This window comes from Gopherus flavomarginatus, chromosome 6, assembly GCF_025201925.1.
Source record: "Gopherus flavomarginatus isolate rGopFla2 chromosome 6, rGopFla2.mat.asm, whole genome shotgun sequence".
NCBI lineage: Eukaryota > Metazoa > Chordata > Testudines > Testudinidae > Gopherus > Gopherus flavomarginatus.
Window position 1 is genome coordinate 91,538,539 of NC_066622.1, and position 144,179 is coordinate 91,682,717.

Below are 144,179 nucleotides of genomic sequence, written 5' to 3' on the forward strand. Positions count from 1 at the left end.
ACATCTCATGTGCTTTCTGTGTGTAGTCAGTCATATATATCAATTTTTAGGTATTAAGATTTTTAAAAAAGTTCCATTAGCCTTGCAAAACCAACAGTTAGAAGGAGATCATTCTATTCTGTTTCAAATGCTATCAGAATTAATAGATAACCTGCATTAGACTTGGTCAATTCTGACAATAAGGGCCAGAAAAAAATCTCTAAGATCTCAGACTGAGCTGGCAAAGTTGTTCAAAAACATCTTAATTTATAAATTGAGCACATCTGATATGGAGACACTGAAACAAACCTTGGAATTACCTTTTACAGCGTGACCATGCTTTAAGGGTAGTACAGAAATTTCAGATACTGCATGTAGTGTGGAGAAGTACAAAGGTTTAAACATCCTGGAGATGTTCCTTTATAAAACACACACACACACACACACTACTCTTTATACTTTGCTAGAGAAATACTTTAGATCTTGACAGTGACAAGCAGGGCTGAGATTGCAATACAAAGTATAGGCTTAGAATTATATACATTAAAAATAGTTATAATGGCCCAGTTCTTATCAAAGACTCAGGTCACTGATAAATGTCAAATACTAGTGAACTTTATATGTTGGTCACATTTATAAACTAAATGTTACACCTGTGACTGCAACCATGATCTAGGGTCTAATATTTCTTTGATGGATTTCTGTCTAGGAGCTGGCACTGGTTTGGTTTCAGACTCTGTCTCAGTAACTGAAGAGAGAGGATTCTCACTGTCAATTGAGCTGGTTTTCCTGCAAGGAACCAGTTTGCGAGAAGCAGCAATGGGCCTCTGCAACTGATGCATCATGGAAGATAACTTGGCATCAAAAGAAGAAGAGGTCCTACGTGCAATGGTAGGCTTCTTCCACAAGTTTTCCTTGTCCAACTGATCTGTGCTCATCTGAGTTTTTGAGCTGTATGGTAGCTTATCAGATGGTGGAAGTGGAGCTCTTCTTTTCTTTCCTTTGCCATCATTAGGACTTACTATCTCACTATTTGTATCTGGAAACACAATATTTTTCTGGACAAGCATCTGGTGAGAACCATCAAATAATGGGGCCCATACAGAAGGTACAGACTTCTTCTGCTGGCCAATCAGGAACTCTCCATCAGTCTCCTCAATTTTCCTTTGCATGATATCTGTTAAACCTTCATGTTTCACTGGAGAATCAATACCTACAATTTTAGAAGAAATTAGATGAACTCTGATTAAAATAGTTCCTAAATATTTTACTCACCGTGAGTGTGGTTATTAATTGATTGAATACAAAACTGTGCAAAGTATGTGCCCCAAATCTTAGACTAGCATTAAGGCCTACAACAGTCTAGAAATGGAAGAGATCATCATGTTTACAGAAAGAGGTCTAGAAGTTTTCACGGTTTCTAGGACTCATGCACTTAGTAGGCTGTGGTCATAGTTTAATTTTTATTTATTTTTGTGGAAAAATAAAAAATGCACTGCATTACTAGAACTAGATCTAGCTATAACAATGTTCTTGTACACTGCTTAAAACATTTCATTTCAGCAAAGGTGTACAGAATCTATGCACAAAGATCAACGCAAAAAACCCTAAAATCTCACATATGTAAGTGTGCAAAAGTCAAAAACTATTGAATATTCTTGTGCTACCCTCCCCCCCACACTTACCCCCAAAGGACACTTTTACACTCAAGGTTTTTTCTTCAGTAAATTCTTGAAGATAACTCAGTATAATTTCTCCTACCCCAGTAATGTAATTTACAGTGCATCAGCCAGAATATATACATAGTTTGTTAATTTCCCTGTTTGTAGATCAGTATCACTTGTGCTACCTCTGTCTCTAAAACATCAATAAGAGCATAAAGATATCACAATGTGACACTGCACCCCATATTCTTCATAGTGATATGATTATGGCATAATTATGATGCATTTTGTACAAGACAGGACATGTAAGGTGTCATTGGAAGTTATGATTTGCTGAATATGATTATCCTATTTGTATACATGTATCATTTTTGTATCTGAAGTTATGAATATTGATTATGTATCTGTATGTCACACGTAGTCACGCCTGGGTGACACTCACTAGGTAAGATGCTTCCATCTAAATACCTAGTTGTGAAGAGCCCACTCAGGGTAATGGGCAATTAGGAAGAACAATAGGCCTTAGGAGAAGCTTATCCCTCACCTGGTGAGCCTTCCTGGGAATGTTTCGGCTAATAAGTAAGTAATGGCTGCTATGACTCAGCAAAGGCATGTGACCAGCTCACAAGACTCTGGACTCCATTTTGGGGGCCTGAATTTTTCCCACAAACTGGGCTGGGAACTCTTTTTAAACCAAAGAGTTCCAGTGTACGCTAAAGCTATGTAAATCAGGGAGCAACATCATCTGTTCTTCACCCCCCCACAATTCAACATCTGAGAGAAGCTCTGAAAGGACTTGGAATGGGGCCAGGGATCCCAAGCTGCAAAGCAAATGCAGCTTGTTCTTTAAGAATCTGCGAGCCTGCTTTTATCAGCCAGGGTGAGAATTTGCTAATTCATATCCTATCTTTCTAGTATTTTAGGCTTAGTTGGCAGTTTTGTTTATTTACTAGGTAATCTGCTTTGATCTGTTTGCTATCACTTGTAATCACATAAAATCTATCTTTTTGTAGTTAATAAACACATTTCTATTTTAATCTAAACCAGTGTGCCTTTTGTGTGAAGTGTCTGGGAAAAATCTCAGCTTGGTTACCATAAGTGTGCATATTCCTCTCCACATTGAGGGAGGGGCAGACATATTAATGAGTTTACACTGTACAGATCCCTATGCAATGCAAGAAGATATAATTTTGGGTTTATACTCCCGAGGTCAGGAGCAGTGTGTGCCTGGGAAGGTGGGAAACTGGCTGAGGTCTGCTGTTCGTACTTGGGTAGCTTAGGTAAAGCACTCTCAGGTAGCTCAGTTTGAGTGTGTAGCACCCCCTGCTGTTGTGTTGGGTGATAACGGGGCCTGGGTGAGGCTGGCTGTGTCCCCAACCCAGGAAGCAGTGGGGCAGGGCCAGTACAACTGAGCTGTCAGAGGGGTGCAAAGGTTTCTCACAGCTCCCAGACTGCACCCCAGGGTGACAACCCATCACACACAGGTCCTACATAAATAACTAAGAAATTCTTAGCATTTAGATGATGGATTTGTATTTATTTATGAATGCCGTAATTGGTCAGGAAACACTTAAAATTCCTCAGTTATGTTTCTAAATATCTGCAGCACCATGTTCCAAAACTTAATATATACCCTCATATGTCTCATGTGATTTAGTGTTTTTCTGCTCTGCATTCATAGTTCAAATATGACTTTTTAGACTGTTAAATGAATGCACTGATGCATTATTGACTCAATGACCCACATGTCAATTTGAGCATTTTTGCAATTCAGACAGGAGATCAAGCAGCAGGTAATGAGACATTAAACTTATCCTTACAAAATGTTTTTCAGCCAATACCACATCAGATCCATTAAAATAGAGTGACCTACTTCTAGTCTATAAAAACTATTTATATAACATTTTATTAACATAATCCCTCTGCATTGTATTTCGCTATGCAAAAGTTGATGTCTGAACATTGGTACAGCTCAAATACATTTTAGAGAGATTTTTTACAAGTCTATTTTTCAAGGTTGTTGCCAGCAGCCAAACAATAAGTCCTAAGTAGATCTTACATGACTTGGAAAAAACAGATAATTGAATGCAACTAGTTAAAGGCATTATTGGTCTGTAGTCTGGACTATTTAAAACCATTACATTTTAATCCTCTGGATTTTGAACTATTTCTATGGCAAGTATTTATTTCTAGTGAAGCTTTTTTGTCTAAATATTTTCAGGGCTCCTTAATTACAGTTCATATTGAATTTTTGTTTTGTTCAAGGTATGAAAATGTGTTAAATATTTTTGTCCACTTACTAAGAAAAATATTTAATATGAACTCCTTGGTGTGCAGTTATGGTGCTCCATTATATTATCTGAATTGCCTTTGAAAAATTCAGCATTTTAACACCAACAGCAGAAGCTATTTGAATAGAGACAACATTGTTTCTGTTACCCTGCAGCTTGAAAAGACAAATCCCACTTACTTATATCATGGTAGACTGAGGTTGCCTCTTTTGTCAAGAACAAAGGTGGTTTCCGTGGTGACATAATCTCAATTTTCATAAATTCTTCACAACAATGTTTCCACTGGCCTGAGAGGGAATAGAGAACAATGATTAGAACTTAAACACTCCACCTTTTAAAGAGTTTGAAGTCATTAAGTTGCATTTGTGAACTACTATAACAAGCAAATCTGGACAGTATCTATATTTAATGTTGCAACAGTCCTCACTAGATACTGTATTTTCAACTGAAATTTCATCCTAACCCTTAACACAAAGATTATAAACAGATATTAACCTAAGAGCTCCAATTTAATCAACCCAGCAGTACTATCAGATAGAAAGGCTAAAACCCCATAATTCACACAAAAATCCTCAAATATCAGATAAAAGGTAAGTGTTTAAAGCAAGGAAGCTTCATGCAAGTTATTCATCTGGAAGTATAAGAATCCAGTATATAGCAAACCTACTGTTATACCATAGTTATTCTTGGTAGTTTTGACTTTAATAATTTTTTCGGCTATCAGAGCACGAAAAAAGTGTCTTAGCAGTTAACCAAAGCCAAGGAAACCTCTGTTTCTATTAACAGATTTTGACCTTAAGGAAAATAGGCCCTGCCAGTAAAACTGCTTTTTACAAACTAATCTCTCACTCCCATTTCTTTTCTAACCACGTTAGTTTTAAGAGAATTTTAGAACCACCAAGGAACAACAGGCATTTGAATGCCAAGTGACCTAGTTTTTCCCATACTACAAGAAATTGTCTCCAAAAATCCACTGGTAGTCTAATGTTATCTGTAATGGGGGAAAAAAGTAGTCCTTTCACCCCTCCCCATCTAACATAAGGAGGATATTCTAGTTTTTACATTGTGGTTTTTCTAACTGATAGAATATCTTATTGTAATCAAGCCAGAGCTATAAAAGAAGAAATAAACTACAGACCACCACCCCATTTCCAAAACCCCAGTTCCTCAATTTTATTGGTGTGGTTCCCAATTCAATACTGATACTCTGTATCTACCTGGCTTAGTTTCCCCATGATCTGATGAAGAATATGATTTTCAGACCGCAACTAATTTTTTTCTTTTTTTCTTTTTTTTTTTACTTAGTCTATCAAATGGTATCTATTTTTTATCTACTTATGCATTTAACTTGCTGCATTTAAAGGTGTCGTAGTGGGAAGACTATGGGCAGTTTTACACTAGAAGCACTACAGCATCGGTGCAACTGCGCCACTGTAGCACGTCTGGTGAAGACGCTCTATGCTGATGGGAGAACGCTCTTCCATCGGCATAATTACTCCACCTCCACGAGAGGCAGAAGTTACATCAGCAGGAGATTGTCTCCCACTAACATAGCACCTGTGTAGAGTGCTTAGGTCACTGTAACTTGCATCGCTCAGGGGAGGTGTCTTGACTTTTGTGTAGATCTGCCCTAAGATTAGCCAATCCCTCTTCACACTTCATCTTGTTAATATTTGGAGTTAAGTTTAAACGAGCAACACAATATACTACTTAAAGAGACTGAAAAGGCAAGTGAGAGCATATATTTTATCTGGAGTAAGAACAGTGAAGTTACACAGTTTAGCCAATGTCAGCGAGTGAGCTTCCTCTAGAAATCTAAAAGTGAGCACACTGAAACATTTCACCACTGGAAAAAACAAGACTAGGGAACAAGGCACCAATTATCTAATTTGTCTTTTGAACAGTAAAGCCCCACCTACTTTTTTTTTTTTTTTATTAGCCCATAGCAAACAGTCATGTGTGAGGTGGGGGCGGGAAATGCCAGGTATAAAACCTTATCGTCAGAAGGGGTACCAAAACAGAGGAGGTACCACTGGAGTCAAATCATCCCTGACTGCTTAGCTCTAGAAGACTGACAACTCCTTCACTCAGAGTGCTATCTGAGCAAAAGCTGAATCATGGGTGCCATAATCCTACATAGTTGGGCCTAAGTCAGGGGTAGGCAACCTATGGCATGGGTGCCGAAGGCAGCACATGACCTGATTTTCAGTGGCACTCACACTGCCAGAGTCCTGGCCACTGGTCCGGGGGGGCTCTGCATTTTAATTTAAGACATTTCATTTAAAATTAAACATTTTAAAAACCGTATTTACTTTACATACAACGATAGTTTAGTTATATATTATAGACTTGTAGAAAGAGACATTTTAACATTTTTAGAGGGTATTACTGGCATGCAAAACCTTACATTACAGTGAATAAATGAAGACTCGGCACACCACTTCTGAAAGGTTGCCGACCCCTGGCCTAAGTCATTATGTACCTTTTCTATCTGTAATCAAATTTTGATCCAAAACAAGTTTTCAATAAATTTCAAAGACCAACCATCAGCTTAGCATCCTCAGGTTCCCTCTAATGCTTCATACCCAAAGGTTTCTATTTTTCTCAAACGATGTCAGGATTCTATAAAATAAGTAACTCTATTTTAGTACTACAGAGGAGGGAAGAATGGTGAGACTCCAGCAGGCCTATGAAAGATAGCCTAGTTCAACTGCTAAACAGACAAATCTCTTCCGAAACATCACACAGAAAACACAACAAGTCTACGTCTATTTTGATTTCCTGAGAAAATTCAGGCTGGATGTTTCTGGACTTCTTGGCATTTATAGGATGATTTGAAAATCATAGAGCCCTGATGAGTTGACTAGGGTTCAGTAAAATACCTCTATTTTTCAGTGGCAGAGAACACACTACCTACTGTGTTCATGGAGAACATTTTTGTTCTCTTCATTACAGGTGACAGATTATTATGTAATTTCAGTTCAGATTGTTCAACGTTTCTTTTGATGTTACGTAGCTACGCCACTAAAAGGACATGCTGCCAAAACTGCTTACTTACTAAGATCGTAGAAATGCTGCCAGAAAGCTTCCATCCACTTATGAAGTTCCTCCCTGCTGTCAGCTGCAAAAAGTTGAGTCACAGCCTCTCCATCCACAGGGTTGGTAACTGTAAAGTTATTAATTCTTTTCTCGGTGCCCCTATCCACAGCACGGATTCTCGTTTCCTACGAGTCACAATAAAATAGATTGAAACTAAGGTAATCAGTTATCGCTACATCCAATCATTAATCTTCAGTTCAACATTAATATCACAGGCAGAAACAAATTAGGGTATTTATCCAGCGTAGGTTTAGTTTGTTTGGTTGTTGTTGGGTTTGGGGGTTTTTTTGGGGCGGGGGAGGACTTATGAAAAGGTAAACAGAATAACTGACAATACAAATTAATTTCTTACATAATTATTAAAAGATAAGGTAACAGATATAAAAGATAAAACAATAAAGCTGAGTTGATGCAGTATATGTTAAGAGATATACCAAGGATACATATAAAAGTTATTTGTCCCTTAAACAGTTCATCCTGCTGTGGCTTACTGTCTCTCTATTAAGTTATCAACTGAACTGTACTGAGGAAAGGTAAGTTATTGTGTTTCTCAATTCTTATTCTGGTCATATTTCTATAGATAATATTTAGTTTTTGGACAACAATAATGGAAGATGTTTCTTTTGGCTGCAGTTGTACATTCTCAACTGGCACTATTTTAGTTTAGTTTCAGAAAATCAAGGCATTTGTCAAATACCATAGCTACAGGAATTTGGAAGAGGAAACGATCCAGTCCAAGTTGAAATGGACATTTATAGAAAGTTACCCACACAGATCTAACGGAACAAATTTCCAATATTCAAAAATTCAAACTTCTGAGTATTATAAGTCTTACATTTTGCCCTCATGCCAAAAATCCATTTGCTCCTTTAAAAGAAATATTTGAGTATGTAACAGCCATATTTAGTGAGTTCTGGCATATTTAGTGAGATCCTATTAAAATACTATTGTTTTAGTTTATGCTATGGGACAAAGTTCTAGCCAACAGTATGGAAAGGACTGTGCTGTTTTAATAGTGTTCTTGAACTATGCTGCAGCACTACTCAGCCCAAGGTTTTGCACTGTTCCAGGGCACGGTTAAAACAGTTTCAAAATCTAGACTGGACCTAATGGTATTTTAATCATATGTGGTTTCCTGGATATGATCTTAGTACAGTGCAAAATAGCACTTGTTGCAATCTGATTAAAAATAGAGGTTAGGTCATCATAAGTATTTTTTCTAATGTAAGACACCAAAATATTTTAAGAGACTAAAAATCTTGTAAGGTGCAGAGTAAAATATTCTAACACACACACTGACAACAATGCTGCTTTGCAGTACACACATTCATTCAATGAAATAAAATATAGCCATTAACCATACTTCATTTACAAGCAAAAATCTAGATTACACTGGAATGAGACATTGCTTTCTCTTTTAAACTTCTTTCACTTCAAACTGATTGAACTCCCCTCCCTGCAACCCATTTCAAATGAATGTTAAACACCAGTTACAGATTTCAAATGTAGAACTCTAGAAATTAAGTTATATATTTTGTCCTATGGGAATAATCCTAATGCTGATAATCTGAAAAATAAAGGCTGTTCTGTAGAACATTCTCCAGATTTTTAAATGCATTACTGAGGTAACCATTTGAAATACTAACACAGCTATTTGCAGCATCTGATGGATTTGCTCATTTAAATTCTTCTGTCTAAAAATAGGAGATGAAGTAATTCATCCATAAGTGCTGAACATCCCATTAACTCAGGTAACCATAGATACTTGCAAAAAATTAAACAAAACAGATTAACATTTGACAGGTAAGAATTTCAGGCATGCCTTATACAAGTTTATTAAATGATGTTTGCTGCAAGGTTTATTCCACACACATGTTGTTATTCTAAGGAGATAAATTCTCAAGCAACAATCTATACCTCACACTTGAGTATTTAAGTAATGATACAAGATGCCATTAAAGTAATGAGCTGATCAGTTTACCTACCAATGATACATTACACTACATGCACATCTTCACCAAAAACAAATACAAAAATGTACTATAAAGGCACCAGGTTATAATACAATAGCATTCCTACCTTTCACAATGTTAAAATTATTGAACAAATTATGCTACAGCCTTGTAAAGGCCAGGACCATCATGCTGGTTGAGTTCAGTATTTCTCATGTAGGCAGTCCTGAGGAGTTGGTATTGCTCGTGTTGGGGACAGGGTTGTGCTCTAAGTATGCATGATGCATTCTTGAAAGGGTGGAGAAATGTAAGAAAGAGAAACTGAAATTCCATGACATTGTCTGATACACCTTAGAACTTCCCTTTCTCACTGCCCCAAAACCAAATTTCCTTTGCTCAGCAGTACCCCTCTCCCAGGAAATTTCCATATGTGAAGGGTTGTTATAAAAGGGGAGGACCTTCCATTAAAGGAACAGTGCCACTCCTCTCCAAAGTCAATTGTGAAAAAACTGAAGGACAACGAAGGTTAGCTCAGAAGGTCCATTTCAAAAACACAAGAACTAATTTTTTGAAGTTTCTGAAGTTAAGACAAATGCTAAATAGTCTAGGAACTTTGTATACTCTAAGATTAAACACAATTTATCATTTATGACACACAGTTCATTTTTATTCAAGTTTTAATCCAGAAACAGCTAAAAATAACTTTAAAATCAAAAGAGTCTGTTTGTGCACTCTTTTTATCTGTCATGTCAAAAATAATCTACAAAACTTCCCCTGGTTTTGTTTCAGGTTGGCAGAGAATTGTGATTAGACTTAGAACAATGCTCTCTCATTTTACAGATCAGCTCATGGATATCTCCCCTCCCTCCCATTTGGAATTACATAATATCCATGTGACAACTACAGCAAATGCATATGCAGAATAGGAACTTTAGGAAAGCACATGATGTATTTTTAGCAATGTAACAGCCAGAAACAAGGAGAAGGAATAAGCACCACATGACAAGCCAGCCCGCAGTGGAGTACCAGCTGGCCCTGAAGCATAGTTATGAAACCACACAATTTGAACATTTATGTTGCAAGATCCATCATGTGGGATCTGGATACGAGATCTGCTTCCCAGGGTCAAATCCACAAAATCTTTCAAGCAACCGTAAAACTGAACTGATTGATACCAGTTGGATTATCATAAAGAATAGAGATTTTGAAGGATTTTACTAATGTTGGCATTCCCACTGGATTTTCATGTGTTTTTATGTTGCTCACCCAAGGCCATTAGCCAGGTAGCAATCAGGACTGTGGAAGAAGAATCAGTCCCACAAAGGTAATTTAACCTTGTTACTCCCAAGATCCCAAACTGTGGTGACATCTGCCACAGGAAGATATTAGTCCACTTTATGGGTCAAGAAAAGTCGAGAGGCTGTGTCCTTTTTAACACACATTATTTTTGTGACAACATATTGGTACTCCTCACATCATCAATTTGGATATGGAATCTGGTTTGAAAAATCTGCCCTGCCATCAATATAACCCTTTTGCTGATAACTGAAGAGAATGAACTTTGCCAGAAGGGTTTTGCACTCTTCTTCCACAAGCCACCCCCTCCCCCTTGCCTTCTCAGTGAGGAATAGTTCAGAATAAATGAAGGGGGGACAGACAGGAGGAATAAAAGGTAGACAAAAAAGAAGGGTCCCCACCAGGACTAGCCATGACGCAGGGGCACGGCTGGCTCCAGGCACCAGCCGACCAAGCACGTGCTTGGGGCGGCACTTTGTAAGGGGCGGCCAATCTTTGGGTGGCGTTGCGGCACTCGGGGTTTTTTGGGTTCAGTGAGACAGCGCTCGAGGGTGTGTTTGTTTGTTTCAGTGGGGCAGCACTCGGGGGTGTTGTTACAGCGGGGCAGCGCGCCGCTCAGGGGGGGTTGTTATAGCGCGGCAGGGCAGCGCTCGGAGGGGGTGGGGGAGGTGTTACAGTGGGCCAGCACCTTTTTTTTTTGGTGCTTGGGGCGGCAAAAAAGTTAGAGCTGGCCCTGCGCAGGGGACAGACTTAGGTGGTACAAAGAGATGGCCTTGGGCTAAAAGCATCAATGAGATACATGACAACCCCAGGTCATAGAAAATACCTTTAGGTAAGAGGAGAATAGGAATGTGTTCAAGGCTGTGCCGATAAGCTGGAGGCACATCACGAAAAATGTGAGGACAGGTGTGGAGAACCAACAGGACAGCAGTCATAGGATGCACAGGGGAAGCAGGAGAAACAGGGTTAGTTGATGCCATCGGTCCAGCTTTTACAGTTTAAAGTCTCAGTTGAGCTGGGCCTGCCTGGCCATCCAGCAGCCAGTCTGAACCATCAGTAGTGCGGAAGGAAGGAGCAGAGCTGGTGTGCATAAGGTGAGGGAGTGAACTAGGCAAATCTGCTTTCATCAGGTCAATGGCAGGGTCCCCTCATGTGCATGTTGAACTGAAAGGGGAGGGGGGGAAGCCACAGAGAAGAAAGAATGGATCAGACTCCTAGTAAGATCTAGTAGAGAAAGGGACTGCCAACTGGTTGGAAGGACAGAGATGCTGCTGTGAAGCTGTGGAGCTATGGTACTGGAAGGTGCTCCTATGCCTATAACTCCCAGGACTTAGGCTCCAACAAAATTCATTTTCCAAAGATTTTCCTTTGTGACAACAGTCCTGGGTAGAACTCCCCAGAAGACCTGGTACTGCACACAGTATGAAAATGTGGGCACCTTTGAGCCTGAGCAACTCATGATGAGCATGTCCAAGTTAGCACAATTGAAAAGCCTGGCCCCAAGGATATGTTAATTATCTTGTCAAGTCAAAAGGAGACACTGTCATATTTTCAAGTAATATTTTTAAAGGGTAAATCCAAAGGTCCTTACTCAGATTTGACTCCTGCAAACTTCCTTGGTTACAAGGAAAGATTGCTTCTCACTCTAGTTGCTTATGCAACATAAAGTGCTTCAGTGGCATATATTTGGCAACATAGTAGGTTCTATGATGCCTGTTTTGCAAGTGTTGAGACATTCCTGCTCAATAATGTTTGCACTGAAGTCATTTGAAGTTGAAGTGATGACTTTCAAGTTAAGGGCTACTTCAAGTCTGGATTCAGAGGGGGAAGGGAATAGATCTGTTGATGTGAATATTTCTAGGGCTAGTTTCTTGTAAGGCTATGTTCACTTCATTCATTTTAAAGATAAACCATCTTTGAAAGGATAAGGGTAAGAGATCACATCCAGCACTAAGAATAAAAGTGCTATGTATCTTAGAAACTAGAGGAGATGTTAGCTTGAATGTCAACTTTGAAGTTCTCTCTCAATCTTATTTTTTTTAATTGCTATTTCCATACAACAGGGAAAGGAGGTAAAAATGTATTGTTAGATTGATTTTTGCGCATTTAAGGATCTGATATCCAAGACATTTCTAGACAAAACTCAGTATACATCTATTAGCATTAAAAAAATATTTTCAGTAGACAGTTTAAGTAGAAAGGCACTCATGTGTTTTGAGCTGTGAATTTATTTGGTTTTAACTTAACTGAAGATAGATTCCTTTTCTTCATTCTCTTTAGCAGCTTATATACAGCAATCATAAGTGTCTGACATTTTCATAAAAAAGGCCATGGATTCATGTATTGCATACATATTATCTTTGAGGAGAACCTGCATCAAACACGTGGACCAATTCCTGGCAAAACTTGAAGAAAATGGATTTTAGGTTGTAAGTGTATTTATAACTTCAGGGAGAACAATCACCTTAATAGAATTTTGTAGTTTTAAAAGACAAAAAAATCTGACCTGCAAGAAATACAAAACTAGGCTATAGACTAAAATGGTGATCTACAAAAAAAAAAAAGCTATAAGGGTGGCCTGAAAGAGTCTAAAATATTTTTGATGCTTTTTTAATGTTAAAAATTCTATTAATATATTTTCCCCTGCATGGCATTATGAACAACTGGAGAATGGTAGAACTATGACATTAGAGAAGCCATGTAATTAAACCTGATTGAAAGAATAAGTGACTTTTAGTCAGATTGTTTAAATCTGTATCACTTTTTTTTAAAAAAACAACATTTAACTCAAATGCTTGAAACAGCTTTGTTGAGATAGAGAGACAGAGCACGCGCGCGCATGCGCGAGAAACCTATCTCATAGAACTGGAAGGGACCCTGAAAGGTCATCAAGTCCAGCCCTCTGCCTTCACTAGCAGAACCAAGTACTGATTTTGCCCCAGATCCTTAAGTGGCCCCCTCAAGGTAGCCAGGGCAAGTTGTAATGTGCTGGTGCTGGTTAAAGTTAACATATTTCTAAAACATGTTTTACGCTAGACTGGACAAGGTTTCAGAGTCAAGACCAACTTGTGTTGTAACACCATCTCCCAACACATTCAATTTGCTTACGTAGACGTGCTCAGAATCAGCACCAAAAACTGTTAACTCACTCTATTCATCTCTATGAGGTGTTAACTGCAGTCTTTCAGCAGTTATGAGTATTGTACCACAAACATCCTGTGAAAGCACAGATTCACTGTAGCATTCACTGGAAAGACCTTCTGTGGAAATAACACTGCAAATATACTATGCCTTTGATTATTCGGACAGAGATGCTTGTTAATTTTAAATACATCTTTAAATGATGATAGAAATTATGCCATCTTTAAAGTACTGAAGTCCTTTTGCATAGTTTGTAAGCTAAGATAGGTTTTATATAAAACTTTGGATCATTATTAGCAAAAGGAGTTTATTTTAAAAAGCTAAAATATTTCTGAATAACCCTCATTATGATTAAGAGTAAGGTCACGTAACAATGAACAGTTTAAATAAAATTGCAGAAATTCCACAGATTTGGTGACAAAAGTCTAAGAGAACATTGCCTACATACCCTGCAGATTTGCATGACACCTCATGTGTAACTTAAAAACCGTCATAGTGTATCAGTTTTTCTGAAGGAAAACAGTTTCCATTTGACCCTCTCTAGTATAGCAGAAGGAGCCTATGTCCATTGCTAAGAACTTACATGCCACTCCTGGATCAGCTACAAGGGGTTGTTTAGGCCTGATATACAGTACCAAGGTAGGCTGACACAAGGCAGCGTACATCAACTTAACTTTAAGTGTTTACACTAAAATTTTGCTCCCACCAATGTAACTCACTCACTACGCTGACTGAAGTCCACCTCTGCGAGAGGCGTAGCACTTAGGTCATTGGAGTGTCAGTATAGACCATGATTTACTTAAATCTTTAGTGGCATCCAGGAGCTATCCCACAATGCCCCACCATGACCACTCTGGTTGCCATGTTGAACTCTGCTGCCCAGCAGCCAGGTACACGCCCCTCTCCTTTTACAGCCCCGCAAATTTTTAAAATTCCATTTCCTGTTTGCTCGGGATGGAGAGCCCACCTAGCAACTGCCCAGCTGACCATGCCGGCTCCATGTTGCAGAGGTGCTTCTGCATGGAGTACACAGGAGATGTTGGATCTCCTGGTTCTGTGGGGAGAAGAGGCTTTGCAGGCACAGCTCTGATCCAGCAGTAGAAACGTCAATATGTACAAGCAGATCGCTCAAGGTGAGGGGGAGAAGGACTATAAGAGGGATCCACAGCTCTGCCACATGAAAGCCAAGGTGCTGCGACAGGTATACCAGAAGGCAAGGGAAGCTAAAGTCGCTCTGGTGTGGAGCTGAACACATCACTTTCACAAAGAGCTGGATGCCAACCTTGGTGGAAACCCCACCACCACGATACTTTGGGGGAGCTAGAGTCACAGGCCCCAGAATGAACAGTGGGGAGGTGGTGTTGCATGAGGGAGGAGGAGGCAGAGTATAGGGGGACAAGTGATCAGGGGATCTAGTGGCATGAGGCAGGACGTGTTTTTGACTCCATAGCAGTAAAGCTAGTCCCTACAATCCAGCATGGATGAGCCTGATAGAGGGGAAGTATGCAGTTTGCTTTCATATTGCAGGGACACATCTGTTCATTTACTCTTTTTTAATCATGCTAGAAGAGGTAGTGAAATAACCAATAGACATAGATTTGCTTTCTGCTTCTCATTCCCCTGTGCAGTTAGGCAGAAGGGGCCCTGAAGAAGTTTATGTGCACTGGGATGTCCCATGAATCCTTCATAGAGCTCTCAAGGAAACTTTCCTGGGGATAGTTTGCAATCCTCTTCTGAAGGTTTCTGGGGAGAGCAACCTTATTTCTTCCACCACAGTAAGACATTTTCCCACACCACTCAGTAATTACTTCACCAGGCACCATTGCAGCACACAGGCTAGCAGAATACAAACCTGGTCTGCAAGAACTGTTCCCTTTCAGTTTCTGTTACCCTCAGGAGTGAGATATCAGCTAAAATCATCTCCACCTGTGGAAAACTGTGCCTGTATTCAGTTCAATTGCCCTCTCTGCATATATTTATGCCTGTGAGCTACCCCTTCCCCCCTTATTGTCCCAACACACCCCCTCCCAGTCCTCACCATGGCTGGGACTACTGCTGTGCTCTATGAATCCCAAGGAGAAATGAGAATGTAGTGCTTGTAACTTGCATGGATCAAGGGGAGTGAGTTCAGTATATCAAGTTTCCGTTTATCTTGTGATTACACTCAAAATAGTACATCTGTGCATTGTGTCTTTTGCAGCTAGAAATGTGGCTTTGAGGGTCTCTCCATCCACACTAGTGGAGTGGCTCAGCCAGATAAGGCTAAGGAAGAAGACACATGACAACATGTTCCAAGAGATCCTCCAAACCCAGTGCCATGGACAGAATGGACAGGGATAGTGCAGAGAGGAGAAAAGCACAGAAAAAGGGAGAGAAGTACAGTAGGAGATGCTAGCGCTTCTCAAGGGGCAAACAGACATGCTGGAGACTCTTGTTAACCTTCAGGTTCAACAGAACCAAGCTCGTTTCCCTTTGCAGCTCATAGAGAACTGCATTCCGGGACCTACCTACAACCCCTCCCTCCACATTCCATATGGCATCCGGGGCTGCTGCACTGAAGAGTACAGACAATCACAGCTGCACATGCACTGACCTGTAAGAGACACGGTTGGTGTATTTGTTTGTGAAATGAAAATGACTGTTTTCCCCACTTCAAAGGTTCTTTTCCCTGTATTTACAAAATTTCATTCAGTTATAGATATGTTAATTTGCATGAGTTTAGAATATAAAAAGTATCCATGGAAACTGACTCTCTCTATTTGTTCACAACGTATGATGGGTAGGGCTGACATCATTCACAGATAATAGCAATAGGTGCATTTGCAATGTTCTAGTACTACACACAGCACTCATTACAAGGTTCATATCAGGGTGCAGAAAAACAATGCCAGGCAGAGCACACTACAGCAAGACACATTACTATGGCTCACTATTAAAAATGTCTTTCAAAGCCTCCCTAAGCCATATAGCTCCCCACTGAGCTCTTCTTATAGCCCTGGAATCTGGCTGCTCAAAATCAGCAGACAGCCATTCCACCTCCACCCCAGCAGAAATTTCCTTCCCCTTTGCTTCATAGATATTGTGAAGTACACAGCAGGCAGCTATAACCATTAGAACTTTTTTTCCCCACTGTGGTCTAATCTGGTCATTAGTCAGTGCCAGTGGCCTTTCAAATGGCAAAGACACATTCAACTGTCATTCTGCACATGCTGAGCCTGTAGTTGAAGTGCTTCTTGCTGCTGCCGAGGGATCTGGTGTACAGCTTCATAAGCCATGGGAGTAAGGGGTAGGCTGGGTGTCCCAGAATCACTATTAGCATTTCAACATCCCCAATGGTAAACCTCTCGTCTGGAAAGAAAGTCCCTGCTTGCAGCATTCTGAACAGGTTTGTGTTCTTAAAGATGTGTGCGTAATGCACCTTCCCTGACCATACTGTGTTGATGTTGGTAAAATGTTCCTGGTAATCCACCAGTGATTGCAATACTATAGAAAAGTAACACTTTTTGTTGATGTACTTGGTGGCAAGGTGGTCTGGTGCCAAAATACGGATATGCGTGCCATCTATTGTAACTCGCTGCAATATGTACACCTCTTTGCTGCAAAACCATCCACTATATCCTGCACATTGCCCAGAGTCACAGTAGTTTGTAACAAGATGTGATTAATGGCCCTGCACACTTGTATCACAGCAACCTCTACAGTGGATTTCCCAACTCCGAATTGATTCCTGACTAACCAGTAGCAATCTGGCATTGCAAACTTCCACACAGCAATTGCCACTCACTTATCCACTATCAATGCAGCTCTCGTTTTGGTGTTGCTGTGCCCGAGAGCTGGGATGAGGTCTGCACACAATTCCAATATATGGCTTTGCACATCCAAAAGTTCCGCAACCACTACTCATCACCGCAACCACTACTCGTCATCCCATACCTGCATAATGATGAGATCCCACCAGTCAGTGCTTGTTTCTTGGGCCCAGAACCAATACTCCATGGCCTGCAACTACTCTGTGAATGCCAACAATAACCTTGAATTGCTTCTATGTCCCACAGCAAGCTAGCCTCTAAGGAATTGTCGGGTTTCCCACGGCTCCTCTGAAGGCTCTGCAAATACTGCAGAATCAGGCATGTTGTGCTCTTAACACTCGTCACAATAGTGCAGATCTGTGCAGGATCCATGCTTCTCACATAGATGTCAGACATGCAGGTTTGGGGGGCTTTTGAAAAGAGATGTGAAGCATTATGGGATGCAGATAGAATTATGGGATGGAGAAAACTCCATCATGGGGCCTTGAAACCATGTTCCCAGTCACCCCTGCACTTGTTTGTCCCCATACGGCATTGAAACCCTTCCCAAAACACCCTCGCTATATGGTGGCAAGTTGCACAGTGGGATAGCTACCCACAGTGCACTAGCTACCCACAGTGTGCTGTTCTCTGCATTGATGCAAGCACTGCTAGTGAGGATGCACACTGCCGAACCAAGGAGTGTAGCGTGGACATGCATGAGTTATTTAATTACTACGATGATTGTAAATTGACATAACTTTGGCTGACTTAATTTTGTAGTGCCCTTAATAGTGAAACAAGGCATACCCCTCACACATACTTCTTGAGAGTACTTTGCAGCTTGTCAGCTTGGGACTCAAATAAGACTATGTGAAAAACTGTTAAATTTACCTTATTGATGGAAACTGTCAAAGCTGGCTCCACTTTAGCTTCAATTTCTTCGGGTATATAATAACAAAAGAGTTTACCACCTCTTAATACACAGTACAGCCTCCTCCAGTCAGTCAGGCTTCCTACCATTTGCTAAAAGGGAGAAATATTCAGTAAGTTGCTATTCATAAATTACTTTAACAACCTAATTTATGGAGTACTCAAAATTTTAATGAATTTCCATGTGTTACATCTAATTGAGTCCATCCTGTGAACTATTCAGACATCAGACTGTAAGATCAGAGCTGTGCACAACATATTGTCATAAAGGTATGGCTCCTGCAGAATATTTTACCATGTGACTCAAGGACTTAGTTATTAGTAACATTCAGCCATGCCAGATGATATTTGTTTAGCTGAACCTCCTCCAGTGTTTTACAGTTTTCCAATAATAGTGTTGTAAGGTGCTCTTGGAACATGGAATGTGTTGGTTGGCCGATAAGGAAAAAAAGAGTAATTTTTCTTCTAATGGTAGATTCCATTAGAAATAAACTTTAATGGCTACACTAACTTAGTTGGTTACAGGAAGGGAGCAAAGGAATGTCCTCTCATTTTAAAAAGTATGACTTAAAAAATTAGACATGCAGCTATACATACCAATTTTCATACCATCTAGACACTTAAAATTAATTGGTCTTTATGCAGCAATCTAGGCTGTTTTACTAATAATCCCACTGACGAAACTTTTGATTATCTTACTCTTAGCCACACAGTGGTTGCCATTAAAAGGTCAGTGTTTAACAGCAGCCACCACAAGAAAACAGCTTCCTGCATACTTACAGTAAGAGATACCAGTCCTCAAGGTACCACGGGAGGAAACTACTCACTTTTTAATACCACTGAAAGTCAATTGTTAATATGAGCAACATTCCCTGTAAATTGCACACATGAATGGCTGCACAGCTATTTTGAATATACAATACATGTACACAAACTGAGCCACTCAGCTGCCCACAGCAAAAGTGATGGCAGGTGGGCCAGATACAACCAGGTGATTGCTGGGCTGTGGCAAGGTAAGAGGCTGTGAGATTTCCCCCTCTCCACCACCTTGCAGTGGCTGCAGCATGTCACTAGCTCCTTCCTCCGCTCTGCAGGTGGGTGGTGAGTTCCTCCTATCTCCCCTCCCCCTAAGCCCATAGAATTGATCACCTCCCTCCAGGTCCCAGAGACCCCCGCCTCTCTGGGAGCACTGCTGGGTGAGGGGGGAAGAGTATCTCCTGTTATTCTCCCTGAGAAGTCTGCCTCCTGGAACCTACTCCCATCACAATACTCCAGGAAGGACCAGTGCCCCAGGAATTCTCTCTGACTCCTCTGGTCACATCCCCTCTGGGTATCCCCTCACCTTCCCCAACCCCAAGGAACCCTCCCGTCTCAACTTACCAAATTGACTCTCCCCTGATCTCCCCAAAATTCCCCATCACAAATATTCAAGGCATTCCACTCCTGCCTTCCCCCACCAAGAAACTCCAGGAAATAAGGGAGTGCAACCTCTCCAGCCCTGGTGGTGGGATTGATCCTGCCTCCAGGAGCCCTCTGACTCCATGGGGCTGAACAGGAAGGACTCACCATTTCCACCTGTGAGCTCACCCTTCCCACCCCCGCCCCAGCGGTTTCTGCAATCCCCCACAGGGACTCAGGGTCCTGTTCTCTCCCTGTAATCTGCATTATGAGATGCCAAAAATCCCTGATTTCCAAGATGGGCAAGGTCTGGTTCTTCCTGATCCTGCCGGAGCTGCTAATAGCACCAGTGAGTTGGGCCAGTGTCAGCCAAATAAATAGGCATCAGGGTATGTGTGGCTGGGTATGCTGTCAGACAGGGGAGCAGGAAGCAGGGGGGCAGAGGGAGGTAGCTGCATTTGGAGTCAGCCAAAAGAAAGAGAAACTTAAAGCGTGGCATGTAGCATGTAGCAACAGTGATTCATTAGCTCAGTGTAAACAAAAGTGTAAACTTCTCCAACGAAAAAAAAATGTACTGCTCAGTGCAGTAGGAACTTTGGAGATTAGAGGATTTAAATCAAGTAAGCTCTTTTTACCTGCTGATTAAGAAATCCTGACATCACATCCTTGGCCATGCAGAATGGCTGAGCAACTAAACGACAACACATGCTTCCATATAAGGGAAGCCAGAACGATGATTCCTCTAAAAGAAAAGTTATAAAGTTATGACCATTGACCATAAACTCACAGATTAGGGATCTGCATATTTTTAAAGAAGTAAATTTGTTCATATAAGCAAAGACTGAAAATAGGAGTTTGTCCTATTTCTTAACATTTCATCTCTCTTTTCTATGACTGACAGGTCTACAAAAAGCAATAGATCGGAGAGGCACCATTCTTGACAGTGGTCATGCTGGTTTGTTCTTATGTTCGGAAGTATTTTATGAGTATCTTTAATTATCTTTTCAAACAAATGTAGCCAATATTTAAGTTAGGCTCACTGCTCTAATTCTCAGGATCACCACTAGCATCTTCTTTGAAAATAAATATATTTGCTAGCCTCCACTCATTCAATATAGCAGCTGATTTTAACAAGACATTGCATATTTTTTCTAGCAATTCAGCCACTTCATCCTTAAGTACTGTCAGAACTCTTGGATGAATGCTGTCTGGTCCTGGTGACTAGTTGCTGTTTAATGATTTGTTCCAGCATCCCTTCCTAACACCTTAATGGCTGACAGTGCCTCACCTTTACTGTCTAAGGGTACGTTTACACTACGGGATTATTCTGATTTTACATAAATCGGTTTTGTAAAACAGATTGTATAAAGTCGAGTGCACGTGGCCACACTAAGCACATTAATTTGGCGGTGTGCATCCATGGTCCGAAGCTAGCGTCGATTTCCGGAGTGTTGCACTGTGGGTAGCTATTCTGTAGCTATCCCATAGTTCCCGCAGTCTCCCCTCATCCCTTGGAATTCTGGGTTGAGATCCCAGTGCCTGATGGGGCAAAAATCATTGTCGCGGGTAGTTCTGGGTAAATGTCATCACTCTTTCCTTCCTCCGGGAAAACAATGGCAGACAATCATTTCGCACCCTTTTTCCCTGGCAGACGCCATAGCACGGCAACCATGGAGCCAGTTCAGCTTTTTTTTTTTTTTCTTTTTTTTTTTTTTTTTTTTTTTTTACTGTCACCGTATGTGTACTGGATGCTGCTAACAGAGGCATTACTGCAGCGCTACACAGCAGCATTTGTTTGCTTTTGCATGATAGCAGAGACGGTTATCAGTCGTTCTGTACTGTCTGCTGCCATTGTAAATTGGCAGTAAGATGACAGTTATCTGTCGTTCTGTACTGTCTGCTGCTATCATGGGTGTCCCTGGCTGAGGTAGGTCGGGGGCGCAAAGGCAAAACTGAGAATGACTCCCCGAATCAATCCCTCCTTTATGGTTTCTAAAAATAGAGTCAGTCTTGCCTAGAATATGGGGCAAGTGTACTAGAGAACCAGTGTATCAGAAAGCACAGCTGCTCCGTGTCAGATCCTGCAAAATGAGGAGCTGCATGCCATTCTAGGGGGTGTCCCTGCAACAACCCCACCCATTGCTTCCCTCCTCCCCAAACCTTCCTGGGCTACCGTGGCAGTGTCCCCCCCACTTGTGTCATGAAGTTATAAAGAATGCAGGAATAAGAAACAGTGACTTGTTAGTGAGATAAAATGAGGGGGAGGCAGCCTTCCGGTGCTATGGTAGTCCAGGAAGTACAGAATCTTTTCTTTAGACAGGAAAGGGAGGGGGCTGATGGAGCTCAGCCCCCAGTTGCTATGATGAGGATGGTTACCAGCCATTCTGTACCATCTACTGGGAATGACCGGGAATCATTTCTATTTTCACCCAGGCGCCCCCGGCCAGCATCCCCTGAGGCCAGCCAGGAGCACTCTCGGGCTGATGACAAGGATGGCTAGCAGTCCTACTGCACCATCTGCCACCAGGGAGGGGAGAGGAGTGGATACTGCTCTTCGCTGCCGCAGCATCGTGTCTACCAGCAGCATTCAGCAGACATAGGGTGACATTGAAAGAAGTCAAGAAACGATTTCTTTCCCGTTTCTTTCACTTGGGGGGGGAGGGAGTAAATTGTCGAGCCATACCCTGAACCTCGCCGGACAATGTGTTTGAACCTACAGGCATTGGGAGCTCAGCCAAGAATGTAAATATTTTTCGGAGACTGCTGTGGACTGTGGGATAGCTGGAGTCCTCAGTACCCTCTCCCTCCCTCCATGAGCGTCCATTTGATTCTTTGGTTTTCCGTTATGCTTGTCACGCAGCACTGTGTAGCCTGGAGATTTTTTTCAAATGCTTTGGCATTTCGTCTTCTGTAACGGAGCTCTGATAGAACAGATTTGTCTCCCCATACAGCAATCAGATCCAGTATCTCCCGTACGGTCCATGCTGGAGCTCTTTGTGGATTTGGGACTGCATCGCCACCCGTGCTGATCAGATCTCCACGCTGGGCAAAAAGGAAATGAAATTCAAAAGTTTGCGGGGCTTTTCCTGTTTACCTGGCCACTGCATCCGAGTTCAGATTGCTGTCCAGAGCGGTCACAGTGGTGCACTGTGGGATACCGCCCGGAGGCCAATACCGTCGATTTGCAGCCACACTAACCCTAATCCAATATGGTAATACCGATTTTAGCGCTACTCCTCTCGTTGGGGAGGAGTACAGAAACTGATTTAAAGAGCCCTTTATATCGATACAAAGGGCCTCGTAGTGTGGACGGGTACAGCGTTAAATCGGTTTAACGCTGCTAAAATTGGTTTAAACCCGTAGTGTAGATCAGGCCTAAGAGAAGTATCTCCCCAGTAGCCTCCGAGATGAAGAGTGATACAAAAATCATCTCTCTGTTGGTAGCTACATGCAGCCAGACAGACCCTCTCCTGATATACTTAAAATTTCTTCAGGGTGTATATTTTGGCTATTTCATCATCAAATTCTCTTAATCTTTTAATATTCTCCTCACCTTTTATCTGACATGTGGATGCTCCTTTCTATACACTTCACTTGGGTTGGAGTTCCATTTTTTGAAGAATATGCATATGACTTGATTAATCTTTTGAACATTACAATTTAATTATAGTAGTTTTTCTTACCTTTCAGGTTCATTTTTTTGTTAAGAAGTACACATGACTTCATGAATGCTGTCTGGTCCTGGTGACTAGTTGCCTGTCTGGTCCTGACTTTTATGATTATTATGGTATGTTTTGAATTCTTAGATTCATCATTTAGACCTACTTCATTTCCTCACTTTTAAATAACTTATTTTAAAAAATGCAAATTCCTAAAATATGCTATAATAGGGCGCTATTGGTACAGACCCTCTTAGAAGCATGTTGAGTTTCATTAAAATTGTGGTCATTATTCTTTAGGGGCTCAGGTATAATTATTTCTTAAACCAACTCCTATGTTATTTTGGACTAAGTTTATAGTAATTTCTTATCCTGAGCTTTCTGCAACATGTTCCAAGAAGAAACCACTTAAGGTACCAAGAAATTGCTTCTCTATGCCTCTCTCATCATGTCATATGACCAATTTATGTATGGCTAGCTAGCGTGTCATTACTGTTGTACTGGATTTAGTTGCCTCTTCCTCAGTGCCGTGCACTTAACATCCTATTCCTGATCACAAGGGCAGAAGTATAATCATAGCTAACATTTGTAGTCTTACAGTTTGTGATTTGTACTCTTACCGTATAGTCTTTTATAGTCAGAAATTTCATCTGATATTCTAAGGAATTTGTCAGGTATAGTAGTATTCTCCTCATCTCTGCAACATAATTGGTCCTTTCTTTTTTAGTTTAGACCCAGGTATTCTAGTGTTCCATTGACTGGCCATTCAGCACCATTTCTGAAATGCTTATTATAGATCAAATAAATCTTTATTATGTCAACAGTTACAGTTCTTGACTCACGGACCAAGTTATGGCCAACATAAAATGGAATCTAAGGAAAGAAGAATCTAAAATATTGATCTTTGTTGGGATGCAATTGTAGGGTGCAAGTGTGAAAAGACTCTCAGAGGACATGATATATATCTAGAGAAAAATTTGAATTATTAAATGTAATAAGCCTGAAAATATAAGATATCATCTTATCTCTTTTCAATTAAAAAAAGCTAAAAGAATGAAGTTTCTTTAGGGGAAAGCTGTAAACTTGTATCAGATAAAGATACCATGAGCTACCACAAAATAAAGTAACAAATCCAAGGTTTTATATATTACCTGCTGCCATGTTTTCAGCAGCCCCAGGTTAGTACTCTAGACCTGAGGCTGCTACAAGTTACTTGTGCTGTCTCAATGTTGGGATCTACCTAGGGGTAAGATCTCTTGCTGAAAAGAACTTTTAATTAGGACCCCCAGTACAATAAAGCATGTACGCATGTGCTTAACTGAGGTGTTGAATTGGTGTCTAAAAGACCTAACAGAGTTTGAGCCTCTACTCTGTTTACCTCCTCTCCTTCTGCCTACAGAGGAAGGAACAGCTCTCTTTCCTATGACACTGCTCCTTTCTTATGAGAAAAGGAGAGAATTTCTATAGAGCTATAGGAATTGGAATGAAAATGGCAGAGAAAACACTTAGCGGCTCTGGGAGACCTTTGTGAGGGGAGAGGGAGATGCAGCTCTTGGATCCTCTATTCCCAGTCACTGCAAGACTGTATACTGGGGAAAGATGATGCAGGAGTCATTGCAGTGAGGTAGTATTGTGGACAGAACAAATGCACTTGGGGCCGAGTGACTAGACAGTTAAGTGGATTTGGGGGTGGAGAGCTATAGAGATATGAGGCTTTGGAGACCTGGGACAGCAAGGGAAAGTCAAACTAAAGCTAAAAATCAAACTAAAGTGAGATTGAAGGGAAGAAAGAAAACTAAAAGCACAGTGGGTTTAAAGAGGAAGGAATAATCAGGTTTAGAAAAGCTCAAAACGAAGCGTGGAAATAAGCAAAAAAATATAAGATAAAAAGTGAAATGAAGGGTAGGAAATAGGAAAAAATAAGAATTATAACAAGTTAATTTTTAAAGAATTAAATGTTAAAATATTGTAATGAAATAGACATGAGTAGCATGCATGTATACACACTGAAGACCAGGGTGCAGAAGTAGAGGATGCTCGTCTCTGGTGCAGTTCATCACCCTTCTCTGGATACTGTTTAACCATCTGCAATAGGAATTACTTCTCTTTTGAGCCCAAATATACTTCTGAAGCACATCACTTGTTTTGGAATAAGCATTTCATCCAATAGCCAGACATTTTCCCTTATACCCAGGCTTCCTCATACCCCTAACATGGGAATTCCTTATATCTATTTAGGGGAAACACTCTTGCTACAGTCTGCCTGTATACACAGAGCATTTCTCCCTTGCATTCTTTTTTCCACAACTGCTTTATTCACAGCAACACGTGTTCCTACCTATCATTTATGACACTAAAAGCATTTCCACAACTACAGAATAAAGGAGTATAGTATTCAGACCACAAAATCCCCACCAGTATTGAATCTTCCCTTATGAGTGATCAGAAGATATTAATGTGGGTAAAAATGTTACCCATACATGTGATGCATTAAATTTGGGTCTGAACTTTAAAAAAGAAGTTTTACAAGTCTTTATTCAGTTTAATAAGTTACACGTAGATGTTTAAAAATAAACAAACTGAAAACATTTTATTTAAAGTTGCCTCGACATAACGCTGTCCTCAGGAGCCAAAAATTCTTACCGCGTTATAGGTGAAACCGCGTTATATCGAACTTGCTTTGATCCACTAGAGTGAGCAGCCTCGCCTCCCCAGAGCGTTGCTTTACCATGTTATATCCGAATTCGTGTTATATCAGGTCACATTATATCGGGGTAGAGGTGTATTAAGTACCAATAAAAATAACCTAAGTCTTATAAGCCTTTTAGTTTACTAAAAATGGATACACATGATTTTGCTAGGTTTTTGTTGTTGTTTTTTTTAAAAATCACTTCCTTAAATCGGAACCCTATGTACTTACCATTCCCTGTAACGATAAGGTTGTGGGTCCTGAAATTGTCCTCAGCACTCTCCAACCCCAAAGTGGTATGTGCCAGCAAACTGTATTTTGCACCACTGATTGTGAAAAACAAGGCAAAAAGTTTAAATATTTCTACATTACTTTTCTCAGGCAGTTATTAAAAGGAGTCTAGACAGTCCTAGAGATAACCATTCCACCATATCTAAATACATTAACTGCCAGGCAGCACCTGTTAATAACCACAAAGTTCAGCTAATCACCAAGAGTCTGTATATACCCTGTTTTAACTCCTTGTGGTATTGTCCCCACCAAATGGTTTGTGTATCTTTTCAAGAATATTTCAGTTTATCATGTATTCATATTGGTTGGGAATAGCCACTCTGAATCATAGATTGAAGGATTTTAATTGTGTCACCAGTTGCCATTAAAGGATTATTTTGTGGGAGAGACAGGGGTTTTGTGACTGACATGTTCTGTTCTCTATTTACACTAAAACTAAGTTGGATATTCTCTTTTATTTTTATTTCACATTTATTCCTGGGAACAAATATCTTGTTTGAAAAATTATTTTGTTGACTTTTGTGACCCATATGCCATTATGTTTCATAACATATTTAGTGCTTAGTCTGGTCGATTTTCTTATGTTATTCTAAGGGCATATTTCTTTTAAAAAAAAAAGTTTTATAGAGCTCTGTGTTCTGTGCTTTGGTTTGCCTTTATAGCAGGGACCAAACCACACATTCTAGCAGGACTGTATGATTTCCTAATATTGGTATAACAGTTTGATTCTTTCTATACAGAAAGACCAGGCTATGTGGTAATGAAAGCAATGACAGTAAATTTTATAGTGTAGATGGATCATTTGACAAATCGCGCTTACAAACCTCAGAACATTAAGTTTTTGTTCTGGCTTTTATCTAGTGGGGAAAGAAATCGTAATTAGAATTCAGCAGAATGCATGTGGAATGCTGCTCTTGAAATGACCTAGTACAAACTTTGTTCATGTTTAATCTTTTTTCAAATACACTTCAGACAGATTAACAGATTTATAGCCCAGCAATGTAATACTTATTTCCCTTGGCTAAATGAGTTTAAACTAAGTGAAGTTCACAAGAAAACAGCTCAAATACCACTAACTATTCACACTAATAGCTTTAGCATCACACCCTTAAAATATCTTCAGTACAAAGGAAGACTATTGGGTAATAGGGGAAAAAGGACAGAAAGCAAAATGAGATTAAGAGATACTTAAAGTTTTGCTCTCTCATCACCGTCTACTCTTACTAAAGTATATTAATATATTTTTTAATAATGTTTTTCCTAATGGCATTGTGGAAACAGTCTCTAAAGAGGAAGCACGAGCTGCCCTGTCCTATCCCTACCTGTAGGAGAGGAAGCCAAAAAAGGAAACATAGCTGGCAAGGACGTAGTGCCTCCATTCTAATACTCAACTACTGCATGGCAGTGTTGAGAGAAGTGTGATACTGGCATTGTGCATGTCAAATATTATTGTTGTATAACCTGTTAAGGGGTGGGGTGGGAGGGGGAGAATCCTTAAATACCCGAACACAAAAAAGTGTCAGCATATGTGTATGCACTGTGCTAAACTGTCCCCAAGCAAAAGATTCTCCATAACTAGGCACCAAATATAACGTATAAATCAAATATCTGTGACTGTGCTATTTAAACTGTACACCGCTTAGTTTCTTCTCAAATTTTTGTACTGATTTTCAAGTTAATTCAAGCATGACTAATTATAGCAGTAACTTTCCCAAAGAAAATAACTATTTCATTTAAAAAATATGTTTTACAGTAATTTTTTCTAAAATTTAACAGTTATTCCTTTCAGCCAAATTCAATATCATTTCCAAAAGTTTTAATTTAAAAAATAAAGTATTGATAATGGGCTAATCAGCATTGCTGACAGCGTTTTGTCTATACGTTTGAGAGAATTAGCTGACTGTCTTATATTTCAGTTTCTTTGTGGTCACATCTAACCATTCTTGGTCAAATGTCACTTATGGAATAGTATTCTGCAGTTCTATAGCAATCTTCCATACCTCAAAGTGCTTTATCAAGTCATATTCACAACATTTGTGAGGTAGAGGGAAATACCTATATACTGATAAGGGAAGAGAGGCACTGAAGTTAGTACCCAGATGTTCTGACTCTTAGTCTTGTTCCTTAACCACATGACCATTTTTCCTATCAATGGACATTTGCTCATTTCAGATGCCACCCGCCCGTTTCTGAAGAATAAAACCTATATTAGAAACCCACATATTAGTTCGCTGATCTGAGTCTGGGTAAAGTATTAGGGAGTCAAAACTAATCCAAGGAAGTCTAACATGCCAGATGTTTATCCTGAAGATGAACCATAGGGTGATTCCTTCAACCCAACCCAAAATGTGAGACGACGAAGACATATCAGACTTTAAAATAGTAAAAAAAAAACCAACCCAAAAAACAACCAGTTAACTGCAAAAATGCCACAAGCAAGAAAGATTATCCTTTCAGGAGCTGAATGACTGGATTACAAATCAGAAGGATCCTCCGATTCAAAAATAGGACACTGTAGCTATGCTTCCTCCCAAGCACAGGAAGACAAGTGGAAGCTCATACCAAGTGGGCAAGAACTGTATGTCAGTCCATATATAAGAACAAGAAACATGTTCACCAAGGGCTTTGTGGACATGGAAACCTGAACGACTTCTCCAAAGTGAGGCCTTATTTGCTCTGGAATTCAGTAAAGGCCACATTGAGGAGAAAATTGATTTCCAATCACAATGGGGTGAAAAACCAAAAATGGATAGAATGAAAGAGATACTGAAACAGCCAAAATTGACATTAACAAATCCAAGCATGCTATTAGAACATTTAGTCATTAGGCATCTTAAAGGAGTTACAAGGCTGAGAACATACTGACTAAATAAAGAAATTAGAAGTCTAGAATAAATATGCCTTGCATCCAGAAACCACCTTATGTAGGCTTTTGAGGAGGGACAGGTGTACAAAAGTTTCTGACAAGGAAAGTTTTCCCTTTTGGGTAGGGGAGGGTTGTGGTTTAATTTTGAGTTAGCTACTGGATTTCATCTGGATTATTTTACAGTCTTTTCAAAGCACCTAAATGGAAACAAACAAGCACAAAAAATGCTAAAATATCAAACTCTAAATAAATAAATAAATATCAAGCAAAGATTCTCTAAAAGTTATCCACAATCAGCTGCTATAACACAGTTGTTCCCCAGAACATGACAGGAAACCACCTTGAAAAAAAAAAGAAAACATCTATTGACAGCTTTTCTATCAGGCCTGTTAAAGACACAAGAGTCACTACTAAATGATATAAGTTGGAAGTAGCATCTCTCAAGGAAAGATAGGAAGCAAAATTGGATAAAATTACCATTAGGTAAAGAAGCTTTTGACTAAAATATTTAAGTGACAGTGTGTGCAACTGAAATTAAATCTTTTTTTGGGATGAGTGGCTGTGATTTGTCAGTCCCCAAATGTTACTGTTAATAGCATGCAACACTTCAAATTCAGTTTTGTTAGTACTGACCGAGGTACTGTGACACTTATTTGGTCACATCTCATTTATAGCATGAGAAAAAAGTTAATAGTGGAAATAGTAATCCATAGCATACGTTTACGATGTCAGTGTTACTTAAGAAGAAACTCTCTCATTTCATTATTTGAATATTTACATCGTTAACGTTACATTTATTCCTCTCCTACCCCTCCCCATTGCCCTTCAACATGTTAATGGAAGGGATCTCTCCTCCCAAAAGAAAGATAGGAGAATCTATCTCAGGAGGCTCTTAGTCACCAGGAGCCAAGACAGAGAGCTCAGGAGAGAAGAAGGCTACTTTTAGATGGTTTGCTGTTACTTTTCTCTTTGAAAGCTGTAAACCATATGCAGGTAAATATGGCTAGCAACTAATTTAGTTGCTACACCTAAAAACAAAAAGCCAGTGAAGGATGTCTCTGCTTAACTTGGATACATGGCAATGCATCTAGCGGAGCTAATCACCCGACCCTCTGCAACATATTTCTTTCTAAATTAACCCATTACTCCAACTCAGGGCTACTCAAAACCATTGACGATAATAAAGTTGAAGCAACTAAACGAACATGCCTAAATCCTCTCACTGTCTTAGCCACTAGTGTTCTTTTTAAAAAAAGTTTTGGATAAATGTTTGGTTGGTGTTTAGGGGTTTCAGATACTCAAATAATAATTTAAATAAACTTGTGTCCCATTTTTGAGAACAATAGTTCAGGACCTGGAACAGAAGAAAGGCTAGAACTAATGAGAATAACATGGTTAGCAACCAGATTTTTGTATTTGCTACTGATGTTGCCTCTTCAGACCTCTAACAACACTTTAAGAGGCTGGCCAATTCATATGAAAAATATGGGAAACTAGAGACTAGGTGAGAACTCACTGGTGCCCAGTACTACTCTTTAAAATTCAGATACTTTTAGAACTATTGCTTATTGATATATGGACCAAATCGTATACATTGTACTGAGTTGGAGCATGCTGCAATGAGCTTTCCAAGATTTTGTTTTGTCCTACTGGGTAAGATTTCTTGGAATAGGCCTGTTTTTGAGCTAAAGACAATAAATAGTCTTGCCAGTTTGACAAAGAAAACTGGAATTTTTTTTAATGCTTCCCTTTAAAAAGCAGTAGAGCAGATTTATGAACCATGACTCTGGCTTCACTCAATGTCTGACCCAAAATATGACATTAAAGGGTACCACTATTCTGTCTTACTTTTTTATCCACAGAAACAACATCCACTGAATAGTTTTTTAAAAATTCTTAATAATTACCATTGAGGCACTTTGTTTAAATCACAGGCAAACTAAAAGTGTGGAAAATGTTATGGATGAACTACAAGAATTTAAAGATTCATGCATTCCACTGAGGGTTATGTGCAAGTGCCATGCACCCAGAGCTTTTGAAAGTAGTATTGTTCAGCGGTCCGCACACGTGCCCCTGTATTGCCTTTTGGTTTCACCCAAGACAAAGGGCAGGAAGGACTGCCATCATCTCCAGTTCCTTCTCCACCATAGATTTATCAGATTCACAGTAGAGGGGAAGGAGGGTGGGACTGGAATACAGATAGGGACCACACACCTCAAATAAACCTCCAGATACAGGCAAGTGAACTCCTCTTCTTTTTCGAGCGATGGTCCCAACGGTATTCCACTGAGGGGACTGACAAGCAGTGTCTAGATAGGAGGAGGAGGATATGAGGAAGATGATGGAACTGTAGAATGGAGGCTCACTGTACTGAATGTGGCATCTGTCACGGAATCACATACTAGAGCATAGTGGGAGGAAAAGGTGTGTACCAAATGCCATGTGGCTACCTTACATACATCTGTAAGGGGCATGCCGTGGAGTGCAGCTGCAGTTGATACTTGTGCTCTCATTGAATGGGCCTGTATCCCACCTGGTGGGAAGCATTCCAACTTTTGATAGCCGTGCATAATACACCCGGAGACCCATTTAGAGATTCTCTGGGTGGAAATGAGCTGTCCTTTAATTCTCTCTGCTATGGTGACAAATAGCCTTGGAGACTTCTGGAATGGCTTTGTCCTTCGGAGGCAAAAGACCAGGCTTCTACACACATCAAGCCGTCATTCCTCATTAGAGGCATGTGGTTTGGAGAAGACGACAGGTAGATGTATGTGATGGTTGAGGTGGAATCGGAAAACCACCTTTGGTAGGAACTTGGGATGCAATCAGAGTTAGACCTTGTCTTTTTGGAATGCCGCGAAAGGGGGGTCTGCTATCAAGGCTCCCAGTTCACCAACCCCTCTTGCTGAGGGACTTTCATGGAGAAGAGAAAAAAAGGGCAGAATGCCAATTGTTCAAGTGAGGGCTCATTAATGAGGTAAGGACTAGGCTGAGGTCCCATTGGATAGGTTGAAAGGGCATGTATTTATATAAAAGGTCCTTCCAGTATCGGGCAGTCCAGGGCAGGGCCACCCAGAGGATTCAGGGGGCCCGGGGCAAAACTGAGGAGCTGCAGCGCTTGTACTTACCCGGTGGCAGTCAGTGTCTTCGGCGGCATTTTGGCGGCGGGGAGCCCTTCAGTCACTCCGTGTCTTCAGCAGGACTGAAGGGCCCCCCACCACCAAAATGCCGTCAAAGACCCAGATCGCTGCTGGGCCAGGGCTCATGGGGCCCAGGGCAAATTGCCCCACTTGCCGCTCCCCCTCCAAGGCAGCTCTAGTCAAGGGGTGGGTAAAAATCAAATGCCCATCCACTGGAGGGTGGAAGGTGTTAATGGCAGCTTCATGAATTCTGATGGTGCTGAGAGTGAGACCTGAGGTTTTCAGATAGAGGAAATAGTCTAAGAGCTTTGGGATACCCACAGCCTTGCCGTTGTGCCCAGGAAGTGAAATACCCATTTGGCCTGATGGGAGCATCTTGTGGAGTCCTTTCGGCTAGTGGAGAGGACTTCTTGCACTGCTAATGAGCAGTCTCACATCAACGTAGGTGTCCACCCAAAAACCAAGCTTTCAGGTGTAGCATCCGTGGATCTGAGGGCTTTTGTCTGCTATTGTGTTGTGTCAGCTTGGCAAAGAAGGGCATCCCAGTGGTAAGGAGATGACTTCCAGTGGGATGCTGAGTATAGTGTCCATGGATTGGTGTATAGAAGAGTAGACCCTTTGCAGCCATAGCTGTAGTCCAACCGAGGAGAAGACCTTTCGACCCATAAGGTCTTAACTTCCCTGTCTGCTGGGAGGGAGCATGGGTGGTGTTGTTTGGTTTGCTCCCACACAGCCTGTATCACCAAGGAGTTTGGTGGAGGATGTGAAAATAGAAATTCTGACACCTTAGTGGGATGTAGTATCTTTTCTCGGCCACCTTGGTAGTGTGCACGTGGCCAGGGTATGCCATCCAGTGTGCGCCGGTTGAAGAATTGCCTCACTGATTGGTAAAGCCACCCTTTCTGGTACCGATGCATATAGAATGTCTAGTATCTGATGTTGACTGTTCTACAGCTCTCCTAGTGAGATCTCAAAAGCATTGGCTATCCTCTGTAGCAGCTCTTGAAACTATTGGCAGTCCTCTGGTTGGGGGGAAGTTGTCGATGACATGGCAGCATCTGGAAACAAAGAGTGTCTCTCCATATTAACCAGTACTGTCTGAACCGGGCAAATCAGTGTGTCATCTAACTCCATTTCTAAAATGTCTGCCAGACAAAGGTTGTGGGGACCAGATGGGGGAGTCCTCTTGAGGCAAACAGGACGGCTCTGAAGGCGAATACTGAGGCCATGAGCTCCAATATGGCCAACCTGGTTGATCTTGCTGCTGTTGAGCCTGTGTACAAGGAGCAGGGTACCAGCTCCATGGGTAAGACGAAGTGGGGAACTGCCACGGTACCGTCAGAACCCTTCAGTAGTTGTGCTTCAAGAGTGGGAGCAGCAGGCTGTGTCAAATTTTTGTATCCTCAGAATTGGAGACCTCCACAAATGGCATTGCCGACAGAGCCATTGGAATGGGGTGTGTCAGAGTAGCATGTGGCAAAAGTACTGGGGGAGGAAGGGGCCCTCTCAGAAGGTGAGCGCATCAGAGCATGGGGAGACCTCAGTCCCTCCAAGCCAATAGCTCATGGGGGCCAGGAACACTTCCGAGTCTCCCACGCATCAGTGGTATCTGGTATGTTGATGGGAACAGAACTAGTAAGGGCATCTGTCTCAGAACCGATGGTTCATGGGAAGCTGGGACTCGTGACTAGGCCTCAGCACAGGGTCCACAGCACTGATATCAGCAGAGCCGAATGGAGGTTCTGCAGTACAGGGAGGGCTTTCAGGTTGCTCAGGCTGATGCAACCTAAAAACCCCCAGGGTGGTTCGCTGGCTAGGATAAAATTTCAGCCCCATGGCAGTCTCCATGAGGTGCTTTTTGAGTCGAAGAACTTGGCTTTCCCACATATGGGCAAGGAAGGAGAGGCAGATACTACACCTGGCCACAATGTGGGATTCCCCCAAACAGCATTGGTGCTCAACACGGATGGAAAACGAGCGAGGGCAGAAAGCATGTTCTGAATCCTGGCATCTTTGGCCTAATCCAGTACCCAGGAATGGATGGGTGGAGAGGAGGGATTGTTTGGCAGGAAAACTGCTGAAGCTGCATTCCAAGTCCTTAATCCTATCAAGCTACTATGAAACTAGAAATTACTTAAAAAAAACAAACAAACAAACAAACAAACAAAAAACCACAATAAAACCATAACTATGAATGAGGCTAAAATCAAATTTTTCTAAAATTTGTTGAAAGGACAAGAGTAACAAAAGCTTTGACTTGGACCATGCAGCAGTGAGACTGAACTGGAGACACTGATGGTCCGGTCCGCCCTTTATTACCTCGGACAAAGCCACGAGGCAATAGAAGGGCACATGCCGAACAACACTACTTTCAAAAGTTCTGGCTCCAGGCACATGTGCATAACCCTCATTGGAATACAATAGGGACCACTGCTCAAAGAAAATACTGTTCTGTGCCAAATTCAATTAAGTAAGCTCGGGCCAAGCGGCTAGTAAGAAATTTAATGCCTTAGATATTGCACACACTTGTGTTTTACAGCAAGTGGACAGAAAAGCTTATACTATGGAAACAAAAACAAATGAGAGACTGTGGAAACTGGTGCATGAATGTAGAGTGGAGGGAAATCACTATGCTAAATTTAACAGCAAAACAGCTGTTTAACAGGATAAACAAAAAAACAGCAATCTTTCTAATAGAAAAATCTAGCACGTTTAACTTTGTTTCTTCCAATATATAACGGAGGAGAACAGAATGTTGGGAGAATAGGGAAGTAATATACCCTTTTTCTAAGTCACTGTAGCATAAACATATATGATAGTAAACTGTGTACAGAGCTAGCTGCCTCAGTATAAAATACTGAAGACATGAAATATTTAGAGTACAGCTATCAAGATGATAGAAAGCTTGAGGAGTTGTGTAGAAGAAAAAAAACAGAGCTGCAGGTGTATGGCTTGGGGGAAAAGAAGCGTAGGTAATTAGAGTTTACACAGCTGAAAGAACAAGTACTGTGATACAGAGAAGGATAAATATGAGTACCAGAAAAAAAGGTGTTTTAAAAAGTATAAAGGTATTTCTATCAGTAAGAATAGTTTAAAAATGGAACAGGAACCAAGGTAAGATGCAGAAGCTCCACCAGTAAACACACTATTCACAATTAGGGGTTTCAAGTGATTAAAAAAATTAATAGAAAACTACTTAAATACTTTTGGATGTTTTCTACATTTTCAAATATTTTGATTCAATTACAACACAGAATATGAAATGTACAGTACTCACTTTATATTTATTTTTATTATAAATATGTGCACTGTAAAAACACCAAAAGAAATAGTATTTTTCAATTCACCTAATACAAGGACTATAGTGCAATCTCTTTATCGTGAAAATTGAACGTACAAATGTAGAATTATGTACAAGAAATAACTGCATTCAAAAATAAAACAAATGTAAAACTTTAGTGCCTAGAAAGTCCATGCAGTCCTACTTCTCGTACAGCCAATTGCTCAGACAAACAAGTTTTTTTTACATTTGCAGGAGATAATGCTGCCTACTTCTTGTTTACAATGACATCTGAAAGTGAGAATGGGCACTATTATAGCTGCTATCACAAGATATTTACATTCCAGATATGCTAAAGATTCATATGTTCCTTCATGCTTCAACCATCACTCCAGAGAACATGCATCCATGCTGACGACAGGCTCTGTTAGATAATGATCCAAAGCAGTGCAGATAACAATCCAAAGCAGTGCAGAACACCACATGTTCATCATCTGAATCAGATGCCACCAGCAGAAGGTGGATTTTCCTTTTTGGTGGTTCGGGTTCTGTAGTTTCCGCATGAGAGTGTTGCGCTTTAAAGACTTCTGAAAGCAAGCGTCCCTCTCAGATTCTGGAAGGCACTTCAGATTCTTAAACTTTGGGTCAAATGCTCTAGCTCTCTTTAGAAATTTCACATTGGTACTTTTTTGCATTTTGTCAAATCTGCAGTGAAAGTGTTCTTAAAATGAAGATGTGTTGGGTCATCAGCTGAGACTGCTATAACATGAAATATATGGCAGAATGCGGGTAAAACAGAGCTGGAGACATACAATTCTCCCCCCAAAGAGATCAGTCATAAATTTAATTAATGCATTTTTTTTTTAAAGAGTGTCGTCACCATGTCCTCTACAATGGTGACTGAAGAATGAATTGCATACGAATGTTTAGCATATCTGTCACATAAATACCTTGCAATGCCAGCTACAAAAGTGCCATGTGAATGCCTGTTCTCACTTTCACATGACATTGTAAATAAGAAGCAGACAGCATTATCTCTCGCAAATGTAAACAAAACTTATTTGTCTTAGTAATTGGCTGAACAAGAAGCAGGACTGAGTGGACTTATAGGCTCTAAAGTTTTACATTGTTTTGTTTTTGAATACAGTTATGTAACAAAAAAATCTATGTTTGTAAGTTGCACTTTCACGATAGAGATTGCACTACAGTACTTGTACAAGGTGAACTGAAAAATACTATTTCTTCTGTTTATCATTTTTACAGTGCAAATATTGGTAATCAAAAATAATATAAATACACTTTGTATTCTGCGTTGTAATCAAAATAAATACATTTGAAAATGTAGAAAAAACATCGAAAAATATTTAATACATTTCAATCGGTATTCTATTGTTTAACAGTATGATTAAAACTGTGATTGATCAGGATTAATTTTTTTTTAGTTGGTCACATGAGTTAACTGTGATTACTAGACAGCCTTATTCACAATATGTTAGATAAGGCACTCAGATATTCATTCAGTAGGGACTGTACTGAGTACTGCACAAAAGGAGGACTAGAGGGCCTACTAGATTTTTCCCATCTTAAAAAGTCTAACCATTACATTAATAGTTTTTCCATTTAATATTAAAAAGAATTAAGATTTTAAACAGCAGTATTAATGTATATCAAGAGTGCTTGTCACCCACAAATCCCACTAAAGTCAAAGAGAACAGAAAGTACTGTGTACCTTTGAAAATTAGGCCACTTCTATTTATATATATTATAGGGCCTAACTTTAAGCACTCCAATTTGAAAACATCTGTCAAAATATTTGCCAACTATTCCACACTGCACAGCATGCAGTGTGGTGTTCCACCTGCTGATTACTATCATGTATGTTTTCTCATGTCTGTTTAAAAAAGAAATTGATTATATAGCTTGTAAACAATAGTAGATTTTTGCAGCAGTGTGGTGATGAGGTAATACTTGTTCATGTATTTAAGGTCAAGACCCAAGCTGATGTACATGATATGAATTCACTCCTGCATTCTGATTTTCACTTGAAATGAAAATTGTGTTTCACATGGGCATATCCTGAAATACTAGTATCTTAGCAATTTCCTAAAGTTCTACAAGATATTTTAGCCTACAAGAAACACAATTAAGAAAAAATAGCTTACGGTATGATTGGGTCAGTGAATGAAAAGGATTCAAGGTTGTCTTCTTCTAGCAAAGAGTTGATTTTCTTTCCAGTAGCTTTACCAATGGATGTCTTAAGCTTCTTGGCTAGCTTCTTAGGAGTGTTTGTTATAGGTGAAGATTGGTCTGTACAGCAACTATACACTTCAAACTTTACTTGGAAGTCTGGCCCCGCTTCATCACTGAAAACAATTTTTTTGGATAACTTGTGAATTAGAGTACAAAATGAAGGTACAATAATGTATACTGTTCATTAAGGTAAAGAATTCTATTAGTTTGCCAGAACAAATTGTGTGTTAAAATGGAATTAAGGACAAGAGTACGTGCCAGCAATTTAAGAATAGAAATCATTATAGGGATGTTATAATTATCCCATAAACAAACACAAGAAATTCAAAGTGTAGACTAAAATGTGAGAAAGCCAAATGTATTACGGAAATACAGTTAAGGCATCCAAATGAACAACCAACACGATATACTGTACCAGTACATATACCTCAGTAATGAATATATCTCAATCTATTTGAAGCTGAAGTTCAAGTGTGTTTGAGAGTATGACTGTAAGGAATTAAATATATGCATCACAGAAAGTTCTATGTGAAATTAATAAAGATCTTGTTGCAGTGCACAAATGAGTTTGGATATTATCATATTTGGCTGCAAAGGCATGTAAGTTGCTGTGGCTATTAATATTGCTTTACCTAGCGATTTCCCCGATTTTTAGTCATTGCATTAGTAGCAATGGCACTTGAGCAATTAAGTTTTTTTGTGAGGGATTACAAAATGCTTGGGCTTTTCATACAATTTAGTTTTAAACTCCCAATGCTGAAGCTTTAGATTAGATTCACAAGGCATTAAATGGATAACTATTCTGAATGCTAAAAAGTGACATTTCTATTCATTTTCAAATTTCAATTTGAAATTTCAAAATACAGCATCTCTAAGTGATGGTTCCCAAAAGTCTAGATTTGAAGAAAATGAACTGCATGAATAGTAAAAGAGTGTATAATAAAACTAAATAAATATTCTTAACACACTGAAATTGTTTGGTTTAAACTATGCCTTTGGATTAGTTTCTGCAAGGGCCCTGCATTCTCTAATGTGCCTTTGTTATATGCATCAACAACAGCTGAGTGGATTGAAATATTCTCTCAAGTTGTTAGACAGAAACCTGGGCAATTAAGGGGTTGACTTAAGAGGATCTACAAAATATTTTTTAAATAGTTTGTTGCCCTTTCTACTTTTTTATGCTTTATAAAGATATAGATTTTATAAAAATTCTTTAACCTCAGAAACATCAGGAATATCAAAGTAGTCTTCTATGGTTTGCTGCAAGACTTACTACGGGTCTATTGTTAGTTCTCCTACTCTTTAAGGGGCGGACTTAAATCTTTGCCTTAAATATTCATTTGAACAGGTATTAACAAAAAAACAAACGAACATTCTTAAAGTCTGTTTAAAAATCCCTTTCCTTCTCAACTTCTCAGTTTTCAGTCTATCAACTTTTGTTTTAACTAGTTCCTGCATTACCAGAGAGCTTCCAGGGTAGATAAGACTCAAATTTCTAATTAAAAACAACCAGGAAAAAAAACTTAAGTGCCTCACAACCTTTCTTTATACATTAAAAACACACAAAAGGATGCCCAATTTCTTCTCCACCTTTAAATGGGGAATGAACAACTTCCTGTCCAGTTTTCACAATGAGAAGGATGGTGGCTGTGGCACAGGCTCATGAAGGTGCAGTGGACGATCAAGCAGGGAGTGAGTTTGTTTTTCAATACATAGTGTCAATAAGGAGGTGAACTATGGGATCCATAAAAAAAGATATGACAGCAGCCTTATGTGGTGATTGCATCCAACATTATAAGCATTAATGTTTCTTGTTTACATGAAGCTCTGTATACTTTCAGTTTCAATGCATTAATTTAATTTCACACACACACCAGCCCCACTCATTTAAATCACAATAAGACATTTCTGAATATGACACAATGGAAAAGGCATTTAGTGATTCAGCTAAACATAGCATCCCCATAGAGGCGCCCAAATTCCTTGGGTAAAGAGAAGGATTCAACACCCATCCAAGTCACCAGAAGATCTTCCATTTATTTCAGTAGCTGTTGGATCAAGACCTATGTACATATCACCTCATGTCTTTTTTCATAAGAATCACAAAAGTTAACATATTTACTTTGTTCAACAAAAACTGATACTCACAATATGGTTACATTTTCAAAACAGATATCAGTTATTGCTTTATCCACAATAACCATGTCTGTATCAAAAACCTCAGCTCCCATTTTGAATAAGCAAAAAATTGCATAGCGCTGTGATCCTGTGGAAGAACCAAAGAAACGTTTTAGCAGAGATGTTATGTAACATAATGTTAAAGGTTTCCTGTAAATGAAGACACTGAAAGGAGTTTCAAATCAAATTTTACTTGAATCTATGATGCGTTATCAAAGAATTCTTGTAATCATAAATTATACATCCTAGAGTGTTGTGCATTTTGTAGTTGAACCATCAAAGCTGCTGCATCTGTAGAGCAACTTTTCTAGAAAGAAAAAATAATTTCAACCTCTACTCAAGCATTCCTTTCTACAGGCATTTATAATATTTGCTAATAAATTCAGAAACTTTAATAAAAAGTATTTGTGCTCAATAGGATTGATTTAAAAAAACAAAACAAAACCGCTGAACAGCAGAGTGCATACTGTATTATGAACACACTCATGGATTAGAGTATTTTGCCATACTAAACCCCTCTGACCCTATTGAAAAAAATCAAAGTGAAATCAATGCCTGGTGACAGGTGGAACAGATTTAGGGTTAATCTCCATTACATAGCAAAGTACGTGCATTTGTGAAGACTATGAAATAATCCACTCAATGCCAACAGACAGAACTTTTATTTAAATTCTTCTCTGGCAAAGGCATCTCCCACCAAATACTCTTTCAGATTAAGGCAAAAAGATACAAGAAATGTATTCAGAATTTTTTCAGCTATTAGTCAACTTAGTGGTGCCACTTCTCTATTTCTTCCTCTGAAGTTTCAATCTCTCTCTCTCAAAAGCATCTCCAACATCCACCTAACCTACAGTATTAGAGTTTCATTCAGCTCAGATATGCCCAAGCTTCTCCACAGCACCACTTTCTCAGTAGTAGTAATTTAAATGAATAGAAACTGCATAATTCCAACCTATTTTAAACGGCTACCACCACTACCTTTAGGGTAAGGGCTCCTGTGCCATAGTGCAGATAGTATTTAGTTCTGCAAAATTCTCTCAAAAAAATAGGTGAAAAGGAGGGTCTCAATTCCATGTCCAGTTTAAACTTTGATTAACATTACCTGTTTATAACAGTTCAATAAAATCTAACATACTTTCTTTACTGTTGAAGTGATCAGAGCCTTTCCACATTAATGGTATGCGAATATCTAAAGAAGAAAAGGAAAAATTAAGTTATAAACAACAGTGTAGACCTGCAGTCCAAATAAAACACAGAATATTTCTGGTCTGTTTTTCTACCGTTCTATTTCTGGCCATAGTAGGGCCTACTCTTTCTATCCAACAAATAGCGTAACTAATTCAAATTGCTACCACTTAGTGCCAAAAGAAACTTCATAATTTAACTAGTTCAATATGAAGTGTCATTCTCCTTTAGAAATGTTCTTTATCCCAGTATAGTTTATAATCTTATTTAAGAATCTGAAATAACATCTCCAGGTGGCTCCTGGAACATGGCTCTGAGTGATATTTAAGTCAATTTTACAGTGAAGACATGTTAAGTGAAATACTCTTGCTATGTTTGTGCTGGGAACCACTCATTTTGCTATAGGAAAGCCTTAAATATAGAGGAGTTGTCTAACTTGGAGAAGTTTGTGCGGCAAGTGCTTTTTCTTGCCTTGCCCGTGATTGAGCAAATACCACTTGCAATTACATACTGAATTTGGATCACCTTGCCTGACACAAAAATTTTAAAAAAGCTTTTTAGAAGAACTGTTGATTAATCACAGTTAACTCACGCGATTACAAATCAAAACAAATTAATCATAATTTAAAAATTTAATCGTGATTAATCGCAGTTTTAATTGCGCTGGTAAATAATAAATTTCAATTGGTATTCTATTAAATACTTTGGATGTTTCTCGACATTTTCATGTATATTGTATTCAGTGTTGTAACTGAAATCAAAATGGATATTTTTGCTTACAAATATTTGCACTGTAAAAATGATAAACAAAACAAATAGGCTTTCAATTCACCTCATACAAGCACTTTCTTGCAATCTCTTTATCGTGAAAGGGAAACTTAAAAATGTAGATTTTTTTGTTACATATCTGCACTCAAAAACAAAACAATGTAAAACTTCAGAGCCTACAAGTCCACTCAGTCCTACTTCTTGTTCAGCCAATCGCTAAGACAAACAAGTTTGTTTACATTTAAGGGAGATATTGCTGCCCTCTTCTTATTTACAGTGTCACCAGAAAGTGAGAACAGGCATTTGCATGGCACTTTTGTAGCTGGCATTGCAAGGTATTTATGTGACAGATATGCTAAACATTCGTATGGCCCTTCATGCTTCGGCCACCATTCCAGAGGACATGTTTCCATGCTGATGGCGCTCATTAAAAAAAATAACATATTAATTAAATTTCCAGCTGAATGCTTTGGGGGAGAATTGTAAGTCCCCTGCTCTGTTTTACCCGCATTCTGCCATATATTTCCTGTTATAGCAGTCTTGGATGATGACCCAGCACATGTTCATTTTAAGAACACTTTCACCACAGATTACACAAAATGCAAAGAAGGTACCAATGTGAGATTTCTAAAGATCGCTACAGCATTTGACCCAAAGTTTAAGAATCTGAAATGCCTTCAAGAATCTGAGAGGGACGAGATATGGTGCATGCTTTCAGAAGTCTTAAAAGAGCAACACTCCGAAGTGAAAACTGCAGAACCCAAACTACCAAAAAATAAAATCCACCTTCTGCTGGTGGCATCTGACTCACAAAATGAAAATGAACATGCATCGGTCCGCACCGCTTTGGATTGTTATCAAGCAGAACCTGTCATCAGCATGGACCTATGTCTTCTGGAATGGTGGCTGAAGCATGAAGGGACGTGTGAATCTTTAGCGCATTTGGCACATAAATATCTTGTGACGTCATTTACAACAGTGCCCTTAGAACACCTGTTCTCACTTTCAGGTGACATCGTAAACAAGAAGTGGGTAGCATTATCTCCTGCTAATTTAAACAAACTTGTCTGTCTGAGCAATTGGCTGAACAAGAAGTAGGACTGAGAGGACTTGCAGGCTCTAGAATGTAAGTTTTTTTTGTACATAATTCTACATTTGTAAGCTCAACTTTCATGATAAAGAGATTGCACTATCGTCCTTGTATTAGGCAAATTGGTAAATACTATTTCTTTTTGGTTTATTTACAGTGCAAATACTTGTAATCAAAAATAAATATTAAGTGAGCCCTGTACACTTTGTATTCTGTGTTGTAATTGAAATCAGTATATCTGAAAATGTATCAAACATCCAAAAATATTTAAATAAATGGTGTGATTAATCATGATTAATTTTTTTTAATCACTTGACAGCCCTACTTTTTACTTAAAAGAAAAGGCTACCTTTTATTTTATAACCATATTAAAGGGCTATAGGCAGAGCAGCTTAATTCTTCTAAGTCACTTGCTGTCAGTAATTAATAATGGAGTTGGTATTTCTTTAAAACAAACATATTAGTTCATCTACCCTGTTAAGTTCAATTATATCTGACATTGGCAAACAGCAGTGCCTATTGATATTCATAGATTTATTCCTCAAATACATGTCTCATGGAGTTCACTTCATGAAACAAAGTTAGCTCCAGAAGTACAATACACCAACTTTATCAAGAGCATGCAATATATTAGGTGACTTGGGATGGTGAACGGCATTAGTGCAAAGATGGTGGTTTTCATTAAAAATCTTTAACACATTTTTATATAGGAACTTTACTGGTTGTGGAATTGGTCTGTACAGAAAAAAATACACAGATACTTGTTCAGCAAGTTCCATTAGTCAGTTATTCTCAGAGGATTTTTCATCCAAGGTTTCTTGTTGTTTTAATTGTAACAACCTTACTGCTGGTCCAAAGTGTTTGATTTGTTCAGTACCAATGTTACCTAGACCAGCAGCTTTGCCATTCTTGAGCACGCTATTGTGGAGGTTAATTTGGTCATTTTCCATTGTGCCTCAAAATTATAAAATTTCCTGCTCTTCTTGCTACTTAAGCCGCAATTTGGGTTGTCTGTTTGGTGCCCTGCTCTTTTCCAGGAGTTGGTGTACAACCTGGTCTGCAAGAATGTTGTAGTGTTGCTCTGCCTTTCTTGGATCGTTGTTAAGCTTCCAGATGGTAATCCATGCTTTCTTACTGCTATGGATCATATCCATACTTGCAAGAAGATTCTGCCATGACTTCCATTTTTCCTCCATTAGTGCAGAGACCAGTTCTTCACAATTGTAGTCTGTGCACATTTTGGCTACCGGGTTGTGTTTGGCACACCAAAGCCCTTTGACATTTGCTGATATTATTGTTAGTGTTGTCTTGATGAGGACTATTCTGAATGACATTGACGACTGCTTTGATGTTCAGGTACAGTCAGTCGGTTATGCTGACGACTGAGTTGGTCTGCAGGCATAGAAATTCTTTGGTTATATTGCAGTCATAGGCGTTCAGCAGGATTTACAGCTTTAGAGAATCTAGCCACCAGACTAGCTGACATTTGGTCTGACCAAATCAAACACTTTGGACCAGCAACAAAGAACCGGTTACTTAAGTTGTTTAACGTGCTCAGCTACACACAAAGCAATGAGCATGTGTTACGGCACTCCTGAAGCCACAGAAGGATGCAGTGGAGCTGAAGAAATTCAGGCTTATATCACTATTATCACTTCTGCAAACTGTACAAGCATCATATCTCAAGTCATCTATCACCATATGTTGAAAAGCAACTGTCATAAACAGATAAGAAAAGTTAATAGCACAAAAGTACTTTATATCTCTTTGACTGTAAAGGGTTAACAAGTTCAGTAAGCCTGGCTGTCACCTGACCAGAGGACCAATCAGAGAACAGGATACTTTCAAATCTTGAGGGAGGGAAGTTTTTGTGCTGTGCTGTTGGTTTTGGTGGTTGTTCACTCTGGGGGCTTAGAGGGATCAGACGTGCAACCAGGTTTCTCTCCAATCTCTCCAATACAGGCTCTTATAAGTTCAGACTAGTGAGTACTAGGTAGATAAAGCGAGTTAGGCTTATGGTTGTTTTCTTTATTTTCAAATGTGTATTTGGCTGGAAGGAGTTCAAATTTGTATTTTTGCTGAAAGGATTTTAATTTGTACTTGAATACTTAGACACTGGGAACACCCTCCCAGACTACAGCTGAAAGACCCTGTACCTATTCCATTTTAAATTTACAAAGATAATTTTTACTGTTTTCTTTCCTCTTTAATTAAAAGTTTCTTGTTTAAGAACCTGATTGTTTTTTTATTCTGGTGAGACCCCAGGGGACGGGGTCTGGATCCACCAGGGAATTGGTGGGAAGAAAGGAGGGAAGGGGGAGAGAAGGCTAATTTCTTTCTGTGTCAGGATTACTTTCTCTCTCAGGGAGAGTCTGGGAGGTGGAAAGAGAAGGAGGGAGGAAGGTGAATTGTCCTCTCTGTTTTGTGATTCAAGGAGTTTGAATCACAGTGATCTTCCAGGGTAACCCAGGGAGGGGAAGCCTTGGAGAGGCAACGGTGGGGGAAAGGGTTTACTTTCCTTGTGTTAAGATCCAGAGGGACTGGGTCTTGGGGATCCCCAGGCAAGGTTTTGGGGGGACCAGAGTGTACCAGGCACTGGAATTCCTGGTTGGTGGCAGCGCTACGGGTACTAAGCTGGTAATTGAGCTTAGAGGAATTCATGCTGGTACCCCATCTTTTGGACGCTAAGGTTCAGAGTGGGGAATTATACCATGACAGCAACTAATCTCAGAGTAAGGTGGATTCTACCCAGGAAAATCATGCACCGAAAAAGTACTAAACATCAGTCAATACTACAAAGATGGCCTTGAAAAGGATATGATAACAGGCACTGTATTGGTTGTCCTATCAGGAGGATATGACATAATAAATTACTGAAGGCTCCTCTAAAAAATACGACACTTTGTATAACTCATACAATCTCTATTAGAGCATTGATGTTCTTAAACTACACAGGAAGCAGAGCTTATGGAGGCAAAAGAAAATGGCCTACCACAAGCGAGCATACTCTTACCAGTACTTTTCAACATCTAATGAATGATCAACTGTTCCATTTTGGCACAAGTTTTATCTATGCCAACAATCTATGTGTTGCTGCCCCAGCCAAGGATCTGATTCTGATGTAAGTTACATTAATATCGGCACCATCTGGGCTCTCAGTCTATTACACTAAGAACCAGTTGCATGCCAACACAGCCAAAACACAAGTGAGTCTCTTCCATCCTCAGCATCTGAGGCCAATATACAGCACATCATCATCTGGAATGGGGTATCAGTTACTCAACACTGAAATGGAGTGACACTATATGGCACTCTCTCCTTCAAGACACACATGAAGAAGACAAAAGGCAAAGTTAGCCCCTGGAACAACATACTCAGGAAGCTTGCAAATTCAAAATGGGGAACCAACCCAGCAACACTAACAGCCACTGCAATTGCACTTTGCTATTCGACAGCTGAATATGCACATCCACTGTGGGAAAGATCAGCTCACACAAAGAACCTGGACCATGTGCTGAATTAACAGCTACTGCTACATCATATGATGCCTAAAACAAACAGTGAGCAGCCTTTTTGTGCTTGCTAAAACTGCTTCTGTGGCTATTAGGAAAGCAATTACAAGCAAAACAGAATGACTGCAACAGGTTGAAGATACCAGACATCTGCTTCATGGTCACAGCACTTAGATGCCCAAAATCTTGGAAAAGCTTCCTAACTGAAACAGAACCACTTAAAAAGTCACCGACAGCTACACAAGTGGAAATGTGGCTCAAAAAATTACAGGAATCTTTTTTTTTTTTTTTAAACTTGAAAGAACTGAGCACAGAAAATTTCAGCCTTAAAAGACAAAGGTCTGAAAGTTATAAAATATATGGAAATGGAGTTACAAAAGTTTTTGAAACTTTAACCATGGAAAGTCATGAATGACTGCTTTAATGCTCTAAAAAAAACTACGTTGGCTAACAAAAGTACTTTTGCATGCCTCCTTCTACATCATGAAAAATGAAAAATTTACGCCTTAATCAGAAAGAGTCATCAGGATATAGACAGTCAATTACTTGAACAAGTTTAACATGATACTTATAAACCATTTATCAAAAATTTGGATCAATTTTCACACATTTTAATTTCAGTTACAATTAACTGTAAATCCATATGGATTTAAATTAGATACATTCATGTAGTACAATTAATCAGTTTTAAATCCAATGATTCCTTTTGACATTTTATTTATAGATCATTATAAAAACAGACCTTTAAATTACAGTTATGCTTTTTGATCAACATTTAATTTATTGTCTGCTGACAAAGTAATTGGTAAAACAGATAAATTACATAGTTTATTCATGCAAGCGGGATTTAAATGCGTGAAAACAATATAAGAGCAAGAAAAATGATGGATAATGAATGTATTCCCCACTCCATGCGGAGATAAAGCTGCAACCCTTCTGAGTCTATTCTATGTGCCCTAGCATCCAACAAAATGATGACAAGATTCCATTAAGCCTTGGTGACAGAACAGCATATTTCACACACCCCAAAAAGGAAAAGACAAATTTAACTTACTTTTAAACTTTCTCTTCTGTAATAAAAAAAAGTCATTTTAACTTGTTTTTTGGTGTTTATTGCTCATTTTAGCAGTGAATTAAAAAAAAAAGCCCTGTCAATGTCTACCAGATTTTTACAGGCACCATCAGCAACTACACTATGAATCAACCCCAGCCACTGTTAAGGCTACAAGTCAGTCACGGATTCCGTGATTTTATGAGACCTCTCTGACTTCCTGAAAATTTCAATAATTCAGCCCTGCAACACTTGAGCTCCGGCTTCAGGGCTGGATCATTGAAAAATTCAGCCCCATGGCAGTGGTTTCAATAAATCCGTTCATTGCCCATGTCCTGTCTGTGACTTAATAAAAATACCAGTGCCAAAATCATAGCCTTAGTCATGGTATAAGGTCAACAGAGTAGCACACGTTTACACAAAGAGCATGTCTACACTAACCGCTGGATAGTGATCGATCTATCGGGGACCGATTTATTGTGTCTAGTGTAGAAGCGATAAAATCGATCCCTGATCGCTCTGCCATCAACTTGGGAACTCCACTGTGGCGAGAGGCAGAAGCGGAGTCGACAGGGGAGCGGCAGCGGTCAACTCATCACCATCCTCACGGCCAGGTAAATCGACCTAAGCTATACTATTCGCGTAGCTGAAGTTGTGTATCTTAGGTCAAGCCCCCCTCAGTGTAGACCTAGCCTAAGGCTAAAGCTGGCCCAACATGTACACATGCTTGTTTAGGTGCAGAACCTACAGTATAACCTTTTAAAAAATGTATTCAGGAAGTCAACACTTGATTCATCAAGTTGGAAGAATCTCAATTCCCATCATAATTTTGAAAGATACATTTGGAATATAACATTTCAGTTTCCCTGTAGTTTCCTTACTTGTGTCAAATCATGTCAAAAATCAATGGTGCATCTGTAAATTGAAGATAATAATATTTCCCTATCCCACAGAGGAGCTGTGAGAATAAATAAAGGATTGTGAAGCACTTTGAGATGTACTGATGAAGTGCTGAATAAAAGTTAAGTATTATTACAGTAAACGCTCATTAGTAGCAACATATTGGTGCCCCTTTGCTATGTTGCTCCTAAGTGGCTGTTGCCATTATGGGGAGTGTTGACAATTCACAACAGGGAAAGTGTTCCCAGTGGAAATGTTGCTCATAAGCAGTGGTTGCTCTTACAAGGTGTTGCTGCAAACAAATATCTACTGTATTATATTATAAGATCCTACAGATTTCATGATAGCATCATGCAGAAGTTGGGCTATGAGGGATCACAGAAAACATTTTTAAAAGCTCCTAACACAAATCCTATTCACTTTCAAAAGGATTTGGGCACTTTTCAAATCTTTATCTCAAGACTTTAACACATTTATTTTTAAGTAAATTAATATATTTATCTTTCAAACATGTTTAAGCATACAGGCAGATACAAAAGCATTCCATAATATGGAAGTCCTTCAAAGTAGTAGGAAGTTCTTGAGTGGGGTTTTCAAAAGCCCCCAAATTACTAAAGAGCACAGGTTCCACTGAAAGACAATGGCTTATGCTCCTACATCATCTAAGCTTTTTTTTTTTTAAATCCCACCTTGTTTGTATATTTGGCCAAATGAAAAACGCCATCCAATCATATATACTTTGTAATGCTTGAAAACTGCTAATAGATATAATTTATTAGATTTTTCAACATTTACAACAAAATGAAATAGTCACCCAGTTGTGTACCTGATATGGCAACCTTTCCTCTACATGCTGCACGCTCTTTAGTCCGAACATCTGAACACCTGCCAAAAGAAACAGAAGGCTTGGAATAACGTACTTTTACCTCTAAAAGCAAGCTTCTGAACAATATTAGCAGTCTTTAAAACTTCCACACTTGAATAGGTTTAAGATTAAAGTTTGACACATGCTCAGTCCAGATGCTTTTCTTTAAAGAAGAATTTGGCTACCTTTGGATGTAGAGGCGCCCACGCTTAAGTTGTTGGGCTCTGCATATTCTTGAAGGAAGATATTGTAAACTTCCCTAATTTCACAGAGGATTGGATCCTTAAACGGTGTAAACTGGACATTAAAGGATAAGTGAGCAGATCTTTCTTCCCTGCATTTTCCAACTCCAAGAGAATCTAGTTATGCCTATTGCTTCTCCCTTTCCTCCACACACACGAAGAGACTATAATTTACTATAATTTGTTGTATTAAAAGATGGAGAGATAAACATTTCCTCCTCAGGTAACAGAAGTTATTGCCAAGTGTTGCGTTTTCAGGGTGATAATTAATGTGCAGATTACCTGAGGTTATAATAAGGGAAAAACTCTAATCAATACTATCATAGCATTCCTTCTCAGATCTGAACCTTAGAGTTCAGAAAATGAGATACTAGCACCTGAATCCTCTAAGCTTAATTACCAGCTTAGATCTGATAGCCCTGTCACCACCCAAAAATATAGTGTTTTGGGCACTCTGACCTCCCCAACCTTCCCTGGGGACCCCAAGAACCCAGATCCCTTGGGTTCTTAAAACAAGGAGAAATAAACCATTCCTCCGCCTTTCCCCCTCCCAGAATTTCCCTCCCTGGGCTATCCTGAGAGATACTGATCCAACCTTTTAAATCATCACACAGAGAATCTCCCTTCCCTTCCACAAAGAGGCAAACAGATTCAAGGAAAACAGAGAGATTCTCTCTCTCTCCTTCCCGTCTCCCCCCTCTCCCTCGACCCATCCTGGTGAGTAATCCCAATCCCCTGGACTAAAACAAGGGAAACAAAACAAAATCAAGCAAGTTCTCTAAAAAGAAATCTTTTAATAAAAGAAAGGAAAAGTAAAGAATTCTCTCTGTAACTTGAAGATGTAAATATTACAGGGTCCTATAGCTTACAGACACCAGAAAGAGACTTTCCCCCCAGTACCAATACAAATCAAAATATTCCCAGCAACTACACATATAAAAGTTAACCAGCCAGATCCACAGTTGCAAATAAAGAAAAAACAATCAAAAAAATCTAAACCGCCTGTTTTTACATACTATTAGAAAAGAAACTTAGAGAGCCTGTAGTAATGTCTGGTCTCTCTCAGACCCTCCGAGAGAAGAACCCACAACGGACAAAGAACACACACAAAAACTTCTCTCCACCCAAATTTAAAAGTATCTTGTCTTCTGATTGGTCTTCTGGTCAAGTGTCCAGTTCCTTGCTTGTAACTCTTTACAGATAGCGGAGACATTAACCCTTCACAATCTGTTTATGACAAATACACCTTGAAATGAATCTAGAAACAAATTAGGAGCCAATACAATCTCTGAAGCACTGGTGTGGAGCATACCCTGAGACAACCACCACCAAATATGTGGCCAGCTATATTCTGTACTAACTAAAGTTTCCAAGATGTCTTCAAAGGTAGTCCCATGTAAATCATATTGGAATGAACCAATCTGGAGGTAACAAAGAGATATACTTATCTCATAGAACTGGAAGGGACCCCGAAGAGTCAGAGTCCAGCCCCCTGCCACCTTCACTAGCAGGACCAAGTACTGATTTTGCCCCAGATCCCTAAGTGGCCCCCTCAAGAACTGAACTTATAACCCTGGGTTTAGCAGGCCAATGCTCAAACCACTGAACTATCCCTTCCCACTCAAAGGAATGAACAGTAGTGAGCTCCACATCCATTTGCAACCTTTCCTATCTCCTGGCCAAGTTAAGTTAACAGTTCCTAGTCACTACTGATATCTAGGCATCCAGAAGCAGCTAGGACACCAGACTTTAAATCTTAGTAAGAAGAGGTAAGCACACCACTCATTTGAGAGGGCAGAAGTCTCTTCCACAATTACAACCAGTTACCTCCCATAACTCTCAGACACCACCAGTATTATCTGGATTGAATCTCAACCAAATGCCAGACACTAGAACAGATGATCCACTGCATTATGACCATTCAACAAAGCAGAGACAAAATCCAATGCCTGGTCTATACTATATTGGTATATTTATATCACTCAGGTGTGAAAAATCCATTCGCCTGAGCAACACAGTTATGCCGACCTAACCCCCTGTGTAGACAGCGTTATGCCGACGGGAGAGCTTCTACTGACTCTTGCGAAGGTGGATTAACTATACTGATGGCAAATGCTCTCCTGTCGGTGCAGTAATGTCTTCACTAATGCATGACAGCTGCATCAGTGCAGCTGCGCCATTGTAGCTCTTTAAGTGAAGACCTGACCCAAATGTTGTCAGAATACCAATGGCACTGCAACACAAAACTAATGGTTTCAGGTGCCCGCTGAACGGGGATGAGACAGAACTCTGTACAGTCCCTGTCAGAGAGAGCTTTTTGGGTAGACTCAGACTCCAGGACTGGAAGGGACCTCGAGAGGTCATCGAGTCCAGTCCCCTGCCCTCATGGCAGGACTAAATATTGTCTAGACCATCCCTAATAGACATTTATCTAACCTACTCTTAAATATCTCCAGAGATGGAGATTCCACAACTTCCCTAGGCAATCTATTCCAGTGTTTAACTACCCTGACAGTTCGGAACTTTTTCCGAATGTCCAACCTAAATCTCCCTTGCTGCAGTTTAAGCCCATTGCTTCTTGTTCTATCATTGGAGGCTAAGGTGAACAAGTTTTCTCCCTCCTCCTGATGACACCCTTTTAGATACCTGAAAACTGCTATCATGTCCCTTCTCAGTCTTCTCTTTTCCAAACTAAACAAACCCAATTCCTTCAGCCTTCCTTCATAGGTCATGTTCTCAAGACCTTTAATCATTCTTGTTGCTCTTCTCTGGACCCTCTCTAATTTCTCCACATTTGCTTGAAATGCGGTGCCCAGAACTGGACACAATACTCCAGTTGAGGCCTGACCAGCGCAGAGTAAAGCGGAAGAATGACTTCTCTTGTCTTGTTTACAACACACCTGTTAATGCATCCCAGAATCACGTTTGCTTTTTAGCAACAGTATCACACTGTTGACTCATATTAAGCTTGTGGTCCACTATGACCCCTAGATCTCTTTCTGCCATACTCCTTCCTAGACAGTCTCTTCCCATTCTGTATGTGTGAAACTGATTGTTCCTTCCTAAGTGGAGCACTTTGCATTTATCTTTATTGAACTTCATCCTGTTTACCTCAGACCATTTCTCCAATTTGTCCAGATCATTTTGAATTTTGACCCCGTCCTCCAAAGCAGTTGCAATCCCTCCCAGTTTGGTATCGTCCGCAAACTTAATAAGCGTACTTTCTATGTCAACATCTAAATCGTTGATGAAGATATTGAACAAAACCGGTCCCAAAACAGATCCCTGCGGAACCCCACTTGTTATACCTTTCCAGCAGGATTGGGAGCCATTAACAACTACTCTCTGAGTACGGTTATCCAGCCAGTTATGCACCCACCTTATAGTAGCCCCATCTAAATTGTACTTTCCTAGCTTATCTATAAGAATATCATGCGAGACCGTATTAAATGCCTTACTAAAGTCTAGGTATATCACATCCACTGCTTCTCCCTTATCCACAAGGCTTGTTATCCTATCAAAGAACGCTATCAGATTAGTTTGACACGATTTGTTCTTTACAAATCCATGCTGGCTATTCCCTATCACCTTACCACCTTCCAAGTGTTTGCAGATGATTTCTTTAATTACCTGCTCCATTATCTTCCCTGGCACAGAAGTTAAAACTAACTGGTCTGTAGTTTCCTGGGTTGTTTTTATTTCCCTTTTTATAGATGGGCACTATATTTGCCCCCTTCCAGTCTTCTGGAATCTCCAGAGCAGCCATCCAGTACTGTTCTCTAACCAGTACTGTTCTCTAAACCACGGAGTCAAAAAAACAAGCAGACACAAATGTATCTCCAAGAATCTATGCTTTGATTTGCAAATGTATCACCACTACCAAGGTGGATTGGCTTAAATCACCTAATGGAAAGAATCAAGTTAAATAATGTATTTTAATCAGCTTTTCCATTTGTATGTCTGTTATTGTCTAAAGAATGGTGCACTCTCATTGGTTGATATAGCCATTATGAGACGTTGATCTACAAGTAAATAAAGCCTTTACACTAGATTTGTACATCTTTTTGCTACCTAGGAGGATACACTATAACTATACACATTTATTTAAGCAATTATATAGTTTAATATTTTCAGATTCTCATTACTTGTACATTTCAGTATGTCAGAAAATGGTGAACAATATACTGATTATTTACTAAATAATTAATGTTTTGCTCAAGATTTGTGTTAAGCTGCATTAGGATAGTAACTTGAATTTAATTAGACATAATAAAAATACATTTTATATGCTGTTTTGTAAATAACACAATCAAGTGTTTTGGATCCATAAACTTCTCTTATCAAACCAGGTTTCACATTTACAACTAAATGATTTATTAAATTGTAGGATTAACTATAGGCATCTAATTTAACTGATTATTTCAGGTCAGTTGGGGAAAACGTTTAAATATTCCTAAAAGGAAGTGATCGAAGCTTAAATTCCTACTTGCCTAAGTCTCTTAAGTTAGACTGACCTACTGTGCCATATTTATAAAGCTTGACCTCAAAATCTAGAATTGGGGGGGGAAAATCTTTTTCTTCAGATAGAAAAGCAGCCTTTAACTCAAAGTTTTTGATAGAGGCTCATGGAGATAGCCTATTTTAAGAGATTGTAATAAGTTTAGACCTTACAATATTTTGTATTAAATTCAATTTCATTTAAACAGGTTTCTTTAAAAAAACTATTTAAATATCAAAAACATCCGATTTAAATACAAAAGTCCAGTTTATTTAATTTCGTTAAAATCATCGGTTTTTAGCCACCCTAACCACTACCTTGTGGCCAATGGTATCAAAAGCCTACAGATCTAAGAGTCAGCATAAATACTTGGTCTTTCTGCTTTTGGTGATGGAGAAAGAAAAGAATGTCATAAATCTTTAACTTCTTATGAAAAAGCAACATTACTGATAAAAGTTTGATGATGCCATAAAATATACTGTGGTTATGTGCATATGCAATAATTTTAAAAATTAGCTTTAATCATCAGGGTTAATCTGGCCACAAAATAAAATTCTCTAGCTTTCTCCCCAAAAAACAACACTTTCCGATGCAAAATGTTAGAAGTTTGTTGCTATGGACACAGTTCATTGGGACTAAGCCCATAGTTGCTTGAAGAGATTCTGCACTGAATTGCTACATAATACTTCATTAAAATGATAATCTGAAAGAAATGATAGCTCTGTATCACTATTCTCAATATTACATACAACATTATACAGGTTAGCTGGTTATGCTTTAACTCATCCAGCAGTTATAGTTCAGGCATATTTTCAACCAAGCATTTGTCTTTATGTTTGTGAAGAATTGTGTATTTTGATTCCTATGATGTAGTTAACTAAAATGGCCAGCAGAGGGTACCAATTAACCATTAAAGTACATTTAGAATAGAGGTTCTCACACTGGGGGTTAGGATCCCTCAGGGGGTTGCGAAGTTATTACATGGGGGCTCATGAGCTGTCAGCCTCCACCCCAAACCATGCTTTGCCTCTAGCATTTATAATGGTGTTAAATAATTTATAAGAGGGGGTCGCACTCAGAGGCTTGCTGTGTGAAAGGAGTCACCAGTACAAAAGTTTGAGAACTGCTGATTTAGAAAAAGTAAAAGATTGAAAACTAGAAATAAAGGTATGCTGGTTTGGAGACATCCCCATAAGTAAAGCTCTACTTAGCTTGCAGTATTGAGGATTCCACAATATTAGTCTTTCACTGTGTGTAGAGCTGACAGTGGGAGACCCAGCCACCCCGGGACGGAGAGCAGGAGCCCCTGCCGTCAGCCCCAGGCTCTCACTCTCAGCCCCAGGTGGCCAACAGCAGAAAAGTAATAAGGTCCATTATAAATTTTCTGAAGTTTTCCATGGTTTGTCCACAACTCAGCTGCAATTTTTTGACAAATCATCCTGCAATTCAAGTAGGGGCTTACCCATAAGGTCTTCCATGCTTTGTTCCTTCACACACCTAACCTGATATCGCTGCACACGTACTATGTAAACTTCTCTTGTACAAAACATGCTCATCAGGGTATCCCACACTTACATCTTGAACACTAATGGATAATGCCCATAATATGTTTTAGTAGAGAACAAATTATCTCAATTTACATTTTCTAAAATACCAAATCCAGTATCTTGAAATGAGGTTATGAAATGCAGATTTAATGCTCCAGTACAGTGCAAAGATCAAGTTGCTGTAGGTTTTTGTTTTGGATTTTGTCTGTGGGGAGGGGAGAAGAGGACAAGCCAGTACTAGATTCAATTTTCTGGCTAAGCCTCCTGATACAACACTAACAATTACCTAAACCGTTTTATTTTATTTTTTTAAATCACAACCTAGAGCTTGCTATTGAATTCTCAATTTGTAATGAAACACTTGAGATTGTTACTCACCCTCCTCCTGTTCTGTACCTGACTGGTTCTTCTTTTTGTTTCTGTAGTTCTGTCTTGTAGGCAAGTACGCGAGCATTGCAAACCATCAGGTTTTTAACTGCATGCAGCACTTGGTCTTTTTGGGTGCTCACTGCAAGCAGTTTACAAATTCCCTCTCGCATGCGGATTTCAAAGTCAATCTTTTCTTGAATGCTGCATTCCTAGATATCAAGATACGTACAAGATTGTCAAGAAACCAAACATTGTAGAACTACAATAAAATCCAATAACAGTACAGAAATTCAGAGTGGTAGCCACGTTAGTCTGTGTCAGCAAAAAAAATAAAATAAAAATAAAAAAAACATGAAAGCTTACGCCCAAATAAATGTGTTAGTCTCTAAGATGCCACAAGTACTCCTCACTGTTAGTACAGAAATTGTATTAAGTATTTTTTAGAAGAACTAAGTATTTACTATATTATCGAAAGTGTGTGGTACCCTAGGTCTTTAATCACTACATTGTCAGTAAGACTAGTTCAGTATTTGAAATGAGTACACTTTTTAATATATAAAAAAGAATACTGGAATGAACTGGTGCATACTGGATTATGCATTCAACCAGAAGATTAGGGTGAGCTCTAATTCAGGTACTGACATTGACTCACTGTATGAGCTAAAGTTATTTAACATATATGCTTTAGTCATCCCATTTGTAAAATAATGATGTTTCTCTACAGCATGTAGGTCAGAGGTGGGCAAACTACTGCCCACAGGACAGACCTGCCAAGCCCCTGAGCTCCTGGCCCAGAAGGCTAGCCCTGGGCCCCTCCCCTGCTGTTCTCCTTTCCCCGCAGCCACCGGACCGAGGGGTTGGATAACGGACAGGTGGCCCCAGGGAGCAGTCAGGGACAGGGAGCAGTTGGATGGGACAGACATTCTGTGGGCAGCGGTCAGGGGATAGGAACAGGGGGTGGCTGGATAGGGCAGAGGTTCGGGGGGGGCATGGGATGGGGAACTGGGGGGTTAGATAGCGGGTGGGCGGTTAGGGACGGGAGTCCCGAGAGGGGGCAGTAAGGGGACAAGGAGCAGGGGGGGTTGGATGGGTGGAGGGCTCTGACGCAGGCAGTCAGGGGGCAGGCTGTTTGTGGAGGCACAGCCTTCCCTACCCAGCCCTCCATACAGTTTGGCATCCTGATGTGGCCCTAGGGAAAAAAGTTTGCCCACCCTTGATATAGGTGTTGTGAGGTCTAATTAAACAAACGCTTACAGAGTATAAAACTTTTAAAACATTCCACTTAAAAAATGTTTTTCAGTGGAGCACCTGTGTATTAACGGGAACACAGTACAGCTAAAAGAGATGGGAAAGATTTGAAATTAACTAAAATATATTTTTCCTCTTTCTTTGGTCATCTTGAAGGGGATATAATTAATAGTGACATCTACTTTTTGGTAAATGTAGCTAAAGAGTTCAAATACACCTGAATATGTAAAAAGGTAGACTGCAGGATGCTACTGTCCTTTGTTTAAATAAGTTCACTTTAATATCATTAAATATGAATTTAATGATATTAAAGTGAACTAAAAATCAGACTTCTATTAACTTGTAATAGTTACAAGATTAACCTACAAAAAAGTGCATTCTCTCTGACAGATGAATTAATATTTATAAAGCACTTCTCCTCCAGAAGGAAGCTACATATATATTATAAAATATTATCTTACCTACCACTGAAATACAGCATGAAATAAATTACTTTGCTATTTTGGGAGGCGGGGAAACATTTTCTGTGCATTATACTTAAGATCTTATGAGAAATATGAATTTTAGTTAACTTTCCATATTACCTTCCAAAAAATTGAAAATCTGCAAGGGTTACTTGCACAATACTTTCTTGGTTTGCAAATTAAAATCTGTCAACTATTCATATTAATATAGAGGAGAATTAATGTTAAAGGAAGCCAGGTCTCACAGCTAGCACCATGTTGGGGAGCAAGGAAACAGGAGGGTGTATAACACACAGCAGATTGCCATTGGCAGTTGGCCCCCTCAGCCAGTCCTCTCATTAAATGGCCTAGCACTAGCACTAGTCAGAAGATGGCTGTTTGTAAAAGACAGCACTGATCAAAATCAGGTCTCTTTCTTCACTCCAACTGCTACAGACCATCACAATTACTTTTTCTCTCGGTTACTGGTTGTATAGGCTATGAATTTGCTATCGTAGTGAAGGAGGTTGTATCGTGCATCAGGTTAGAGCAGTGATACTCAGATTGAGGCTTGTGAGCTGCAAGCAGCTCTTTAATGTGTCTCCTGCAGCTCTTTGCAGCACATGATATTGAAACTGATTTAATTATTATCCAGTCAGGATGTTTTTACTATCCTATTAACCAATTGTCGTTGATAAAATAATAATACTTGGTCGGCCATTTTTCTGTGAGGAAATTATATATGTGTGTTTCCTATAATTGCCAGCTTCAGTGCAACTGTAGAACTGGCAAAGTGCAAGCACTCACCAGTTTTGTCAGAGTAGCCCTAGATGACAGGATGACTAAAGAGAGGCAACTAATTGATTAGAGAGTGATTTAGTGGCCTAATTTGAGAGTCACTTGGGTTCCTTGTATTCACAAAGGATTGCTTGATCTTTTCTAAATCTTACCGAGCTTCCCTCTGAAAGTAATAGCAGGCCATTGAGAGGACTGGCAGACCATCATTTAATCAAAGGCTGAGTTTACCAGTACTTCAGTCTTTTTATGCCAACAAGTTTCCCCAATTATTAATTTCACCAATTCAATTCTGTCACTGGTAGCAATAGCATGGGCATGGATCCAGAGAGGCACAGCCATTTTAAGCACTCTATTCTAAAGGATTGTCTATAGGGGGAAATAACCCACAATGGGTAATCTGCAATAGCTTCCCTGTGGACACTTATTTCACACTAAGAGTGTTTGTGTGAGGTTTAGCTTAATCTACTTTACAAGTGAATTAAACTAAAGTGTACACAGGCATTTAGTGCACAAATATCCATGTGGGAAGCTATTACAGCGTAACTACTGTACTTCAAATTCACACCCTCGCCTACTTCACAATAAGGAATCCACAGATCCAGACTAACACTGCTACCCCTCTGATACTTCACAATAGCGTCTCCCTATAGACAAGACCTAACTCTTCTCAAAACAGGTTTCCCTTTGCAGGTTACACTTAAGATGCCACAAGTTCCCAGGGCCCTATTCCCGTTAGTGGTTTCTTAGCATTCCTACTTTTGGTGCAAAATTCTAGAAAGTTTCCCAGTGTCGACAGGGCCATGGAGTCTCACCAAAACAAAAGCAGCTATGGATTATAACATAGAAATTGACTATATTTATAAAGAATGCCCAAGTCACTCTTAGCTACAGATCTGCTATCACAACATTCTTGGAGCATTTTAGGGCTAAAGCAATGGGCTTTTTTCGCCTCCATTGTGAGAAAGACTTTTAAATGTTACATTTAGAATCATTCCTGGGGGAAAAAAAAAAAAAACAAAACCATAGAAATCAGTTGGAATGGAGAAATTAATTTACTAAGCTTTTAGTGGACAAAAAAGCATCTATGCCACAATAGCTAACATATATCGTATACTGTAAATAGATGGGTTCTCGGTATTTCAACTTTTAGTCTAAGCCAGAGTACCAGTGCTGTTTACATCAGTAAATCGTTTATTAACAATTCATATGTTCCACAGTTTAGAAGCAAATAATTTTCAGAAATGCATGCAATGGCTTTGCATACAGTTGAGTATCTCTGCTAAAGAATTTTGCAATAAGATAATAAAATATGTTTAATCTAGATGACAGCACTGCAATAATTTCTTTCCGACAACTAGTTTCTTGCTGTGAAGCTTTTGTACTGAAGTGCTAAATGTTTTTATCATTACAAAATGAATTACCATGTTCTGATTACCCTTTTGCTTCCTCCATGCACAGAATCTTAGTGGTCCAATAACAGTACCTTGCACCTATATAGTGTTTTTCATCTGTATCTCACAAAGCACTTTAGAAGTGAGTACAAGTATGGGCCCCATTTTACAGAAAATGAAAGCGAGTAAGTGCAAATCAAATCAAGGGCACAACTGACAATAAAACCCAAGCATCCTGATGCCAAGTCCTGTGACCTAACCATTAGATCAGACTGACTCCTTATCTGGGAGAATTCTTGAAGTACATAGTATTGGAAAAATGGGATTCCTCCCTGTTTGCAACTCATAAAAGTACTGGTGTTCAGCTCCAACAGCAATTTATCTTTACTGTATTTAGATTTATGTTAAAAAAATAAGGGACACCTATCCAACACTCTATACACAAACCCTGCCATAATTTACAAAAATAAAATTAAACTCCTCTCCATCTCCACATGCTCAACCCTTATCAAAATCCACCCGCAGTGGCAACCCACACGAATAGCGTGCATCTTGCAGTGTGCTCTGAAATGTAAAGTATATCCATTTACAGAGGATAAAACTGATACTGCTCTAGCCAATGCAACAGAATTTTTGTTATTGTAGTAATATTGCTGTAGTACCCCCTCGGGACTTGATTCTGCTAGGTACTATGTGTGTGTGTTCAATAAAAAGGTGGTCCCAGCCCCAATTAGTGTGTAATCCAAGGTCCCAATTCTGCAAACACACACATGCTTAATATTAATAGCATGAGTAATCCCGTTGATTTCATTGGGACAGTACTTAAAAATGGCATCAGTTGCTGAGCCTTATATCCACTAGTTTCCCCACGGTTGCCCCCACTGATTTCAATGACTCTGACTATGTGCTTAAGTGTTAAATTCTGAATCCTGATGAGAACAATTTTAAGATTATGAATTAATGCATAGGACAACAAATAGGAACACCTGCACCTTCCTACCCAAGTAAATATTAAGCAACTGAATTTGACTTCAGGCAATTCAAATATGGCTGAATAGATTAAGTAAATTGTCATGAATAAGTTATTTTTTTTGTCATAAGTATCAATTAATTCCTTTTAAAACATTGCTAATTTGAAGTTATCTTGATTTTAAGTGGATTTAAATTTTAGCATGGCAGACTGACAGCATGGGAAACCAAAGTCACATACGCATCCATCAACACAGATAAAGCACAAAAGTCCCTACATGAGAAAAGGACCCTGCATCATTCCATCAGTATGTTTCATCCTTGTCATGGAATGAAGATGTCTGAGAATGAAGGTGTTTGTTACTACTATTATTATTTAGGAGCTCTAGTCATGGACCAGGACCCCAATGCACTAGCTGCTGAACAGTCACACAAAGGAATCCCCTGCCTCAAAGAGCTTACAATCTATGTGACGTGACACAAAGTGGTTGAGGTGATATCTTCTATTAAGACCAACTTCTGTTGGAAGAAGACAAGCTTTTGAGCTTCACAGATCTCTTCTTGAGGTCTGGGAAAGGTAATCAGAGTACCATAGCTAAATACAAAGCAGGACAAATTGTTAAGCATAAGGAATTAACACATGTTGCAAGAAATCATTTCAAATGAAGTGGGTAATCCTGGGACCAATACATCTACAAAACTGCAAACTACAAGCTAAGTATTATACAATAGATGGATACAGATAGACTAAGAGGGGCCACAAGGAACAACGAGACAACATTGGTCAGCATGATAGGCTGTGGTCTTTGCACACAAGTGGCCTAAATGTTGTCTTGTCTCAATGTGCAAACGTTAGTCTCACTATGGAGACCGTCAACAAGGGCAACTATTATAGCTTGGTATGCGGTTAGATCGGGGTAGGCAACCTATGGCACAGGTGCCGAAGGCGGCACGCAAGCTGATTTTCAGTGGCACTCACACTGCCCAGGTCCTGGCCACCGGTCCAGGGGGCTCTACATTTTAATTTAATTTTAAATGAAGCTTCTTAAACATTTTAAAAACCTTATTTACTTTACATGCAACAATAGTTTAGTTATATATTATAGACATAGAAAGAGACCTTCTAAAAATGTTAAAATGTATTACCAGCACACGAAACCTTAAATTAGAGTGAATAAATGAAGACTCGGCACACCACTTCTGAACGGTTGCCGACCCCTGGGCTAGATGGTTCAGGAGACAGTAAGCTGGCTAACATCATTCACTCATATTTGGTTAACAGTAGGTTATAGATCGTTGGGGATAAGGTCTATGTTACAAGACCCACACATTTTATGTTTAATGAGACAGAGTCATAGTTCTCAGATGGAAAGAGTTAAGTCAGTGACACAGTTCTTTCTCTTATTATTAATTTTGTTTATTCAGGGGTAAAAATAACTGAAAGGACTTACTGGTACGCCAGAGTCCTGAGTGGGGACATGGCCTCAACCAGCAGAGGTGGGGCCTTTAAAGATTTAAAGGGCCTGGGGCTCCATCTGTGGCTGGAAGCCCCAGGGCCTTTAAATCACCCCGGAGCTACCAGCTGCAGAAGCGAAATAAAGGGGCTCGGGGCAAAATAAAGGGCCTGGGGCTCTGGCTGCTAACAGAGCTCCAGGCCCTTTAAAGCATCGCCTGAGCCCTGCTGCTGGAGCTCTGGCGGTGATTTAAAGGGCCTGGGGCTCCCCGCAGCAGCAGCAGCACTAGCATCAGGCCCTTTACATTCCCGCCCAAACCCAGCAGCTAGGCTCCTGTGGTGATTTAAAGGGCCAGAGGCTCCAACCGCCGTGGGGAGCCCTGGGCCCTTTAAAGACCACCCGAGCCCAACTGCCAGAGTTCCGGCAGCAGCGCTTTAAATGGCCTGGGGCTTCCCACAGCAGCTGGAGCCCCAGGCCCATTAAATCCCCACCTGAGCCCAACTGCCAGAGCTCTAGCGGTGATTTAAAGGGCTCAGGGCTCCCCACAGCTGCTGGAGCCCTGGGCCCTTTAAATCATCGCCGGGGAAGCCAGTCAAGTTCGGCACGGCATACCAGCTCTTGCCGGTACGCCGTACCAGACCATACTGGCTTACTTTCACCTCTGTGTTTATTTCAGTATGACGTAGGGTCAACCCAAGGTCAGGGCCCCATTGTGGTAGGTGCTGTACAGAGCAGCAGACAGTCTCTGTCCTGAAGATCTTGGGATAATTACTCCTAGTTTGGAAATTCTGGCAGTTGCAGTATTTTGAAGTGGCCACCTTTGTAGAGCTAGGAAGGCCAAGGTGCCCAGCTAGGTACTGAGGAGACATCTGCTTGAGGAGGTGGTCAGACCCAGCCTGTGACCACAGTGAGGGTATTAACAGCCCAGCACTGCAGAATGGCTTGTTTGGGCTGAAAAGGGGAAAAAGCCGGAAATCACACCCCCATCCATTCTGCCAAGGACTGAATGACCCCAGCCACCTCCCAGGCAGCACAGACTGAGTGCAAGACAACTCCAGGACTGTGGCCTCCCACCATACAAGCAAGTTACATGGGCAGAAAGGGGATAGGACCAGGGCAGGAGCCTATGATCAGACCAACCCCATTCAGCAGGCTGCCCAAGGGTTGTTACAAAACTGCTACCATCACAATTTGCTACCAGCAGCAGTTACTGACATTGATTGCGTTCCTTTTTTTGCAGCCTCGTCATAATGTGCTACCTCGCATCTTTCCTGTCCCAGGCAGGGCTGGATTATGATATTCTGAGGCCTAAGCTATGTCAAGTGTCAGAGGCCCCATACCTTTACAAAAAAAATTAATTTATACAATTTCCTTTCTGTGAAAATTAATATATGCAAAACAAAGCTTTCATGTTTATATATTCAGCAGCAAAGTTGTAAAAATACAATAAAATCTAAAACATCTAGCAATATGCCTGTTTAAAATTGTTTCAAATTAAACACATTTTTGTCTATGATTTCTTAATTAGCAGATATGAAAACTTTACATCTACAGCAACACAAAAGCAGTTACAGTTACACAGACGAGCTTTCTTAATAGAAGCACTACAACCTGCAGTAAGTCTGTCTGCACATCACATAAATTTTAACACTGAAATTTAAAACTTTTTTTCCCCAAGATTTTTGGAGAGCAAAGTCATTGATGATGTCCTCAAATGATAACCTATGAAGTTTCAATGCACAGAATGCTTAGGGCAGATAGAAAATGCTGCAAGAAAATCTAAGCAGACATCTCTCTTTGCGTTCGCTTTTCTATCCTCAGTCTCCCCCAGGACCATTTAATTAATCTCGAGTAAATACCTCAGACACACAGAGTGACAACAAGCTATATGCATGAAAGAGAAAAAGAATTTATCAGAAAAAAAAAAGATGGGTAATCTCTAGAAATGGCATCGAGAAAGCGAAAAAAAAACTAGCCTATATTCAAGAAAATATAATGAATGTTATAGGCTTTACTAGCCTATAAATCATATATGCACATAGTTTGAAATAACTTGCTCACCAAGTACTCAGAATATTTTGATATATATGTATGTCTTCCTTCACTTCTCTCAAAATCCTCTATTTATCCTTTCGTCAGCGCTCTCTGACATTTACTGTTAAGGTTCCTAAAACTGATACAAATGTATTCTCCTCAACATCCACTTGACCCAATTCCATAAGACGACCACCTACAAACTGAAGCATGGATAGCGCATGAAGCAGAAAGCGGCGTGCGTACTAAAATACACAATGGTACATATGTACAGATCAAAAAAAGAAAGAACACACTAACACTTAAGAAAATGAAGAAAAACAGGAGCGAAGACACTATATGACTGAGCATGCTGGACTGTAAACAAAATAGCCTCCTTCTGGCTATTACCAGCCAAGGAGGACATTATATATGACAGGTTTCAGGGTGGTAGCCATGTTAGTCAGCAAAAACAATGAGAAGTCCTTTGTGGCACCTTAGAGACTAACAAATTTATTTGGGCATAAGCTTTCATGGCCTAGAACCCACTCCTAGGACAAGTCTCATACAAGTATGAGTTTGGCAGGATTGCTTCACGACACTGCTGTCTCCGACCTCACATTTTCCCCAATTCTGTCGGCAGTGAGATTATTTATTTAAATAAAGTTATGAAAGCACACTCAGAATTTTACCAGTAGCAGCTGGCCAACAAAATGCTGCCTTAGAAGGCTGATAGACTTACTTGTAGGAATACTAATTTTACAAGTGCAATTATGTTTTCTCAGCCCTGGCCTCTCAGCTGTCAATAATGAACAATTAGTGAAGGGGAAGGGTAGGGGAAGAGTGGAAAAGAATTCTGAGGCACCTTATAGACAAACGTATTGGAGCATGAGCTTTCGTGGGCAAATACCCACTTCATCGGATGCATATAAGAGTATTTGTGTAGCCAGATATGTATATTTTTATCATATTTGAACAAAAATGTCTATCTTTAGAGAGACTCTTCTTTTTTCTCGTGTCTCCTTTATCATCCAATTTTGGTAAAATTTGAAATGGAGTCAGTTTTTTCCTTTTTAGAGGCCCCAAACTGTAGTTTAGTTATTTTATGCTTTAATCCAGCTGAGGGGTTATAAATTGTGATGGTTGGGTGTACGCTTGTCAGAATTTTGCTATCATTCTAAGCGCTAAGAGTAAGCAAGATAGCAGTTTTTAAAGTAAATAATTTAAAGGAGCAAAACTAGATTTACAGTGGATTTCGAGAAAAAGGCAGCCCAATTCAGGCAGCAAAAAGAGCAGCTGAGACAGATTTGTATGTAAACGGCTATAAGACTTTATGCAGACACATAAGTGGATAAGGAATTAAGTAAAATAATTATAATTTTGGAAGGCGGGGTGCATGTGAAATATTCCACGGAATCAAGTCTGCTTTAGCAGCTCAATGCATCATGCCAGAAGGGAAGCGCTGCTGTGTCTAGGCACTGGGAGGCACCGCGCCTCTAAGAACACAGCCCTGGGAAGTGGGAGCTGAGCGGCACCGTCCTGCGGTGGGGGGGAGCCTCACTGCCACCCACACACTATTTTTTGCAACCTCTGTAGAGGGCTCAGCCCGGCCGGGTAGCTCCCCCGGGACTCTCCCTTGCCCGCCGGACTCCCCTCGGACTCCATCTGGCAGCGCCCCTACCCCCGGGCCGGCCCCCGCAGCCCCTGCACAGACCGTTCCCCTCTGAGCAGTAGGAAGCAGCTGCAATCCCCAAGGAGGGCGAGCCAGGCCGCGGCTTCAGCTGACGTTACTGAGCATGCTCAGTTTGTAAGCGCACCCTCGGTACCAGCTGCGGCCCTGCCTCACTCCCCCGCCGGGCGCTGGCCTGGGGGTGCCGGAGGGAAGCGCGCCGGGACCCGGCTCGGCAGGCTCCAAGCACGGGGCAGCCTCACGGATCAAAGCACGGGGAGCTGCTCACCGGCTCCTCCTGCTCCGGGCAGGTGGCCCAAGGTCCCCGGCAGCGCTGCATCTCCAGCCGCCCGCACCAACGTTCAAAACTCCCGCTCCTCGCCTCCGGTCCGGCCCAACGGCAGCCGCGGCCCCGCCCCTAAAGGGAGAGCTCGGCCCCGGCGCCGGCCCCGCCCCCACGCAGACCTCTTCAGCGGGCCCCGCCCCCACGGCGACTTCCCATCCTGGCGCGACCGGCGAGCAGCGCTCAGTGGTACCCGCTGCAGGCCCCTATGTGCTGCTGTCACGCCCCTCAGAACTTGCTGCTTGGCTGGAGCTGAGCATGCTCAGTAATATCCAGTGACGCCTCTGCCCTGGCGTGGGCTAGGGACTCGGGTGACAGTGACCCGGCCAGGGCAGAGTGAGCTGCAGAATTGGGGGAGAACGGGGCCGCTCAGCTCCCGCTTCCCAGGGCTGTGCTCTTAGAGGCGTGGTGTCTCCCAGCCCTTAGACACAGCGGCGCTTCCCCTTCTGGGCTGAGGTGTGGCGCTGCTAACGGAGACTTGGAAGTGTCCCCCACCCATCTGTCACAACGTGCTACCCCTGCTGGACTAGAGGATGGTGAAAGGCAGAGGAAGCAAAACAGCCCACCCACCGTTGTCGGTAACTGCAATTTGTGACGGTGGCAGTTTGCGAAATTACAGTGGCTCTTGCTCCCACTGAAGTTAATGGGAGTTTTGACAGTGATTTCAGTGCGAGCAGGATTGGGTCCGTGGTACATAAACTCATCAAAGCAAGGACTTTGGCTTTTATTCCTTTGGTTATGGTTATGGCTCATAAACAACAAGGATTTTTTTTAAAAGCGGTGATGGAACAGTGTAAACATGATTTGGGGCTACAAGAAAAAGTTAAAGATCTTTTTGTTTCTCAATGCTGGTCTACATGTCCTAAGGTCCTTTATAAATGTGTGTGTGCCAGGATTCTGCTAAAACACTGTCAGGAAAACTAAAATGATACAAATTATTCTTGGTTTTTTAAAAGTTAACTGTTCTAGGCACCTCTTGAAAAATGGGGAGTGCAGAATCCAGTGGTTGTTGAGGGTTCAGTCTCTTCTGAACAGCAAAAGTGAATCTGAAGCTTCACTTCAGAATGAATTTTTGTAGGTGAATTACAAATCCTTGGACACTGAGTCTTAAATGAAATGCTAATAAAGTTATGTGAAGGGGTGGAGGTATAGGAATTGAAAGGATGTCAATATTTTGCAGCATTTATCAATTACAACAATTTATAAATGATAAAATTTATACCTTGCTACAGTTAATATTTGTGGTGTTTGCAATAAAGTTCTGCATTTTCAGAGTATTAACAAGGATATTCATCAAGAATAAAATCATACATCATTAAAATACATTATTTTGAATGCTTGGATAACATTATTGAAACATTTATTAATTTCATAATGTCTAACCAGGAAAATCAATCAAAGTTGAAGAATGACCTGTTTCAAGAGATTAATTTTCTTGACATTCATTTTCTTTACTATTCATTATCTTATTTTTTCTAAAATAGGTCAATACCAGTTCTTTCAGATTAATATTCTTTAAACAGATTGAAAACAGACAACTGTTCCTGAGCTTTTAGAAGGAGTGCCATATGTAGTCAGAGTTCAAACTGAAGTAATACATCAATTTTTAACTGTATATTTGGGATGTCGATTTTCCTTTTAATTCTGCAATATTAATGTGATGTACTTCAGTAATCGTGTTAGTTCTGCTAGTTATGTGTATTGTGAAAAATTATGCATGTAATTATTCATCACATTTAACATCATAAGAATGGAAACCATTTCTGTCTTCTGTGGTTTTGCAGAGGCGGGTTTCCTTTACCAACTCTAACCTTGCTCAAAAGCATGTTTGGTTGGGCCTCTAAGTACTACCTCTTCCGCTCATTTGTTAGACCTTGGCTTTTCCCTTTAAGCCTTTCCTTAGATAATAATTCCCATTTACTCTTATGGAACCACATTTCTTTAGAAAATACAAGTTAGCATTTGTGACACAATTGAATGCTGTTGGCTGGAGTGGGATAACTACTGTTGTTAGTATTCAGTTAGCAAAAGGCATGGCTTGATGGAGAAGACAGAACTCTAATGGATGGGACAATATGTTAATATAAAGTACAAAAATGTGATTTAGAGACTCTAAAACCCCATTGCTTCTTCAGGGTTACACATACGTGTTTGAGAGTAAAATTTGTCCTATGGCATTTACAGTCTAAGCAGAAGGGTACAGTGCTTGCTTTCTGCACAGCAGGTTACACAACTCTGAATCAACTGGCATGAAGAGCCCATACAGGATGGAAATCCACCTCTCCACAAGAAGTCTGTGTAACTGTTTTGGAACTAATTGGGAGCAGAAAGTATGGTGTTCCATCCTCAACATGCAGTGGGCTCCAGGCTACAACATAGCTCCTCCACTGCTGATATCCCAGTGTATGGACTAGAATGGTGACTGCACATTCTGGGGGGTGGATTGACAACCCTAGATTATATAGCCACAGGAAGGCGGATTTTGGTAAGCTCAGGGAGCTGATAGGTAAGGTCCCATGGGAATCAAGACTGAGGGGAAAAACAACTGAGGAGAGTTGGCAGTTTTTCAAAGGGACACTATTAAGGGCCCAAAAGCAAGCTATTCCGATGGGTAGGAAAGATAGAAAATGTGGCAAAAGACCACCATGGCTTAACCACAAGATCTTGCGTGACCTACAAAATAAAAAGGCGTCATATAAAAAATGGAAACTAGGTCAGATTTACAAAGGACGAATATAGGCAAATAACACAGGAATGCAGAGACAAGATTAGAAAGGCAAAGGCACAAAATGAGCTCAAACTAGCTATGGGAATAAAGGGGAACAAGAAGACTTTTTATCAATACATTAGAAGCAAGAGGAAGACCAAGGACAGGGTAGGCCCACTGCTCAGTGAGGAGGGGGAAACAGTAACGGGAGACTTGGAAATGGCAGAGATGTTTAATGACTTCTTTGCTTCGGTCTTCAATGAGAAGTCTGAAGGAATGTCTAATATAGTGAATGCTTACGGGAAGAGGGTAGGTTTAGAAGATAAAATAAAAAAAGAGCAAGTAAAAAATCACTTAGAAAAGTTAGATGCCTGCAAGTCACCAGGGCCTGATGAAATGCATCCTAGAATACTCAAGGAGTTAATAGAGGAGGTATCTGAGCCTCTAGCTATTATCTTTGGGAAATCATGGGAGACGGGGGAGATTCCAGAAGACTGGAAAAGGGCAAATATAGTGCCCATCTATAAAAAGGGAAATAAAAACAACCCAGGAAACTACAGACCAGTTAGTTTAACTTCTGTGCCAGGGAAGATAATGGAGCAAGTAATTAAAGAAATCATCTGCAAACACTTGGAAGGTGGTAAGGTGATAGGGAATAGCCAGCATGGATTTGTAAAGAACAAATCGTGTCAAACTAATCTGATAGCGTTTGATAGGATAACGAGCCTTGTGGATAAGGGAGAAGCGGTGGATGTGATATACCTAGACTTTAGTAAGGCATTTGATACGGTCTCGCATGATATTCTTATAGATAAACTAGGAAAGTACAATTTAGATGGGGCTACTATAAGGTGGGTGCATAACTGGCTGGATAACCGTACTCAGAGAGTAGTTATTAATGGCTCCCAATCCTGCTGGAAAGGTATAACAAGTGGGGTTCCGCAGGGGTCTGTTTTGGGACCGGCTCTGTTCAATATCTTCAACGATTTAGATGTTGGCATAGAAAGTACGCTTATTAAGCTTGCAGACGATACCAAACTGGGAGGGATTGCAACTGCTTTGGAGGACGGGGTCTAAATTCAAAATGATCTGGACAAATTGGAGAAATGGTCTGAGGTAAACAGGATGAAGTTCAATAAAGATAAATGCAAAGTGCTCCACTTAGGAAGGAACAATCAGTTTCACACATACAGAATGGGAAGAGACTGTCTAGGAAGGAGTATGGCAGAAAGAGATCTAGGGGTCATAGTGGACCACAAGCTTAATATGAGTCAACAGTGTGATACTGTTGCAAAAAAAGCAAACGTGATTCTGGGATGCATTAACAGGCGTGTTGTAAACAAGACACGAGAAGTCATTCTTCCGCTTTACTCTGCGCTGGTTAGGCCTCAACTGGAGTATTGTGTCCAGTTCTGGGCACCACATTTCAAGAAAGATGTGGAGAAATTGGAGAAGGTCCAGAGAAGAGCAACAAGAATGATTAAAGGTCTTGAGAACATGACCTATGAAGGAAGGCTGAAGGAATTGGGTTTGTTTAGTTTGGAAAAGAGAAGACAGAGAGGGGACATGATAGCAGTTTTCAGGTATCTAAAAGGGTGTCATCAGGAGGAGGGAGAAAACTTGTTCACCTTAGCCTCCAATGATAGAACAAGAAGCAATGGGCTTAAACTGCAGCAAGGGAGATTTAGGTTGGACATTAGGAAAAAGTTCCTAACTGTCAGGGTGATTAAACACTGGAATAAATTGCCTAGGGAGGTTGTGGAATCTCCATCTCTGGAGATATTTAAGAGTAGGTTAGATAAATATCTATCAGGGATGGTCTAGACTGTATTTGGTCCTGCCATGAGGACAGGGGACTGGACTTGATGACCTCTCGAGGTCTCTTCCAGTCCTAGAGTCTATGAGTCTATGAGTCACAGGTGGCAGGCTTGAGCCCCAACAATCCCATTTGTGCTGAACCATTTGGAACTAGCCTCACTGCTGGCATATCTGAATTCATTGGAGAAACTCACTCAGGATGCAGAAGGCTGTATGTTAGGCCACAGCCTAGCCCATTTATACAGCCCAGCTGCAGAGTTTATGTAGTACAGAGGGCCTTATGCTGGATTGAATTTCATCCACTGTGGGAGGCCACCCCTTCCCAAAATTTAAAAATCATCTTTACTGCAATGTGTCAGGGCTCTACTGGCCTAGGCAAAAAAGATCCATGTACTAAACTTGCATTCTCTACATATTTTAATACTAAACCACAGACTTGCCAGAATATTTTGGGGGACGTTTCCATAAGTATGAATGATTTCTAAGAATTGCTTTGAAAATTGATCCACAAGGCTAGCAGTTCTTAGTCCTGTCTCAAACTGTTAAGCAGACAGAGCATGTTATGATATTGCATAACCCGTAACATGAGTCCAATGAATAGAACATGCTAATTATTACTTACTTGTCTTTTGGTAGCACCTAGAGGCCATGACCCCATTGTGCTAGTGTTACCCACACACCTCCTGGGTGTGGTGTTCTGTCCCATCTAGTGGCACCAAGACCAATTAGAGAGATTGAATCTGCTCTACAGCCATAACTAAGAGCCAGTTGGCTTTTAGCTCATGCGGTAGAGGCTCGTGGTTTAAGCTCCAGAGGCCTCAAGCTTGATCCTGCCTGCCGATGACCGGGGTCTGTCAGCGTTGCAAGTGGGGGCTTGTCCAGGATTTCAACTGGGAAGTCTCTAAAGCTCAGGATGCGCTTCCTTAGTTAGAGGCACGGCCGCCTGGGGGGGGGGCAAGTGGGGCAATTTGCCCCGGACCCCGCAGGGGCCCCGCCAGCCCTGGCCTGGCGGTAGTCTGGCTCTTCAGCCGGCATTTCAGTGGGAGGGGGCCCTTCAGTCACTCCGGGTCTTCGGCGGCATTTCGGCAGTGGGAGGCCCTTCAGTGCTGCCGAAGACACGGAGCAACTGAAGGGCCCCCCGCCACTGAAATGCCGCCGAAGACCCGGACCGCCGCCGGGTGAGTACAAGCGCCGCAGCTCCCCCACTTTACCCCAGGTCCCCTGAATCCTCTGGGCGGCCCCAGCTAGAGGAAGTATGTAACCCACACACCTCCTGGGTGTGATGTTCTGTCCCGTCTAATGGCACCAAGACTAATTAGAGAGAGAGATTGAGTCTATTCTACAGTCTTAGCTAACAACCAGTTGGCTTTTGGCTCATGCTTTAAGCTCCAGAGGCCCCAGGTCTGATCAGGGTCTGTCGGGGTTACACTAGGTACTTGCAATGCAGATACAACACCATGCATCTGCAACTCAATAGTTGCTCCAGGTGTTTCACAACTTAGCCAGTTCTTCCAATTGATCCCCCCAGAACAAATCAACCTATATTCAAGTTTCTCAGGAGCATTCGCTTCCAGAAATACTACAGAGTTTAACAGGATACATGTCTCAAGAGTGCACCAAAATGGTTCTGCCAAAAACAATGTGGGTGTGTGGCTGTGATAAATCATTGCAAGGACAAGTGAGGCCAGTCTCCTTTAACTACTCTTTTAACATCCTGAAAGAGGGTTATTTTCCCCTGGTAGCGAAGACAACCAACGGGATTCTGTGAGAGCCTTGCTAGAATTTTACATTGCTAATTAGAATGCTTGTGAGGCACACTTTGTCAAATCCGTCTTAATGGACCCCACAGTGTGATTCTATTAATAGCATAAAGGGGGTCATGCCTGCAGTCCTTATACATTTAACAGATATTGACTTGAATTGGAACCAAGAAGAAATCAATGAAATTTGTGTGTGTATAATCACAGTGTGACTGGGTCCCAATGAATGTGAATACTTATTACTCTCCTTGAGTCAATTTTTTTCCTACCTGGTTCAAGCATCATTTTATTTCATGCCAGAAACATTTTAATTCAAAATGTAGTCTTTCATTCAGTTACATCTCTATTTGCTTTGGTTGTAATTTGTGTTTATTTACTGAGCCCCTAGTTTTGCTATAAAATCAGGGTTTATTATTCATTTGAGCTGAAAGATGTTTATGTTAAAAAATAAAACATGTCAATAGAGGATTCCCAACAAAAGTGTTATTCCTTTTCTCTTAAATAAATGTGGGATTGATATTTTTACATTGCATTTTTACAAGGAATGAGTTGTTTTTGTTTTTGCAGGCCAGGCTTGACTAACTCTCTGACTAGGCTGACCTGCTGTGGAGATACTGGCAGATGTTCTGAACTGGGGATGAGGCGTGCTTTATGCCACCTTTTCAGTCAAGTTGCATAATGCTGCTGTGCTGGCCCTATGCCACAAGTGGAGTTCCTAGATAGTCAGTAAAACCAGCCTCTGGCTCCTTTATTCTGCTGGAGATGGAGCAACATAAAACAGCAGAAGGAGGCCAGAATTAGGCCCAGGATCCATATCCTGGCTTTGGCAGTGCACAGGCAGAAGATTTTTTCAGAAGAATCAGCACCTCAAACCATCCTTTTATTTATCACCTGTTGTATATCACAGCAGTTAAATGATTAAAAGGTTTAGCTTTCTTTTAGCAGAAGAGAAGTTGGGTAGTAGAGGAAACATCACTATCTATCTACATTACTTCTCTGCTTGAGTGTTGCATCAGCAAATTATTCTAAATGTAAGGCCTTTCTTTTTAGTTTAGCATGTATAAAATGTCTACACTTACTTTTGACAGCATTGCAATATTTTTCTTGGTTCCCACAGCTTGTTACATCTACTCTTTGAATATCAAAGATTTCTGGCTGAAATGTGTTCAACGCATGCTGTACTCTATTTAGATATTCTCCTAAGTGGAAATTTGTCAGATATAAATCTTTATAGGCAAGTATTGGCAAGGCTTTATAGCATTTGATTTCTCAGAGTTTAATTTTAAACTGAAAAAGGAAGCGTTACTATGGATTACTATCACATACAACCATTTTAGATACAGCTAATGGCACAGGTTTATCATCAAAGGAATTTAGTTCAACTTTGATCTTCTTCTGCTTCTTATTAAAGTTAGTGCTAATTTAAAGAGGTAGATGTTAGCCCTAGCAACAAACATCTTTTATCTGAGCCTGATCCAACAACAGTTGATGTCAATGAGAGTCCTTCCATTGACCTAAATGGTCAGTGGATCAAGCTTTTTGTCCATAAAACATGCTGAATACAGAAAGCTTCCTTCCTTGTGTATGTCTCAGTCTTGACCTGGATGGATATGCTTTATGAGGGTGAACATCATCCTTTGGATGAGAGACAGCTGGCTAAAACCTAATTCAAACAAGATGGAAATGATGAATGAAGAAAGGACATTGAGGGTTTGATGGGTAATAGTTTGCCCATATTTTTTTCAAGAGTTTTACAATTTTGGAGTGCTCTGCTAGTTGCTTCTACAATTCCAGATGGCAATGGAAATTAAATTAAATTAAGGAAGTGCTTTTCTACAGTATTCACGGCAACATCAGAGATTTACCAGATCAATAAAATATGTTGGTAATATCTATAGTTTGTAATATTTCTAGTAGAAATCTTAAAAGACCAAACAGTATAAGGCTAATAATTATTAGCATGTGCTTTTCACCTATCATATAGAATCCAGAAATTGGGACTACTCAGCATGCTTAATATTAAGAATAATGCTTACATGCTTTGCTAGACTAGGACCAGATAGCTCAGCCTCTTGCAAATGGCTTTATTTTGGATAAATGCAGTCAGAATATATTTTGTAATAGAAATATACAGTTACAAAAAATCTTCTCATGTAAATTTGGAAAGCAGTTTTGAGTTGGTCAAACAATTACATTCATAATTAAGGCAACTACATCTCTAGTCCTGAACTTCAATTTGATATCGCTTTAGATACTAAAATTGCTCATGCAAAGTTTCTTACCCCATTGTCACTGTGTTGGAGGTTTTTTTGAGACGCGTTGTACACAAATTCCACTTCTGTTGCACAGGCGCCCCATGCACATGAGATCAAATTCTTTTGGCCAGCAGTGTCTACTGGATGCCCTCATGCCCGCCTCCCCGCCCCCATCTGAGGACATAAAGGGCAAAGCAGGTCCAACTGTCCCTCAGTTCCTTTGCCAATCTAGATTCTCTAGATGTATATGACTCCGTAGTAGTCGGAAGGGGGTCATGAAATTCATGTGGATAACACCTCTCAAATAACCAGTTACCGTGGGGTACATAACATTTTACTCTTTTTCAAGTGAGTGTCAATATGTATTCCACATCTAGTGATTCAGAAGCAGTGACCTCATAGACAGTGGATGTTCAGAGTCTATTTACAGAATACTTCCAGGGCCATAAGGGAGGACTCATTAACCCAGATCAAACTATATTAAGATCCCACATAGGAGGGAGCTCCCAGCCTAGGGAGAACACATGAATGAGGCCCTTTAAGAATCTAGCTATCTGCCTTTTGAAGTGTTTAGCACCATCACGGTGTCATTAGTCAGTACTGTATAAGGCACTCTCAGAGTCACAGACAATAATGGTGACTTAGGCTGTGCAGTCCCTTTTGGTACAGAGTGATCTGAGAAATACTTTGGTGCTCTCAGTGGTGAAAGCAATTGTTTTGTGATGGCTAGCACCTTGGTTGTGGGTGCCAGAGCTGTCGGCACTAGGTGTGCTGATGTAGGTTCCAAGCAATTGGTACCAGGTGAAGTACAGAGGTCCACTCAAGATGGTATTGATTGGAGACGGGGCTCTGTCAGGGTGTCAGAGGAACCCAGTTTTGGCAGTGAACCCTTTAAGCAGCCTGAAGTGATGTATGCCTTTTATTTTTACTAGGTCCTGGAGAGGGTGACAAATCAGTTTTCCTTTCTACCCCCTTTCATATGACAGCTGGAGGAGGACTTAGCTGCTCTACCAGTCTCAATAGATGATGCCTTCTTTGGTGAATGAGCCCAGGATCTCGGAGTTAAACCACAGCTCACACTCACAGGAGTGCTCAGGGATGAAGCCTGTTCAGGTTTGTTAGAGCTGTGGTTGCCAAACTTTTCACTAAAGTGACCCACCAACTTCATTTTCTCTTTTTTTCTACTCACAATTAAATATCTACCCTGGCACTGCAATCCTAATCATGGCCCACTGTGAAGGGAAGCACTAGAGATGGGGTTGGAGACAGAGCCTGACCCACACTCACGACTTCCTCACAGCAGGAGCTCCTGTCCCACAGGGCTGTGCCAGGCTTTCTGCTCTAGGTGTTGCAACTTGGCTTATGTAGGATCACAGCACCACTCAGGTTTGGCCAGTGCAGGGTGAGTGCCGGGCAGGCTTGCTCTCTATACCCAGCCCCCTCTTTCTAGGCCTCCCCTCCTCACAATGGTAAGAGAAACACGTTTGCTCTGGGTACCACATCCCATCTAGAACTTTCCCAAGACCCACTAGTGGGTCAGGACATAAGAACGGCCATACTGGGTCAGACCAAAGGTCCATCTAGCCCAGTATCCTGTCTTCAGACAGTGGCCAATTCCAAGTGCCCGAGAGGGAACGAACAGACCAGGTAATCATCAAGTGATCCATCCCCTGTAGTCCATTTCCAGCTTCTGGCAAACAGAGGCTAGGGACACCATCTCTGTCCATCCTGGCTAATAGCCATTGATGGACCTATCCTCCATAGACTTATCTAGTTCTTTTTTGAAGGACCTACTGCTTAGGAAACATTGTGTTACAGCCTTCTTCCTCTAGATCTGAGGAGGCTCTCATGGAGCTCTCCAGGAGAAACAGTTTAAGGTGGGACTCTCTCACTGTTTGAGTCCTCTTCGAAAAGGAAAGGCAAACTGAATACATATTGACCATATGCCTGTCCCCAAGGCAAAAGTCATTTTGAGTGCCCATTTTTCAGTGGAATAGTCACATTCACAAGAGGGAAAAGTAATAAAGCATGAGGACTTTGCTTCAGCCATGAAGGCTATATCCCAGTGTTGGGATAGTTCCTAACACTCACAAAGTTGTTCTGGTTTTTTTACAGCCAACAGAGAAAAAAAAATAATCAGAACAAACTACACAAACTAACAACTATATTATCTAAGCTAATATACTAATTAACTATATACAAAAAGGATTTGAGTTGCACAATGTGCACGAGAAGCGGACACTGCCAAGGATTCTCTCTTACAAACACAGCAGTAAGAAGAAACCAAGGGATGGTTGGGCCTGCTCCACCCTTTATGCTCTTGGATAGAGGTGTGTACGTGACAGAGTATCCAGGGTGTTGGCATGGTCCCAAGAAACATTGCTGGCCAAAAAAACCAATGTCGTGTGCATGGGGCACATGCACACCAGATGTGGAATCCATGTGGCCAATCACTTGAAGAAGAATATATATGGTAATAGCTCTAAGACTGGCTGGGGGGGAAAAAAAAAGAATGCCCCTGAGAAAGCACTTTCTGAGTTAACAGTTCCATTATTAATTCAGATAACAGATGGAAGAAACAGCACCTGTTTGGTATGTGTAGTGAAAAAATGAACAGGAGCAAATACTATTTGTTCACCTCATCATTTAAAGTCTTCTAGATTGTTGTGATATAATTTGTGAATGAGTGGCAGGATATTAGAGGGGCACTGGTGTAGGAATATTTAATCATGTGCAAAAGTATCACTCTGCCTGCAGAAATGTTGTTTCTACTCAGTAAGCAATTAGTTTGCCTCATTAGCTATCTTAGTTATACTTAGGAGTCTTAAGATATCTATATTTTAGTGAATTTGTTTGATCTGCATATACAAATTTTATAAATATGCTGTCTAGTCACACGGCTATAATTTTTGTTAGCTTCTTCTGAGTCACGAATTGGCTGTGAACTGTATAGCTGAGCTTCTGTCATTTTGGCGGGACAAAAGGATAGAGAGGAGATATAGAAAGGATTAAGGTAAAAGGTTACATTGGAGTATGAAAGTAAATTCCCAATGAGAAGTAATAAATCATTATTAAATAATGTTTCTTTTTAAAAATCAGCATGGTAACCATTTGTGGTTGGAGATTTATTTATGACTCTTACTCCTACAGGCCTTATTGAGGTAAAACTTCCAAAGCTATCAGTTCTGTGCTTTCCCAAGGGTGTATATACCAAGACGTTACAGAGTAGTTCAATCAGAGTTTTTATTTCTAAAGACAGAACACCAGTCAGCAAAAATAGTTTTCAAAATTTAGGGCTGACTGTTAGTTTTCCATTTGGAAGGTTTCCAGCTTCTACTTTTCTACTATTTGTTCCTGCTAAGTCAGAACTCTACTCTCCTTCTCTCTATCCTACCTTACTTATTAGAGGTAAATCTGTACTCTTTGAATGGTTGTGTTCATTGCAGCATTATGAAGCCATATGAAATGGGAGGATGGGATGTGTGTTGTTTATGAGGTTTTTGTTTTGTTTTCTGTATGAGAGTTTAGAGATATTTACTTACCATATATACTCGATCCTAAGCCGGTTCGTTTATAAGCTGATCCCCCCAAAATGGATAAGTAAAAATGAAAAATTTTTATAACTCATTCATAAGATGACCCTATAATTCAGAGGTCAGCAAACTTTGGCTCCTGGGCCATCAGGATAAGCCGCTGGTGGGCCGAGATGGTTTGTTTACCTCAAGCATACACAGGCAGGGAGGTAAACCTCAGTAAACAAAGTGTCCCGGTGCACCAGCTGCTTACCCTGACAGGCTGGGACAGCAACCGGTGGGGAAATTTTGGGGGAGAGAGAAGCTGGGGGTCAAGGGAGTAACCCCTGTGACCACCCCCCTCATGACCCCACCCCTAGCCCAGGACCCCAACACTCTCCCCATCCCTTATCTGGGGAGGATGTCTCTAGCCTGGCTGAAGTTGCTTGGCAGGCTGGGTAGTGCGACCGCAGCCTGCTCTGGTGGGCCAGACCAGGTGGCACGTCCGCATGTTCCAGCAGGCTGGGCCGGGTGGCGCAGCGATAGCATGCTCCGGTGAGCTGGGCGGCACAGCCACAGCCTGCTCTGGGGGGCGGGTCCGAGTGGCACGGCTGCAGCTTGCCAGCCCCAGTGATGCAGCTGCTTTGGAGGCTGGGGGGAGAGCAGCATGGCCAGAAGTGGAGAGACTCTGGCTCCGGCTCTTCCCTTCTGGCTCTGCTGCCTCTCCTTGCGTCCTCTGTTGGGGAGATGGGCTGTGTCTCACCTCTCCCTCTCTATACCCGTTCATAAGCCAACCCCCTTCTTTGGTGCTTCCCTTTTTTACTAAAAAAATTCAGCTTATGAACGAATATATACAGTATTTATTTAGAGTGAAAGATACGTGTGAAAGACTTCGTCCCTGTGAAATATTCCCACAAGGAATCTAATCTGAAATAAGAACCATCTGGTGAGTCATCCTTAGGCTTGGAAGGATTAGATTTTTATGGACAAATGTCAGTAACTGTTGATTTCACTGCACATGCACTAACAGACAAAAAAAATTCCTTTGAGAATAAGCAATAATAATAAGCAAAGCTAGAGAATTTATTAGGGTTTGATTTAAGAATATTGACTTTGTATATTTTGACATATGATGATGTTAACTTGCAGTTAATGGCAATAGTTTTAATTTTTCGGATCTCAACGTCTACTGTCATTAAATAATTGCCTGCTCCACGCTCCCATTTCTCCCAACTTTGAAAATTTAAATAGATAAAAATAAATGCTTAAAAATAAACAGATATCTGTTGAAAATATATATAAAAAAATTGCATTCTGCCAAGCCTAGTCATATTGATATCAAATGCTTGAGCATGCTATAGAGATGAAGTAGTATTTTTGCTGAGTCAATCTGAGGTTAGATCAATTTTGTCTGCTCTGGTAGAAGAGGAGTTAGACTGTCTCTCTCAGGCATATAGATATAGAGGAAGAGAGAAGCCAAGAAAATTCTCTGATGAAATCCTGGTTCTACAACAGTTAGACTGCTGCTGTGCTGCAACCTCTGCCTATCATGCTGACCAGAATTGTCTCATTGTTTCCTTATAGTCCCCCGTATGTCTGTATTCACCTTGTTTTACACAGAGATTGTAAGCTCTTCGGGGTAAGGCCTATCTTTTTTTGTTCTGTGTTTGCACAGCACCTAGCATAATGGGGTCCTGACAATAACCAGGGGTCCTAAGTACTACTGTAATACAAATAATAATAATAAGTCAATAGAGCCAGGATTTCACGCTAGGCACAACCAAGCTATTTTTTGCTGTTATTTAATTTAACATTAAGGTCAAAGCCCAGGAAGATGATAAGTTTCCACTCTATCCAAGATGCATATATGCTCTGCTTAGTGCAAGGTGCTAATTATATTATTTTTGCCTCTGAGGAAGAACTGTTTTATTCACAGTTATTATAAAGCTCAGATTTAATAGTGAGCACATTTTAACTGTGGTTGGGTTGTCAGATATTTCTATGGTCCTTCTAACTGTTTCATGATCTGCTATATGAGCCGAGACAACATCCTATTTCATTTTTATTGTTTTCAGTTATAAATAATAGCAATAATAAATAGTGCCTTACATTTTTATAGCCCATTTCATCCTGAAGAATAAAAAAGAACAAGGGGTGGGCATGTGTGTGTGTGTGTGTGTGTGTGTGTGTGTGTGTGTGTGTGTGTGTGTGTGTGTGTGAGAGAGAGACACAGACACACACACACACAAGTCTATCCATATTTGGTTGCACAGATTTTCTAGAATTTGAGTATAGTCATCATAAATATGTAAATAAAGTTATTTTAAAAACAAACTAGAATTCTAGAGCACTGTCTCTATTCTTCCCAGCCACTATTTCAACCTAGAAAAAAAAGTCATTTAACAAATTAAGAAATGTTTTAGGTTCTTTTTCATCCTCTCTTAAATAACTATATAATGTTTTTTAAATTTAAAAAATGGGGGAATATTTCGCACTCCTAATTACTTTTTTCCAAAACAGGTAATATATGTTCAACAAAAGAATTAGTCACTTAATTTGGGGATGGATATGGGAGCAAAGCCTATTCTTGTTCTGTAGGTCCAAATTATATTGAGCTAACAGGCATCTTCTTGCAACAAAATATGAAAGAAAGGCATCAGCATTTTCCTTTGAGTAAGCCACATTCTTCCAATTTTCAATCTCAAATTTAGCCAGATGTGGTTAATCACACATGCCTTCAAGACTGTATCCGGCATATTGCATGGAAGAAGGAATTTGACCTGAAAATGTTTATTTTGCTTGTGAAGAGTCTTGATGAACATCATTTTGAAAAAAATCAAGCCCATGAACACCCTCAGCTTTCCTTGCACCATCAGACCACATGTTTGTTTAGTAATGTTCAGTGATTGATGTCTTTTATAACTGTCTGCAATAGTGCTTAGCATACAGTTATTTGAAAAGGTCTTGGATGTTATCTGTTATTTGAAGTCTTCAGTATTTCATTTTAGTCCATCTACATGAGAACATCTTCAATTCCTGAAACTTCTTTGTGCACAAAATCACTTGCCCATGTCAGTGACTTAAATTGCTGACATTTTTCTGGTATGAGTCCTATAAATAGTAAGTATGGAATAAAATAATACCACCAGCTTGTTTTGACCAAAACAGATCTAAGAATTCTAATAGGTAAAATTAATTAAAACCAATACATTAAAATGCATTTAAATTGCAATGTTAACCTCATCACTCTTTGTGTAACGTTGTACTATATGGGCATTATTTTGAGACAAAAGGCAAAGATAATCAAAGGCCCAGTCCTGCAATAAATTCTGTGCGGGATACCATGTCACTCAGATAGGTCTCACTGCAGGATTGGGGCCAATCCAGCAGACCTTACTCATGAAAGAAGTTCCACTGAATTTAGTGGGACTGTTTCCCTAAGAATTGTTTGCATGGGAAAAGGTTACAGGGACAAGCCCTGGAAACGGCAATGTTTTAAATAGATAACAGGCTGAAATTTACTCCAGTGCAGAAGGTCAACACAAGCCCTATGCTGTACTAAAATCAAAATAGGGCTTAAATGATGTATAGTCCTCATGCTGGCCCTCTGCACCAAGGTGAATTTCACCCTAAGTGCCTATCAAATTGTTCTTATTCTTCGCATCATGATATCTCCATCATTAATATAAGCAACCTTTTATGGAAGAGGAAAATAACTTCTAATTGGCTGTACTGCTGTGCTTTTTTCCTTCTTGGCTTGACTTGTTACTTGGTTACAGCATGAATATTGAACACTAATGTCAGTCCAGGCTGTAATTCCTGAAAGCTCCAAGCACTTTCATCTCATGGATGTTTAGGAGCTAATAAGCACTCTATACTTTCTTTTTAAATCCACCCTTTTATTGCCTCCCTTTTCTTCATCCTATAAGAAGCTCATTGGTTTGACTGAGCCTTTTTGAAGATGTTATTGTAAAGAAATGGCCTTCCTCTAGTTAACTTGTAGTTTAAAAGGTTCATTAATACCATTCATTTAGTGCACCTTTCAGGTGCAGGGGCTTTGATCCTGAAAGCCTTTCTTCCGGTGGAGCAATGATTGGGCCCACAGTCCTTCACACCAGATGCAAAATAGAAACTATAAATACCAACAACACAGAAGAGAAGGAAGCAAGGAAGGAAAGGTGGGGAGAGAGGCTCTGAAGGAGGGGAGGTTTTGAAACATCTTACTGCTCATTTCCCCCAGACATCCTGTAAAGCCACTATTATTTTAGATGGGTTTGAAGACACAGGGATTGATTGTCTCCAGTGCCAGACCTCTGGTTGTACAGGTAGTGGGCAGGGGGCAGTGCCGTATAGCTCCCTGAGTCCAAGGGCCATTCCTGTTCAGAGCTACTTCCAGGCAGCTCTGATGTGCATCACTCATGCAGGGTCCTTAATGGACCTTATGTCAGTAAAGCAGTGTTCTCTTGTACCCTATCCCTGACATGCCCTCTCTCTTGCTTATCTTCCTGGTTTCAGGGGCATGTTGAGGAAGAGGGACAGGGCCTGGCTTTGGTGCAGATGTGCCAGTAGGGAATTGCCTTCCAACAGTGGCTGATGAGTGCCATATAAACCTGGTTGAGACTCTGGCCCTTTTTGTTGTCAAGAAGAGGCCTCTCCATGTTCCCCTATATCCTGTCAAATACTCCCATCTTCTGCAGCGACTTCTCCAAGAGCCATGAATTTCTGTTGGTGGGGAGTACAAAGTGTGTTCATCTAGGGTGACCAGAGAGCAAGTGTGAAAAATTGGGACAGGGTAGGGGGTAATAGGAGACTATATAAGACAAAGCCCCAAATATCGAGAATGGCCCTATAAAATCGAGACAGCTAGTCACCCTATGTTCACCCCAGATCCTACCCATTGTTTACTCCCTCTTCCTGCAGACAGACATGTACAACATCCAGAGAAGGAAGCAATGATGCTGTGGAGGCATCGGGCTCCCCCTTCCCTCTAAGAAGAGATTAACACAAAGAGGAGGGTCTCCTCTGCATACAAATCAGATCTCAGGGAGGTGGGATGGGGGGGATAGGGAAAACAGACTCATACAGTTTACATTATGCTTGGTGGAGGCGGCACAGCACATTCCCTGATATGAAGGTGGACAGTCACCACAGGTTTGGAGTGAGAGGGGGGTACACTTGCTCTTTTTACATTATTCTATTGCATTTCTAATTTTAGAAACTTGGCTTCTGTGATTTAGATACTAACACAAACTAATTAGTTGCAGATGGTAACTCTCAGTTCCTTTTTACACAGCCTTCTTCAAAATAAGAAAGCCAGATTTCCTTCACTAGGGAAATCAGTGTGATTTATTTAACATTTAGTTACCGCATATGCAGAAGACATTTGGTATGAAACCTTTAAGGGGATGTGTTCCTCACCATGCAATTCAATTAGAGAGGATCACTATCAGAATGAAACTGCTCAAGATTCTGCTTTGATGGTGTGCTTTGTTCATTTCTTTTTCTTTTGCAGAAAGTGTCTATATTTTAATAAGTCCCAATGAGGAAAATGCTTTGCTGTAGGGAGAAACCTCTCTTTAAAGATATTGTGACATTATGCCTTATTGCTTTCTTTCATTCTCTTTTTTTCCTTTTCTGTGTGGGGCAGCTTTTTTTTCTCCTTTCTTCAAAAACAAGATCCTATTCTGTTACGCAGATCTCATCTCGTTTTGAAAGAGCTCTGGCAGCAATGGCCATTCTTTATGGTGAATTACACTCCTCTGCTTTGCTCTTTCATCTTTTGGGGCACATACCTTTAGCTAGTTATACAATAGGTAATTGAACTGTTTGTAATTCAACTTGCAGGACTGATTTAAGCAAAAACAGTTCATTGCATCCACTCTGGCCATACTGCTGTAGTTTAAGAACAATTACAGGTTTGTCCTGCATCCACACACAGCTATTCTAAACCTTTTCAAGTTACAATGCTCTGTAGGTATGTGTCTGTTACATACTGGGTACAATTCAGACCAGTAGGGGGCTGTGTCACCTCTGCCCTGCAACCCTGGGTGCCTTACAATGCCTTGCTGAAGTAACTCCCACCTGGGCCGCTAACAAACAGCTTCCAGCATGCTAGTCACACCCTGAGTGTTTGTGTGTAACTGCAGCTTGCCAGTTACACCCTGGCCCTCACCAGCCTGGGTTATATTGCAGGGTGACCCCAACACACCTCCACTCCCGGATTTAACCCCACAAACGTATGTTCTATACGGCCCTCTCCTGGACTGTAGAAATATTTTAAGTCCATTATTCCTTTAAGGGAATAATATACCATCTTATTATCTTAAATAGAGTTACCCAGACACTTCAACTTGAACACATTGGATTAGATAAAACAGTAAAACAAGTTTATTAACTACAAAGAGAAATGTTAAGTGAGTACAAGTAATGAGGCATAAAAGTTAGAAATGGTTACAAGAAAAATAAAGACACAATGTTTACAAGTGCCTAACTTAAACTATATTAGATTCAAGCAAAATTCCTCACCTTATGCTTCCAGCAAGGGTTACTGACCTAATTATTCAGGTCTGAACCCCTCCCTCAAACTCCAATAGCTTTTTCCTTTTGTTTTCTCAGGCGCAGAGAATGTAATGAGCAAAGGGAGAGGTGGGGTGTCTTGGGGTGTTTGCTCCTTTTTATAGTCTCCTCTTCCTCTTTGAAAAGTAGTTCCAGCTGGGAACTAGGAGACAAAAAGTCTATGTGGAAGGATGTTCCCTGCTGGCTTTTTTCACCTGTTTTGAGCGTTCTTTGTTTTACCTTCCTGCTTGATGACTCTATTTACTGCTTAAATGCAAATTAAGGCAAGCACACATTCCTTCCTGTGTTTAGGACAGACCTGACTTCTGTCTGGGCAGGGCTTTGGGGTTTCAAATGTGTTAACATCATACAGGAAAATCGTATAATTTCACAAGCAATGTTGCCACATATATTTTATCAGGACAATACTGACCAGCAAATTATGCATTTTAAAATGATACCTTACAAGGTATTCCTTGTACAAAGATTATTACAATAGTGTGTAGGGTGTGAATACAGGAGCGTATTCTGTCACAATGTCCTACAGTTCCCAAATGCAGTGTGTTCTGGGAGATTTCAAAAGGCCATCAGCGCACTGGAGGACAACAATGGGAGAACAAGGTGAACTGTTTTGGCTTTTTCATGTCCACACTGGCACTGAAATGGTTTAGACTGAACCAGTCCCAGGCCTGTTAAATGCACTATCTATTCCAAACAGTTCTCTAACTGGTTTAGTTCTACACATTTTTGTATGTGGATCAGAAGCACTTCAGAGAGTATGCTAAAGCAGTGGTTCTCAGCCAGGGGTTTGGGGCCACCTGGAGGGCCATGAGCAAGTTTCAGGAGGTCCTCTTGGCAGGGCCAGTGTTAGACTCACTGGGGCCTGGGGCAGAAAGCCAAAGCCCCACCGCATGGGGCTGAAGCCTGGGGCCCTGAGCCCTGCCACCCAGGGCTGAAGCCAAAGCCTGAGCAACCTAGCTTCGCAGTTCCCCTTGTCATGGTGTCCTAGGCAATTGCCCTGCTTGTACCCCCTAATGCGGGCCCTGGCTTTTATATGCACAAAATCAGTTGTGGCACAACTGGGCCATGGAGTTTTTACAGCATGTTGGGGGAGGGGAGAGGCTCAGAGAGAAAAATGTTGAGAACCCCTGCCCTAAAGCATTTCAAATAGTAGTTTATGTATAGCTGCTGTAGCTTAGTAGATAAGTCACTAGACAAGATGTTAGAGAACCTGGATTCACGTCCTGGGTCTTCCCCTAGCCTGCTAGGTGAGCTTAGGCAAGTCATTTTCTTCCCCATGCCTCAGTTTCCCCATCTGTAAAATGGGAAGAATGCTACTAATCACCTTTGTAAAGCACTTTAAGCTCTAATGATGAAAAGAGCTAGGTATTATCTACCCCATCTTACAGGGGAAACTCAGGCACAAAGAATTTAAGTAACTTGCTCAAGGTCAGGGAGGGAATCAGTCAGATAGTCTGGAATGGAATCCTGGTCTCCTAGTACTGTACTCAGTCCACTAGGCTACAGGTGTTTGCACCATGCTTAAGGCACTTGCACTCACTTTTCCCCTTAGACTGAGCACAGTGTAAAATAACAAAATTGCACCCTCCATACTTTTATCTTTAATTCCTGAGCAAGATAGGGGGAAGTATCTCTCTGGCTCATTGTGAGAAGGTTCTCTCCCAGGGATTTTCTGTGTCCTGGATGAAAGGTGTTCCATGGGAGGGATTTTTCCCCTCTGCCATATTTGACTATTTTGCTGCAGCACTAGTTCATTTGAGAAAAATCGAGAACTTCAAAATGCAAATCTTAGTCATTACTGACACCTTTTTTCTCCTTTTTGTTCCTATTTTATCTCTTGTAAGTAATTCCACAGCCTTCTCTCCACATTAGAACCACTAACATTGAGGCTTCTTGAAAATCATCCACTATGGGACACACTGCTCATAACATCTAGTAAGTAAATGGCTCAATCCTTTTCTTATTCAGAAAAGCATGAAAATAATTGCTCAGAAAAGGAAAGCTAGTCACAGTTAGCTCCACAAAGGGACTACCTATGAAAGTAATCACTTCTCAGAATCCACAGAAGGGCTGGACGCTGCTGACGTACTTGGCCTGACAAAATGCTACAAGATTCATAGTATTCTTGCTATCTGCACCCCCTTTGTTGCCATGACAACAAATCTCATTTGAAATAGAAAGATTTCTTTTATTTTTAGTAAATTGGCTTTAAATGACCCAAACTCAGCTTTTTAATAATTAACTTAAATGTACAACTTATACCTCCCCTAAAAAACAGCGTACACTTGGCTAAACAGCAACATGGAGCCAGTACATACAATAATATTTTCTCATCTTCAATTCTCCAGATACAAGGCAACCTTTTCCTCAATTATTGTGGCAGAAAGACACTGGAAAAATTCTTTATCCTTTCAAGTCGGTATATTTCATGTAACAAAATGCATAAGAGTTCATTTTATTTATGTGTAATACAGTGTATATGCACAGAAAGCTAGCATGAGGAACTGATCCTAGGTGCTACTTTAATACACGTAATTAATAATTGCTAAAAATTCCATGGGCAAAACCCTTAAGGCTTCCCTTGGATTTTAGTTCATCAGTACTCTGGCAAATGCCCATCCAACACACTAAGGATGGACTCATTAATGAACTCAGGATTTGGCCCAGTATCAGTAACTGATAAGAATCAGTATTACAAATTATTATGTGTATTTATGACAGTGATTACTTCTCATTATTACTACAAAGAAAAATACTGCACTTTCCTGTTCATGCTACAGTTGAAAAAAAATATGCCATTGCTGACCAATATGTGCATACACCTATATATAAATGATATGCAGTAAATACCAGGCCAGATTCTTAGTTAACTTATTCTGGTATTAATCAGGAATAATTACTGGATTCAGTGTAGCTACACTAGTATAAAACTGGCATGAAATCAGTGTTGGGTCCATTGACCAGTATTTGAGCTTACAGTGAAAATCTATTGCTCAGTTTAAAAAAAATAAATCAATACTGTAGCATAATATTTTAAAAATCACAGCGAACTCAACTCTACCTGACTATACCTAGAAAATAACTGGGGCCCTGAGTAGCACAGTGAAGAGCTTGATAAAAATCTAGAAATTCTGTCACTCAGCCCCATCTTCAGACCCCTTTAACAAAAAACAAAACAGGAAGGGTGATGTCAGTGAATGCAAGCCAAAGAGCATAATGAAGCTGAATCTACCACTAGACATTTTTAAATAAACAAAAACAAACCAACAACAAAATTTCATCTTACAGCTCTGTCATAAACAGATGGTTAAGGGTTAATGTCTCTTTTACCTATAAAGGGTTAAGAAGCTCAGTAAACCTGGCTGACACCTGACCAGAGGACCAATGGGAGGACAAGATATTTGCAAATCTTGGTGGAGGGAAGTTTTTTGTTTCTGCTCTTTGTTTTGGGGGTTGTTCGCTCTTGGGACTAAGAGGGACCAGACGTCAATCCAGGCTCTCCAAATCTTTCTGAATCAGTCTCTCATGTTTCAAACTTGTAAGTAACAGCCAGGCAAGGCGTGTTAGTCTTATTTTTGTTTTCTCAACTTGTAAATGTTCCTTTTTTGCTGAGAGGATTTTACCTCTGTTTGCTGTAATTTTGAACCTAGAGGGGGTTCTTCTGGGCTAGAGGGGGGTTCTTCTGGGCTATATGAATCTGATTACCCTGTGAAGTATTTTCCATCCTGATTTTACAGAGATGATTTTTACTTTTCTTTCTTTAATTAAAAGCTTTCTTTTTAAGAACCTGATTGATTTTTCCTTGTTTTAAGATCCAAGGGGATTGGATCTGGACTCACCAGAGATTGATGGGGGGATAAAAGGGGGGATGGTTAATTTCTCCTTGTTTTAAGATCCAAGGGGATTGGATCTGGACTCACCAGAGATTGATGGGGGGATAAAAGGGGGGATGGTTAATTTCTCCTTGTTTTAAGATCCAAGGGGTTTGGATCTGTGTTCACCAGGGAATTGGTGAAGTCCCTCAAGGCAACCCAGGGAGGGGAAAGTTTGGGGAGGACAGAAAGTGCTCCAGACACTTAAATTCTGGATGGTGGCAGTGTATCAGATCTAAGCTAGTAATTAAGCTTAGAAGTGTCCATGCAGGTCCCCACATTTGTACCCTAAAGTTCAGAGTGGGGAAGGAACCTTGACAAGCTCAAACACTGCAGCACTTGGAACCTGACAGCAGAACTGACTGTAAACAAAAATGAAACTGACATGTCCAGACTGAAAGAAATTTAAAAAGGAAACAAACAGCATAAACAGAGATAAATAATTTTACAAATCTAATTTACCTATTTCGATAATCTGCAGTAAATGCTGAGCACCCTTAACTTCTACTTCTCCCCATCACATGCATCTCCCCATGTGTTGGCACGCTACACCATTGTGTGACTTCCACTTTTTTGGAAATCTTAAAGTGGTTGGAAAGATCTTGACTAAAAGCTGTGCATATAAATAACCTGAAAAATACCCTCCCATCTCTTGGCAAGATTTCAAACATGAGTCATATGCTGTAGCTGTGTGAATTTGGGCTTTGGTGATAGTGCTAGATTCTGCCAATTTCAGATTTAAATTATCGTAGATTAAACTCAGATGAAGAGAATGAAGTATATTCTCCCTGCAAAAATGCACACAACTCTTATTGGAATATGAAGGGGAGGCTACTCGCCAAGACTGTTAACTTTAAGAATAGAAAACCAAACAGATGCACACTAACAACCTGATCCATCAAAACACTTTTGCACATACTTCACTTTAAGCATGTCAGTGGCCCCTGTGAAGTCAGGGAAGAGGAAAGGAGTAGGAGGAGCTGGAGAGCTACAGGAGACTAGATCCAACCTTGATGTTGCAGGTAAACTGACAAGTGGCTCCTTGTAAGCCATTCATTTTACCTTTCTAATTCCATCGTGGTCCCTGTTGTGACCAACTAAAGCTCCTGTGTACAAAGATGGAGGCTCCTGTAGCACCCTGACAGCCAAAGTTAAAGCCTGGTACACCTGTGACATCCAGTCCAGCCTCTGAGTGGCACCACTGAATGCTCCTGCCTCCCAGTGTGGAGCAGCATGTGTATGTGGGGGGGGGGAGGGGGAACAAGTAACAGGGCAGTAAAGGGGAACACGAGAGAGAGTAAGGACAGTATCAGGTCACTAATACTTCCACAAAAACCTAAGAGGTTAAGGTTGTCATCCATGGCTTTGGAGCTTTTCATGGTTCAGCATTCTCTTGTGCCCTTCTTTTTGTTGGTAATGCTTGGTCAGAGCAGAAGGTCAGATTGCCACTTTTTTAACAACATAATGGAGGACAAATTACTCCTTCAAAAAATTTCATCCTGGCTAGTACACCACATTAGGGATTAGAAGATCACGTTCTGAGTTTCAACAGGAATACCTTGAGGTACTGTTCTGGTGAATCATTTAGCCTTAATCACATCAAAGGCATTGATCAGTGTACCCCTATTTTCCAATGTCTAGAGCTATGTCAATATACTTCACTTATTAAATAAGTGTACTATACCAATGCTAAACATTTCTCTCTCCCACATTAAAAACAACAACCCATAACACGTGATACGGGGTATCATTAAACAACTAAAATGCATACTCATCCTGAAAGAAATCTTTCCCGAATCCCCTCTTCTGGCCTTCAAACACCCCCCAACTTCATCATCAGAAGCAAGCTCCCCACAGACGAGGACCCATCAACTCAAAGCAGCACCAGACTCTGCAATAACAACAGATGTAAAGCCAGCAGACATAGCTCCACTGCTACCAGGATCAGTACCCCCACAATACACCATTCAAGATCCATGGGTCTTACACATGCCTATAACAACATGTGGATTTATGATTTACTACAACAATCTAATCCACTAACCCCTATTTTTTGTCCTCTGACTGCAGAGCTGCTAACAGGTCACTTCACCTCGACTAGTTTCTAAGGGTACGTCTACACTACCTGCCAGATCGGCAGGTAGCGATCCATGTATTGGGGACCGATTTATTGTGTCTAGTGTAGATGCAATAAATCGATCCCCAATTGCTCTGCCATCGACTCCTGTACTCCACCATGGCGAGAGGCAGAAGTGGAGTCGACGGGGGAGCGGCGACAGTTGACCCCATGCCGTGAGGACATGAGGTAAGTCGACCTAAGATACGCAATTTCAGCTATGAGAATAGCGTAGCTGAAGTCGACGTATCTTAGGTCGATTCACCCCCCCCAGTGTAGATCTGGCCTTGGAATATGTGTTAACTTCTTATGCTAAACAATCTGTTACATCTTGTATTTAGCTGTGATAAAGAGCACTGTGTAAGCTCAAAATCTTATCTCTTTCACTAACAGAAGTTGGTCCAATAAAAGATATTCTCACCAACTCATAACATTTGACAATAATGGTCTCAAACCAGGGTGGCCTGTCCATATAGGCAAACTGGACGGTCGCCTAGGGTGCCAAGTTAAATGGGCGCCAAATTCGAGGGGAAAAAAAATCAAATTAAAAAAATGAAAACATGAAAAAAGATACAAGTAAAATAACGAAGATGTCATTATTTCAATTCCTGTGCACATATGGAGAGAATATGAATTATAATTAATTTCTCTACATTTCTGAGAATTTATTAATGTCAAATCTTTTATTTACTACAAAAAAATAATATTTTGGCTAATTTTTTTTTCAATTTTCAACGTAGGGTCAAGATGACTCACTCTGCAATCTTGATAATCAATAACTCAGCCACAATGAAACACATCTGCCAGCAGCAAGAGCTGCAATGCTAGTGACACCTAACTCGAATATACATTAAGGTTGCATAGCCGGAAATTCATGTAGAGCAGAGATATCACGAGTTGATACATGTCAAATGGTCATTTTAACACACGTCGCAGATAGATGGTTAAAAATTGAGTGAATACTGTGGAAAATTGTGTTTCCTGGTGCCAAAGAATAAAGAATAATGTCTTTCAGCATTATAAATCCAAAATGTGAGTATCTTTAAGCATTACTAAACCTTAGCGTTATTATCGGGCTGTATAATTATGAACTTTTCTTTATTATAACTGGTTAACATATAATAAATAAATGTCCATAGAAGAAAAGTAACAGCATTAACACTTAATAGACTACGAAAGAGATGACGTCACACTCCAAGCTGGTAACCGTGAGGAAGGGGATTACTTTCCAAACAACCGGTGTCGGGTTATAACGTCAAAAAAGGTCATTTTGTTGCCGTGTAAACACTGTAACTAACTGTTTCAATAGGTAAGTGAGTGTATGTTACTAATCACTGAACCTTTAAACAGTGAAAAGACGTGTTGGGATGACATCAATTTGGTTTAAGTTGCCATCCATGTGGTATGTCAGCCATCCTTAATGCTTGCAGTTGGAAGCACAGTACACAGCAATATTCAAATGCCCCAGGGCAGAAAGAGGAAAAAGATAACCCTCAGGAGCTGAGTATCGTAAACAAAAGGCTGAGAAGAAAAGGGACCAAGCAAAACAGCAGAGATCCTTCCTGAAATATCTTCTCTTTAATCCGAATAAAGAAGCAATTCACAGCATCCAGATGAAGGAATTATACTTGGAGAGGAGGTTAGCTCACATCTGCATGGAAGCAGTTTGAAACATCAAGATGAAGGTATATTACTTTGAGATGAGGGTAGCTCAAATCCACAAAATAGCAGTTTGGAAACTCATGATGGAAACTTACTTCTAGATGAAGGCAACTCACAGCGTCAGACTGATATGAAAGTGGAGAAAATGTATTCACCTTCAGAGACGCATGCAGAAATTGAAATAAATGAAGTAGAAGGAAGAAAGGATGAGGAAGTTACAAACAAGTTACAGTATGGGGACCCAGATTCATGGCCCAGGTGTGATGACAGTGTGCGGCAAATTCTCGTGGAACGTGGACCCAAACAAGTTCATGAATTTCCTTCCCCTAAGGATGGAAATAAAAGAAAATTCTCTGCTCAGCATTACAAGAGGAAACTCATTAATGAGGAAGAAATTCATCAAAATTAATTACAATATTCAGTGTTGAAGGACTCTGCGTTTTGCTTTTGCCGCAAGTTGTTTAGAAATCAAGCAATCGGTACATTACTTACTGAAAATGGTTCAAAGGACTGGAAAAACATATCTTCAATTCTCTCTTCACATGAAAGAAGTACAGAACATCTGGAATGTTTTCAAAATTGGAAAACTTGAATTACGATTGAAAAAAAGGAAAAACCTAAACAATGAGGGAAGTTTACATGTGATCAAGGAAAAAAAATATTGGCAACAAATATTAGAGCATCTGATTGCTTTAGTGTGAGTTCTCGGTGGGCAAAATTTAGCATTCCATGGCCGTGGTAGAAATGAAAAATTATACACTCCAGGTAATAGAAACTTTTTAAAATTTGTTGAATACCTAGCTTTGTTTGATCCAGTCAAAAAGGAGAATCTATGTAAAATAACTGATCATGAAACACAGGTTCATTACTTAGGAAAAAATATGCAGAATGAATTGATTCAAATCCTAGCAAATTACATTAAAAAGAAAATTGTAGAAGCTGCCCGTTCTGCAAAATACTTTTCAATAATACTGGACTCTATGCCAGATGTGAGTCATGTTGAACAAATTACGATGATCATTCCTTTTGTGGATATGGAAAAGTCTGCAGATGAAGATAATGTTGAAGTGCTCAAAAGGAACATTTTTTGAGTTTCATACCCCTGAAGGAGACAACTTGAGCATTTATGACTGAAGCTATTCTTCAAGAGCTTGAAACAATGTCATTATCTGTTGAAAACTTATGTGGCCATGGCTATGATAACAGGAGTAATATGAAAGGTAAAGCCAATGGTGTGCAAAGGAGAATGATGGAAATCAGCCTTTTTTGTTCCTTGCAGGGCGCATCCTCTGAATTTGGTTGTCAATGATGCTGCTAAATGCTGTTTGGAGGCAAGCAGTTTCTTTGACCTTGTGCAACGTGTTTGTGTTTTTTTCTCAGGCTCAACATGCCGTTGGGAGATTCTGACTCACCATGTGAATTCTCTAACTGTGAAACCACTTAGTCAGACAAGATCGGAAAGTCGCATTGATGCTTTGAAGCCTCTTCGCTATGAATTTGGAAACATTTGTGAAGCCCTAATTGAAATTTCTGATGATCTTACCTTTACTGGATCATCTGGCAATATGGCACATTCAGCGCAGAAGCTCCTGCAAATGGCCTTTCCAAGTTCAAATTTGTTACTTTACTCATTTTGTGGTATACTATCCTTTTTTAGATTAACCTCACTAGTAAGCAGCTTGAGGAAAAGAACTTGAACATACATTCTGCTATTCAAAAACTGCAGCAAACTAAAAATATTCTGGAGGAATTCAGAAGTGATGAAGGGTTCAAAAGAACACTGATAGATTCTCTCAAGCTTCCTGAAGAAATAGATTTTCCAACAGAATTTGAACCAGAGCCAGTTTGCATTTGGGAAAAGAAACAGAAGTTTTCATATGAAGGACAAGACACACCCATTCAGAACCCAAAACCAAGGTTCAAAGTGAATTTTTACTTCACAGTCCTTTGATACTGCTATTCACTCAGTTGATGAAAGATTTCAACAGATGCAGCAAATAGAGTCAGTATTTGGCTTTCTATATGATATCCACAGTTTGCAAAAGAAAACAGCAAAACAGATAAGAGAATTTTGTATAAAACTGGAGTCGGCATTGACTCATGAAAATTCAAAAGACATCGACGCTACAGATTTGTGTAGTGAGCTTCAGGCTTTTTCAAGACGACTTAAGAAACATTCCACTCCTGAAGAAGTACTGAAGTTTGTTTGTGAAAATAAACTTAGATAGTTTTCCAAACATTTTTATAGCTCTAAGCATTCTTTTAACTTTGCCAGTTTCCATAGCTAATGGGGAACATAGCTTCTCAAAGTTAAAATTGATAAAAACATATCTGCGTTCAACAATGGTGCAAGAGAAACTTGTTGGACGTGCCACAATGTCAATAGAGCATGAAATAGCTGGAAAACTAGTTCTAAAAGAACTAGAGACTGAATTTTCAAAACTTAAAGCAAGAAAAGTCATGTTTTAAGAGCACAGCCTGTTTTTTATTCAGAGTGTTTTGTAAATACAGGTTAAAGTTCGATGAAGAGTTTCTTATGTCTTTCTATATGGGATGTGGAGGTAATGGCACTTAAAGCAGGATAGCGTCATCGATAATTTTGGATTTGTAATAATAAAAATTATAATTAACATTTTAATGCATTTTTATTTGAAATATCATCGAGCTGTTGTGTACAAATCTATTCTGAAAATTTTATGTCTCTATTTTATCTGATCTCAGAAATGTTGGTTGGACAGACAGATGGGCAGACAAACCAAATAATTAAGCCTCTGTTAAAAACAAAAAAAAAAAAGCTTAAAAACATTAAAAGGAAAAAAGGGGCAAAATGTTTCCTGTTTACTAAAAACCTCAGCCTAGATCTGCCCTTGGAGTTTGGGGGTAGGGGGCACCAATTGCATGGTTCGCCTAGAATGCCCGTTGCTGGCAGCTAGCCTAGGGCCGCCCCTATCTCAAACACTACATTTTAGAACAAAGATACTTCATTATCATTCCAAGAGACTTATACTTCATACTCAGCCTTAATATAGTCTCCCAAAATTTGCAAAAATATGTCCAATGGTCAAGATTATAAAATGATTAAAAATCTCATTTTCTAGTCAAGGGATCAATGTCTAATCTATTATTGTAGCTGAGGCCTGGCCTGACATGAGTAATTAAGACATGGAGGGAAGCCTCATTTTTTGGAAGATAGAATTAGGGATATAAATGAATCATCAGGTTGAAAACAGAATGTTTGTGCTAAATAAGATAAGTAAATATGTCAGTAGGCTAAAAAGACAGAATGTCTGAGCCAACTAAGAGAAGAGGGAGAACACCCAGGGAACTATTTACTATGAGCTAGATAACTATTTACTATGAGCTAGATAACAAGGGACATAGTAAGTTAGGAATGTAGACATCAGGTAAAGAGGAAGTTGAAGTATGGGCAGTGCATGGACAGCATACGCTGCACAGGGATTGGTTCCTGTGAAGTAACCAATCCAATCCAAAAAGTATGCAATGTATAGTGAATGCAATGAGATATGTAATATATATAAAGGGAGAGGGTTACTGTGTAACTTTGGAGATGTAATGTACCCTGCATTTTCCCAGCATTTGAATCTAATCAGCAGAGCACTGCTGTATAATGAATAAAGATACCCAAGTGATGAAAGCTGGAACTGAGGCCTTGGCTACACTGGCACTTTACAGTGCTGCAACTTTCGCGCTCAAGGGTGTGAAAAACACCCCCCTGAGCGCTGCAAGATACAGCGCTGTAAAGCCTCAGCGTAATCAGTGCCGCAGCGCTCCCAGTGCTGCAAGCTACACCCGTAGAGGATGTGGTTTACGTGCACTCCGACCACACTCACACTTCAAAGCGCTGCCGTGGCAGCGCTTTGAAATTTCAAGTGTAGCCATACCCTGAGTTACTGGGAAGCTGAGTGGAAAGCAGTCTCAGAGGTCATCCCACCATCAGTGGTGCTGTGAATCAACCAGGATCCATTCATCTGGAACAGTTAACATGTAGATTATTATATGTGTAGCTTTTCTGTCCAGGTTCACAACCCAGCAACTTAGCAATGTCATTAGAAGTGTTCAAATTTTAAGATGTTTACAGGGCATTGGAGGGTTGTGTTGAATCCAAAGGAGGTCCCTGTGGACTCCCTACACATGTATTTAGAGGAGAGTGGGACAGACAACAGATAATGCTGGGTAAGAAATGCAAAAAGCACAAGCAAAAAGCAATGTTGTTACAAGGCTTAATATTGAGAACTGGAGTCTGAATCAGCAAATAAAGGACTTAAAGATCATGCTCCACAAATTAGAAAAAGAAAAGAAAGGACTGGAGGAGCTAAAGGTATAAGGTACAAACAATACAATCACCTCCTTCAGTGGAATCTGTTAGGCTATGTCTGCACTACAGCTTATGTTGGAATAAATTATATTGCTCAGGGGGTGATGTAGTTACCGCCACTTACGGGGGCTGGAAGAAAGCTGATAGGAGAAAGCTCTCCTATCAGCTTAGAGCAGCTACATTAGAGAGCTTACAGTGACTCACTAAACTCTCTAGTGTAGCCATACCCCATTCCTGCAAATGGCAGCCAAACAAACAGGTGTCTACCTGCATGGATTGGGGCCTTCATCACTATAAAAGCCCCTACCTCTGTCACGTTCTGTGTAGTATAGTGAGGTCAGCCTACCCTCCCTCCCACTGTACATGTAGCTAGGTCAATGGGAGAATTCTTCCCTCAAGCTAGCTACCAACTCTTGAGAAGGTGGAGTTACTGTAGCAGGGGGGGAAACCCCTTCTGTAGCAAGTGGCTACATTACACTTACTGCAGCACTGCAGCTGTGCTGCTGGAGTGCTTGTAGCACAGACATACCATTACTATAATTCAAAATACAAACTTGCAAACCCTACTACACTTACATCAACTTACTCTGCCATATAATCAACACGTCAGTGATAGTAAGATGGGTCTACAATGGCAAAAGTCCCATCAACTGCAGCAGGACTAGGATTTTATCCAATATGTCCTAATGGCTCAGTATTGTTCGTGCCTTGCAAAATGCTTCGTTCTCTCCTCCCTATCATTACTTGTCATTAAATTGTGTCTGATTTGCACTTGTTTGCTTCTATATTAAATGATCAGATGACGTGTATAGATTTAGAGACTGATTTCTCTTGCTCTCCCTCTTTTCCCTCTCTCAGCTTCTCTGTTTCCAGTTCCCTTTACGCAGGCTGTTTTTCCGCTCCTTCTATGCTGGCCTGAAGTGGATTTTGCTTTGTGCTCTGCCTGAGCTCTCAGCTTTAGCCCATCCCCCTCCTACCTCCAGATGCTCCTCCCCGCTCACTGCTCAGCTCTATGTGTTGGTGTGAATGAATGAGAGAGGGAGGGTGTGAATAAGTGTGACTGTACTGGGCTCAGCGTGATTTACGGCTCTGCTGAAAACTGCTTTCCCTGCAGCTTCAGCACCACCACCAGCAGCAGCAGCAGCAACAAGTCAGGTAAGTGCTGCTCTCTGCACCACAGAGCCTGGAGGCAGAGGGAGAAAGAGAAAAGATGTGCTTGCTGCAATCAGTGCATGTGTTTGTCAGTGCAGGGAGGAATGGGCTTTAGGGGTGTGCCTGAGGGAACTGGACTGAGCTCAGATCCCTCGGAGAACTGAGTCTAGGGAATCCAGGGAGACAGCATCAGGCACCGTACACACTGGAGGAGATGGGTCGCCTGACACACACACACGCACACACACACACACACACACACACACGCAGTAGAGTGAGGTTGGAGCTCTAGCTAATCTTCCCCAGCCCATGCAGAAATAGTGACCTTGTCTTATTTAATCCAATGTACCTTAAACATCTTTGTGCCCTCTGCAAGCACACTGCACAGCCCCCCTCTTTTGCATGTAAGTAGCCTCTCCTTATCTCCTTCTGCTTGAAGTCCTCCCCTTGCATCCTCTGCCACCCTCCTTCAGCTTTTCTGTGTGTAATCTACCCAGCCCCCATTTGTCCCCATCTGCTGAGTTCATGTCACCGCCAGTACCATCACCTAGCTGCATGCACACCTATATGCATATATATGCACAAGTACAATTTTAGATTACAGAAACCTTGTCATTGGCCTTTATCTGTGAGTAAGGAATAATAATGAATGTATGAAAAAGCATAGTAAGCTGTTTAGTTTCTGAGCAAGCTACACTACAGACTAACATCGTACAACAGGCTAGCTTTTCACATATATGTAGTCTGACTGTTAAACAAGTGCTTCAGGGTCAGTTGCTCTCAATATCATGATGTTTCAGCTTAAATGACAGCCTAATGAGGGCTTTGAGGCAGCTAAAAAAAAGTTACAAATTAATTTATTGACTTTATTCTGCTGTGTGATGTGCTGCCATTCAAATGAGATGGTTGAATTTACTTTCCCAGGAACCGGTTTGAAAAAAAAAAATCAGTCTGAAAGTTTATTCTTACTTCTTGGTTTGTATTAGCAAAATATGCACCACTTTCCTCAGTATGCAATAAGAGCATCTTTCTGAACAAACCTGAAAATTAGTTGGTCTTTTCTTTCCTTCCAGGATTCAGAGAGTAATGCAACAGAACACTTTTGAAGAAAGCAGACACCCCTGGCAGGAATCATTTGAAAATGTCAGTATCTGCATGCCATTTCGTTGCCCACGATGTGGTGACCACACTAGATTCAGAAGCCTTTCTTCTCTGAGGGCACATCTGGAGTATAATCATAGGTACGAAGAAAGAAGCCTTCTGACAAAATGCAACCTATTTTCTTCCCTCAAAGATGCAGACTTGCTCTCTTCCTCAGAGACCGTGACTCAAGGAAAACTGGGGAACACCAGCAATGCAATAAAACAAAAACCATCCTACATGCATTTTTGTGACACATCACATGAGAACCCAAAGAACAGAAAATCTCTGGAGGTGGAAGCTGAAAGGCCTGTCTCTTTTGTGGCAAATTACGGGTCAGCTGACTTCACAGATGAGCAGATTTCTAAACCTGGGGTTCCTCCAACAGACTCCAAAGCCTCTTTTGAGGCACACGTACGAGAAAAGTTTAATAGGATGGTAGAAGCTGTAGATAAAACAATAGAGAAGAGAATTGACAAGCTTACCAAAGAGCTGGCCCAAAAAACTGCTGAGCTGTTGGAAGTTCGGGCGGCTTTTGCGCAGCTGTCTCAGAAGAAACAGGAAGTTCAGAGGCGAGAGAGGGACCTGAACAGACAGGTGGATGTTGCAGTTGAGATGATTGCTGTACTGAAGCAACGTCTTACAGAGTCTGAGGAAGAACTTCACAGGAAAGAAGAGTAAGTGGAAGGCAATAGAAGCACAGTGTTGATGGCTTTGCATGTGCTTGGAGAACATGTGCAATATTAGTTTATATATATATAAATCTACTCTATCATGGGTACTATTGTTAACTGAACATGAGGGCATATAGGCGGTGTGTCTGGTGTTCTTTTGCTTCTATATTTTATTTCCAGAGTAGTAACCCCCACCACACTGGCATTATCTATTTGCAGTTGCCACCAAAATCGTACTATGAGTTTCATGTCACAAGAACCCCTAGGTCACCACTACACAGTGCAATTGCAGCTTAGGCAGCACTACACCAAATTTTACTCTCCGTTATGTGAATGTAATTCCCCTGACTTCAGTGGAGTGGCACAGGTGTCACTGAGACTAAACTTTGACTTAATAAATGAATTGATATGCATGCTGCATATCATTTTTTAAAAGTGAGGTTTAATAAGGGCCAGATTGTGGTGCCCTGGTCACTCGGACTAGTAGCTTACTCTAAGCAGTCCTATCAAAGTGTCGCTACTCACAGAAGAAGATAGTCTGTGAGTAAGGGTATCACGATGTGACTCTAGCAGAAGGCCAACGCCTGCCCTGTGTTGTATGGATGCAGCATGAGGAAGTGGTAAAAGGAGTTTCTTCTCCTCTAAGGAGCAGCCAGGTATGGCTGCAAGCATATGCTCAAGAGCGCACTTCTAGAAAAACCTGGGAAGGGGTTTTGGGGGGAGGAGAAGTAAATCTATAAAAACAGAATTTTGTGTATCACTGGAACCACAAGCAGATTCCAGACTCATTTGGCAAGCCTAGTCTATCTAAAAATATCTTCATGATGCACCCATTAAAAATGTAGCAATGTTTGTTACATTATTTATGGATGAACTACTTACAGTATTTAGCATTCTCAGAAACCTTTTCAGACAGTTCACAACAACTTATTTATAGTAAAATGCATGTTCTTTAAAATGTGATGCTTCTAAACTGGTTCATTAGTTACCAAAAAGAACTATGAGGAACACTAGTAGATATGACAGTGATTTTAAACAGACGTAAGTTTCCAAAATAATAGATCTAATCCTGCAGCGCTTTTTCATGTGGGCTGGATCCAGCTCCCACTGAATTCAAAGCTGGTATTGCCAGGGACTTCAGTGTGGCCAGCATTTTGCGTTCTTTCAGTTACATGAGAAGTCTTTCTAATGGCAATCAGAGCAGTGGTCAGACAGGGAAAAAAAATAAGTGGTGGTACTCTCCAAAGCTCTCCCCAGCTATGTGGTCAAAGTGAGATGCATTAGGTAGATTGTGCAAATCTTTGTAATAAGATCACACTTTTCCCTTTTGTGTGAATGCTTCGATCAACAGACACACTTTAAATGACAAGCGACAAATAGTCCCGTGGCACCTTCTAGACTAACAGACATATTGGAGCATAAGCTTTCGTGGGTCGTCAAATGCATGTCGACATTCTGACAAAGTGAGTATTCACCCACGAAAGCTTATGCTCCAATACGTCTGTTAGTCTAGAAGGTGCCACAGGACTCTGTCGCTTTTCACAGATTCAGACTAACATGGCTACCCCTCTGATACTTTAAATGACGACATGGTTAAGCCTCAGACTTAACATCCCACTGGGCTCCACGGGAGCAGTTTACACCTCTCAGAAATATTCTTTTAGGCTGCTGGCAGATTCAGACCTGGTCTACACACAGATGTTGTGCTGGTATAACTATTAAGTTTAGAGGTTTGGTAGTGAATGCAGCCCCCCACACACACATCAAGGTTTTGCACTTGCTTAAAGTGCCATAGGCCGCAAAGCCGTAGGGCACATGGCGTGACCAATTCTTAACAGCGGTCCTGTATTAACTCAGTAGCAGCTGCTGCCGGAGCATCATTCAACTGTGTGGTCACGCTGACATTTGACTCAGACAAGTCTCAGTGAGTGGGATTGCAACCTGGCACATGGGATTGCAACAGCACTGAACTTTAGCCTGGCCGCTCCCTGTCCAGAGAGAGGAGCAGCCAGACAAATGGTATTGTGACCTGTCACACTGGGCATCTGTTCCTCTATGGCACAGTGAATGGGAGTCCACCAAGAACTTGACTCCTGACAGCACCTGCCCATGCTCATGTGAGTAAGAGTGAGGGGAGGCTCTTCAGCCTAGGAAACCTAGGGGCCCTGCAGTGGGTGAGGGGAAAGCAGGAACCAGAACATCCTTGCTGGGGAGGGACAGTAGGGATGCCAATTTTGGTTGAATGTATTCCTGGAGGTTTCATCGCATGACAATCTTTAATTAAAGATTAATCTTTAATTCCTGGAGACTCCAGGAGAATCCTGGAGGGCTAGCAACCCTAAGGGGCAAGGACTGGAATTTGCTCTCCCCCACCCCACCCCCAGATATATTTAAATTGGTGCCACTGCCGTACTGGAATAACCATATCAGTATAAAGCATCCTTGTACTGATATAACTGTGTCTAGATTAGGGGGGCTGGACTGCTTACCTATACCAATATACTTCAAGTGGCACAACTGGTGTGTGTATATGAGCCCTCAGGCAGATACCTGAAGTGCAACACCCCCAGGGACATCACTCAGAGAAGAAAGGCCAGAGATTTCTGTTTCTATTTTGCAAAAGAAAGTTTAATGCTCTAGAACACTAGATACAGTCAACAAAGATAACTCAGGTCACTGAGCCACCTCAATCTGACCCATGACTGAGACCATGCAGATGAGTAAAGGTTGTGGGATTAAGCTGTAAGTGGAGCCCTTGAGCAATTTCAGAGTTAATTGGAAAATGTGGGCAGAAAGGAAATACTCAATGTTTGATGAAGGAGAGCAAGAGTCAGTGTGAATACTGTGAGCTTCAGAATGCCACGGAAACCTACACAAAGGGAATACATTTTAAACTACCAGTTAGATCACTGCAGCTAAGAGCAATTATGAGTTCAAGAGGGCATCTAGAGGCTTGTTTCTGGAAAATAAGGGGATTTATTGGTATGGTGAGAAAAAAAATCAAGCAAAAGGGGTTTGATTTTAATAAACTTAAACAGAGTAAGCATGCAAAGCCAGGGGATATTTGTGCACACCTAAATTTTAGTATGTGAGAAATATTTAAAAGATTAGAGACCTGGGCCTAAGCAGTTCTCTCTGACTTGATCATTGTTATGACTAAGGACAGTAAGTAATTGGGAGGAACTCTCTCTTTACAGAAAAAAAAAAAGTGCTGATTTTAATCCAAAATCTGGAATTTCTACTGGCATTTTCTTTGTTTTGTCTATTTGGTCTTTCTGTGTTCTCTGGCTTTAGTATAAGAGCAAGATATAAGTACACTTAAAGGCCAAACTTTCAGTACTTAGACAAAACTTCCACTGGCTTACCTCTATCACCTACCTTGCATATTGTTAGTTTCTTACTCTCAATGTAGAATCATTATTCTGGAATAAAAGTCACTTTAACTCTGGAAGTGTGTGTCCACATAGGGAGCTATCATGAAACAGCTTATTCCACCAGAGGTATGCTAATCAACTTTCCCATGAAGAGTAGGCCTTGGAGCCAGATTGTGACTTGTTTTTCCACGGCAGTTCACAGAGCTGTTCCCTTATGCCCCTAAGTAGCAAACTGACACAGCTGTGGTCAGTGGCTCTCTGGAGTACATATCCTATTCCTTCTGTGCACCTCTTGGGATGCCCAAAGGGCAAAGGGAAGGAGCAGAGTCATGGTCACATCCACTTGCACAGAGAACAGAAAGGGGATTCAGAATACTGAAGGTCTTCAACTCAAGCCATTTGTGTCAAAATTTCACAGAAACTTGAAGGGGGAGTTGGGCACACATTGAAAGTCAGTGGCAGTTGGGTGCCTACCTTTCCTTGTTACCTTTGAAAAATTTCCTTCAGTTAGTTAATGCTTATCATTGGTGTACATTTAGGGCCACTTAGGATGTGGAAATTATCGAGGCATTGCCTTGCTATCTACAGGAGGGAAAAATTTTGCCCATATCCTCTTAAACCGATTACTTCCCTTTGTTGAGGAAATATTGGCCAAATCTCAGTGCGGTTTTAGACCATCCCATGGGACAACTGGCATGATCTTTGTTGCCTGCCAAATCTAGGAAAAATCTTAGGAACAAAATCAGGACCTGTACGTGGCTTTCATCGATTTGACAAAGGCCTTTGACTGTCAATTGCAAAGCCCTGTGGAAGGTGCTGGCCAGATCTCGCTGCCCTCCAAAATTTATTAAGGTCCTAAGGCCTCTCCATAATCAGATGACTGCCACAGTTCTCTGTAATGGCCTTGAGATGGAACCTTTTGTTATCAAAACTGAGGTTAAGCAAAGACGCGTTGTTGCCCCAGCCCTGTTTTCCATCTACTTAGCAGTCATTCTGGTCCTTGTTAAAGCTCACCAACTCTCCAGTGGAGCTGACATTCAGTATAGAATGGATGGGCAGCTCTTTAATCTTTGACATCTCCGCTCGACGTCTGAAGTCTTCAGGGGGTCCATTACTGATATTCAGTATGCTGATGATTGTCATCCTTGCGCACACTGAGAATGACCTTCAGTCCATACTGGATTTTCATGCACAAGCTTATCAAAGCCTAGGACTCTCACTCAATATTGAGAAGACTAAAGTGCTATATCAACTTGCTTCAGGCCTTACACATGACCCACCAAAAATCCTGCCATTGAGGGTCAGACTTTGGAGACAGTTGAGCACTTTTGCTAGCTCAGTAGCAAACTTTCTCAAAACGCAAAAATTGACAGTGAGATCCAGCACAGGATCCAGTGTGCAAGTGCTTCCTTTGGAAAATCGCTCTGACGCATTTTCATGGACCATGACCTACGGCAGGATACCAAGATCCAGGTCTATAAGACAACTGTTGTTCCTACACTCCTCTATGGATGCGAAACCTAGGTGACCTATCGACAGCACCTCAAGAGTCTGGAGAGGCACCACAAACAATGCCTCTGGAAGATCCTTCATGTCGAGTGGCAAGATCACTGCATTAGCATCAACATCCTTGCTTAAACAAATGTCACCAACATTGAAGCAATGATCCTCATGCACCAACTACACTGGGCTGGACATTACGTGCAGATGCCAGACTTAGCCCCCAAAACTAGTCCTCTACTCTCAGTGCACACAAGCTGGGAAGAGCAAGCTACCAACCGACCCCAATGGCACCATATCTTCAGGAGGCAGTGGCCCACTTCAAGGAGAAGCGCTTTGCCCTCGAAGCTGAAAAGAGAGAGAGGAGGAAGGAAAAAGAAATAAAACTTTCTCCCAGCAGGGTGCTGACCTGCCACAAAATGTCTGTATGTACTGCAGGCAGATTTGCAGTTCCAGGGTCGGACTCCCGAGTCATCTCAGGATCCATATGTAAATCCATGGTAGAGATCATCCTCGAATCGAGGGATCGCCAATCGATCACCAATCAATCATTTAGGGTCATAGAAGAGGTTTTTTTGTGAATGGGTGACACCTTAGGGCCAAATTGAGACCCTCCTGACTCACCCTGGTGAGTCAATGGGAACTACTGATGCAAATAACTACTCACAGTCGGACAGAGACCAACGCAACATATGCTTTTTTAAAGTACACAGTGGAATGTGCTTCTGATTATTTTCAGCAAAGACAAACAGTCTTTGCATTGCCTGTAAGTACAGTAATTAGTAGGGCCAACCAGCCTTAAGGTGATAATACTTACTGGGCTGACGAAATACCATCAAGACAGCAACCTTAATTTCTAACCAGGCCTTAATATTTATGTGGTACTTTACCAACCAAAGAACTAAAAAATAAAGCTTTCTGTATAATAAATTATCTACATTCCATGTCTTAAAACAGTTTGAGGGGGGACGTTTGGACAAAACTGTTAATTAATTAACTGTAATTATTTAGGGTTTTGACTCCAAATCTTAGTAGCTATCTTAGTATTTTCTCCATTTAAAGAGTTTACTGGCGGAGAGGACACTATTGCAATTGACTGTAAATAATACACCATATTCTCAGAATCTGTTGGAAGATTCAATCCAGATGGCTGACAGAATCTATTATCCCTTCCTGTGCGTAGTTTAAGTAATGAGAAATATCTTCACCCTTAGAGTTACACCCAAACCCTACCTCTGTCTCTATAAAAGTGTATAATTACTTACAAATTGAAAATAGTTTAGATACTCAAGATATCTACAAACGTCCACAATCATAACACCAAGAGGGCTCACGGAAACAAGAAACCAAAGCGTTGGTTCAAATAATCTTGCAGGACCAGCGTGAAATCCATAGGCTAAACAAATTCAGAAGAGTGAATCTCACCTATTTCTGTCTATGTTATGTGACTCCTTGCTTACCAGGCCTTATGCTGGTTTGGAGGGACCAGCTTCTGTGAATAAGTCCATAGAGATTCTGAGCTCCACTGAATACAGCCATCACTGCTTGGAACGTATCCAAGCAGGGCTCAGGATTTTATGCTCTATATATTTTAAGGCATTATTTTAAGTGATAGCAGATAAAATGAGGTATTTTTGAAGAAACAAAAGGTAGAAATCCTTAGGCTGAATGACTATGGAAAGAAGAGCCAACAGATTACATTTGGAGGAGGTGAGGAAGGGGTTAATGTTCACAATGATGGGGTCAGGTGGGTTTAATAACCCTAGAGAGTCTGTTTAGAAATATTAGGGGAGTACACAGGGTGTAGCATAGCTAGGATCTAAAGGAGTTCTCTTTTGAAGGTACAGTGCCCCAGCTTTGAGGCAGCCCTTATCAAATGTTTCCCACTTCATCCTGAGTCTGCTGAAGAGGCTAGTTTGTGAAGACTTTGGTCCCAACTGTCTTGCCTTGGTATATTGTGTGTATTCTCCATTCTGTCCCTCTAAACAGAGGGTCCCAAAATGAGGAGGATGCCACTGACTTCTTTAGGAGCAGCATCTGACCATACCATAGTGAGTGTCAGTTTTTCTGTGAAGCAAAGAAGTGAAAAATAGCAAAATGGGGAAATTCAGTGTAAGTAATATTAACAAAATCCAAATTAGCTAGCATAGGCAAGGTGTGAATGGGAACTAAAGAGAGAAAAAATAAAGAGCACATAGCTATAATGTACACACACACACAAAAAATAGACCTGAAACAAGAAGGTCATATATATATGCCTGTGAGTAAGACCATGCAAACTGCCTGGAGTGAAGGAGGCAATTAAGAAGACAGTATAGCTGTGGTGAAGTTAAATAGTTTGTTGAATCAGTCTTCTCTAGTATGGATGATGTGGGAAAAAATCCCCCAGTGAACAACTCCTAGGTAATCAAGGCACAGCAGTGGCAGAGAGAAAGATGTCTCTAAGGAAGAGGGTTGGAACAACTAAAGAAACTTAATAGCAGCAGATCCTCAGGGCTTGATGTTGTTTTTAAAGGAAGTACAAAAACATAATAATTATAAGATAGCAGAACTACTAACAAGTATGTAACGTACCTGAACAGAACAGGAGCAGTGCCTGAGGATCAGAGAATTGCTATTGTGGTGCCTATCTTTAAAAAGAGAGTAAGACCTACCCTGGAAGTTATAGAGGGGGGAGGCTCACTTCTGTAGGTAAAAAATTAGTTGATAGTACAGTCATTAAAGGCACATTAATAAACTGCTTGGATGAATCTACACTAAAAAGCACAGGATTTACCATCCTCAATCAGACCATCTACCTTGGTGTCCTGCCTTTGACAGTGATCTCAGTCTTCCAAAGAAAATCAATCCCTTACATAATATATCTAGTCAAGTATGGATGTGAAGGAAGGGGAAATTACTTTCTGCCCTCTGCAGGTGATCCATTCACACCCTAGAAAAGGAGATTATGTTTCCTTTTAATGATCTTTCCTGGAATAGGTACAAATATCATTAGTATTCAGTAAATTATCCAGCCCATCTTACGGCAACTGCCAATTATTCAACCCTTGACATGCTGTCGCATTGAATCCCACCAGGATATACTTCAGAAAGTAGTAGCTTCTCGTTCTAAATTGGCTGGTTCAGTAGCTGATCCTCCTGCTGTTTCTGGGGGAAGGGAAACCAACTATCTGCTTCTCTCCTCAGCAAAGAGTAATGGATTGTTCCCCACAAAGAAATCCAGGGCAGCTCACCGATACCCTATATATGCTCAAGGTGTGACCCAATCACTTTAGGCCCCCCCATACCCTTTCCCTTCCAAGAGCTCGAGTTGTAAGGCACCTATCCTTACCCCTGGGCTCAGGAAGAAACCTGGTCAATTTAAATACCTGCCCTTTTCCTCGGGGCCTGGGGATTTACGGGACCTTTTCCCAGTGAGAGAGCATTACACAACTGTGCTCTAAACATCTATTCATTAGCAACACACAGACTACACATACCAAGCAAATCTCTTATGCTCACCACTCCCAATATACAGACAAAATTCACCTGATGGCTAGTCAGGATCCTTTCATCCGGGGTTCCGGTGATGCCTCTGCACATCATGGTCATGCAGAGGGGTCAGAGTTCTAGCAGCTTGATGTTAAATCCAATCCAGAGATGGTTCCCAAAGAGCTTTTTTGTTGTTTTGGTTACATTATATAGGTAAAACTAGCTACCTCCTTTAGCTTTACTAAACTATCACATTATTCAGTACCCCTAGGTAACCAAATTTAACCAATCACACACTGGCATCTATGTTTTCTCCTCCCTGCTCAACTCTTTTTGTATTTTTTCTCTCATGCCAAATTGTAACTTATGACCTTCTTTGTCTGTGCAGATGGTCAGCATAAATTCACTGGTCAGAGCTTATCGTATCTATTTTACCAATTCTTTCTGTTTTCTCCCTAAACTTCCCAGCACCTGAGTATCTCTACTTTACAACCCTTGGTGTTATAACTCTTTTTAGGGGCATTCCTGAGGTGGGGGCACCTTAGCAGCAGTGGAGCATTTTCCCCCCTTAATGTTAATGGTGAAATCCCGGAGTTTCACCCAAGGTTGGTTTAGTATGGGGTGAGTTAAATCTCAGGCTTACAGTATAATAAACTGCAAGTTTCCATGTCTGAGTTTCCTGTCCCCTACTAAACAGTAGGGCATGTATGAAATGACAAGGTACTTTGTTAATGCAAATTCATTATTATTTTCGTAAAGTTTGTTGCAAAACATTGCATCCTGTAATCTATGCAATAACATATGGGCAGACATTCATTAGATCATTTCTGGGAAGACAGATTTTTTTTTTTTGTAAACAAAGTAAAACATTTTGTCTGACACACCTGGACAGCAAATCAAAAGCCCCTGTATAAGTGTAAGATTCCAAGGGGCTCTAGTTGCTCTTGCATTGGTATAAATCCAGAGTAAATTCATGGAAGTCAAAGGAGTTACAATAATGTAAGTGAGTTAGTGAGAGGAGAGTCAAGCACTAAAATTCATCTTGGTTTTAGTGTTAGCATTTGTCTAAACTCTGATCTGTCTCTTTTACCTGTCTGTAGAAAACCTCATGTTATCCTGGAGCAAGCTGATAGTGACAGAAACTACATACAGCCATAAAGCTGGTATTACCTAGTAGACAGTTTAAGAAATAAGGTTCCTATTATCTCATTCTTGCTTGTAACTAGCAAAATCTGGACTATGTGTAAGTAAATACCCTAAAAGGAGCTGGGATGAAAGACAAAGCCTTTGTGTGTGCCTTTAAACAACCATTCTTGGAGCACCTTCCACTTCTGCTAGATTAGAGAGGTTTTTTAGTGCATTCCGGTATTGTTTACAGCAAAATCCAGAGGTAAATCAAATTCTGCATGTAAAGATTCCATAGTCGTTTGCTTGTGCCTGAAACTGCTCATAAGACAGATTCAGTTCATGGTTTGTTGGGCAGAAAAACTGTAAGGACACTATTATTATCCACATACAACTGTGTATTAAAACAGTTTTTTAGATAAATTTAGATGAAAGGTGAAGAGAAACTTCTGAGCGCTGATGAAGAAACAGGGCTTTAGAAGGTCATCACCACTATAATGTTTTTCTTTTTTGTCACTGTTTATAGTGCTCATCTCAGACTACATTTTTCCCTGGCCAGTTTTGTCCTTTTTTAATTTACTAAACACTGATTTCTCTCCTCCCTCGCCTCCATATTCTGTGTTTTGAATGAAACTAAAACATGGTTGTATTTGCATACCAGTAACCTCAGTTTATCTAGCACTTCGTGATCAGGAGTAAATCTGACATGATCAGAATTGCACTTAACCAGCTCACTCTTCACCGTGCCCCTTTCCTTACCATGGCAGCGTAGAGGGATTATGCCTCGGGCTGTTTTACTTAGCCTTGCTCACACTTTGTCTGGAGCACAACAGTCTTTTTCTGCCCTATTGTACCCTTTTTAATGATAAAGCCAAAATACAATTTAAGGAGCCTGCCAACAGTGGCTCTGTTGATTAATGAAGAGCTGATGTTTTAAAATAAAGCTATTTAGGAATCATAAAATAGTTTCTTTAATTTAATTTACAGGATAGGATGAGAAGTTTTAGGTTTCTTTTCATTTCTAGTCATATTTCAGGGTTAAGTGTCAAACTAGTGTGTATGTAAACAGGGAAAAGGGCACCACGCTTGCAATTAAATATTAGGGAAGTGTCAATTTTGGAATGTATTAAATGTTGCTTTCACAAAATATCTCCAGCCAACACAGTGGACGATGAATGTTAAGGGAGATCCTCATCTACCATGCGTTGGCCTTTCATATTGCTCAGTATGAGTGCAAGTTTCTTCCCTGGATGCAATAAACATATGAGTGATTTTAATGCTGTTGGCAAGGAGCTTACGGGATGAATTTGTCAAGAGCTTCTGAGGTGGAATTTCCATTTAAGGAAAGAAGTTGTCTGAATCACATTTTACTAAATCTATCACATATTTGCATGTTTTTATTTTAAGGCACAGCTCTGAGCAGGGGATATTCTGTGCACCATCCTGGCCCAGAAGAAGCTCCAGGAGGCCACTGTGTTTTAGTAAGTTTCTGGGAAGCACAGCAGCTGTGCCACCCCGTAAGCAGTGCACAGGGGTATGTGGCATAGCAGGGCAACCTTCCTACCCTTTGTGGGATGGCCTGCACCTCCAGGACTGCTAGCAGGAAAACAAGGAATTTCTTGGAGAAGTTTTCCTAATCCTATAGATTTTCCAAATCTGTCTATTTTTCTTATTTCCTGTCATTTATATAACCAGAAAAAAAGAGACATATGGCAATGAACACAAAGGCATTGATAGGAGATTTCTAGAATACACGTGAGAATCCCCTTTCCACTGCTGTTTCTTAGCAACAATTACAACAACTACAAAGCCAAGACTCTTTCCAATACTTTGATGTTGCTATATTTCAAACACTTTTGTCTTACAGAGAGGTTGTTACTTTTAACCACTTCCTGGAAGAGGCAGCTGAGAAAGAGGTCCGTGGGAAAGCCAAGCTCCAACACTTCATTGAGAATCTATTGCAGAGGGTTGATCTGGCAGAACGACAACTAGAATATTATCAAAATCAGCAGCTAATGTACAATTACAGCGATCTCAATGAACACATGGTAAGCACACAAAACTGTCATCTAACGTGGGTGTTCTCAAACCGTGGGTCGGGACCCCAAAGTAGGTCATGATCCTGTTTAATGGGGTCACCAGGGCTGGTGTTAGACTTGTGGGACCCGGGGCAAAACCTCAAGCCTCACCGCTTGGGGCCGAAGCCAAACCAGGCTTCGACCCTGGGCTGCGGGGCTCCGGCTTCGGCTTCAGCCCTAGCCCTGAGCAGCAGTGGGGCTCATGTTGCAACCCCAGGCAGGGGGCTGAAGCCAGGGCTGGCTCCAGGCCCCAGCACGCCAAGTGCGTGCTTGGAGCGGCATGCTGCAGGGGGCGCTCTGCCGGTTGCTGGGAGGGCGGCAGGTGGCTCCGGTGGACCTCCCGCAGGCATCCCTGCGGAGGGTCCGCTGGTCCTGCGGCTCCGGTGGAGCATCCACAGGCACGCCTGCGGGAGGTCCGCCGGAGCCGCGGGACCAGCGGACCCTCCGCAGCCACGTCTGTGGGAGATCCACCGGAGCCGCGGGACCGGCGAGCAGCAGAGCGCCCCCCGCAGTGTGCCACCGTGCTTGGGGCGGCAAAATGGCTAGAGCTGGCCCTGGCTGAAGCCCTGGGCTTGGGCTTTGCACCCCCCCTGCCCTGCATGGGGTAGTGAGGCTTGAACTTTGCACACACACACACACACACACCCCACACACCCAGGTGACAGTGCTCATATGGGTTGAGGCTTCAGTCCCGCCTCCTGGGGTCATGTAGTAATTTTTGTTGTCAGAAGGGGGTCATGGTGCAATGAAGTTTGAGAACCACTGATCTAATGAATTATACTGTAGTTCATTGCTCCAGGGAAAGTACCTGAATTTCAGTGTGAATAGACTCAACAAGACTGAATCATTTAGAAACCAATCAGATCTGTACTTGTAAAATGTCTGTATTTCTGTGAACTTGTTTTATTTATGTTGTTAAGCTGTTGCTCTACATGGGCAACAAACTGCATATGCTGCGTGGTAACTAATAATAGGTGCAGGTCAAGCACTTGTGTATGTTCTAGAAACCTGAGAAGTTCTGAGTCGCATCTGAATTTTATTTGAAGCTTTAAAATTCCATTTTAATTGTAATGGTAACAAATTTAAACACAAACCTAAAGTAATGATTTAGATGTGATAATTAAGAGAGGCAGAAGGAAGAGTGTGTTTTGTTTTGTAAATTCGCAACTACCACAAATGACAGCTAAATAGCTACTGCTGGAAACAAAGGCATTACACACCACTCTAAACATTACTAGTAATGGACAAGCAAAGCTTCAGGTCCATCATTCCTTGATCTCTAGCCGGGAGTGATTACAAAGGTATCATTAATGATGTGGATACCAGCCACATTTAAATTAATGGGAATTAGGCAATGCCCTTTGAGGATCTGGGCCACAGTCCTTGGGCATTAGCAAAGAAATGTAGTACAGGTTACTGAACAGTCAATAGATGGTAACCCCTACCAACATGGGTTGTATACAAAGCTTTAACCTAGCAATAGAGTTGAACGAGTAGCTGATATTTTGGTTCAGGAACTGAACCAAAAAAAAATCTCCCCCTCCCAAAAAAATTCAGTTAATTTAAAACCAAAACACCTGATTTTTTCAGTTTTTCTTGCCAAAATGAAAAAAATAAGTATTTTTGATCCAAAATTATTATGAAACATAACTGGAAAAAATGTTGTGTTTTTGGGCGTCACCCCTTTTGTTTAAAATACAGTTCAATTTTTAAATAAAACATTGTTTCAAAATGTTTCATTCAAAAATGGTCCAAATTAAACCTTATGACTTAAAAAAAAATTTCAAATTTTTTGGATGACACTATGGGCCAATGCATTTTGGGGCAAATTTATTATTTGCCGAAAAATGTCACTTATCTCTATCTAGCAGTGAAAAACTCACCTATGATTTTGGCTGATGTATCCATAAATGTAGCTGCACTGTACATATTTATGCAGAGAATTTAGAATTTCACTTTTTTTTTTTTTAAAGATTTCAATGCCATCCAGTGGTGTGGCTGGGGGGAGCAACACATACAGAAGCTCAGTTCATCCCAACCCCATTCCTTCCCTACCACTCAGCCAAACTGCATTTTCTTTTCAGTAAATGATGGCAATCTTAGAGAGGAAAAGGATAGCAGTAGCCAAAAATGGGAAGGAGAAAGTGAGGAATAATTAAATGTCCATCTGCCCTTTTGCTGAAGGGTCTTGCCTTTGGGACAAATAGCCAATATAATTTTTTCCATTAATAACCACGACTATTACTTTGAGTGATTAATTTCCCTCTAATATATTACATTTGTGTGGCAAGCTTCATCTACAAGAATTCCAAAAGCCTTTCAACACTTAAATGGATACAGAGGACAAACTGTACCTAGAATAGACTTCATCCATCATGGAAATGCAGCCACGTTAATTGAAAAAAGCAACTACTGTTTGACTGCACACAGTGCTTAAAGGCAGTTTAAGGGCAGAAAGCAAAGGTCACCTCAATTTGAAATAGAAGGATCTTTTGGTAGGTACTGAAATAACATAAGATTAGAAATTTGGTATAGAAACCAAGCTGATATCTCAGAAAGTGCTGAGAGATCTTTAGAGAGGACTATGGGTAAGAACCTTTGTTTTAAATTGCACCTGAAAGAGTACTTCCAATAGCTCAGTGCCTTTTAATAGCATACTGATCCGTTGTCTCATGGAGGGACCACTGCCTTCTGAATCAGCTGCACTACCAAACGCTGACCAGCCTGACCTTCCTGAGTTCACCAAGTTACCACAGAAACCAACGTGGTGTGACTACAGGCACGTTCATCCCAATAGGCTCAAAAGACAATGGAAATCAGATCAAAACTCCAACAGAAAAGTGTAAAAAATACAGGGGTAGGAGGAAGGATTTACTGGACCAATAATTATTTTTAAATGCTAAATTTGGGAGACAAATTTATTTCAGGATCAAACTTTCAGCTGTGGACATTACTTTTTGCGAGTGTTTTAGACAATTAGAAATCTAAACACCCACTACAGATGTGCTAATAGCTGTACAGGAAACACAAAATTTATTGTGCAAGTTTACAGGTTGTGTCAACAGTAAATGCCTTCAAAGTCATTTGTCCTCTTGATTCTAAGAGCATTATTTTCTTTTTGAAATGTGTTATCCAAAAGTTGTTACTATCTGATGGCTTTTAGCCATAGCTGGTATCCTATGTGAAATGATTATTTGGTGTCTTAGTCCCCTTCGCAGTGAACAACAGTGATTAGTGACAGGTTTCAGAGTGGTAGCCATGATAGTCTGTATCACTAAAAACAATGAGGAGTCCTTGTGGCACGTTAGAGACTAACAAATTTATTTGGGCATAAGTTTTCATGGGATGTAACCCACTTCATCAGATGCATGGATTGGAAAATACAGTAGGCAGGTATAAATATACAGCACATGAAAAGATAGGAGTTGCCTTACCAAGTGGGGGGGTTCAGTGCTAACGAGGCCAATTCAATTAGGGTGGATGTGGCCTTTCTCAACAGTTGACAAGAAAGGTTGAATATCAACAGTGGGAAAATTGTTTTTTGTAACCCAGCCACTCCCAGTCTTTATTCAGGCCTAATTTGATGGTGTCAAGTTTGCAAATTAATTCCAGTTCTGCAGTTTCTTGTTGAAGAATGGTGATTTAAGTCTGTTATGGATTGTCCATTGAAGTGCTCTCCTACTGGTTTTTGAATGTTACAATTCTTGATGTCTGATTTGTGTCCATTTATTCTTTTGCGTAGAGACTGTCCAGGTTGGCCAATGTACATGGCAGAGGGACATTGCTGGCACATGATGGCATATGTCACTTTGGTAGATGCGCAGGTGAACGAACCCCTGATGGTGTTGCTGATGTGGTTGGGTCCTATGATGGTGTCCGTTGAATAGATATGCAGATAGAGTTGGCAATGGGATTAGTTGCAGGGTTTGGTTCCTGGTTTGGTGTTTCTGTTGTCTGGTGCGTAGTTGCTGGTGAGTATTTGCTTCAGGTTGGGGGACTGTCTGTAAGTGAGGACTAGCCTGTCTCCCAAGGTCTGTGAGAGTGAAGAATCATCCTTCAGGATAGGTTGTAGATCCTTGACGATACGCTGGAGAGGTTTCAGTTGGGGGCTGTAGGTGACAGCTAGTGGCTTGCTGTTACTTTCTTTGTTGGGCCTGTAGTAGGTGACTTCTGGGTACCCTTTGGCTCTGTCAATCTGTTTCTTCACTTCTCCAGGTGGGTTGTGTAGGTTTAAGAATGCCTGATAGAGATCCTGTAGGTATTTGTCTCTGTCTGAGGGATTGGAGCAAATGTGCTTGTATCTGAAGGCTTGGCTGTAGACAATGGATCATGTGATGTGTTCTGGATGAAAGCTGGAGGCATGTAGGTAGGTATAGTGGTCAGTAGGTTTTCTGTAGAGAGTGGTGTTTATGTGACCATTGCTTATATGTACTGCAGTGTCCAGGAAATGGATCTCTTGTGTGGACTGGTCTCTACCTAGTGTGGACTGGGTCACTACAAAAAATAATTTTCCCACTGTTGATACTCACACCTTCTTGTCAACTGCTGGGAATGGGCCACATCCATCCTAATTGAATTGGCCTCGTTAGCACTGACCCCCCTCCCCCACAAACACACTTGGTAAGGCAATTCCCATCTTTCATGTGCTGTATATGTATACCTGCTTACTGTATTTTCCACTCCATGCATCTCATGAAGTGGGTTATATCCCACGAAAGCTTATGCCCAAATAAATTTGTTAGCCTCTAAGGTGCCACAAGGACTCCTCATTGTTTTTAGTGATTAGTGAGCAACACAAATACCACCCCAACCTTTGGCACTAATTGGCTCCCCATTAGCAATTTCAGTAGCAAGATCAAAGAATGAATGAACGTGGAAATGGAACTCTGCAGGACATAAATGAGATTCAAGCACACTGGTTGGATAGTAGCAGGGAGACATGGCCTGTCATTGCTGTCTATTGTTAAAGATCTCCAGAGCTGTCTATCTGGCACCTTTCAGAAGCACTAAAATTCACATTAATATTTGGAAAGGAAAGTGTTTAATTTGGGGCTGCAGGCAGGCAATGTTGGTAGATATTGGGAGTTGTAACAGTGTATTGTACTTGATTTTAGTCATGGACAGATCATTGATTGGAAGGGGATGAGAGATCACAGTAGACCTCCTGTGAATTGAGGAATTGCAAAATGGACAAAACGTGATCCGGGAAGCTGGTGCAATGCCACCCAGATGCATAAAACCATTCCCCAGCAGAGAATGTTTTCCCCTCCAGTTTTCTTTAGGCCCCATTCCTATACAGTGCTCAAACTTCAGAGCATTGTGCTGCAGGTAGGTTTGAAGGTAAGGGAGAGGAAAGCAAAAATTGTGGATCTTTGTTATTCTTCGCTAATATTATTTAACTCGGGTTTTGCCACAAAACTCTTGCAATGCAGAAGTTGTGATTTTGGCATGGCTCTTTGGCCTGCTATTTGGGGTATAAAGTAAGTCAGTATTTGAAGACACTGGTCAGGAAGACTTATTGCTTGAGTCAAATGTGTCAATCCTCATCTTGCCATATGGGCTGATGATGCAGTCCTTATTCAGGCAAAACTCCCTTTAACAGTCTTGTCTGAGTAAGGAGTGTAAGAATGGCTCAGACTATGTATGATTATCCCTTGCAGAAAAACATAACAATTCTGAGACTGGAAACCCCCATTAACGGACAAATCTGGTTCACTGTTAGATTTCACTGAAAGTCATTACCACTGCACAGGGCCAGATCCTTGCCCCACTAAAGTTACTGGTGCCACTCTGGTGACAAAATACAGCCTTAAAGTGGACTTAACCATCTACCTGGAGTTTTTCCTGATGTAGGTAAGTTCCGGGTGGATCTAGCTCTGTCTACCCCAGTTCCACACCACCTGTCCTGGCCCTTAGTGTCTGGAGTGTCACTGTGATCTAGATAGACTCTGCTATAGAATGGACTCCTTGGGGAGTTCCAGTCCAGCAGTTTGGAGAATGCTGGAGGCAGCTCTTACTGTGCCAGAAGTTGACAGGCATTAGTGGGTCCTGAGATTGGGGGTGGGGAGAGGAAAAGGGGTATAAAGCCATTGTTGTGCCCCTGCCCCCTCCAATGAATGCTGCTCTTCGCATAGCTGAGAATGTAGCTTAGAGATTTTTAGTTGTTCTTGTAGAATAAATATATTTTGGCAAAATTAAAGGTTGTGATGGAAAATTGATTTAATCCAGTTTAATGGGGAACAATGGCTTATTAATTATCTTGAGCACAATAATTACTTCTCATTGTATCTAGACTGTATAATCAAACGTGAAGTACCTACAGTCAGCCCTTGCTGTTCATCTTTAGCAATTTACTTTGATTATAGTTACAATAAAAAAAATTGTAACTACCTGCTGGTAAATGAACTAACAACGCCTGCATAATTACAAGATTTAAGATTATTTATTAAGTTGGAAGAGCTGTTAGTAGGAAAAGAAACAAATAATTTTTTGTTTAAATGTTCCTAGTAGTGAAAGAAGGGACAGCTGGAAATAGGATTCTGCATACTGAATATACAGAATTGTTTCTGTAACTAGAATAGTTTAAAAATATTCTACTATTGCACTTCAGTCATTTTAAATTTGGCTTCAAATTTTAATTGAATTAAAAATATGAGCAACTGGACTAAAATAAAGAGCTGGAAGATAATTTCATAGCCTTTGATTGCATGGCCCCAAAATGAAAGAATAACAGTGGCTTAACTAAAGAGATAAGGGTGAGGTAAGATCTTTTATCGAACCAACTTCTGTTGGTGAGAGAGAAGCTTTCAAGCCACACAGAGCTCTGCTTCAGGTTTGCAAATTACACCTATAGTTGGAGTGAACACATAGCTAAAAGTGACCAGATGACCCAAAATATGGACTTTGCATTTATTTGTTTCCAAGCAAACTGTTGCTAAGCTATGACAAACGTCCAATGACTACTACTTTTCTTCCACTACAAATACTGGGCTACATGCTAACAATATGTAGAATTTAGTGCATAGGGGTTAGGAAGCACTGCAAGTTTCCACCTGTTGAATTTCCTAACTTTGAGGAGGACAAAATAAATCTCTCTTCTTTCCCCTCAACCCCTAGAGCAGGCAATGAGTTCTACCTCTTAACATACTGATGTCCTGAAATCTGTGTAGATCTAGGGATGCCCCTGAGTGACGTTAAAGTTAAACACGTGTAGATCTTTGCAGGATCAGGGCCTTAGATACATGTTGGTTTTTTGTAAATATAAAGTGATTTAAATGACCGAAGACAACTGTGCATAGATGGCATGTGAGTTTTTCATTTGGGGAGGCTACACCCAGCAGTGCCAAAAGCTCCCTAGAAGTGGGGGGGCCACAGGCGCCCAGACAGTGCCCCCTGCTTCCCCGCTCTGGCCCTCTCCTTGAGGCCTCACCCCTGCTAGTCGCTCCTCTAAGCTCCCCACCACCACCATCAATTGTCCTTAAGGCACAAAAAAAAATGGGAAGGCTTTTGTATGTCATTTCATTTTGCTATTATCTTCATTTATCTATATGCCCTCTCCTTTTCTCCCTGCCTTAAAGGTGAATGACAGACTGGAGGGGGTGGAAAGGAGCGAGCAGCAGGCAGGGCCTCAGGAGACAAGAAGGAGCCGGGGCGGGAAGGGGTGGAGGCGCACGAAACGGTGGTGCACCCCCCCGCCACTTCTAGGGAGAGTCCGGTTCTCCTGCTCCCAAGGCACAAAGGCGGAAGGCAGGCACGCCTACAAAGGGAGGTGACTCACCTCCATCATTTGCCCCCTACATGGCCAGTCTTTTTTATTTTAGGGAGGCTTAGCCTCCCCAAGCCTCTTATACGCGCCACTCATGCCACTGTGATATTTGCTCATATAAACATTTTTCTGTTTTTTCCAGTTTACAGACCTCTCATCAAATAAGAAACCCAGATGCCTGTATGTATTTCATTTCATTCTTCTATCATTTAAACATGCTTGCATTTTAACACGCTTACATTTCTGCGTATGCTGTATAACCCTGATCCTAAGTCCATTACACTGACTTCCATGGGCTTTGGAGCAGGTCCTATATTTGATGATATATATGCATTTTGCATAATAAAGATCAACCAGGTGTTTTGCTAAATTAAAAATAAAATATTTCATTCAAGAAAAAAAATTGAATCCTTGTGCGCCAATAAATTACTGCTTCCTCTTTCACTGTATTGGTTTTCGCAAAGTTTGAATCTACTAAATGAAAACATACTAAGTTTCAGATGAAAATGTCTTTAACATTCTGTCATTCCTGAGTACCATAGGTGGGAGATTTATACTTGCCATTTATGTCAGATTTTTTTAAAGGGGGCACAACTTAAAAATACCATATTATGAATGAACAAATGTCCTGACCTAGAGTATGTGACTAAAACAGCTTCAATTTTTGAAATCAAATTAAAAAATGCAACTTACTTTTCACTTTGTCCACACTAAGAAATTAAAAAATAAACAATGAAAATTATTGGAATCAGTTTCACTTTTGCTGATAGCATGGGGATTATTAATTAACAGTGCAGGAGCTGGTGATTTTTGTATTTAGCTTTAACAATTCATTCTATTTGAAGTTGTTTTTTTTTTTTAAATCATGAAACATTTCTCTACTGGTTTTAGATTAGTAAAAACATACTTTTTTCCAAAAACCTAATCTTTGGCCTATACTTGAGCTGACAGTGTCTCTAAATTTCAGACCCCATCACTGTTTATATCACTGGAAGAAGTGGGAGAATGTGTGAAATGAAACATGACATAACACATTCACCTAAGTGGGTATAACTCCACTGGAGTCAATGGAGTTGCACTCACTTATGTCAGCATTGTAGAAATAAGACACATCAGGCCAAGTTCAATCAAACTTATGTATTGAAATCAGATGTGGGTAAGTGATATGACATGGATAATTGAGAGGATTGGTAACAGCATATACAAGCCACTGGTTTAAAGCAGCACAGTTTAACAGAATCCAGCAGTTGCCACCATCTGCTGGGATTTCAGTGGCCTATATGAAATAACATGAAGGTCTCCATCCAGCCACTGTAAACAGTTGTTCTTATGAAAAACATCATTAGAATGCACACTGATTAGCACCCCAGCAATCTCAATAGATACACCAAGGACTGAATCAGCAGATGGACTGAAGTTACCTGCTTTTTACAGAGATGGTTACCACAAACAGAGCTGAGGCAGGATGGGGAAGCTTCTATTGCTGCTATGCCTGTTCTGTGGATGAAGCAATAACTTCAGTTTCCATAACTGTCAAGCCAGCTGTTTTTGAGATCACATTACAAATTAAGTTAAAGTTAAAAGAGTTAAGCAAGCATTATATGCATCAGCTGATTTGACATATTGTACCTCTATAGTTTACTCTCCGTAAAACAAATATATTGGCAATTTGATGAAGCTTCAGCTACAAGAGATTTTTCCTACAATATTTTTATTTTTAAAAAGTTGCATTGTGGGTCGCTGGTTGTTCAAGCAAGAGAACCAGGTTTGGGTCCCACCAACACTCTGGAAGGAGAATCCTCATTTGGTGTAAGTAGTTATAGTCCCACTGGGCCTATAACATTTTACATCAGTGTCCTAGCACCTTATGTCAGAATGTACTAATAATTAGAGGTGAAACAGAGGATAGGACAGTTGTCAGAGTCAACTGTCAAAAGATTTCAAATGCATCTTTTCTGTAATAACTCAGTAACTCTCACTGTACACTATCTCAGCATCTAGCAACATAGACTAGTTCATAACTGGTTGGTGTGATCTTTTACCATTATGATCTGTTTTAATAAGATAAAAAGTATTTTTAAATACACTGAGGTTTTTTTAAGTTAATTTGCCTTCCACACGCACGGAAGGCTATAACCATAAGGACTATAAATCATTTGTGTCTGTAACAGTGTAGCACCCACCTCTCATGAGAGTCCCTTCTGGTCCAACGTGTCTTCAGTCATTAGCCAGTCCTGGCCCTGGTATTGAGGCATGCCCCCAGGGCTTCCTCCCTGGTTTTACCATCTCTGGTCTCTTCTGGCCCCCGTTTTCCAGATGGGCCTCTTAACAGTTCAGATACCCTTCTGGAGGTTTATCACTGTACAATTGTAGGCCACTTCCCCAGTGGGGGGACCCAGGCCCACCCACTATATCTGATCCCAGCCGAAGGACCCTAAAAATAACAGACACATGTCCTTTTAATAAAACTGCCTTCAGTTCCTCAGACTACTTCCCCACAGTCTCAGCTTTCACCAATGTTTCACCCTTAGCTCAGGGTTTTTCTGCATTCAGGCCCAGCAGCCAGCCAAGTGCTCTTTCTCATTCCCCCAGTCCCTGCCCACACTGAGCAGTCCATCGTACTAAGTTTGTTTTGGACAGCACCACATGCACTACTCTGGTTCCTACAAGGAACTGATTGTGGTGTGCACTGCAGCTCTTTCTTATATGGCCCTCCTGAGCCCTGATTGGCTGCTCCTTACAGCCTCTCCCCTGATTGGTTGCTTTCTGCACAGTCTCTCTAGGCTGCTTGGAGGACTTAGCTCCATTGCTCTTTTCCTTTGATGAGTATGGCAGGACCCTGAGGCCTCCAGTAGGGTGCCTCTGGGCCTAATCCACCCCATCGCAGTGTCATATTAATGTTGGTTGCAATTTTCAAAGTAGCCCAAGAGAATTAAGCACTCAAATGCCCTGTGACCAGCACCACCACTAACTCCAGGAGCAGAGCCTCAGCTGGTGTCTGTTGTCATAACTCCATTGACATTAGTGGAACTATACTAATTTACACAGTGGAGGATCTGTCTCTGCTCTCCCCATTGGTCTCCTCAATTTCTCCACTGTTTGCCTGCCAAAATCTGATAGCAAATCAACTTGCTGGGGGCAGCTACCTCTCATGTCCATGCTGCTTGAGATTAGGGTTGGTGGGGGGATCTACATTCCAGAAACTTTTACCTTTCACTACCTCTCCTTTGAGATTATGGGGTTCTTTTCTCTGTGAGGTTATCTTCATGAAATTACCTCTAAAGTAGTAATCTTAACAAAAACAAATGTATATTAAAGGAAAGAAAATGGAATTAAAATAAAAATTGTTTGCTAACTTTTCTAAATTTGCACATCTTATAACTTAAACTAGCTCATGCAGTGTTGTTGTAGCCATGTCGGTCCTAGAATATTAGAGAGACAAGGTGGATGAAGTAATATCTTTTATTGAACCAACTTATGCTGGTGAGAGAGACAAGCTTTCGAGTCATACAGAGCTCTTCTTCAGGTCTGGAAAATGTATTCCTAGTGTCACTGCAAAATGCAAGGTGGAACAGATTGTTTAGCATAAGTAGTTAGCACATACTATGGTCCTCCATGATCCCTTAGGACAGTGTTTCCCAAACTTGGGATGCCGCTTGTGTAGGGAAAGCCCCTGGTGGGCCAGGCCTGTTTGTTTATCTGCACCATCCACAGGTCCAGCCAATTGTGGCTCCCACTGGCCACGGTTCATTGCTCCAGGCCAATTGTGTGCTGCTGGAAGTGGCGGCCAGTACATCCCTCGGCCCGCGCCGTTTACAGCAGCTCCCTTTGGCCTGAAGTGGCAATCTGCAGCCAGTGAGAGCCGCGATCGGCCAGACCTGCGGACATGGCAGGTAAACAAATCAACCCAGCCCGCCATGAGCTTTCCCTACACATGCAGCGTCCCAAGTTTGGGAAACACTGCCTTAGGATATGTACTAACTACTTACGTCCTCTTCCACCTTGTATTTTGCTGTGAAGCTGGGAGTATCTTTCCCAGTCTTGAAGAAGAGCTCTGTGTGACTCGAAAGCTTACCTCTTTCACCAACAGAAGTTGGTACAATAAAAGATATTACCTCACCCACTTGGTCTCTTTAAACTAGCTAAGGCATTTTCAGTATAATTACAGAGAAAGCAGAAAAATAAATAGTTTACATCTTGAAAGCAATCTCCTCCCTTTAACTATTTTTGTCAGCTTTCCTTGCTGATTAGATACTCTCCACTGTGAACAGAAATTTCTCTCTTGTCAAGCTGTCCATCTGAATCTGTTTGTATCCCAGACATACCACCTTTGATCCAAGCCCAGTGCCCTGCTTTCCAAACCAGGTTTCTTCAGCTACCTACTCTCGCAGTGGGGATTGGCTCACTGCTTTAATGGTCTATTAAAGGTACAAAGATATTTGCTACTGCTTAATAGCAACCCAGATGAGTTTCGGTGTAGTGCAGGGGTCAATTTACAGAAGTCATTCTAAAAATGCTATTTTTACCATGCAATACCTCTGGTAGCCGCAAGTGCTCAGCTCCTTTAAAAATCAGACCATTTGCCACCTTTGCAAAATCTGACTGAATTTTTTTTATTTCAGAAGCCGAGGAAATCAGCATGGTTCATATAATATACCTGATGCAAAACCTCATTCCCTTCAACAAGGTAGAATGTTCCTAAAGAAAACTAAAGATGAGAAGAACAGCATCCAACCAGTTATATTCTTCTATGAGCCTGTCAACTGCTCAAGAGAGCTATGGAGGCCACAGAAAAAGGGTGAACCAGTGAGCGCTGCCCGAAAGGTGAATTCAAAATCCAAGCAGGGTAAAAAAGGCAAATAGCTCCAGTAACAGATTATATTCTATAAACAACATGCCGGAGCTACTGGCACAAGGCTTCAACAAAACAGATATTGAATCATGTCTGTTATCTAAGCATTGTACTTTTTCCTATTCATTTGTTCATGCCATAAAATATTAAATATAAAGATATATAATATATACAGTATGAAAGAATATTTATATTATTTAGTAATTTTGTTTCCACTGGAGGGGTCTATAAGTGAAGTAACATTTATTTATGTCAGTTTGCATTTGATTTTTCTATTTATTTAATGCTAGAGCATATTGAAAATGATCCCAGTATCTTGTTGTATATTATTGTGGCCATATGTTTTATAACCAGAGATTTTAGTGGCAGTATGTGGTTTACTAACCTCATTTCCATCTATGTCATTGCATTAGTTCAGAAGAATCCATTTAATTGGCATCCTGATACTCAGTCTTTGCACTTAATTGGTGTGATTGCCAGGAAACATGTTCAGTGACAAATCACTACATATACCAGCACACTTAGTTGTGAGAAGGGCATTTTAGTGTAATCCTACAGTGCTGTCTTCATAGATTCATAGATTCTAGGGTCAGAAGGGACCAATGTGATCATCTAGTCCGACCCTCTGCACAAAGCAGGCCACAGAACCCTACCCATCCACTTCTATAACAAACCCCTAACCTATGCCTGAATTATTGAAGTCTTCAAATTGTAGTTTGAAGACCTCAAGCTGCAGAGAATCCACCAGCAAGTGACCCATCGCCTGATGCACCCTAAAACCGCATTAGCTTTTTTAACGGCCATATCACATTGGCGGCTCATAGTCATCCTGCGATCTACCAATACCCCATGGTCCTTCTCCTCCTCTGTTGCTTCCAACTGATACGTCCCCAATCTATATCTAAAGTTCTTGTTATTAATCCCTAAGTGCATGACCTTGCACTTTTCACTATTAAATTTCATCCTATTACTATTACTCCAGTTTACAAGGTCGTCCAGATCTTCCTGTATGATATCCCGGTCCTTCTCCGTGTTAGCAATACCCCCCAGCTTTGTGTCATCTGCGAACTTTATTAGCACATTTCCGCTTTTTGTGCCAAGGTCAGTAATAAAAATGTTAAATAAGATTGGTCCCAGAACCAATCCTTGAGGAACTCCACTAGTAACCTCCTTCCAGCCTGACAGTTCACCCTTCAGTACGACCCATTGTAGTCTCCCCTTTAACCAGTTCCTTATCCACCTTTCAATTCTCATATTGATCCCCATTTTTTCCAATTTGACTAATAATTCCGCATGTGGAACCGTGTCAAATGCCTTACTGAAATTGAGGTAAAAGGTCTACCGCATTTCCTTTGTCTAAATAGTCTATCACCTTCTCAAAGAAGGAGATCAGGTCGGTTTGGCACGATCTACCTTTAGTAAAACCATGTTGTTCTTTGTCCCAATTACCATTGACCTCAATGTCCTTAACTACTTTCTCCTTCAAAATTTTTTCCAAGACCTTACATACTACAGATGTCAAACTAACAGCCCTATAGTTACTCAGATCACTCTTTCTCCCTTTCTTAAAGATAGGAACTACGTTAGCAATTCTCCAGTCGTACGGTACAACCCCTGAGTTTACTGATTCATTAAAAATTCTCGCTAACGGGCTTGCAATTTCATGCGCCAGTTCGTTTAATATTATCAAAACTGTTCATAGCAGCAGATTGGTATTTGCAATCCTGAATTTTCTCTGTGCAGCCCTGCATGTTCATTTCGTGCTCCTTCCATGCTTTACTATAGCTGCTAAACAAATTGATTTTACCTAGGGCCAAATTCCAAGCTGGTGTAAATTGACACAGCTCAATTAACTTCAGTGTTTGCTTTGAAAATGCTGTATGCTTTGTATTTTCAGTACCATTACAACTCCTGCCATTGTTGATAAGCTGGAATTGAACTGGGGCCTACAATCAGAAGCTACTTTGTCCATGTCTACACTGCAGTTAGACATCTGCAGCTGGTCCATGTCAGCTGAAGCGGGCTCACGCCAGGACTCAGGCTGAGGGGCTGTTCAATTGCAGTGTAAATATTTGGACTCAGACTACAGCCTGAGCTCTGGGACTCTCCCACTTAGTAGAGTCTTAGAGTTCAGATTTCAGCCCAAGTCTAAACGTCTACACCGCAATTAAATAGCTCCTTATCCTGAGCCCAAGTCAGCTGGCACAGGCCAGCCTCAGGTGTCTAACTGCAGAGTAGACATACCCTTTGAGTTAACGGAATAACTCCATTACCAACTAGTAGTAGTAGTAGTGTCTTTCCCTCCGTGGGTCAGCAGCTAGAGGGAAAGATGAGTTATGCTATGTGCCAGGCATGTTCCACTGTAATATATGTTTTTAGGCAATTAATGAATATTTTTCAGCACAGTGTATTATGTGATCCTCTCTTAATTGGGATGATAATTTAGGATCCAATCCTGCTAATTTTTATCTATATGAATACTCCTTTCACACACACACATACTCCCATGGATTTCAAATAAACACATATGAGTACAGATGTTAGAAATGATCGCAGGATTGGAACCTTAACTGGAATGTCTCTACTGCCACTGGTTTGTGCCAATTAAAAGGATTCTACTTGATCATAATGTTCTTCAGAATTAATTTTGTGTGTATATTTTTGTTAGAATTAATCCTTATGCCAAGTTTATAAATATTAGCATCCTGTTTAGATTACTGGCAAGAATTGTTTTCTTGAGACAAGAATAAATAGCAGAGTCAAGTCTCTGTTTAATTTATTTTTTAAATGCTCTTAACAGAAGTAAATAGTCTTTGTGGAAGCTGGATTTTAAGGTATATATATATATAAAGATGTGCAGAAAATGTTACTTGTTTTTTATAATTATGACTGCGAGCATAACTGAGTGAGAAGAAACAGAAGAAAACATATCACCGTGACTATTGCTGCAATAAACTAGATTTGCAATATATTTGATATAGACAATAACTAATATGCTAAAATGCAGGAAACAACAAATGTCACACATTTTTCATTTCCTAGAATGTATCATAGTGAAGAATGAAATGATTCAGTTCTCACTTTTATTTAAGATAATGTATATGGGACTATCATGTGTGTGTTTAAACTTTCACAACACTGTTTCAACTGAAAGTCACAGTGTAAAAAAAAATCAGATATTTAAATTGTTGACATTTTAAGATATGTTTAGATATCTCATTGCAAATTTAACATTATGTCATGTTAGACGTCACGTGCTGCTAAAAAACCAATGATTTGTAAATTGTATTGCATGCTGTTTTTTGTCAGGTAGTATCTGATGAGAACCATCTTTTGCAATCCATGCAGCCAAAAATTCTTTAAACTTTTCTACTGCTTCCCACATTATCAGCTTTCTTTGAAAAAAATTGCAGCTCTCTTAATGCACATAGTAAAGGAGGATGTTTAGAAAGAACTTAAGTAAAACCCATTAGCCCATTCTTTATTAGTCAAGAGTAAAAGTAGACTTCCTATTTTTCAGTACCTTGTCTACTTTTTGTGGATGATAAGTTACCAAAGTTAAGCAAAACTATTCATATTTCACGCATGAAAGGTTTATTTTATTATTTATCAGCACTTGAAATCTCTTCTATAAGTTGTCCTTTAAAAAAAAAGTTGCATGTTCTTTAACTTCCTAAATCCTAAACTGTTAAAGACACCATTTGCTGAATCAATGCCGAACTAGTCCTTTGCAAAGAAGTTGAAATATACTGTAACCCGCAGAAAAAGAATTTAGAATATAAAAATTCTAAAATAAAGCTATATTTCTCAGTTATTGTGTTTATGAACTATGTAATAGTACAGTGCATGTTTGTGCAATGATGGCAGACAGAGGCATGAATACAAAAGAAAAATATCCCCCCGATGGCACTGTTCATTAGTTAGTTGCTTGTTACATAAAGTGAAACAAGGTGGATAAGGTAATATCTTTTACTGGACCAACTCTGTGCGTGAGAAAGACAAGCTTTTGAGAAGAACTCTGAAGAAGAGCTCTGTGGAGCTCAAAAGCTTCTATCAGCAACAGAAGTTGGTCCAATAAAAGCTCTTGCCTCATTTGCCTTGTCTCTGTCATATCCTGGGACCAGCACAGTTACACCACCACATTGCAGTGGCAGTTTATATAAGTGTAAGTTAATTGGGCCCCAATCCTGCAAAGATGTACAAATGAATTTGAAACAAACAACATGAAAAGATTTAATTTCTTTTTGAGGAAGAAAACTTCTGTAGAAACAAAAGCTGCAGGAAGAAGTGGTATTAAGACATGGTAAAAGGAGATGAAAAACCTCTAAAGGATATCTTCAAGTCTGAATATTATTAATTCATTACTCTGTAGGCCAAAATGGCTCCTGCATGGAAATACCTTGCAATTCTGTAGACCTGTTTTTAAGTGAATGTCTGATCTTCAGCTGAACATAATTGCTCCACCAACACTACAAAGCATCAATCATGTCTATTGTTTTATGGCACAGATAATATTAATAATGATAGGTACATTTTAAAAATAGGGGAAAAATCTATATATGCAGTACATTTAACATAACCTTTTTTTGTTTAGGTGGCCTTTTTTTTTTGCTATTCTACAATTTGGAATGTAAAAATGTTCATTTAAAATTAAAAAGCTTTTTATTTTTAAAATTAAAATAGAAATACAAATATCTGAAGCCAAGAACTATCAGGCTGGTATCTTCAAATGGGCCTAAGCAAGTTAGGCAGCTGAATCCAATGGAAAGTGAATAAGAGTTGGGTGCCTAGTTCCTTTTCGATCCTTTTGAAAATTGCCGCTTGGAGTTCTACATCTTCTATCACTTTAAAATGATTCAATGGATGTTGAAATCTCAAAGCAGCATGCACTCATTTAGACCTTATGGGTCAGCTTTTATCTTAAAACAAAATGTTCTAACAGCCTTGTAACATTTCAGTGCAGGAAAATAGGAGACTCTAATGGAAATCCTGACAGAGCCTTAATTATAGTAGTGCAGAGAAGCACTGCTACCATTTTGATGTACTCCTGCCAGTTGAAGAAATAGCCTGTTTTAAAGCACTTGAAGGCATTTGACCCCTCAGTATCTCAACAATACAGGGAATTTCAGGCTATTTGAGGCACTCTAAATACATGTCTTTTGTTTCCAGAAGAGTTACTGGAAATATTCAAATATTCATATTCAAGGGAATGGGCGTCAATAATAACGTCAACTGTGTCTACCAAATTACCACTTCTGCTGTCCCTAATAATGCACTACAATGGTAGTCAACTCCTTGAGTCTACTTGAGCAAAATCCTGTCCCTTTATTGTGCATCACCAAATGGTTGCTGCTGTGTCTTCTTGCATCATCCTAATGTTGATTATTTCCAGAGATCCTGTTTGAAGTGTTTGGAGTAGACTGTTTTAGTGTTTTGTGTACAAGCAGTAGTTCTTTTTATTCCAGAAATGATTTTACTGGATGAAACATTCAATAGACTCTTATAAATAGAACCTGGTGTTGTGAACAAAATGTCCATTCTCATTTCATCGCTAATGCCACATTCTATTTAGCTTCAATGTTTTGCAGTCTGGTTCTTCCCTCAGGATGGGCAATATAAACAAACAATTATCTTTAAATGCATTTGGTGGTTTGTCAAAGTCATTTTATCTTTCTTGATGTTACCTACAGGAAGCAGGTATAGTTTCAACATTGGCTTAAATGATGTATAAAATAATTAGTAAAAACATATACTTTATATTGTTTCAGTAAAACTAGAATGTAAAGGTAGAAAGGGCTGTACAGAATTGACAAATGGAAATCAATATTCAACTTGTGTTAAGAGTAACTTTCAAAAAGCGAATATAACAGGCCCTCAAACAAATTCCAGACTATCATGGCACTTTTGTTGATGAATTAAGTTCTCATTTTAAGCAGCAATGGCAGAAGGAACTTCAGGTGTTTATTTCTGATGCATATTCTCAGAAGCATTACAATACTGCATACTACACATTTCTTAGCCCTCTCTGATGCTACTTGTTGCCTAGGTCCCAAAATATAACTCTAAATGGTAGCCAACCTGTCACACTAATATCTGAAATCACTGTTTGAAAAAATAGAAAGGAGGCTAAGAATTAATTTCACAAAAGTAGATTTTAGGTCCAAATTTTTAAAGAAGTCCTCTGAGTCTAATGGGCAATTGTGTTTTTAGAACATCACCATAGTCTTCAATGGGCTTTGGGTCAGGCCAATAAATAGCTTTTAAAATAAATAAATAGCTTATGTTCTGGATTTGCTCTGTTATAGCTTTTCACACGAAGCAGAACTGTTCTGAGTGGCATGTAGCCTGGCTAATCTGTGGTACCTCCACTCATTTACAGTTAAGTTTTTTCTCACTTTGAGGATTTTTCATGTTGCTTTGCAGACAACACTTTCTGCTTCATAATTTCAGACCAATATCCTAAAGGAATAAATGCAAGATCTTCTCTGCTTCAGGCTGCAAGCTGTGAACTGGAGCTATGTCCATCCTGGATAGTCAAGGCAAAGAGACCGACATGATGTCTGTTTTGGAGGAGACTGTCAACGCTTCCAATGTTGTATGTAGTGTTATTGTAGCCACATTGGTCCAGGATATTAGAGAGACAAGGTGGGGAAGGTAATAACTTTTATTAGTCCAACTTCTGTTGGTGAGAAAGACACGCTTTCAAGCTACACAGAGCTCTTCTTCAGGTCTGGGAACAGTATTCAGAGGGTCACAGCTACATACAAAATGGAACAGATTGTTTAGAATAGATATCACATATTCTAAGGGGAATTCAAAGTGGATTGGCCTGTTAACACCTCTGCAGACATAGGGAAAAAAGGGGGAGAGAAGGGACAATGTGATGCTCAGAGTACCTTTCCCAGACCTGATGAAGAGCTCTGTATAGCTTGAAAGCTTGTCTCTCACCAACACAAATTGGTCCAATAAAAGATGTTACCTCACGCACCTTGTCTCTCTAATGCTTCCAACAACAGCTAAATAAATAAATGACTACATACTGTTTTAGGGCCAAATCCTGCCCTCAGATAGACAAGTGCAATTCATATTGACTTCAGTGGGCACTGCACATGGGTACATGAAACCAGAATTTAGTCCTCTGAGTCTGCACTTTCAGGAGAGATATCTCCCAGATGACACCAATTTATTTCTGTAAATTTATCAAGCATTTGTGCAAACCTGCAGGCAATATGACATATTTTATAAAACATATACAGATAAACCAATGGATTCACTTCCTTAAAATGCCTCCACCCCAAAAGTTCTTTTCCTCTCAATATGTGCAAAACCTTTCCTCTTACTGCAAACAAATTTATTCTTCATCAGCCTGCTAATGCCATATATTATATTATTTAGATAAAGTTACAAATAGTCTCCTTAACTGACCAACCATTTGAGAGACTTTTGCCTAAACACAGCTACTCTGAAAATTTCCTCGTTACCTTCTAATTTAAGATACACAAAGTAAATAGAATTCTACATATTACATTGGAAATATAAAATATAGGTATTTCACTATCTTTTATGGGCTTCCATCAATCATAACCTACAGCCCTGGCAGTATTTAAAGAGGAGAAATACAGTACGATTGAACTCATATGAAATGCTTTCCCTCAGGAGTTACCATTAATAAATAACTTCTGAAAATGAAAAATAAAAGCAAGTCTGCAGTACAACAGTATGTTGTAGAACATTACAGGTGAGTGCAGGAATTTAAAAACAGAAACATGAAGACAAACCTTCAAAATCATGGTAAACACTATTTGTAGACTTGATCCAAAACCCAGTGAAGTCTTTGTTTAGTTAGTAAGAGACAGGATTTTGTATTGTGTCTATGATAAATAGATTAGACAAATGTTGAGGGCCTGAAGCCTCAATGTGAATTGTTTTAGTTATAAGATTTAGCAAGGCTTGATTTACAATGTATTCTGCTGAATATAAAATACAATATAAAACACTGCTCTTGGTATACCATTGAAGATTTCTGTGAGAGACTGTGTGAATGAGGAATGAATGCATCAGGAAAAGATAAGGTGTGAAATCCATCACAAATGTCCAGATGGTCAAGAAAAAGAGAGAGACTTGGAAAGACCAGGAGACAATCAGAAAACATCCATTGTATCAGATGCTAAACATGTTAACAGCACTGATGACCTCAGAGGTGAGGCAGGCACCCCCGAAGACGAGACAACAAATAGGAGATAACGATGGGAAGGCTGACAATAACCATCAGATGATAACAGCAGAAAACCCCAAGATTAACACCATTTAAGGACTAATGATTACAGGATGATATTGCAAAATGCATGGACTCAAATGGGAATTTACCACTATAAAGCTGCAGTGTTTGCCATGGAACTCTGGGTTCAGCCCTGCAAAGCCTGAAAGCATCAGATTGCAACCGACAGAGTCCAGCTCCTCACTCATGATCAATCTAACTGGCAGTTAGATTGACTCGAGCTACAACAGACTGGTAATTATAAACATGAACTGGCAGGACTCGTGTGTGTGTGTGTGTGTGTGTGTGTGTGTGTGTGTGTGTGTGTGTGTGTGTGTTCCCCCTGAAAAGATCCCGTGTGCTTTGTATGTGTGTGTGTGTGTGTGTGTGTGTGTGTGTGTGTGTGTGTGTTCCCCCTGAAAAGATCCCGTGTGCTTTGTATGAGCTTAACATCCTCGCTTCCTCCATATCCATATATCGTTTCATACATGGGCTCACTGTTCTTACTTATAGACTTCCCCTCTTCTAGAATCAAACCTACACGTTTCTGCCAGGAAGTTCTCGAAATTCCTCGCTTTCTCACTCCATATCTTTCACACAGGTAAATCTTATTTTTGATGTTCATTATTCATTCTTTCCATATGTTCAAACCATCTTAACTTTCCAATTATTATCCTGTTTGCAATTTAATTTTAAAATTTATATTATCTTCTTATCCTAACATTACTTACCCTATTAATCAATGTTCTCCCGCACATATTTCTCAATAAAAGCATTCCCACTGCATTTATTCAGCTTTCATCCTAATATCATAAATTAAGTATATACCCGGGGTAATGGAATTTATATTAACTATTTTTTGCCTAATTTACAGATGGCGAAGCAAGGCCCAATCGACATATTTATCAAGCAGAGACATCCAGTTGCTGAACATGCAAATAATTCTGAATCAGATGACGGCAATGTAAATGAAACTGAAGTATTGTCAACAAAAAGAATTTGTACTAGCTTTACTCGGAAATATGACTCCTCATACATTCAGTTCGGTTTTGTAGCCACGAATGATGGTGGAGTGCCAAAACCGCAGTGCGTTATTTGTGGCAATGTGTTGGCTAATGACGCAATGAAGCCGTCAAAGCTCAAGAGGCATTTAAATACAAAACATAATGAAATTAGTTCAAAGCTGAAAGAGTTCTTCGAAAGAAATCATGTTAATTTAAAAGGCCATCAGTAACAGATCTTTGAAGTGTCACACATAAATACTTGTGCTTTGTGAGCTTCTTATAAAGTAGCACTTCACGTTGCTAAGGCTAAAAAGCCACTCACAATCAGTGAGACACTAGTGATAGGCTGTATTAAAGATATCTGCATGGAAATGCTGGGCGAGCCGGCGGCAAAGAAAGTGGCTCAGGTGCCACTTTCAAATGACTCTATAGCTTGACAAATTCACGATCTGGCTCAAGATATGGAAGATCACTCATAGGACAGATTAAATTAGCAAAGCACTTTTCTTTGCAGCTTGATGACTGTACAGGTGTTGCTAATACAGCAATTCTGATGGTGTATGCGTGCTTTGAACATGAGGGTGATTTGAAGGAAGAGTTTTTGTTTTCTGCTTCACTACCAACAAAAACAACTAATTCTGAACTGTTCAAGACTGTGAGCGACTACATCATTAACAAATGTGGGTTGGATTTCAAGTTTTGTGTAGGTGTATGTTCTGATGGCTCTGCTACAATGACAGGACAGCATTCAGGAGTGGTTACCCAGATTAAGGTGCTTGCACCCGAATGCAAGTCGACGCACTGCTTCCTCCACTGAGAAAGTCTTGCAACAAAAAAAATGTCAACAGAACTAAACAGTGTGCTCAGCGAGGTCATAAAAAATGTGAGCCATGTAAAGGCGAATGCTTTAAATTCGAGACTATTCACTGCATTATGTGATGATATGGGAGCTGATCATAAACAGCTCCTATTGCATGCCAATGTACGTTGGTTATCGAGGGGAAAAGTCCTGTCAAGATTATTTGAGCTCCGAAATGAGCTTGCCAAGTTTCTTCAGGACAAAAAACCAAACTGGTCACAATTGTTCCGAGATGTGGATTGGATAGCCACACTAGCTTATTTGGCTGATATCTTTGCCATCTTTAATGATCTCAATACCTCCATGCAGGGAAGGATTGCTTCACGTCTTACAATGGCAGACAAGATCGACGGACAGAAATGAAAGCTAAAAGCATGGAAGAGTCGAGTGTCAAGAGATCGCTATGACATGTTTCACAACTTAGCGACAATCATCGCCAATGCAGGCGAAGACCTTGAAGTTACATCTCTACGAAACGTGAACACTTGACGAATTTGGCAGAACGTTTTGAGTTTCACTTTCCAGCAGAAGAAGATCCACGGAAAGGGACTGGATGGATCCGAAATCCTTTTATTTCACTGAAAGATTACTTAACTGTCACTATGGAGGATAAGTTGTTGAAGCTGGCTGCTGATGAAAGATTGAAGATGAGTTTCGAAACTACAACATCACTTTTTTCCTTTTGGATAAAAGTGAAAGCAGAATATCCTGAGCTTACTGAAATTGCTCTGAAAACTCTTCTCCCATTTCCTTCAACATACCTCTGCGAGACTGGCTTCTCAACCATGAGTGTCTTTAAGACAAAGTACAGGAATAGTATGGATAGTCATTCTCCATTGCATGTGGCACTGTCCTCAACTGAACCACAACTGGATAAGCTGACAAAGAAGCAGCAGTCTCACCTTTCACATTAGTAAAGGTTGAGATCTTAACATGCCTATTAATGTGTTACTAATTTTTTTATAATATCTTTGTTAGGAGACTTTGTGGTTTGTTTTTTTAATATTTTTAATTTTTATTGTAATATTGTATTATTTGTTTACAAACTAAACACAAAATAAAAAATGTCTGTCTACTTTTATTTTATTCATTATATTATTTTCAATATAAATTAATATTACTACGAATGTTCAAATAATATTTTGAATAATATAATGGGAACATCTCCGCATGTATGCCACACACTCATTAATAGAGTGAAGAATGTTAGTTTTTCTGATCTGATGTGCTACGTGCCTATGTGAAAACGATAATAATATGGCACAAATATGGTACCAGTCCCTGGCAAATATGGTACCGGTCCCTGGCGCATTGGGGGGAAAAAATTGCCGGTCTGCCACATCAGATAGTTTGAGAAGCACTGGGCTACAGGACTGACTTCCCCATACTCATATCATTCCCTTGCTGCGGTAGAAATTGCATAATGTCTAGCAAAGGGTTTCGGCTAAAGACCACGTTGCTGCTCTGCAGATGTCCACGATAGGGACATTTTCCATAATTGCCCTGGAAACTGAGCGTGCTCTGGCTGAATGTGAGGACAGCTTTTCAGGAGGCATGATGCCTTTGATCTTGTAGCAAATGACAATACAGCTGGTGATTCACTTGGGCGGCTGTTGGTCTGTTATAGGATGCCCTCTCATTCTTTCTGCACAGGAGATGGACAGCTGTGACGAGACCAGAAAGGCATCTGTTTTATCCAGATAAAAGGCCAGTTCTTGGTGACTATCCAAAGTGTGGAGCTTTTGTTCATCTTCAGGAGCATGTGGCTTTGGAAGAAGGCTGATAAATATATTGATTTGTTGAGGTGGAAATCAGACACTACTTTGGAGAGAAACTTGGGTGTGGGCTTTCCTGTACCTTGCCTTGTAAAAAACACAATGTATGGAGGATCTGTTTACAGCAGTGTTTCTCAAACTGGGGTCGCTGCTTGTGTAGGTAAAGCCCCTGGCGGGCTGAGCTGGTTCGTTTACCTGTCCCATCCACAGGTCTGGCCGATCGCAGCTCCCACTGGCCGCGGTTCACCGCTGCAGGCCAATGGGAGCTGCTGGAAGCGGTGGTCAGTATGTCCCTCAGCCCACACCGCTTCCAGCAGTTCCCATTGGCCTGGAGCAGCGAACCGCGGCCAGTGGGAGCCGCGATCGGCCGGACTTGCGGACAGGGCAGGTAAACAAACTGGCCCGGCCCGCCAGGGGCTTTCCCTACACAAGCAGCGACCCCAGTTTGAAAAACACTGGTTTACTGGGCACATAACTCTCCTACTTTCCTCACTGAGGTGATGGTTGTTAGAAAGGGCACCTTTGCTGAGATGTATAATAATGAACAGGAGGCTTTCACTTTGAAAGGGGGACACATAAGGACTGATAACACTGAGGCTTGTTCTACACTAACAACTTATGTAGGGATAGCTATGTTATTGAAGGGTGTGGAAAATCCACACTCCCGAGCAACACAGTTATGCCTGCCTGACTCCTAGTGTAGACAGCCCCATGTTGATGGCAGGGCTTCTCCCATTGACATAGCATCTCCTCTCAGGGAGATGGAGTGCCTATACTGAAGGGAGAAGCCCTCCCATTGGCATAGGTAGCTTCTACACTGAAGAACTACAGTGGTGCCACTGCAGCATTTTAAGTGTAGACAAGCCCTAAATTTAAATCCTACAGTGGAGTAGGGTTTCTGATAGAAAGATTGTTCCCACCGAAGCCTTTTAGGAACCTAGTAGTCACAGGATTAGAGAATACAGCCCCACGTGTAATATGGGGGTAAAATGCTCAGATTGTAGCCAGGTGCACTTTAATGGAGCTGACTGCCAAAAAACCTGACTCAGTAGTCCAAATAGTCCAAAATCTTTTGAATCATGGATTGTGTAGGAGACACACTGTGGCTAGTCATCCAGACAGAGAAACACTTCCACTTACAAAGGAAAGCAGCAATGGGTGGCCTGGATGAAGATGTACCTGAGCTGCTCCTCAATTTGCATCTTAGTTCTCATCTTGAAGCCTCAGCAAATTGGACTGCCTGTCCTCATGTGACCCTCACCCAAGCCCTTGAGACAGTGAGAATGAGGGCTGCTCACAGGTAACAGCTTGTGATACTGGAGCAGGGCTTGAAGCCAGGTGACCTTGGCATAGACTCCCCTGGTACAAGGCAGAGCCCAGAACCCACTGACTAGTAACCAGACATGCCAAACCTGTGGGGAAAAAAAAAGACAGAAATTAGGCTTGTTTTTGGCTTAATTGGCTTGTGAGTTGCTTGTTGGCTAGTTTTTGGCTTGTTGCTTGTTGTAGCTTGTTGCTTCTTTTTTTGATCGGATCCTGGCAAGGGGGGGGCAAGCAGGGGAAAGGGGAGCAAAGGGGGAGAGAGTTGGGGGTGCACAGCAGGCCCACCACAGTCCCAGACTGCATGCCGGGGGAATCTAGTCATATAGAGTGTTGGGTTCTTAGGGATTGGCTTGTTTTGGCCTTGTTTTGAAATGGGATTAGCTTGATTTTTATCTTATTGCGAAAATTGTGGTGCTAATTACCACATGAAAGTTGGCAACTGTGTTATTAACAGCAGAACAAACAGTAGAAGAAAGACAGAAAAGAAAGGAGAGAGGTCCAAGGGACCCAAAACCAATGGTTAGTACCACTAACTATTATTAACTACTAACTATAGTGGCCTGTTCACAGAAGGAACATGCTGACAGCATACTATGACCACCTTCATAAGAAGGAACTGAAAGATGGGCAGGGAGACTTTGCCCATTTATATCCTCAGCTCTGAGCACCAGGCATGTCAGGGCACAGCTGTGGCCATCCCTACGAGAACCGTGACTCTCTGGCACCAGTGCACAAGACACACACACGCCCAATGTAACAGCTATATGCAATCATTCAAAGAACTACTATAATTCCCTTTTTTCAGACTTAACAGGTCTGGGGTATGTCTTCACTTCCGGCCGTATCGGAGGGTAGCAATCGATTTCTCGGGGATCGATATATCGCGTCTCATCTAGATGTGATATATCGATCCCCAAACGTGCTCCTGTCGACTCTGGAACTCCACCGGAGTGAGCGGCGGTAGCGGAGTCGACAGGGGGAGCTGCAGCCATCGATCCCGCACCGTGAGGACCCGAGGTAACTCGATCTAAGATACTTCGACTTCAGCTACGCTATTCACGTAGCTGAAGTTGCGTATCTTAGATTGATTCCCACCCCCCACTATAGACCAGCTCACAGACATTATGCTTTTCACACCAGATGTCTATTTCATATCTAAAAAGGAATTAAGAGCTAATAGTCTTTTCAACAAATTATCAGTTCACATTCTGCTATCCCAAAGCCTGGGAAATGAATTCCTTATCTGAATTTGATTCTCTCCAGCTGCAATGCATCTCACTGACACAGACAGCTATTTTTTTTGGGGGGGGGAAGGGTGTTAAGTTGTAGTGCCTCTAATGTATTGACTTTATATCATCTGCACAGTGTGTCCAGTCCATCTTCTGTAATTCATTTTGCTTGTGTCTATTTGTAAATAGAATAATACCCTACACCAAAAAGGTATATGACATACATTTGTTTGAAGGCATTGACACATCTTCAATGCATCAGTCAGGTGCTAGAAAATGAAATTAACCTTGACTGAACTTTTACTCTATGGAATTATTTTCACAAGAATAATATAAATGTGGTTATTTCTCTTCTTTAAAGTTATATCAGGAGTTATGCCCTTCACTTCTTAAGGTACATGAAAAAATCCTGGACTGCATCAGTGTTGTGATTATTTTTGTGGGGGAGGAAAGGATGAAGTTAAAGTAATTCAAACATTAAATATGTATATTCACCTGGGGAGATATCCCAGGGAAGTTAGAGAGAGGAGTATTCAGTTTTTCATCACACTCTACATTTCAGCATTAAGATTTGACAACTACTTGATCCCAAAATACTGCATACAAATGGAAAAGTGGATTTTAAAAATAAAGTTAAATAAGCTTGTCATTGTAATGTGTACAAAAGATACATTTCCGTCCAAGATCAATTAAAACTGCAGAATATACATCTGAAATCATCTTTAAAGACTTTTCCGAACTGCACTAAAATCAATAGGAAAAATTGGCATGTTGTATCATAGACCAGCATTGCACAACATCTGTAGTTCATCTGCTGAAACCCTAGCAGAACAGTAAAATATTCTGCATGTGTGTTGCAATTCACAAAATTCCAGAGTTAGGATTTTAGGGCAGAACCAATCAATCAATTTCACATCTCAGATTCCTCTCCCCATCAATCTTCTTTCAGCACAAAATTGAATGTGGTACAAATTATGTGGTTTTACCATGTTACTCCGTGTAGTTTTAGTGGAATTATTTGCTTAAAAGGAACATGAATCAGTTACTGGCTTTGCTTGCACTCTGTACCCCCTAAAATATTTATGCTAAATTGTCACGTGTCCACTTACTTGCAAAATGCGCCCAGAGAAATGTGGGAACAGAGATCTGTGTGAGGTGCAGGAGAATGTACTGAGTGCAAACTAAAGCCTCCATATTGTGGCAAGTACAGTTTATACTTTAAAAATATGGCTCTATGTGCCTAAGTTACTTAGATTGCAGCAGGAGCAGTTGTACAAGAGATCTCTTTATGTCCTGGGTGGAAATGAATTTGATTCCTTTACAGGTATTTAGGAATCTAAAAGCACCCGGGCATCTCACTAGGTGCCTGTCTACCTTTAGAAACCTAAATACCTTTAAAAATCTGGATCTGAGGAGTCTAAATCACATTGACTAAGTCACTTTTGAAAATGGGACTCCTAAGTCACTTAGGTGCTTTTAAAAATTGTATCCGTTAACACAATCAGGGAGGAAAACAAGGAGCTATTTATGAAATAGAGACCACACTGATAGCTAAACATTTTTATCGTAGATCTTTTTTAAAAATCAAATAAATTTTATTTTAAGAAGGCACTCAGAAACTACCGAACAGTTTCATTCAAGTAAAAGAAACATGAAGAAACGGTCACAATGCAAAATAAATAAATAAATAAAATATCTAGATCCAAACATCGCCAGACTTTGATGAGTTTTGGATATGGATCTGAACTCCATGGTCAGCATTTATTCCTATGATAGTTCAGACCAAAACCTCAGTTTCACACTACCCCGAATTTGGATCCAACCTCATTTTCACAGTCAGTTCCTATAATGAACACCATTAACACCTGGATGTTTATAAAATTGTGGTATTCACCTTTATGAGGTGTCACCAGCTCCTGGTATGGACTTTGGAGGGGTCTCTGTTGCTCCTGATTGACCCTGTTTAGTTTGCCCCCAATTGGGGCAGTTCTTGGACCCTCACCTCTGATTAAGTCTATCAGTCTTGACTGTGTTCATGTAGACAGCCTGGTTTTTGGGATGCTACCCCTTTGCTGCCCCAGGCCTTTCTGCCCCTGCTTCCTTCTCTATTCTCTCCCTGTTATAGCAGGCTTTGTTTCCTCTATTAACTGAAGCTGCAGGCGCCTACCTCCATGACTGGCAGCTCTGGCAGCTGCATGGGGGTGTGGTCAAGCTGCTTGCCTGTAAACAGAAGCTCTCCTCCCCTTCTGCCTATGCTCAGTTTGGGGTTTGTAGACCCCATTATACCAGGGTATTTACAGTACTTCTTGTACATACCTACCCTGAGTACAATGTTTATTGGTGGTTGCTTGGGACCCTGTTTATGCTAGTGCTCTCACAGTTGAAAATTTTAGGGGGAAAAAACCTAATGTACGACACACAACCAAGCAGTCTCTCTCCTCATGTTTTCTGATGTATTTTTCTAGCCATTAAATGCTCTAGATTCTTCAGGTATTTTCAAAATATCCTTGTTGGTATCACATGACAAGCACAAGCACATATGCCCTAGTTTATAATCCTTGAGTCCATAAGATCATCTTGTTTTGAAAAGTGAACTAATCACTGAAAATCTTCCCAAACTGGGGTTATGTTAACCTAGTTCTGGGCACTTTATCTCTAATTGAAGCATGAATATGGGTAATAAATATGCACCTCTTTTGACCTCCATATGTTGTAGATATGCACAAATGACCTCAAAGCATTTGAAATTGACAATGTTGATGGGAGTGAAGATGGCAAAAGAGCAGAATCCATATATTTACATTCTCCATGTTTATAGTCACATAAATTACGTCCAAACTAATCTTATTTTCAGTCTCCAATGGGGTTTGTTCTAAAATAAACCAATTGGCATTTTTAGTCTGTTTCATGCATATTAACAAGAGGAAGAGAATATAACATCTATATTGTTATTGATACAGTTCTGAAGCTTTCTATTTTTTCTTCTGTCCTGCAGGAATGGAGTTAGTTGTTTTTAGGTTTATATTTTAAAAATTACAGGAACTCAATGAAATTCAATGGAATGCACCCTTTTTAGCAGAGAATCTGCTAAAAGACAGGTGGAACTTTCAGCTTCCAGGACTGCACCTTGTGGAAATACAATGAAAAATCAGAAACAGCAAATACAGATTAGCATAGTATATATTCATATAAAAGGGAATGATACAGCATTCTGTATATTGTAGTCTATAAACATAATGACGTGCCAATTGTATTAAAGACCCCAAACACAAGAATTGTACAGAAAGGAAGAGAATAGAAATCCACTCCCAAAACATCGTATTTGTGAGTATGGACCCATTCCTCAAGTTTTTACCTATGCCTCTCTGATTCAGGATAGGTCCTTAAGGAAAAAAAATCCAAAAGTTTCCATACATATGTGTATATTATCCAACTATTTACTTTCCTAGAAGTTAAGTAAGAATTACTGTTCAGCCTGACTAAAATGAGAAGTAAATATGGAAATTAATTTGTCACATGCTTTGCTGATGAGGGGGAGAGGGGAATTATTCCTCATAGTGTGTTTGAGCTATAGACCATAACATCCACATAAAAAACTGGACTACTAGATCCCCATTGGTTTTAGAATCAGGCTTTGATCTTTTGATATAAGCAGAGAAAAGCCCAAGCCATAATGTTTAACTCTTTGTTTGGAATTTGGATGTGTTTCTGTAACGGGCTAAAGGAGTGGATTACATCTGAAGCTGGATTTTGGTTCAAGACCATCTTTCTCTCAATCTGTTTATCGCATGCAGCATATGCACAAGAACAAAATCAGCCATGGTAAACGTAAGTTTAATCAACGCATATGCTACATATCTAATAGATAACAGGCCTGATTCTGAACTCATTTAAACTAGTGTAAAATAGAAGTTGCTCCACTGAAACAAATTAAGTTACATTATTGTAAAAACCAGTGTGAGTTCAGAATCAGGCCCGAAAAATGGTAACCAAATGTAAAGATTTTATCTACTATTGACCTGATCTGAACATTTGTGTTATTAAAAAATTATATAAAAATAGGTTAGCAAAATTATGTAGCTTGACTCCTTTTGCCACTAGGTGGTGATAGCTGATAATGAATTGATACAGAATTTAGACAATCATTCTACCAATCGTCATTTAAGAGTACTTTTGAATTTTTTCTCTACTCTGGTATTTTTATGCCTTTTATTTTATTTTTTACTCCATTTAAACATGTTCCATTGTCGTCAGCCACCCTACATAACATCTACTTTCTGCTTCAGCTGAAAAACATTTGAAGTTATCAAAATTAATGCCAGGATTTCTCTGATTACTTGAGTAACTAGAAATGGCATTCAACCAGAAGGAGAATTAGAAGCTAAATAGAAGAGAGAGAGTAACAGTATTAATGTTGATCATACATGGCCGCAGGATGTTAGTAATAAAATCCAATCGCAGTACTTTAGTCAACCTCAGACTCACAAATGGAATGGGAATGGTAAATATTTCTTTTCTTGAAATAGAGCTGGATCTTGAAATACTAATGGGCACAGTCTATAAGTAACAAAGAGAGTGTTCCATAAGAACATTGCAGGATGAGGCCTATAGAGCATTAGTAACTTGCTGTTATCACCATAACACCCCAGGGTAAAAGCACTGCAGACGGAATAGGCCAGATCCTCCTTCCTTCCCCTCAGACAATTTCCTTTGTGCTTTCTCAATTGGTGCACAATCCCCATAACCAGCTGGCATAAATTAGAACAGCATCTAGGCTGCTCTAACTCATGCCAGGGCCAGGAAGAGCACAGATCAACCCAGCCAGTCCCCTGAGAGCTCTCCCCTCTACTGTCCACTCACTCTTCTGGGGGCCCAACAGCTACTGCTTTTCTGATTAAATAAGTCGATGGGGATTTGGGGCCGCCCTAACCCTAATAAAAGGCTGTTGTTGACACTATAGCAATTACATCTACCAGGGAAAGAATGGCAATTTTCTCTTATTAAATGATTCATTTGTAAAAAAAAAAAAAAAAAAGGTCTAATTCCCTGTAAAAGGCTTAAAGACCTAGCTGCAAATGGCATTTTTCTTTTACTGTTTACCTGGCAACATCTTAACTCTCCATCATGATAGTCACATCTGCCTCTTTTAAAGAATGACTGTGGATGGTTTGTAAAGATAATTTTAAAATACAGATTGCAAAAGAGAGGTGCCCTCCTTACAAGGACTTCTTAAGCTTGCAGTCCTGCAAGGATTCCCCATAAGTGGGAGGGGGCTGATACCAGAGAGAGATTGGAACGACAGTGAGAGGTGGTGGTAGGAGTGTGGGGTGTAATGGAGGAGGGAGGTGGAAGAGTAGTAGCAGTAGTAGGCTCTGATTTGCACCAGCAATTATGAGAAAGGGAGAAGCAGCACTCAGTGCCCTGAAGAAGGGTCAAAGGCAGTGAGGGTATAATATCCCCTCCCTTCTCTCCCCGTCTATGCTGGGTCATCATCAGAGATGACTCTGCAAGGTGTGTGGGAAGGGAGCAGTACCTCATGACTCTTCAGTTTCACCTCGTTATTTAGCAGCAACTGAATATCGGAATTTTGGCCACCATTTGGCTGAATACTTGTGTTAGAAGCCAAATACTTATCCAGCCCCAATCATCGCTGTCAAGTTTAGGGGAGCACTTCTGGAGACACTTCTCATAAATATGAGTGAAGTAAATGAGCTTTGCTGAGAGCCCGGGGACTTGTC

General features: G+C 40.5%; 2 protein-coding genes across 2 annotated transcripts; one reads left to right on the top strand and one right to left on the bottom strand.

The window, feature by feature from the left end:
* Positions 1–444: 444 nt before the first annotated feature.
* On the bottom strand, positions 445–66,281 carry RTKN2 (rhotekin 2). Its single transcript, XM_050958320.1, has 13 exons — positions 66,196–66,281; positions 55,931–56,130; positions 49,227–49,285; positions 41,030–41,083; positions 39,865–39,982; positions 37,629–37,829; positions 26,121–26,215; positions 20,177–20,283; positions 18,034–18,236; positions 16,074–16,083; positions 6,993–7,158; positions 4,114–4,221; positions 445–1,192 (listed from the first exon to the last, which is right to left on the bottom strand). The coding sequence occupies exons 1-13, from the start codon at positions 66,244–66,246 to the stop codon at positions 627–629; spliced, it is 1,938 nt and encodes a 645-aa protein (XP_050814277.1). The 5' UTR covers positions 66,247–66,281; the 3' UTR covers positions 445–626.
* Positions 66,282–97,872: 31,591 nt separating this feature from the next.
* ZNF365 (zinc finger protein 365) lies at positions 97,873–127,750 on the top strand. The gene is made up of 5 exons (XM_050958329.1): positions 97,873–98,018; positions 99,089–99,832; positions 111,167–111,347; positions 119,285–119,322; positions 123,765–127,750. Exons 2-5 carry the CDS (start codon positions 99,102–99,104, stop codon positions 124,003–124,005), a joined length of 1,191 nt encoding a protein of 396 aa, XP_050814286.1. The 5' UTR covers positions 97,873–98,018; positions 99,089–99,101; the 3' UTR covers positions 124,006–127,750.
* Positions 127,751–144,179: the final 16,429 nt, after the last annotated feature.

What these genes read in the sequence shown, in the direction of transcription:
- RTKN2 (XM_050958320.1), bottom strand. Translation starts at nt 66,246, where the DNA reads ATGCAGCGCTGCCGGGGACCTTGGGCCACCTGCCCGGAGCAGGAGGAG. An exon ending in TTTGAAAATGTAACCATATT is followed by an intron (nt 37,830 to 39,864) that starts GTGAGTATCAGT and finishes AATTGTTTTCAG; the next exon opens with TGATGAAGCGGGGCCAGACT. An exon ending in GCAGCATTTCTACGATCTTA is followed by an intron (nt 4,222 to 6,992) that starts GTAAGTAAGCAG and finishes ATTCCCTCTCAG; the next exon opens with GCCAGTGGAAACATTGTTGT.
- ZNF365 (XM_050958329.1), top strand. Translation starts at nt 99,102, where the DNA reads ATGCAACAGAACACTTTTGAAGAAAGCAGACACCCCTGGCAGGAATCA. An exon ending in GAACTTCACAGGAAAGAAGA is followed by an intron (nt 99,833 to 111,166) that starts GTAAGTGGAAGG and finishes TTTGTCTTACAG; the next exon opens with AGAGGTTGTTACTTTTAACC. An exon ending in GCGATCTCAATGAACACATG is followed by an intron (nt 111,348 to 119,284) that starts GTAAGCACACAA and finishes TGTTTTTTCCAG; the next exon opens with TTTACAGACCTCTCATCAAA.